The sequence below is a fragment of the Phaseolus vulgaris genome, chromosome 9 (assembly GCF_000499845.2).
Source record: "Phaseolus vulgaris cultivar G19833 chromosome 9, P. vulgaris v2.0, whole genome shotgun sequence".
Lineage (NCBI taxonomy): Eukaryota > Viridiplantae > Streptophyta > Magnoliopsida > Fabales > Fabaceae > Phaseolus > Phaseolus vulgaris.
Window position 1 is genome coordinate 11,362,499 of NC_023751.2, and position 140,505 is coordinate 11,503,003.

At 32.8% G+C, this 140,505-nt stretch overlaps 18 protein-coding genes across 36 annotated transcripts; 11 read left to right on the plus strand and 7 right to left on the minus strand.

Annotated features, from left to right (window-relative positions):
• Positions 1–4,260: 4,260 nt before the first annotated feature.
• Positions 4,261–7,599, plus strand: LOC137820458 (patatin-like protein 2). Of its 2 annotated transcripts, none has more exons than XM_068624566.1 (6): positions 4,261–4,518; positions 4,592–4,773; positions 4,961–5,309; positions 6,148–6,450; positions 6,562–6,737; positions 7,223–7,599. In XM_068624566.1, the coding sequence occupies exons 1-6, from the start codon at positions 4,378–4,380 to the stop codon at positions 7,296–7,298; spliced, it is 1,227 nt and encodes a 408-aa protein (XP_068480667.1). In that variant the 5' UTR covers positions 4,261–4,377; the 3' UTR covers positions 7,299–7,599. The 2 variants fall into 2 exon arrangements, with proteins under 2 accessions (XP_068480667.1, XP_068480668.1); XM_068624567.1 differs by having other exon boundaries at positions 4,964–5,309.
• A 1,718-nt stretch (positions 7,600–9,317) lies between these two features.
• LOC137820459 (probable carboxylesterase 2) lies at positions 9,318–10,574 on the minus strand. Its single transcript, XM_068624568.1, has one exon. The coding sequence runs from the start codon at positions 10,412–10,414 to the stop codon at positions 9,461–9,463; it is 954 nt and encodes a 317-aa protein (XP_068480669.1). The 5' UTR covers positions 10,415–10,574; the 3' UTR covers positions 9,318–9,460.
• Positions 10,575–21,376: 10,802 nt separating this feature from the next.
• On the minus strand, positions 21,377–22,447 carry LOC137822898 (uncharacterized). The gene is made up of 2 exons (XM_068627921.1): positions 22,171–22,447; positions 21,377–21,995 (listed from the first exon to the last, which is right to left on the minus strand). The coding sequence occupies exons 1-2, from the start codon at positions 22,336–22,338 to the stop codon at positions 21,546–21,548; spliced, it is 618 nt and encodes a 205-aa protein (XP_068484022.1). The 5' UTR covers positions 22,339–22,447; the 3' UTR covers positions 21,377–21,545.
• Positions 22,448–24,218: 1,771 nt separating this feature from the next.
• Positions 24,219–28,283, minus strand: LOC137821523 (uncharacterized). Its single transcript, XM_068626150.1, has 7 exons — positions 27,832–28,283; positions 27,657–27,745; positions 27,438–27,579; positions 25,630–25,719; positions 25,392–25,514; positions 24,876–25,138; positions 24,219–24,716 (listed from the first exon to the last, which is right to left on the minus strand). Exons 1-7 carry the CDS (start codon positions 27,968–27,970, stop codon positions 24,606–24,608), a joined length of 957 nt encoding a protein of 318 aa, XP_068482251.1. The 5' UTR covers positions 27,971–28,283; the 3' UTR covers positions 24,219–24,605.
• Positions 28,284–32,202: 3,919 nt separating this feature from the next.
• LOC137821522 (uncharacterized) lies at positions 32,203–39,125 on the plus strand. Its single transcript, XM_068626149.1, has 8 exons — positions 32,203–32,504; positions 32,619–32,823; positions 34,072–34,129; positions 34,470–34,550; positions 34,645–34,677; positions 35,009–35,248; positions 35,342–35,483; positions 38,323–39,125. The coding sequence occupies exons 2-8, from the start codon at positions 32,645–32,647 to the stop codon at positions 38,805–38,807; spliced, it is 1,218 nt and encodes a 405-aa protein (XP_068482250.1). The 5' UTR covers positions 32,203–32,504; positions 32,619–32,644; the 3' UTR covers positions 38,808–39,125.
• A 941-nt stretch (positions 39,126–40,066) lies between these two features.
• On the plus strand, positions 40,067–43,167 carry LOC137821526 (uncharacterized). Its single transcript, XM_068626155.1, has 5 exons — positions 40,067–40,561; positions 40,633–40,761; positions 40,858–41,022; positions 41,138–41,443; positions 42,715–43,167. The coding sequence occupies exons 1-5, from the start codon at positions 40,304–40,306 to the stop codon at positions 42,853–42,855; spliced, it is 999 nt and encodes a 332-aa protein (XP_068482256.1). The 5' UTR covers positions 40,067–40,303; the 3' UTR covers positions 42,856–43,167.
• Positions 43,168–45,623: 2,456 nt separating this feature from the next.
• LOC137821527 (B3 domain-containing protein At5g42700-like) lies at positions 45,624–51,603 on the plus strand. Of its 4 annotated transcripts, none has more exons than XM_068626157.1 (7): positions 45,624–45,980; positions 46,109–46,204; positions 46,285–46,316; positions 46,401–46,569; positions 47,228–47,434; positions 47,757–47,845; positions 49,554–51,603. In XM_068626157.1, exons 1-6 carry the CDS (start codon positions 45,714–45,716, stop codon positions 47,805–47,807), a joined length of 822 nt encoding a protein of 273 aa, XP_068482258.1. In that variant the 5' UTR covers positions 45,624–45,713; the 3' UTR covers positions 47,808–47,845; positions 49,554–51,603. The 4 variants fall into 4 exon arrangements, with proteins under 4 accessions (XP_068482258.1, XP_068482260.1, XP_068482259.1 ...); XM_068626159.1 differs by having other exon boundaries at positions 51,416–51,603; XM_068626158.1 differs by having other exon boundaries at positions 51,431–51,603.
• Positions 51,604–53,360: 1,757 nt separating this feature from the next.
• LOC137821524 (probable protein phosphatase 2C 12) lies at positions 53,361–58,726 on the plus strand. 4 transcript variants are annotated; one of them, XM_068626152.1, is made up of 9 exons: positions 53,361–54,070; positions 54,850–55,021; positions 55,960–56,113; positions 56,209–56,272; positions 56,769–56,876; positions 57,216–57,341; positions 57,466–57,701; positions 57,792–57,991; positions 58,095–58,726. In XM_068626152.1, exons 1-9 carry the CDS (start codon positions 53,867–53,869, stop codon positions 58,118–58,120), a joined length of 1,290 nt encoding a protein of 429 aa, XP_068482253.1. In that variant the 5' UTR covers positions 53,361–53,866; the 3' UTR covers positions 58,121–58,726. The 4 variants fall into 4 exon arrangements, with proteins under 4 accessions (XP_068482253.1, XP_068482252.1, XP_068482255.1 ...); XM_068626151.1 differs by having other exon boundaries at positions 53,420–54,070; positions 58,099–58,726; XM_068626154.1 differs by having other exon boundaries at positions 53,420–54,070; positions 56,017–56,113.
• Positions 58,727–68,865: 10,139 nt separating this feature from the next.
• LOC137821957 (BRI1 kinase inhibitor 1-like) lies at positions 68,866–70,373 on the plus strand. Its single transcript, XM_068626780.1, has one exon. The coding sequence runs from the start codon at positions 69,377–69,379 to the stop codon at positions 70,256–70,258; it is 882 nt and encodes a 293-aa protein (XP_068482881.1). The 5' UTR covers positions 68,866–69,376; the 3' UTR covers positions 70,259–70,373.
• Positions 70,374–72,717: 2,344 nt separating this feature from the next.
• On the plus strand, positions 72,718–81,122 carry LOC137820203 (phosphatidate phosphatase PAH2-like). Of its 3 annotated transcripts, none has more exons than XM_068624135.1 (12): positions 72,718–74,505; positions 75,088–75,865; positions 76,447–76,760; positions 76,894–76,967; positions 78,020–78,104; positions 78,459–78,545; positions 78,648–78,720; positions 79,539–79,582; positions 79,680–79,808; positions 79,901–79,999; positions 80,269–80,408; positions 80,659–81,122. In XM_068624135.1, the coding sequence occupies exons 1-11, from the start codon at positions 73,516–73,518 to the stop codon at positions 80,323–80,325; spliced, it is 2,730 nt and encodes a 909-aa protein (XP_068480236.1). In that variant the 5' UTR covers positions 72,718–73,515; the 3' UTR covers positions 80,326–80,408; positions 80,659–81,122. The 3 variants fall into 3 exon arrangements, with proteins under 3 accessions (XP_068480236.1, XP_068480238.1, XP_068480237.1); XM_068624137.1 differs by having other exon boundaries at positions 79,739–79,808; XM_068624136.1 differs by lacking the exon at positions 79,539–79,582 and having other exon boundaries at positions 79,739–79,808.
• Positions 81,123–88,629: 7,507 nt separating this feature from the next.
• On the plus strand, positions 88,630–92,409 carry LOC137820463 (protein TIC 22, chloroplastic). Of its 2 annotated transcripts, none has more exons than XM_068624571.1 (8): positions 88,630–89,084; positions 89,157–89,219; positions 89,850–89,924; positions 90,143–90,190; positions 90,483–90,542; positions 90,668–90,739; positions 91,817–91,852; positions 91,949–92,409. In XM_068624571.1, exons 1-8 carry the CDS (start codon positions 88,752–88,754, stop codon positions 92,036–92,038), a joined length of 777 nt encoding a protein of 258 aa, XP_068480672.1. In that variant the 5' UTR covers positions 88,630–88,751; the 3' UTR covers positions 92,039–92,409. The 2 variants fall into 2 exon arrangements, with proteins under 2 accessions (XP_068480672.1, XP_068480673.1); XM_068624572.1 differs by having other exon boundaries at positions 88,690–89,084; positions 90,483–90,529.
• Positions 92,410–93,123: 714 nt separating this feature from the next.
• LOC137820461 (UDP-glucuronate:xylan alpha-glucuronosyltransferase 2) lies at positions 93,124–97,915 on the plus strand. The gene is made up of 3 exons (XM_068624570.1): positions 93,124–93,567; positions 93,692–94,322; positions 96,878–97,915. The coding sequence occupies exons 1-3, from the start codon at positions 93,376–93,378 to the stop codon at positions 97,825–97,827; spliced, it is 1,773 nt and encodes a 590-aa protein (XP_068480671.1). The 5' UTR covers positions 93,124–93,375; the 3' UTR covers positions 97,828–97,915.
• A 5,288-nt stretch (positions 97,916–103,203) lies between these two features.
• LOC137821641 (protein WEAK CHLOROPLAST MOVEMENT UNDER BLUE LIGHT 1-like) lies at positions 103,204–109,186 on the plus strand. 4 transcript variants are annotated; one of them, XM_068626325.1, is made up of 4 exons: positions 103,204–103,430; positions 103,546–103,622; positions 104,765–105,846; positions 106,824–109,186. In XM_068626325.1, the coding sequence occupies exons 3-4, from the start codon at positions 104,803–104,805 to the stop codon at positions 108,696–108,698; spliced, it is 2,919 nt and encodes a 972-aa protein (XP_068482426.1). In that variant the 5' UTR covers positions 103,204–103,430; positions 103,546–103,622; positions 104,765–104,802; the 3' UTR covers positions 108,699–109,186. The 4 variants fall into 4 exon arrangements, with proteins under 4 accessions (XP_068482426.1, XP_068482425.1, XP_068482427.1 ...); XM_068626324.1 differs by lacking the exon at positions 103,204–103,430 and having other exon boundaries at positions 103,441–103,622; XM_068626326.1 differs by lacking the exon at positions 103,204–103,430 and having other exon boundaries at positions 103,443–103,973.
• A 1,644-nt stretch (positions 109,187–110,830) lies between these two features.
• Positions 110,831–112,374, minus strand: LOC137821644 (photosystem I chlorophyll a/b-binding protein 5, chloroplastic). The gene is made up of 6 exons (XM_068626329.1): positions 112,105–112,374; positions 111,892–112,024; positions 111,638–111,750; positions 111,438–111,542; positions 111,209–111,297; positions 110,831–111,117 (listed from the first exon to the last, which is right to left on the minus strand). Exons 1-6 carry the CDS (start codon positions 112,314–112,316, stop codon positions 110,975–110,977), a joined length of 795 nt encoding a protein of 264 aa, XP_068482430.1. The 5' UTR covers positions 112,317–112,374; the 3' UTR covers positions 110,831–110,974.
• Positions 112,375–112,681: 307 nt separating this feature from the next.
• Positions 112,682–116,406, minus strand: LOC137821642 (protein CYPRO4). The gene is made up of 2 exons (XM_068626328.1): positions 114,547–116,406; positions 112,682–113,220 (listed from the first exon to the last, which is right to left on the minus strand). The coding sequence occupies exons 1-2, from the start codon at positions 116,161–116,163 to the stop codon at positions 112,939–112,941; spliced, it is 1,899 nt and encodes a 632-aa protein (XP_068482429.1). The 5' UTR covers positions 116,164–116,406; the 3' UTR covers positions 112,682–112,938.
• Positions 116,407–127,630: 11,224 nt separating this feature from the next.
• On the minus strand, positions 127,631–130,761 carry LOC137822815 (pentatricopeptide repeat-containing protein At2g04860). Its single transcript, XM_068627817.1, has one exon. It carries the CDS (start codon positions 130,644–130,646, stop codon positions 128,556–128,558), a length of 2,091 nt encoding a protein of 696 aa, XP_068483918.1. The 5' UTR covers positions 130,647–130,761; the 3' UTR covers positions 127,631–128,555.
• A 1,202-nt stretch (positions 130,762–131,963) lies between these two features.
• On the plus strand, positions 131,964–134,789 carry LOC137820035 (thioredoxin-like 4, chloroplastic). 6 transcript variants are annotated; one of them, XM_068623810.1, is made up of 4 exons: positions 131,964–132,102; positions 132,439–133,345; positions 134,039–134,092; positions 134,404–134,789. In XM_068623810.1, the coding sequence occupies exons 2-4, from the start codon at positions 132,890–132,892 to the stop codon at positions 134,530–134,532; spliced, it is 639 nt and encodes a 212-aa protein (XP_068479911.1). In that variant the 5' UTR covers positions 131,964–132,102; positions 132,439–132,889; the 3' UTR covers positions 134,533–134,789. The 6 variants fall into 6 exon arrangements, with proteins under 6 accessions (XP_068479911.1, XP_068479912.1, XP_068479915.1 ...); XM_068623811.1 differs by having other exon boundaries at positions 132,006–132,102; positions 132,436–133,345; XM_068623814.1 differs by having other exon boundaries at positions 132,032–132,102; positions 132,436–133,345; positions 134,387–134,789.
• A 563-nt stretch (positions 134,790–135,352) lies between these two features.
• Positions 135,353–140,052, minus strand: LOC137821870 (uncharacterized). The gene is made up of 4 exons (XM_068626661.1): positions 139,182–140,052; positions 138,404–138,599; positions 135,995–136,126; positions 135,353–135,668 (listed from the first exon to the last, which is right to left on the minus strand). The coding sequence occupies exons 1-4, from the start codon at positions 139,466–139,468 to the stop codon at positions 135,558–135,560; spliced, it is 726 nt and encodes a 241-aa protein (XP_068482762.1). The 5' UTR covers positions 139,469–140,052; the 3' UTR covers positions 135,353–135,557.
• Positions 140,053–140,505: the final 453 nt, after the last annotated feature.

Here is a 140,505-nt window from a genome sequence, read left to right on the forward strand (position 1 = left end):
CACAAACTCAAAATATTGTATTCAATATTACAAATAATTTCAAACAACCCAAGGGCGAACCTTCGGCTCTTGATACCACTTGTTGGGAAAAACGGGTAATTTTCCCACTAAAACAAAACCCTAACAGAGCTACCCGACAAATAATATTGAATAAATAAAGCGGAATAATAAAAGAGATAAAGAGGAAAAAACACACCCGAAAATTGTTAACGGAGTTTGACCTGTTTAGCCTAATCTCCGAGCACAGCAAAAACAGCTCACTTTTATTATTATGGGATAAGATATTACAAATTGGGATATCTAACAGTGAAGGAGGAAAGTTTAATTTATAACCCTCAAACCTCTTTCCCAAACAATGAACCCACCGATATGGGACTTGGGATTAAGCCAAAATCAACAATATCCTCCCTATTTGCCTCCAATAAAGAAAACAAAAAACACCTTCCCCACCTCATCAAAACTTAGATATACAAAACCAGATCCAGCCCATAGATCTTAAGCAATTTGATTTTATAATTGTTGTAGCAGCCAACCAACATGCATGATATTAATAACAGTATAAAACATTATCTAATAACCATATTGATGCATGTTATAGGAGATAAAATCCAATCGGAAAATGAAAAAGTGACTTTCCTTTCTTTGTGTTTCATCCAAACCCATGATTGTACTTGTGCCAAAGTGAAAATTTCCTCCACATCTAACTTGACTTGGTTGAAGATAATCTTATTTCTGTGTTTCCATATACACCAAACAATTGATACCCAAAGACCTTTCCATAATCTATTGTCCTCTTGATTAGAATATATGCCAGGAAATTGTTCAAAATGATGATTCAATACATTATAGTTCACTGAACTAACTCCCATCCAACTAGAGCACAAGTTCCATACTTTAATTGATTCTTCACATGAAACAAGGATATGTGAACATGTCTCTTCCTCTTTTCCACAAAACACGCATAGTATATTCTCAATATCACACCTCTTCTTTGCAAATTCTATTTTGTTGCTAATCTATCCGATATTGCCTAAAAATAAAAAAAAACTTAGCTGATTTACGTAAATGTTTATCAAGTAGTGTTTTACGTAAATGAAGATAATTTGATAAACACGTACCCCTAATTTGAATTTATCTCTATTTTGATTTCCTCCACTATTGTATCTTATAGTTGAAAGGGAAACCTCATAATATTTGTCCATATTAACAAAATATTTGTGTTGTACGTTGGTTGAAGGTTATCAACATATGAAAGTTATAAGAAGTAAGGCTTCTTTTTCAAGAAAATAGTCACTCAAGAAAGCTTCAAGTTCATTGACCCAACCACTCATTGGCATTATATATATAATAATATTAATTGTTTATCCTCAAGAAACCTCTCTATAAATTAATTTAGGTGTTGACGATTCACTTGATTTCATTGGGAAGACAAGACTGTGTCGTCAGATACAACACGAATGTGTGATGTCATTGAACGTATTAGTTAAATTCTACCATATATTCTTCACATTTATCCTTATCTAGTGTTTAATTAACTTAATGCATGTCTTGTAGAATGGAAAAAAAAATAGATAAAACAGAAAACTGTGTAATAAGGTTGTTCTTTTTCTTCAAAAAATACTTTCTTTTCATTAGTAAATGAACTTAAATGCTAAGTATTTGGTGTTTTATTATCACAAAATCACAACTGTAGATATATTCATAATGTTTCCACCTACTTGGTGTTTTAAATTCTATTAGAAACAAAAAAACAATTTAATGTGAAAGTCGTGTGAAAGTAAAATAATGAAAGCATATTTAACTCAATATTGTTTCATTTTAATTACTATTCATTATGACATGTGGTTGATTCTTTCGTGGAGTCTAAGTTCATACATCTAAATGTTCTTGTATATTAAATTAAATAAGAATATAAAGTACGTGAACTCCCTCAGCCTAATATATATGGATGCCATGGTTTTTAAGTTTTAATTAAATCTGATATGTGAACCTAACTTGCGTCTGATAGCTATAATACATTGCATGCACATAAAGCAATGCACAGTTTCTACTTCTATAAGTTTAAAACACCCAAAGATGGTGCTTGTTTTATTATCTAACGCATGTTTTAATGTAAAGTGTACGGTTAAAATTAATTTAAACACATACTTTAATTATATTTAATGACTTAAAATTAATTACTAAAACTTTAATACAAATAACCAATATGAACCACAAAGGTGGAAAAACTGCAGTAGTTATGTACACATCATTGTCAACAGAACAGCCACCATCTTGTATACCAATTAAGATCAGTTCCAATTTGATGAAGACCCAAAAAAAATGGAAGATGAGACAATGTCTTATGTGTTAGTTCAGCCTTCATAATCTTCGGTTGCCTAAATATGTAGCTCACGAAGCCATCTAATGTTCCCAATGCGTGTTCTGCAGACTAAGCATGTCATAAGTCACTTAAGGGTTGATTTTTGATCTGATTTTTATTTTATTTTTTTCAAGTTTGGTTTAGAGACATACAGAGTGTGAATATATACAAGGACTAAGACATTCCTAAAATATTTGTATAAAGATTAACACATTTCTAAAATATATGTATAAAGATCGAAATATTTCCAAAAATATGAAATCTTATTTTACTTTGTTTTTTATTATTAAAAAAAATACATGTCATAAGTGACTTGCTCTTCCAACTTAAGCCACATGCTGTTCCAACTTGTCATTATACAAGTTATGTTTTTTTTTTCCATTTTTTCTATTAAAAAAAATGATATGGAACATTTTATAGATACTCTAATCTTATTACAATTTATATACAGGTTATAATTGCAACATAACAAAAAAACCAGTAAAATAGTATATATTTTTTTTTTCCATCTAGCTGTGTGCCAGTAAAAATCTCCCTCTCATCTTTATTTTTCATAAATTACAATTTTCTTCTCAAATATTAGAATTTAATTTCCACAAAACCCAATCCTCACCTCTTCTAAATTAATAAAAACAAAACATGTCCTGTTAAAAAATAAATTAGAATATTGAATTCTAACATTTACACAGTAAATTATGCTATTATGATAAATAAAGATAAAAAAATGCAGTTAAATATATTTTTTTTATAAAATTCGAAGCTGTATATTACATCAATTTTAATGTATCTAATCTAAAGTTTTGTAAATATAATCTTCATGAAAGAAAATTTGAATAGAGTTCTACAATAAAGTTTTCTCGTTAAGGTTATTATTAGATAGTGTAATAATAAGTAAAACAAACTTCTAGAAATCACTTTATCAACTAATGAAGAGGCAACAAAGATACTTAAAAAGTTTAGGTGAAAATTAATTTATGATTTAAAAAATACCACATGTTTAAATTAGAGGGCAACATACAATATGCATATTTCCTCATTCGGAATCACTCCACCTTGAATCTATTTTAAAATAATATTATAATTTGTTAAAATATTTCAACAACAAAAACTATACAACTTTTTATTCTAGAAGAGCACTGATACTTTTTAACATTGTAATTAATAAAAGCACCTATTGAACAACTTTTAATAAATTAATTATATTTATTTTATTTTTTTAATTTAAAATATTATTGTATCATTATAAAATGTAGTAAAAGAAAGTGTGTTAATGCTTTATTGACGTATCAAATTTAACATTATTTAACTCTCACACTATACTAACATAATAAAAAAATTAAGACAAGTGTCATTAACACTAAAAAAAAATTTAGAGTTAAAAGTATTCTTTTGATATGCATAAAAATGAGTTTTTATTTACAATTTTCTGATATTTTATAAGATTTTCAATATTCTTTTATTTTATTATATTTTTTACCTAGTGTCCAACATAGTGTTCAAAAACACTGCTCAGCGAGACTTTTCTACAAAAGTGGTTAGTTTTACTCTCTTTTTAGAAATTAAAACTTGTAGAAACGATCATTAATTGTTAAACTTTTCGTGAGGAAAAGCCAAATGCTTCTATCCACTCATTTTGTAAACCACATTCGTAGAAATTACTGGTAGGATAATAGTAGTGTGCATGCTGAAAAATATATATAAATGAAAAACTCTAAGACCTGTTTCTCACTACTTTTTTCTTCTTGTTTTGTCTCACAAGTCTTGTTATATTTAAGACAATATTTGGACTTGGATTATTCAACGCATAATAACATTAATCTGGTGCGTCATAGTGTAATTTCAACTTTAATTTTGCACGCATTGCCCTATAAGTAGAGCTTTAAGAAAAGCCACCAAACAGCCACGAAAAACTTGATTAATCTAACTTTCTTCAGCATTCTTATAATCGCAAGTTTTCAATTGTGCAAACAATTCATAAGCTTTCAGGTTGAGAGTAACTTGTGGTTAAAATATATATGGAGAGATCAAAGTCATCCCTTCTACAGATTCAGCCTCCAACCTATGGAAACTTAGTCACAATTCTCAGCATCGATGGAGGTGGCATTAGGGCAATTATCCCCGCAACTATTCTTGCTTTCCTTGAAGCACAACTTCAGGTGGTATTATAACTATTCGTGAAAAGAAAACATGAAGGATGAACTACGTGTTAACAAGGATGTTTGCATGCAGGAATTGGACGGTGAGGATGCAAGGCTTGCAGACTATTTTGATGTGATTGCAGGAACAAGCACAGGTGGACTTGTAACAGCCATGTTAAGTGCTCCAAATGATCATCAGCGTCCGTTATTTGCTGCTAAGGATATCAGACCCTTTTACTTGGACCACTCTCCAAAGATTTTCCCACAACGCAGGTATATTTCTATATTCTTTTCTATCGAACAAAACGAGTTTACTAGAAAGTAGACAAAGCATAGAGAAGTTAACAAAGTTCCACATAATATGCGAAAAAAGATGCGATTGATATAAAACTAGCAAAAAATTGTTATGAAGCGTGTTAGATTTATATTAACGAGCTTAAGTTGTACGAATTGAACACAGTAGCATTTGGGGATGGATACAAAAGTTGTTGAGATCATTAGGAGGACCAAAATACGATGCAAAATACCTTCAAGGAGTGGTGAGGGAGAAGCTAGGGGAGACACGTTTGCATGAAACTTTGACCAATATTGTGATTCCCACCTTTGACATCAAGACATTGCAGCCAATCATTTTCTCCTCTTATCAAATCAAGAGGTCTCCTTATTTGGATGCTCCACTCTCTGACATATGCATCAGCACTTCTGCTGCACCAACTTATCTTCCACCCTACCACTTCAAGAACTCAGATTCAGAAGGGACCATGCACGAATTCAACCTCATTGATGGTGGCGTTTGTGCTAATAATCCGGTACTTACAAATAACTTACTTTCTTTTGAAAATTATATCTAGGGAATAAATATCCTAATTTTAGATAATCTCTCTTTAAATTATACCTTTTTACTCACTCGTAGAGATTGATTGGAAACAATAGGTAGGAAAGAAACTTTCTTAAAACTTTCTTGCTTAATCCATTTTTTAAGAGAGGTAAAAAGATAAAGGAAGAGAAAAGAAACTCTTCTTTTATTTAATTTTTGTTCTTGTCCAATATTGAGAGATCGGGAAATGAATAGGAAAGGATTTAAAACATTTTATATATATCGAATAAAACATATTTATTTATATTTTAAAACTAAAATGATGAGGTAATTCTTAGATTAAGTAATTCTAAAAATCAAATCTTCAAAGCTTTACCCATATGCAAAAACCTGTTGAAAGTGAATCTATCTATAAGTTTATGGTAATGGATCCAAAAAAGGGTGGAGATACTAGATTTGTGTTGTTTAAGTAATTAGAATTTTCTATAATTAATAAGTGGGATGCATCACTATCTATAATGGTCGTTACTTTTAGGCACACTATTAACCCTTACTAGTTGATTGTTGAAGTTTGGCGTTTTTTTTTAACTACTCCTTGTGGATGTGTGTAGGTTTAGTGTCTTCCGGTAGTGAGAAGTTTTGTTCCGGTGATTTAAACCTCTCTTATATGTCCATTTTATTAAATTCATTCTTGGTTGATGAAGTTTTTTTCCTTGTAAATTTAAGAAAAAGCAGATTTAAAAGTGCATGACTTAATAAATAAAAACTTAGGTAAAATTTAGTATTTATGTATTGTAAGCATGACTAATGGTTGGGAGTTGGTGATGCAGAGTTTAGTAGCCATAAATCAGGTAACGAAGCAGATCATTAATGACAATCCTGACTTCTTTTCCATCAAGCCAATGGAATATGGTCGTTTCCTGGTAATCTCTCTGGGCACTGGGACCCCCAAGAATGAACACAAATTCAACGCTAAAATGGCAGCAAAATGGGGTCTATTCGATTGGTTAACCAACAGTGGCTCTACTCCCTTGATCGATGTTTTGACTCACTCCAGTGCAGATATGGTTGATTTCCATCTTGCTACTGTCACCCAAGCTCTTCATTCAAAAAATAACTACCTTCGTATACAGGTATGTGTGTGTGTCTACTTAATACACTTCTAATATTGTCTCTGTAAAAATCATTGAAGTTCAATAGAGATTAATTTTTTCACACCTTTTGGGAAATTCATGAACATGCAGGATGATACATTGACCGGTGTAGATGCTTCACTTGATATTGCCACGAAAGAAAATATGGAAAAACTTAGCCAAATTGGTGATAGGTTGTTGAAGAAACCAGTATCTCAGATCAATTTGGAGACTGGTCTGTTTGAACCGATGGGAGATGGGGAGACCAATGAAGATGCTCTCAGAAGGTAAGATTAAATAAAAAAACTAATGTCCCATTCAGTTCATGCCTCATGTACATCTACTTGAGTCCTTCTTCTTATTATTTTTAAAACAAAAACATCCATTCATCATATCAAATTAAACATATTATTATTAAACGATTGATAAATTGGGTTGGGAGGAGTTCTTTTCACATTACCTGTGACTTGAGTTTAATTTTCAGTGTTTTTACCTGATTTTTCAAGAAAGCTGTCTTTCCTTAATTTAACAATATGAAAAGAGAGATCCCAGATTTTTAATTCCTATTTACTCAAGAACCCCAGAGATAAGGATCAAAACAACCTTGTGAAGATCTTGTTCAGAATGTAAACTTAACAACATCATATTCACAGGAACAATCTCAAAATATCAGCAATATTCCTAAATTGCTGTCACATCCATTTTCTTTGGCAGACTTATATTATACATAGTTTTTAGTGAGTAAAATTAATATTGAAGCTAAATTTTGCAGGTTTGCGAAAATGCTTTCAGACGAGAGGAGTTTCCGAGAATTGAAATCTCCTCACACTAACAAGTCCCTAGAATAGTGAGGCATTAGTTGTTCCCATGACTCTGAGTTTCCTCTCTTAAGTTTTGTTTTGTTTGATAATTAATAATTTAATGTTGCTCATCAATGCAACTTAATTCTTAATTTGACTATTTAACATTTTTGTTTATCAGCAATGATAAGAAGATAAATAATTTGGAGTATTTGAGAGATGCTACAACCACAACCATATACAAGAAGCCTAATATAAAAGTAGTGTTTTCTGATAAACATAGATAACAACATGAGCAAACAAGATCCTGATGGAAAACAAATAATATTTCTCCTTCGTTCTCTTGGTATTCTTGTTTTTGTTGGATTCTATTTGTATAATGCTACATTGCATAGATAATGGTATACCAGATAATAAGGTATGAACGAATATAGTTGGTACTCTATCCAATAACACACCCTCCATGCAAAATGGAGAGAGTTGGAATACCCCACGGAATATCAAAGTTTATTAGTCATCATCTAGTATTGGATTTTGCAGTGTGCTATAAGCTAAATTTACATAATACAAACCATTACCTTTCTTTAACCACATCTATTATCTTCTTCATTCTTATTCACTTTTAAAGACTCTACCACCATCAGAAAACACTCAATCTCCAACTTTTTCTTTGACAGCACTAGTATCCAACTTAACTACTTGTTTTATTTTAAGAAAATAAATTTAGTTTTAGAAAGTTGAATTAAACTTGAAGCACAGCTAATTGTTTCTATAAAAACTAAGCATAGGAAAATTTAGATGTAACTCTAGATATGTAACTCTCCAAATAATGATATCTCCATAATCATTATCTAGATGCAAAGGCAGCATAGTCTCATATGCTGGGTATCAGTAACAATATGGAGTCATCAACTTTAAATTTGATTTTGATCACCACTAAGTCTATGACATTCTTTTGACCTTGATAAGGTAGAAAGTCCATCAACCATCTCTACAATGTGAGATTTTGAATACACTACTTCATAAGACTCTTAACTTGTACGTACTTAACAGGTGGTCTGATAGTTTGATGAGTTCAACCAATCTTATCAGAATAAATTCTAAATAACATTATATTAAATAATAAACTTAAGTTTAATTTTTTATAATATATTTGTCTCTTTCTCCTGTCTACTATATTTTTCATAAAAAAAATTAAAATCATATTTTGAAATACAATTCAACTTAAAAATATTAAACAATAAATTGAATGAATTAGTATGTCTCTTATCGCAATTTCCCATAAAGTGGAACTTGTTGATGACAAATTAAAAGATCTTAAACGTCAAAAACTGAAAAAGAAAATCCAGCAAAATGCATCTAAGGTATATTTTATAACATGATTTGAATTTGTGCCAACTTACTCTATTTTCAAGGACCAGCATAGAAATGAATACTGTAAAACGTTGGAGCATTTTAGCTTAAGCCAACAATGTTCAAAGGCTCTTTGACTCGTGAAGAAATCTTTTTGAAAGGTAATTTATGAGATTTTCCAAACTCACATACTGCACATAAATCAAATTCGTATTTGTAGGAACCTTGATGTCGCAAATCTTTAGTTGAATTTTAAGTTTAAGAAAAAGTAATAATAGACCCTGTTCATTAAGTAAAATTTGTACTTTCACCGTTCCTATGATGCATAACTTTTTCGTTAGGGTAAGTTAATTAAGATTCCTCAAGTTAAATAATACACCATCTCAAATTTTCTTAATTTTTTCATTAATTTTAGACAAACTACAAGTACATAAAATGATCTACAATAAAATACTATTATGGAAATCAAGGTTAATGTGCAGAACATTAATTTATTTGAAAACATTGCCCTTCAACCCTTACATTTTACTTTTACTTCAACGCCTACCTGTTTCACATGTGCAGAACATTGTCCTCGTGTGCATTGGCTCTCTGTAGTTGTTACTTTCTGCTTTTCACTCTGTTTCAAACTATGTGTTTCATAATTCCCTGCCACTTTTTGCTTCATATCGCGTACAACACAGCTCGGTAATTAATAAAGCATATAACAGTAAATTATAAACACCGAAGCAGAACAAATTTTACTGATTTCCACCAGTGAAATGTGAGAAGCTCAAATTCATAGACAAGACAACACTTCCTAACCTTTGTTCAACTTTATTATTATGCATCCACACAACAAACACAACACTGTGATACTAAACATTCACTGTTTGTTCATTGATGAAATCAGCGATGCGTTTAATCAAACTCTTGGCTTTGTCACAATCGGGATTGAAGATGTGAAACACGTGATCCTCCCCAAGAGTCTCATAGAACTCAGCTTTTCCTTTCCAACCACTGTTGCTCAACATTTTGTGATACAGTTTTCCCCTTTCCTTCAGAATGTCTTTCTCCGCAACAATCACAAGCACCTTCTCGCAAGCCACCCCTTCAACACTCGGAGCCTCCTGCACAAAGGGGTTAATCAGGGGGTCATCGTTCCCTTTATCAGAAGGACAGACAAAATCCCACCACATATCCACCATCTTCTTTCTTTCGGGATCAGTAATCTCTACCCCAATTGCTTCCTTTCCCCAGAAATAAGGGTTCACCATGACAAGACCCTTGACCTTGAAATCAAAATCATTTTTTGAAACATTGTTCAACTTCAAGGCTATGTAGTGTCCTATGTTGGCACCTGCGCTGTCCCCTGCCAAGAACACTCTCTCAAAGTCAACGTTGTCTCTGAACCAATCTTCTTGGGCTTTCGCCTGCGAAGCGACCCACTGGATCGCGGACCAAGAGTCTTGATACGCGGCTGGAAGAGGGTGCTCTGGTGCGAGGCGATAGTTGAGCGAGAGAGCGACAACGTTGGAGTCTGCAACGAGTTTGTTGAGGGAGTTGTGGTAGACAGGGTCGGAGGCGGAAGAGATGCAGAAGGCGCCGCCGTGTAAGTAGAGCACTAGGGGGAGCTTGGCGTTCTGCGGGGTGGAATTGGGACGGTAGAGCCTGGCTGTGACGGCGGTTTCGGGGATGACGAGGATGTCTTTGGAGACAACGTTGGTGTTGGAATCGAAACCCGCGGGAACAACTTGGGTACCGGCCATCCGCTCAACGGTGCCATCTTTGTGCACTCGAAGGTACGGAGGAACGTCCATGGAGATTTCCATGTGGGACTTGCAAAACTTAGAGTGTAAGGAAATTCAAATCCCTTTTCTCTCTCCCTCTCTGCACTGTCTTAGTCTGTATTGTAGTGTCCAATGGCACAAGACAATAGTGACTTTTGAGGTCCAAATAAAATGAAGAAGGTAGTTCTTTAATTATTATTATTATTCTATTTGAAACAGTGAGACAAAGATGCATATCATAATTTGGTTGGGTTTTTTTTATTATTTTATTTGTAAGAATAATGCATGTGATTGAAATTTACAACAATTGATTGACCAACTGTAGTGGAGTATTAATTAATATATTTGGTTGTTTGATGAAAGATGGGTTGTGTAAGTCAGTCTTTAATATTTCTATCACGCATTGTATCGTTGATTAATATTTATTTCAAATTATAAAGTTAAAAGGAAAAAAATCGTGGGATAAAAAAAACCTAAAAAAATTAATGTGATCTTTAATGAATTTTGTAAGATCTAGATTTTTTAGAGGCATAATTTAAATTGATATAAGTGAAAAAATACATAAATAATAAAATTCATTTTTAATTTTATTAAAAAAATGATTATAGATTTTTTTCTCAAAAGCTTGAGTTGTTCAATTACATTTTTTCTATAATAAATTATATTCTTATGAAGTAACAAGTAAATCAAGATAGTTTAAAAAGTATTCTTATTCAAAGCAACTAAACAATTATGTAATGTTGAGTCAACTTTTTATTTTTATTTTAATATTCTGATTAAGAAAATGTGTTTATTATGTAGGGTTATACATTTGGAATTTTTTATGGTACAGGTGAAAAAGCAATTTTGCTAGTAAGCGGACTATTTCAAAGTGAGAAGAGTTAATTAAGTGTATATCTTCAACGATTGAATCAACTTTTTCTTCTTGGAATATTATTATACACCTTTTTGGAATTTTTGGGTAAATAGGATTATTGTTATGGAGTTTTAAAAAGGGAATTCTAATAATTGTGAGTGGTTACTATATATAATTAAATAGGGTATAAAATGGTAATAATGGTATTTCAAGTTAAACAAAACATACCAGAGATTGTTTAAGACTTATTCGAATAGAAAAGATGTTAAAACAATTTTATTGATTTTGACACTCTTAAATGACAATATGTAATATGTAATGGTTGGAGTATATAACAAATATCTTTACTCAAACGGTAAGAAATTATGTAAATTATGTAATATGTAATTATGTGTTTAATTTACGTTTATTCATGTTTTAACTTACATGTGGTATGAGAGCCTTGTTGCTCATGTTGTGATTCTCCATTAATGTTTTTCCAAAATCAAAGAACCCTAATTTTAAAATATTTTTAATTTAAGAACTCTAATTTTAAAATTAGGATTTATAGATTAAGGTTTTCATTCCTCTATAATAGATCCCTAATTGTCCTAAACCATCAAAATTAAAGAACCCTAATTTTAATTAATTCCAAATTAAAGAACCCTAATTTTAATTAATCCCAAATTAAAGAACCCTAATTTTAATTAATCCCAAATTAAAGAACCCTAATTTTAATTAATCCCAATTGAAGAACCCTAATTTTTAAAATTAGGGTTTATGGATCAACGCCATTAACGGCGTAAAACCTTTTGAACCCAAACGCAAGAGAGTGGTTGTTGCTGCTGCGGCACGGTGACTCATTGTGAGAGGGTGGTTAACGGCATCCCTACAGCCTAAGCAATTTTGCTTCATGAAAAAGAAGCAAATTTGATTTAGTGTGCCTTAGGTTATCAATTTATTAATATTATATTATAATATAATATTAATAAAATGCATGAAAAGAATTCAATTAGTGAATCTATGTATGAATTATTCTCTGTCATCATGAAATGCATGAATTCTTTGTTGCACCCCATATTAAAGTTTAATCAATTGTTACTTTTTTGTAATTTAGGTTATGTTATAATGTAATTAAATTTACATTTAAATTAAACTTTAATTAAATTAATTAAAAGTGAGTAACGAAAAATTATTTTTTGTTTTATGTATCATGTTTTAATGTAATTTTATTTGCATTAAATTAAAGTTTTAATGAAATTTTATTATGTTTTAATGTAATTTTATTTGCATTAAATTAAAGTTTAATTAAAGTTTTAATGAAATTTTATTATGTTCATTAAATTAAAGTTTAATTAATTGATTGAAAGTGAGGAATGGAAAATTATTTTTCCACTTTATGTATTAATTTTTTAAATTAAAACTTTGGAATTATTTGTATGATAGATTTGTAATCACCAAAGTGATCAAATCTTTAAGTTTTATTTAATTCCAAATTATGGATGATGAAATTTTATTTCATATAATGATATTATTTATGGAATTATTTGTATGATAGATTTGTAATCACCAAAGTGATCAAATCTTTAAGTTTTATTTAATTCCAGATTACTGATAAATTTTATTCCAATTACCTATAGAATGGATGCTAAATTATGAAGTATATGGATAAATGGAAATTCATTATTATAGGGCATTATGGATCACCCAAAGGTTGATTAGTTGTCCTTATAATTAATGGATATGATTGTTGGTAGTGGGTATGTGTTATTAGTTTTTGCTTGTATATCCAAAGATAACAAGTGTTTCTAGTTAATGCATATATCTTACCAAATAAAGTTAATACTATTAGCATCATTATGTTTTGTGTATTAATGGATCTCCCAAAGGAGAACATTAGTATACATAGAATGTTTTCTGAATCTGTATAGTATGTTTAGTTTATGACTCAAAGTATTAACGTTAAGCATGTGTGATCAAGTATTGTTCCTGTATCTTTATGTGAATGAGCATAGCAAGTAATATTAAGTCTGCTCTTTCCAAAACTGATGGTGCAAAAGAATTTATGAAATTTGTGGAAGAGCGCTCCCAAACTACTGATAAGTCTCTTGTTGGGACATTAATGAGTATATTAACCACCATGGAATTTGATGGTTCTCGTACTATGCACGAACATGTCATTAAAATGACTTATATTGCGGCAAGACTTAAGTCTATTGGATCTGGTACTCTTTATGATGGATTATATAGATTGAATTTCGATAAGCTATATGCTGAAACTCTTATGACCTCGCATCATAATGTTGGCACTAAACGAAGTTTGGTGAATGAATGTTCTGCTTTCTTGTGGCACAAACGTTTGGGACATATTTCCAAGGAAAGAATGGAGAGATTGGTAAAGTATGAAATACTTCCAAGTTTGGATTTTACTGATCTGAATGTATGTGTGGATTGTATTAAAGGCAAACAAACAAAACACACAAAGAAGGGAGCCACAAGAAGTACTCAGCTTCTTGAAATTATACACACTGATATATGTGGACCTTTTGATGCAAGTTCTTTCAATAAAGAAAGGTATTTTATCACCTTTATTGATGATTTTTCACGTTATGGTTATGTTTATTTACTGCATGAAAAATTGCAAGCGGTGAATGCCTTGGAAGTTTATATAAATGAAGTGGAAAGGCAATTAGACAGAAAGGTGGAAATTTTCAGGTCAGATAAAGGTGGTGAATATTATGGAAAGTATGATGAAAGTGGACAACACCCTGGTCCGTTTGCTAAGTTCCTTGAGAAACGTCGTATTTGTGCTCAATACACAATGCTAGGTACACCACAACAAAATGGTATTTAGAAAGGCGTAATCAAACCTTAATGGATATGGTTAGGAGCATGTTAAGTAAGTCAACTGTACCTGTTTCATTGTGGATGTATGTTTTAAAAACTGCCATGTATCTGTTGAACAGGGTTCCTAGTAAAGCAGTTCAAAAGACACCTTTTGAATTATGGACAGGAAGGAAACCCAGTTTGAGACACTTGCATGTTTGGGGATGTCAGGCAGAAGTCAGAATATACAATCCGCAAGAGAAGAAATTGGATGCAAGAACAATCAGTGGATATTTCATTGGTTATCCAGCAAAGTCAAAAGGGTATATGTTTTACTGTCCTACCCATAGCACAAGAATTGTTGAATCTGGAAATGCACGGTTCATTGAAAATGGTGAAACCAGTGGGAGTGATACTTCACAAAATGTGGAGATTAAGGAAGTTAGAGTACAAGTTCCTTTAGCTAGTACCTTTACTTCAAGTATTGTTGTTCCTAATGTAGTTGAGTCACTCAACGATGAAGAAGAAGAACAAATTAATGATCATGAAGAAAACAATGAACCTGTAGTAGAACAACCACAAGAAATAGTATTAAGAAGATCTCAAAGAGAAAGAAAATCTGCTGTTTCGAATGATTATGTGGTTTATCTACAAGAGTTAGAAAATGACTTAAGTATTGATAATGATCCAGTTTCATTTTCAGACGCCGTCAATGATGATAATTCTGATAAGTGGTTAGATGCCATGAAAGATGAGCTTAAATCAATGGCACAGAATGATGTATGGGACCTTATAGAATTGCCAGAAGGATGCAAGAGAGTCGGGTGTAAATGGGTCTTTAAGACTAAACGTGACTCTCATGGCAATATCGAACGTTACAAGGCCCGACTTGTTGCCAAAGGTTTTACTCAAAAGGATGGCATTGATTATAAGGAGACATTTTCACCTGTTTCTAAGAAAGATTCCTTTAGAATTATCATGGCATTAGTAGCTCATTATGATCTTAAGTTGCATCAGATGGATGTCAAAACTGCTTTTCTGAATGGGGATTTAGAAGAGGATGTTTATATGGACCAACTAGTGGGGTTCATTGAAAAAGGAAAGGAACACATGGTGTGTAAACTTAAGAAATCAATATACGGGCTTAAACAGGCTTCTAGGCAATGGTATCTTAAGTTTAATGATACTATTGTGTCCTTTGGGTTTAAGGAAAACATCGTTGATCGGTGTATATATCTGAAGGTCAGTGGGAGCAAGTTTATATTCTTGATTTTGTATGTTGATGATATCTTGCTTGCAACTAATGATCTTGGTCTATTAAGTGAGACTAAGAAGTTTCTCTCTAATAAATTTGAGATGAAAGATATGGGTGAGGCATACTATGTGATAGGAATTGAAATATTCCGTGACAGATCACAAGGACTGTTAGGTTTGTCTCAGAAAGCATATATTAATAAAGTTTTAGAGAGATTCAGAATGGATAAATGTTCGACATCTCCTGTTCCAATACAGAAAGGAGACAAATTTAGTCTCATGCAATGTCCAAAGAATGACTTGGAACGGAAACAGATGGAGAATATACCTTATGCATCTATTGTTGGGAGTTTAATGTATGCTCAAACTTGTACACGACCAGATATTAGTTTTGCAGTTGGTATGCTTGGTAGATACCAGAGTAATCCAGGATTGGATCATTGGAAAGCTGCAAAGAAAGTTTTAAGATACTTGCAAGGAACGAAGGATCACATGCTTACTTATAAAAGATCTGATCATCTTGAGGTGATTGGATATACAGATTCAGATTTTGCTGGCTGTGTGGATACACGAAAGTCTACATTTGGTTATGTGTATCTTTTAGCCGGATGAGCGATTTCATGGAAAAGTGCGAAGCAGTCAGTCATCGCTGCGTCCACTATGGAGGCTGAATTTGTGGCATGCTTTGAGGCCACAGTTCAGGCTAATTGGTTGCGGAATTTTATTTCAGGACTTGGAATTGTTGACAGTATTGCCAAGCCGCTGAAAATTTATTGTGATAACTCCGCAACAGTCTTCTTTTCTAAAAACGACAAGTATTCCAAAGGTGCTAAACATATGGAATTGAAATACTTTGCCGTTAAAGAAGAAGTTCAGAAACATAAAGTGTCAATAGAACATATTAGCACTAATCTTATGATTGCTGACCCTTTAACAAAAGGGTTACCGCCCAAAACATTTACTGGTCATGTTGTAAATATGGGCATTATGTCTACTAGTGAATTATGAATGTTGTTAATGCTTATTTGACACTCTGAGCTCATTGATAAATAAAGTTTCTGAAATTTATGTTGTTTTCTACTTTATGTATATGCATGCAAATTATGTTATTATGGTGTAGAAAACAAATTATGTTGTTATTGATGACAATGACATTATGTTTGAACCTATTATGGATTTCTCACTATAAAGTCATATTAAGGAGAAAGAATGATATAGTAGTACATGGAAGGAAATGTGTTGATTCAAATGACATGTAACCGCCATGACTCTTATTATTTCTGTATTCTTGATTATGAATAATGATAGAACCAATTTATGTAAGGCCTTTTAAATGCGCATTTATGTAATTATTAAATCATGAAAGTATTATAACTCATATGAGTCAAGTGGGAGAATGTAAGAAATTATGTAAATTAATTTCTATAAAGTGACTCACATGACTTAGAGTTTGGGCTTTGGACCCAAATATGATTTAATAATAATAATAGAATAAAGGCTCATTGGTTAATGTGAGAAATATATATATATATGATGATATACCTAATGAAAACCTACATCTGATGGAGATTGGGTACTAAAGCTATAAGGTTCTGTCTCTGCAAATAATAGTTGTCTCACTGTTAACCATCACGAAAGTGTGAGACAAGAACGGAATTGCAAGAGATAGATTGGGATAAAGGAGATAAAGTAACTGCTCAATTAGGATCACTCATGGATCAAGGTAAGTGCCTATTTCTTCTTCCCTTTATGTTTTGTGTGAGAATCATGATATGATAAAATCTATATGTGAACACATTATTGTATGTGTTCAATTTACGTTTATTCATGTTTTAACTTACATGCAACAATGAGATCACATAAGCTTTGAGTAAAATGTCATATGTACCGGTACGCACCGACCGACCGACCGGATGCACACCGACCGACCGACCGGATGCACAATAAATGTAAGGGCATTTATGTAACAAGCTAAGGTGGTTAAGATACACCTCCGAAGAATAAGGAATATGCGTTTAAAGAAGATATGTTCCCCGGGTATTCCGGAGCACGACTGGCAAGACATATCCATAACCACCCTGAGCCCAAGGGACAAAAAGCCCATTAGGCACCCTATAAATACTGTGCTCAAGCCAGAGAAAGGTACGTACTTGAGCGTCGGAGTGCCTTCGCAGGTACCCTCCCCGCCCGACCGAAGGAGACACCAAGAAGGAACGACCAACTGAAGGAGACACCAAAAAGGAACGACCGACCTAAGGAGAAGAACATCGACACGTCAACAATCTCATTACGTCAACCGACCGTGCTGGGCCCCATTTCTCCAAACAGGTACATCATATATTATGTTTTAAAAGTTGTTGGATTATACAATTAGTCTCCCACATAAATCTTGAAGTAAAGTTTAAGTAATAAAAAATATGACAGGTAATATATATGTTTAACCAAACCAAATATCCTTCTCTAAAATTCATCTGATCACACAAGTAAAGTAGTAAAAGAATTATCTAAACGAAATGATATCATTCAAAACAATGTACACAATATATATTAAAATTACATTATAAAAAAGATAAATTACAATTCTTTATTTTTCAATTGCGTTCAAAGTTTATTAATAAACAAATTTAATATTTTTTTACATATTGTTTCGTGACAAAAGTAAGATTAATAAAAAAAATGGAATTTAAATTTGTTTGATAAAGTTTAAAAAAGAAAGAAAACTAAACTAATGAAATAATTATTGAATGAGAAAGTAAATTAAATATATATTTCAAATCCAAAACTATTAAGATATACAAATTATTTTTAGAAATTTCTCGTTTCATGTCAAAAATGATTAAATACGAGTGTTTTAATTTCCTATGTGGTAAGTGGAATCAACTAAAAATGTTTTCGAAATTTGAGTTTTAAGATTCGATTTTGATTTTCTTTAACAAAATAGCTTACTCTTCATTATATAGATGTTGTTATGGTATTTTTCAACACACAATTACTCACTTTATACATTGTTTTGGATATGAGAGGATAAGAAGGAATAAAAATATAGTAGAAATTGTGATTATTTGGATGAAGAAAACTAAATAAATTATGAAAAATTATAAATAATTTGATTAATATAATAAATTTTAAAAAAATTATAAAATAATATTATAATTTAATTTCAATGATTGGTGCAGTGCACACAATTAATTCTATTTTTTTTTATATATTTACAATTTTTTTTCTTGTTTTTGTCTTATACAATTCTAAGATGATATAATCTTTATATTATTGTCATAATTTAAATTTCTCCTAATTTATTTTCTAGTTATATCCAAAAGAAAGGTCAAAGTAACGAAAAAAAAAATATCAAATGATTTTGTTTGTTAAAATTCGATAGGTACGTCCTAACCTCTGTATGTGTAATCAATCATTCAATACACTCTGTTCTTTCTTTTCTAATCTTTTTTTTTAGATTATTTGAATAAAAAATATTTTAAACTGCTTGCTACTTTTCACCATCACATGGGACTGGTTAGAAAACTCTTTTTCTACTTCTTGTGAAGAAAAGTTCTATTTTTTTAAGTAGATATTTATTTATTTTAAGGATATACATATGTAATTTGTACTTTTATAAAAAGGATAAGTAAATAAATAAATTAAATTAAAGTATGTTCATCTAAAAAATAAAAACTTAGATAAAATATGTGAACTAATTTATATAAATTAGTTTACATATAAATTATTTTTAGTTTACGCTTTTTTTTAAAAGCCAGTAATGACCATGCTTTTTTAACAATTCTGTAGCATGGTGATTCATGAATGTTATTCTATTTAGTAATTTCATATCTCACCTAACAACAACATCATATATATTAAAGAGCCAAAACAAAAATTTGCAATAAAAAAAGGAAAAAAATAATGTATTTATATTTATATTTATATGTAAAGTTAGTTCAGCAAACAATGTCGGCAATAGTAAAATCAACTCTTATACAATATATTTAGATGAAAGTTGTTTACAATAATATTATTTTACTAAAGTACAATTGTATGGATAAAATATAAGTGTGATTTATAATTTATTGTCAAATGTATGAGAATTATATTATTAATATTTAATTTTATATTTGAGTTCCTATTTAAACACACTATTTTAATCTTAAATTAGAGTCGATCATCGAATTTAAAATATTATCTATTTTTTAAATAAGGAGTTTTATCACAATTTTGTACTTATACAACATATTAATAAATTAAAAAAATATAAATTATTTTTAATTAATTAAAAGTTAAAAAAATAAATTTTTGATTTTTATAAATAACATCAATATTTCAATCTTAAGTTTGTTAAGATGATTGCTATAGTCAATCACTAAATACAAGATATTGTGCATTTTAAAATTGAAAATTTGATTTTATTTTTAAAAAATATATAAAAAGTTTAAGAAAATATATTTAAATTACTTCTTTAATGTAAAACTGAAAAAAAAAATATCACTTTTCTAATACTATAAAAAAAATGAAAGTGAAGTATATAAGATGGTAGTTATGGACATAATTATGAGATCAACTTCCCCACCCCTTTTGTTAGATAGAAGACAACTCACAATAACTTTACAACCATCTTCTCCCCCATTTTTATAACAGCAAATTAATTCACGATTTGACAAGAAAAGTATTTATTAAAAATAATTTATTGAATTTTTCAATAAATATTAATTATTAAATTATTCATATTGATAATATAGTGTATATATTATCTATTGAACATGTTATAAATCAATGATCGTGGTGGAAAATAATTATTAATTAATTTTGAATGCAAACAAAGTATATATATTACAAAGAAATACAAATTAAATTTTAAATCTCAATATTTTTTATAAAATAATACTTTAAGTTTTAATTTTATCTTAAATACATCCTTAAACTTTATCTTTATTCTCAAATAGATACTGTAAACTTTAATATCATTTCAATTTATCTTAAACTTTACGTTCTTATAAATAGACAGCTGTAACTCAATTTCATGTTAAATGTCAATCATGCATTGTTTTTTTTTCTTAGTCTTTTCTTAAAATTTATTTTTTCATGTTTTGAAATATAATAAAAAAATACGAAATTGGAAAATAAATAAATAGATCTTGATTTAATATTTTAGTTATAAGTTTTTTCAAGTAAATTTTTATTAAGCTTCAATGTTTGTAAAAGTTATTAATAAAAATAAAACTAATCAAAATATTAACATTTAAAATAATGAAATTGTTGTGGTTTTTACTTTATTAATATTTTAATTCGAATTTAATATAAGAGACTATTTATAAGGGGATAAATTTTAGAAGTAATTAATATTAAATTGAAATTAAAATATTTATACAGAAAAAAGATAAATTTAAAGTTTTGTTGGAACAAGATCAAAGTTTAAAAATCTATTTTTTAAAGTAAATGTTAAAAAAAATAAAAATGAATTGATTTTTTTTTTAAAAAGGTACTTATAAAAAGATAAACTTTAAGGAGATTAAATGCATTTTTATCTAGAAAATACAGGTGCTGATAAGTTGACTAATTTTGAATTTATTCATAGAGAATCTTTTCATTAGTATAATAGGCTATCATGTAGTATGTTCTTAAAATTCTTTATAAATAAGTATAATTTATCTATGTATCGTTTTTGTTAATACATGAATTTTGGTCTAGTCTCTCATATTTTTGTATTTTTTTTTAATAATATTTTTTTTATGCGATGACAAATCATTGTTATTATTTGAAGTGTCAGCATAGTTAAGATGTCAAGTTAAATAATAATGACTAACATAAAAAATTTTATTTAAAAAAAATGCATTTTTATCTTAATAATATGAAAGATAAATTTTTTTTTATAAACCAGCTTTAAAATTATCAAATTTAAAGTGTAAAGATTCTGTCGTAGATAGTTTGTATTCTTATATATTCTTAATTCTTAGTAAATCCACAGATTAATCTTGTGTATAAATTTCTGAGGACAGTCTGAACTTTTATAGCAGAAATGCAACGGTATGTTCCTCGTATTTTCTGTTGAATATTTCTGTTGCAGGCATGCTCAGAAAACTGATAACTACTGACATGAGTTATGGAATGAAAATATATTAAGTGTTTTTATTTTTTATTTTGAAAGTGGATAAACACTATAAAAACCATACAACAAGCTTATATATGCTTTGGTATTCCGATATTGATTACTCTTTGCAAGTGAAAAAGGAGAAAACATAAAGTAACAGAAGATGCAGGTGAAGAAATTCATGGTTTCTTAGTACTTGGTTGCATTTTACGCGATAACCATGACTCAGAAGGTGACTTGGGCAGTGGTGGAAGCAACACGGCTCTGCGGCACAGACCAAAGGGCCATCCCTCGCAGTGACAAAACTCCTCAATCACTGAACGTCTCCAATGCTTGGACTGGTGAAGGTCGTTGAAGCTCGAACATCGTGAAAGGTTTGTCTTCACAGAATAGAATGCTGACCCACTGGGAGAACTCGAACAGCGCGAGAAACAACTTTTGACAGACAAAAACTCTTCTCCTTCGTCGTTTTTTTCATCACCCTCCGCCCTTTTCTGCGGTGCCACTGCCTCCGTCACGAAAAGTTCTTTCGTTGCAGGAGAGTATACCCAGGAAAAGCTGTGTCTCAACACGCTTGCCTTGAGCTTCTGTTTCTCCATTGTGCGGCTTATCACTGCTGAGATAAACACCTGTAAACGAAGGAAACAACAATCAACCATGGTATGTGATTTTGTTTCAGATTAAAAGGTTATAGAATGATTTTTACCATTAATATATTTACTTTTAAAATAAAAGCACTTAATCACAAATACTTTATTTCAAAATCACAATCACGTTTCTGCGCTCAAATAAACACACACTTACTTCTTGTTCTTCGTCAAAATCGCTCACTGGGTACTCATCCTCAAAACTTGAAGTTGAAAGCCGTGCACCAAAAGTTTGGCAACTGGAAAATACTTCCTTAAGAGTTGCAACAATGTATTTGCATATCTTGGGTTGATTTGGTGAGTCCTCATGGTAGAAGACACCCATGTGGAAATTTATGCATCATTTTTGTCAGATAGGAAAAGATCACACACATATATAAGGTACTGACAATTCTCTGGATTTGATGTTTGAATCGACCTGCTTCATTGATAGTGGCCCAGCAGCGTACTGGGAGCCGTAAAAAGTTCTCTGTTCTTTAAGGTTAAGACAAACATAAAATGGCCTAAAGACATTTTAACTAATGGCAATAATATTCAATTTAGGATTCAAATGTTTATTTGACAAGGGTAAGTGATTTGGTTGGAAGATTTTTGTATGCACTAGGAATTTTGTATCATGTCAACAAGTAAGTATATGACATATATGACGTCTTTTTTAGCGTATTATGCCTGTGGTACACATAAGAAGTCTCCACCAGGTAACTTTCAACTATTTGTTTTATTTCTGAGCCTAGAGATAGTGATTAATGAGTGTTACACTTTAAGTTAAAGTCATCGTTAATGGGACGTGCTACCGAATAAATATCCAATTGAAGTTATATATCGGGAAAAAACCAGAAAGGGACTACACCTTGGTGACATGTTAAACTAAATTACCCTATGATATGCCTTGAAATTGGCTCACATGGTATGATGATTTTTATCAGAAAAGGACTTCAAGGAAAATAAAGGAAAATTATGTGATGTTATCATATCCGACTCACAATGAATCGTTTGCTGTAAAAAGTATGTGGTTTGTACTGGAAAAAAGAAAAATTATGTCAAGAATTTGGTTCGTTGAATTTAAGGCAACAATTAACTATGGATCAGATTCTGCCTAGTCTGAATTGATGAACTTTAAAGCATTAATATGGGCCGAAGAGGATACAGATTCTGTCCTTTAATTGCTGGTTTTCTTCCATGAGTTTTTGCAGCAAGGAGTTAACTTTGTACCGGTCAAATATTGCATATTTATGCGAGTATTCTAAGAGTTTTAAATAAAGTTTCACATTGAGTAAATAACAAAAGAAAAGTTTGATTTTTAAAATCATAAAAATATTTTATCTAGGAATGATAGGATTAGTTCTTTACTTTGTCCACAAGTTTTATCTGATTCTACCTTATTTTTATAGACCACTTTCTGATAATTATGCTTAGAGTGCTTAATTGGTAGTTTCTTTTCTCACCATTTAAATATTTCTTTTCATTGTGTTACGTTTGAGAAACATTAAACTAAAAACAGTGAGATAAGTAAAAAGTGTATCTGACAAACATAAGATAATGACTAAGTCTAAGTCGTTATTATTCATCGTGAGAGATAATGACTAATCTTGGACACACATAGGTAAGTAATCCCCTTTCAAAATAGTAAATTGTATAATCAACTAAAATTATACAGGTTTAAATTGTATATATTTTAATAAATGAGAAATATAAGACTTAATTACATTCGTAGTTTGTTTTCTAAATGTTGAATTTGTGTTCTTGATCGGCAAAATTTAATGTATAACACTATGTTAGTTAAAGCCACAGTGGTTGTTGAACAGTTAAGCCTAAGCAGCTTAAGTTGCACACTAAACCCAAGTAGGGAAAATAAACGAATATGGTAGACTTAAGGACCACATTTAACTCCCGATGAACTAGAAGTATATAGATTTAAACTAAGGTAACATGACAAACTTTAGCTCCAATCCTAACCCATTTTGACGGATATAAGCGGGGTGGTATAAATATAACAAAGCATTTTCCTTTTAGAGAATATAACTTAAATGAAACAAGTAATCAGTTATTAATTACCTCTTGTGTTTGGTAGTATTTTAATCTTATTGAGTTGAGAAAACAAAGTGGGTAATATATAATGACTACGACTACATGTGATATACATATACATTTTATCGTACACGTATAAATGAAAGTATGATGACGATGACTAGAAAGGAAGGGAAGTGGAGAGAACAGTTTGATGAATCAACACGGGAGGAACAAGAATGATACTGTGAGTATGATTCCGAAGTCCCACAGACACAATGAATAATGTTATTAGATGGCTTACAACAAAACAACTTCCTCATCGGTTAAAAGTCACCTTTCCTCAGTGTTTTAGACCCGATCTTCGTGGAAAACCTTTGGCACTCAGGCGAGTCTGTCAAAAACCGCATTTTGACCAAAACCAAGTCCTAAATGACCATTGGGAAAATTCTTTGTTCCCCAGTTCATTTCCTACACAAAAAAAAACATGTTGAAGAATAGTGGTATATAATACACGATCATGTTTGAGCTCTTCTGACGGTAGCTCTGGTTGATAACGTTACATTTGGTGTTTGGTTATTGGACTCATGAACTAGTAATACCAGAGACCCATGGAACGATCACCGGTGCAGAAGGGTGTGAATTTCGATACCATTCAGGGTACTTATCCTTAAAATTTAATCGAGGTTTCTCAGCCTGGATCCAAATAATAAATTAGAGTACATTAGCCAGGTGAGGAGGGCAAATAAAGGATCAAAAGGAAATATTTTAAACCAGACAATATATGAAAACTCAATAGTATTTTCCTAAATCAGATAATAAAAGTATCAACAGCTAGAATAGGGTAGAACTTACATATTTCAGCCAACATTCCTGATGTTTGTGCTGGTAAATATCTGGAGAATGACACCCAAACTCAGATGGGCAATAAACCCAGATATTGCATTTCTTGTCACCTTCTTTGGCATGTTTAGCATGATCCAAGCAAGCTTGACAGCAATCAGCTGCACTATCCTTGTGGTGTGTAAGACCCCATCTTACTGCAGAACCATCATAATCTGTATGAAGTTCGGCATGGCACTCAGGTGAAAGGGGCCTGCCAGGAAGAACCTCCTCCTCTGGAGAGAATGTATACTTGGTAAGTCCAAAGAATAAATCTGTGCAAGAAATATATATATATATATATATGTGTGTGTGTGTGTGTGTGTGTGTGTGTGTGTGTGCACACCACCAGATTCTATCATGGAACATGCTCTGTTAATTGATTCCTAAAAACCACTCAAGTGATGAATTTTCTAAAAACCAAATGCAGGCAATGCATATAAAGAAGACTACAATAGGAAAAAAAATGGATAGTACGACTGATATTACCAAACTCCTCTTCACCCTCAGGTTTGTCATCATGTTCTTCATTGGCAACTTGAGCAGGTATCCAAAGGCCAATTTCTTCACAAAACAAAGCCCAATCAGACTCCAGGGCTCTTACTAGTATACCTAGGAAGTTGAAATAACATTATGAACAAGGTGTCAAAGATTTGTAAAGCATCCATTACCAAATTGCAAAGAACAATATCTTAAAAGTTCCACAATAGAAAATCAATTTTCATACCAGCTTCTTCGTGAGGGATGGTTGAATTGGAATTCACAAGAGCCAACTTGACTTCTTCCAGTTTTCCCTTGCGCCAATTCTCAACTACTTCTGTATTGATGAAAATGTAATATCACCAAAATGCATATATGAGTTGTGTTACAAATGAATTAGGACAAAGATTACTTCCAAATTCTTTAAACTTTTCATTTACATAACACCACCAAACTTAATGTCCAAAACAGAGTAGCTTATAATTCATTAAACAGGAGGAATAGACTCGTCATTCTTAGAATGAACCTTTTTCCTCAGCTGCCCACATCCCTTTGGATACATTATGAAATGAATGATTATACACAAATCTTCACAACATAAATTTACATGCTACGTTACTTCACAAATCTCCTTTATCTTCACAATGCCTTATTTTTACTTAAAAAGACAATTAAATTGGAGGATGGGCTCCAAGATCAAACACATTGCAAAGCTTTTCAAGATTTCTATATCGGGGAGATCCAGTCATCAGAAGTGGAAAAAGTACAGAACAAAGAGAAAAGAGAGTATAAAACTATTGTATTGAAAGTTTCTAGAATAATGGACTTATTTACAAAATCTTAAATTTATTTAAAACAAAATTATACCTGAGTAACATGCGTCAAAATTAATGATACACTACCAAAATATATAAAACAAGAAGCATTTAATTATATTCTTATTGTTGCTTAAATTTTAGAAAGATTAACACAAACATTGTATACTGATGACGTATCAATTGGATTAGTAAAAATCATATTCAAATAGAAGGGAGAAAACAACAAAGAGATCTTCACCAATAAGCCACGAGCTAATAACATGAGAACTTGGCATCACCTTCAACTCAACCTCAATACTATAAGTTTGTGGGTCTTTTTAATTTATGTTATTCAACTTGTCCATTTCTACACAATGCGAGACTTCAACTCTATTTAAACTCCAACAATTTACCCCTCAAGTGTGATATAGTACTCATTTGAGTCAGTTATCAAGATGAACCATTGGCTCTGATACCACTTGTTGGGCAATTTGAGAGAGAACACGAGCCAACACAACAAAAGAATTTGACATCACTTCAATCCAAAACATTAATGTTATAAGTTTCAGTTTTTCTTGCTTATAGGTTACTCAATTTGCCAATTTCCACATAATGTGAGATTTTATCTCATACTTGAATTCCAACATGATGAAGGAGTGTTAAGTTTCACATCACTATAAAGAGATCCCCCAGCTAAAACTAAATATGGAATTTTTTCATGTTCCTTCCTTTTCATATCTAAAGTTATAATAGAATCTTCATTCTCATAGATTACCACAATTATAACTTAGCATAGGACTTACTATTGCAAAAGAGGAGTGCATGAGAAGGACTGATCTAGGTTAACAGTAAAAAAACAAGAACTTCAATGCAATTCCTTATTTTTCATCCAACTCCTTAGAATGAAAAGTAAGATACAGCTATAAGACCAGCAGTTGGTGCAGTAATGTCGTAATAACGAAGTGAGCACAGGAGACTGGCAATTGATTGCAAAAACTAAAAAGTTCAGTAAGGAGATTGAAAACGCAATTCATAACTGAAAAGCCAAATGCCAGAGTTGTAGTAAGACAGCCTCAGGCAACAAGAAATTAGAGTGCAAATCCTATCTCATGTCAGCTTAGCAAGAATATAAACACGATACTTAATAACAAGTGTTATCAATTCAATACGAAAAATGCTTTATGCTCAACAATGTTTATACTTACAGATGTAGAAAAAAAAGGATTCGTATCCAAAAAATTTATAAGCATACACTCACCTCGTTCCTTGGCAATATCTGTGCTACTGGAATTCAAGCCCCTTAGTCTCTGCAAGATCTCATCAATTATGTTCTGTTTCAAATGCTTGGGCAACTCAACCGCCACAGTTTCACTCGAAAACTCCCCCTCTAAAGCCTTCACCTTTTTGCACAACGATTTCACAACGTTAACTTCAGCTAGCGTAAAATGGAAGCAGATAAAGGGTTCAACCTTCTTACCCACTTAATTAACTCCACGGGTTTAAATTCCCTGCGGATTTGCATTGACTCTTCCATTTTCCGAATCTGATCTGGGTTATACAAAGCAACTGCAAAAAGACACAATAATCAAAACCCATGCAGCAACCGCTTCCACTATTGCTAAAAGGAAGAAAAATCGCTGGAAGTAACTTACCGTTGCGGGAAACGTTACCGGAATATATATAAAGAGAAGCATAAAGAGAGCGAAGAACGTAGAGAGCAACGGCAATGTTGAAGAAGCAAACTAAGAGAGTGGTTTTCTTGTAGGAAAAGACCCACTTCCCTCTCGCCATATTCCTCTCTCCCTCTCTTCTTCATCCCACCATTGCAAACTTCCTCCTTTTTATGGGGAAAAGCCTTCTCCAACTACTTTAATCTGAGATCGAAGAATCGAACAAAACCTCAAGTGACAAGCCTGCGCCACCAATTAGCGATTTGCTTTTGTTATTGGACGGAGAATTTGTTGAATTTTATTTTAAAAATTTTGGGATTTTGGGTTCTCTATTGTTCGGCGGTGATCTCTCTGATACCTAAGCCATAGTACGCTTTTTGTCTGAGGTGGTTGGATGAGTTGGGAATTAGACGGAACACCTAATCATTTCGGTGATTCCGCGATTTTTGATGGTGGTCCTGCTAAACTACGCACAACATTTTTTTACTAACGTGCGCCTTCTTTTCAAATTAAATTCTATTTCCCTATGTATTATATAATAAGTTTTTAAGGAAAATTGATTTTTTTTATTTATATTTTTTAAATTTTCGAAGTTAATATATTTCTATTTCAGTTACTTTACTTCTATTTTGAAAAAAAAATTAATAAATAATTAATTGAAAAAAGTATATAACGTTTTTATTAGTTAGATTGAAAAACCTTGTTATATAGGAACAGATACTTTGTATTATTTGATTTTTTATAACCAGTTAATCAACAACAAAATATCAAACAAAGAAACAAAAAATCATCAAATAATATCCATAAAAATCACAAAAATATAATTTATAACAAAAATGAAAGAAAATAAACTAAAGAAGAAAAATAATATTTCTGACAAACTTTTTTATCAATAAAGCCTAATAATCCCTTTTCCTTGTTAATTGTTGTCATTATCCATTGAGTTAAATTTGTAATATTATATAGAAACTTATTTGCTATTTGATTTAGCCATTAACTTCCTTTAACGGGTTATGTTTTAGGTAGGTAATGCTACTTTTTTTTTTATATAATAACAGTACAATCTTTAATACTATTATTTTAATATTTTTTATATCATTTAATTATAAATTTATTTTTTATTATATATAATTATATTTAAATCAATCATATCAAAGTTATACATAATTCTCAAACTATCATTTCTCATTTCTCTTTACGTAGTAGTTACAACTGGGCCTGACAATTTCTTTATGTACCTCCATGTCTGCAATCAAAGTCAAAATATTTAAAGTTGTGGTTTTTCTAAATCTGTATCTGGTTTCCCTTTTATTTGAATTGAAGATAAGTTATGATTGTTTTTAATTCAATTTGAAGGATGATGTTACCAATATTATGCAACTCCGTAGTTTTTTATTTTATGGATTTGCAAGCTTGTACACTAGCCTATATATTTTATACACTCTCTTTGTGTTTGTAAGGTTTTAATCCTATAACTCGTGCATAAACAGATTTATCTAATATCCTTACAAATACGAAAATTATATACTTGGTCATCAAAAGAAAAATCGGGTTGTAACTTTAATCATGCATATGCAATTTTGTAAGAAAGAAAATGTTCTCTTAGTGAGAGAGATGGAGATAATTATTATTATTTTTTTTATCTGTCAAACATTTTTCTTCTTTTCTTTAGTTTATTAAACAAGTGTCTCTCCTTTAATCACTCTCACCACTCTTTCTTCACGGCTTTTCCTTCTTTCGTAAACTTTCAATCGGAATGGTACCTACAAAGGGTACTCTTACGCTCAAGTCAATTATCGGTATTTGGTACTCAGTGTAATTAATGAGCGATAATCATGTACATTTTTCTTGAAACTCGTAACTATTTATATAATTATTATAGACTCGTTATTATTAGACCATATTATATCACCTAATGCTTAATCACTTTTTTTGCTTGCAAATCCATTGTTGTTTAATAGATTTGATAATGTTTGTAGGTACAAATTGAACACTAAGGCTCTGTTTGGATTAGGGAGAGGATCTGTGAGGATTTGAAATAGTGGATGTGTGAGGAAAGTGTGAAGAAAGTGAGGGTGTTTGGATTGGGGTATGTTAGGGTGAATATGTGAGAAAAGTTTATAGGAATTTGTGAGTGATGTGATGGTTGTGAGAGAATTTTAATTTTTTTTAAAGGTGTGAAATGTTACTTTACAGAGTTACCCTTGTCTATTAAAAAAACTAATAATAAAATGAGTTGTTTTTTTTTTAAATAAACAACTTTCACATATTTCGTATATTTAAAAATTATAAAAAAATATGTTAAATGTAAATATGTATAATATAAAAATTATAATTAGAAAAAAAATTGTATTCAACAAATTAAATAAAAACAAAATTTCAAATAATTTAATATGTGCTATAAAATTGAAAAATAAATCAAATCTTATATAAATAAAAAATATTATTTTTTAAAATTAAAAACCCTGTAGTAATGAAAAATAAAAAATATTAAAAAAACATATAACGTAATTAAAAATATAAAAAAAATCATAAAAAATTATAATAAATAAACTATAACTCATAAACATAATAACTATACATAGAAATATATTAATATAAACACAACAACAAATTAAATAAAAACATAACTTCAAATAATTTCTTTAAATATTAAACATATACTATAAAATTAAAAAATAAATCACATTTTATATAAATAGAAAGTTACTAATTTTTAATATTAAAAAACCTCACAATAAAGCAATCTAAAAAATACTACAACAATAAAAATATACCTTAATTAACCATAGAAAAGGATTTCATAAAAAAATATAATAAAAAATAAGGATAAAATAAAATGAAAAGTCTTTAGTATTGGTGATGCTCATGATCCAACCCAAGTAATATTTTTAATGTTAATTAGATATAGTATATTCTTTTCTTTAAACAAAACTAAATCCAACCACATTTAATAAAATATCTTATTAGAACTTGAAAAATAGGTATAACCTGATTTACTCTAATAACTAATATATAAATAGAAGATTTTATTTAACTATATTTTTTTTACACTGGTTTATCATTATTTACATAATTTATATTTTATAAAATAATAAACAAACTTAAAACTTCCTTAAAACTTATGATGAATTGTTTCTTTATTTTAAATATTACATATATATATATATATTAAACATCGTACAATAAAAAATTTAAATACTAATACATTCAAATGAAGCACTATGACATATTTAAATGAGTGCAAATTTGAAAATAAGGGATGCTGACATGGCTTTCCCTCTACATTTCTTCATTTTAAGAGGAGAGAATATCTACTGTTCACAGGTATATCCTCTTCCTCTCTTCCTCACACAACCATAGATCCAAATAACTAATAACCCCTCACTTCTTTGCCTGTAAACAGTACATCCATAGAAGCAAACACGAGGTAAGATTTCCAACTCTCATCCTATATCAACCGGTACAAAAAGAAATTTATAAAAAAAAATCATGCATGTAATAACAACTACGTCATTGAGAAAGTAGAAAAGGACGTAAAACATGCAAAACATTGTTAATTGAGAGATAAATAAAAAACCTAACCCTTGGAATGAAGAGAAAGGTAACGTTGGAGGGATAAGGACAACCATCATCAAACTCTACTCGTATTTATCTTCAAGTTTCCTCATCTCCTACTCAACAAATCCAAAAAAGCAAATATATAAAAATATTACTCAAAATTATTTTATGGGTTGAGGCAATACGGGACAAGCAATGTGGTGAGTATTAGGAATCCATAGTTTGATATACTTTTTAAAACATTTTTACATTGTCAATTAAAATTTATTATCATCTATAAAGCTAAGCGAGTACGAAGTTCATTCAAGGAATTTTATTTACAATTTAAAGACATTTAATACATTTTAATCAATGATAAACAATATATACAAAAATTAATAAATTTTAAAGTTAGGTTTTGAAATGATATGAATTGAATTTAAACACGAGAATACATTCATAAGATGAAGATTAGATTGCTGAATCATAAATATATATTTTAAACAATTTATGAAATAAAATACTTGTTCTTTTACCGATTCTAACATGCTGATTACATTGAATAATTGATTCTAGACGCTGTTGTGAAGTGTAAGTGGTAAGCAATCCCAAATCTTCTAAAACGTGTTCACACAAATATTGTATTTTTGTTTTTTTATTGAAATATTATTAGAGACTTTTTTATATGAGATTAATAGTTGTTTGTATCTATAAATAGACTAACATAGGTTATTTAAAATTATAAAATTAATTTTAAACTTAGTCAGTAAAGACAAATTTAAATAATAATAATAATTGTGTTGATAATATCTGTGGTGAAGGTTTCTGACTTTATGAGTGAATTCCAAATCCCGTTTTCTATGCCACGAGTTGTGGACAAGGCTACAGACCTAATAAGAAAAGTGGGTGAAGCAATTACCAATAGAAAATGTTCTTCTTCTGTGTTGCGATCTTCGAAGGAGGAGCGTGAGCTCAAGCACACAACACCACTTACCTCTGCTTGAGACAACCTTACTTCGCTTTTTCCAAGTTCCAACAACGGTTTTGTTTTTCCCGCGCCATATTGTCGTAAACTAAGAGAAAGCTTGAATTGCGCCTGCCTGTCTTATTCTCAAGTAAACCTTTTCTATTTCTTCTTTGATTTTGTGCAAATTTGGAATTGAGTTTCTCCATTTAGTTAGTTCTCTGGAAATTGAATGTTGGGAGCTCTGTGGCTTTTGCCATGGTAGGATTAAGAAGAAGAAGAAGAAGAAGAATGTGGGGATTTGGTGGTAGATATTACTGGGGGAGAAAGGTGGCTTCTGAGAAAGCTGATGGGATAGTTGTGGTGTTTGCATGGATGTCAAGCGAGGAGAAGCACTTGATGAAATACGTGGACCTCTACTCCTCTGTGGGATGGAATTCACTCGTTTGCCATTCTCAATTTCTGAATATGTGAGTTCTAAACTTAATTCGCTATTGGATGCCCCTCAATTATGTTATATGCTAATCATCGTTCTAGTCACAAACATTCATAAATGATCACAGAGTTGTGAGAAGACAGGATTTGATTCCTGAAGCATGTGGTGATAGCTTTTCTATCCACTTTTGTTATCCTTGTGTAAATATTTTGTCACAATTTCATCTATTACTCCACAGTTTAGCCTCTAAAATGTACTTTAGAGAAGTCAAATCGAAGAAGGAAGGCTTTGTCACGGCCAAACTCACCTATTTCTTGTTCAATTGTGTCAAGTAATGGATACGAATTCCACCCTTTAAAATATCTCCCCACTTAGTAAGAAAACCACTCATGAATGACTAATTAATTACCCTCTTCCACCAAACATACTGTGTCTTGCTGTCTTAGCATAGATGGGATTAGGGACTAAAGAGCAATGGCGGCAAGAGGATACATAGTGCAAACGGTATCGGCGAGGTAGTAACAGCTCCAAAACTAAATTATAAAGCAGGAATTGGCGCCACTAAAACCTTATTATACAATAGTGGGGATGCCAAGTGAGCATTTCAAGACAAATGTTTTCAAAGCAGAAGAGGAATGAGATTTTCCCAGATAAGCATTACTGTTGTGAACTATTAGTACCTGGCCATAAGGTTTACTCGTATAGTTGAAACTTCAAGCCTGATCAACATTTATGCTTTAGAAAAATATAACGTGGGGGAGAGGGGGTTCCTTCTGTCCAGTGTAGCTGCTTTTTGGTTGCTGATGGGACCACCACACGTAATGAGCTGGAGTTATGCCGTGTCTTTATATGGAAGGGGTTTTTATTGCAATTGTTGAATGTTTGATTGAGCTGATTGTTATGCTAAAACCACAGCTTTTGTTTGACAAATCACATGGTCAAAGTTGTAGCTGTTTATTTGCATTTTAGTTGTTTTTCTTTTTTATTGGACGTGTGCAAACTTTGTTTCATTTTTTTCTTTAATTATTTAAAAGGGTGGTTAATCTTCCAACATTCAAATCTCTTCTTTAATGGGTTTACTAGGGGCGTGATAAACTAATGTTAAGTTGCGGAAATTATTTTACTGAAAGTCAAAGGTTTAGTCGTTATGTAAAATGATCTGCAGGTGCCTTGCGATTTTATTAATTTTCATGAGAGATGGTGCCATTGATACTTTGGTTCTTTGCACATCTCAATCTCAATGTATACTAAAAGATGATTATAATATTGCTATTATTTGCAGGTTCTTCCCTGAGAAAGCCACAATTCTTGCTGTTGATATTCTTAATGAACTTGTTGAGGTAAGTTTTACTGTAGTCTTCTTTTTCTCTGGTCAGTCAGCATGAATTTAGGTTAGCTGAAAGCTTCCTTTTTAATTTATTCTAAAGTGGTTTACATTTGGATGATCTTGATTAAGATTTGCAACAAAGTGAGTCTGGATTAGATAGAAAGCATTATTGTAACATGTTTTGTCCCTTTACATCTTCATTGTGTACAACCTTTGTAAAGGAGTATGAAATCAATTAAATTTATTTTCTTTTAATTTTAAACTACAGTTGAATTTGTAATATTTTTTAATTTAGTCAAAAGTCAATCCATTGGTTTCAAGCTTAAAAATACTGCATTTTATTCAACATACAGGTGCTGAAAATCAGGCATTGCCCCATTGTTTTTGCATCCTTTTCAGGCGGTGCCAAAGCTTGTATGTACAAGATTCTTCAGGTATTCTATTCTAGACTGATTTTTATGTTTTGACCAACATGCTATACAATCTCTTAGTTCTAACGTCTGATGACTCTGGTTTTTTGTCTTCCAGATAATTAATGGCAGTTCTGAAGCCCATAACATGGTATGTTTCTTTCCATTTGCAGTTCAGAGGACGGTTGAGTTACATAGACTATATAATTGATAAACTCATCCTTGTCTTAAATTTTTCAAAACATTTTAATTCGTGAAATGAGATTGAATCAAACCCTGCATTCTATGCTCCATGATGTAATTGATCATATATTCCCTTTCACCAAGTATTTTGGTCAAGTTCTTGTTACTTGGACTTATGATTGGGGACAGTAGTTTTTATCATTTTAAGTCTCCTGTTCACCCACCCACACACAAATACATGCTTACTAATAGTTTTTTTTTATCTTTTACTTTTTTCACCACTTATTTTCATGCCGCAGGATGACTACCAGCTAGTTAGAGAGTGTATTTCTGGCTATATTTATGATTCCAGTCCAGTTGATTTTACCAGTGATTTGGGTGTTCGATTTCTTCTACACCCAACTGTTTTAAAAGTCTCCCATCCACCAAGATTTGCTTCGTGGGTTGCAAATGGCATAGCATCTGGTCTTGATTCTCTTTTCCTCAGTAGATTTGAATCACAGCGAGCAGAATATTGGCAGACACTTTACTCCACCATTGTAAGTAGCTAAGAATCAGTAAACAAATTGACACTTTTTTTTCTTTTCTCAGGTCTCTCGAGTTATCTGCTTACCAAATAGTTATTTTTGCAGAATATGCAGGTCCCGTATCTCATTTTATGTTCAGAAAATGATGATCTTGCTCCTTTTCAAGTCGTTTCAAATTTTTTCCAAAGACTAAAGGACCTTGGTGGGGATGTAAAACTGTTAAAATGGAGTGCCTCTCCTCATGTAGGTCAGTATTTAGACTAATTTTTGGCATACTGGTACATGAATGAATTTTTAAGTTTATTCTTGACAAACATATAGTGTTGGACTGAAGAAATAAACATTGAATTATGAAATAGAAATAATTCGGCTTTTGGCCGAACTTGAGTACAGACATCAACAAACTGAGGGTTTCTCCTTAACAAAAGTTTCCTCGTTCAAACCATTGGAATTACCAATCTCATGTCTTAATTGCCCTGTAGTCTGTCATTGCCTATATATCACTCTATACCCGTCTGATGTGAACCGCTTGTAACATGATGTTGGCAGTTAAGGGTTGAAGTTAGGAGCAGTATTGTGTTATTATAATATGTTATAGAAAATAAGTTATCCTACTTTAGATGTTCTATATAAGAATTGAAAAATACCTTGAATAACAATTATTCATAAAAAATAACTGATGGTGGTAGTAATCTATTAGGGTGTATTTGGCAGCAGGGCATGTAAATTACGCAGGTGTCGTTATATGCATTTTGTTGAGAGAGGGTACTCTCTATTGGAGATTTTGTCTCTGGGATAGCAAGTTTGGTGCTGTATTGTATGTGATTTGTGTTATACATTATATTTTATTGGTTTATCAATTACTGTTTTATCATTTTAGTCCAACCTTCAATATAGGTGAAAACTGAGATCTTTGGAGACTATTGAGTTAATGATTTAATAATGATTCTCTGATCATATAGATTAGAAAAAATTGGTAGAGTGTGAAATGACGTGATGCAAGTGAATAAGAGGGTGGGATACATGGGAGAGAGGCTTCTCTGTGGGATGTTGAGGCTGTTTAGGAAGAGGGCATTGGAAGAATTAAGAGTTCCAATCATAAGGATGGAACAATAGATCAAGTGTCAGATTTGAATCTCCACGGTTTGGAAGAGTACCATATGACAGTTAATAAAGTGAAACAGACAGGTCAAGTATGGTGCGATCAACCATACACTGGTTCAATTTGTGAAGAAATTTCACTTGGGAGAAATAAAAAAAGGTTTGATAATCCATATGAGAATTAACAAAGTTGAATGTACACAGAGGAGTATATTGAGAAATAGGCTTCTTGGGAAGCAATATTTGGGTTACCATTTCATGAGAAGACTTTAACCAAATATTTAGTGCAGGATCCGTACTTTTAGCCTCACGTCCTGCCTTCACGGCATGCAATCGGCTAGAGATATTGAAATGGCCAAAATTCATCATGAGACTAGCAGTTACAGTTGCAGTCTAAATTGGCAGCAAGACATTATTGCATGGCCTTCAAAGTATGGAACAGGGTGGCAAAATTAGGATCAAATTTCTGTAACTGTTGCAGCTGAGCCGAATAGCAGTGGGAGAAATGTCTTCAAATCTGGTTTAGTGGCTTTAGATTTTTGCACAAAACAGTGACCTTACTTCCTCTTCCACCTCAACAGGGAGGAAGAATGAGATAGATCAAGGTATTTTGTGGAAAAAAGTAAGGAGCTGCACTATTTAACTTATCAGGCACTTACGGAGAGAAAAACCAAAGGTTTATGTTTCCAATATGGTGGAGAGAAATTCCGTCTTTTACACCTATGAGAGGGAAAACAGTTAACCTTGGTGCTTTTTGAAGACACTGAAGCACCAAATGAAGGAGAAGTAATGTTATTGAAGTGGAGGAAGAGAATAAGAAGAAGCTCTTCCCTACTCTCAGCCTTGGGGGCAAGGCAAGGTTGATTTTTCAGCTGGCGCTGGTTATGGGAACCAATAATAACTGTCATGAGCAGCTGTGTACTTTTGGATAAAAGTGTACTGTTAACTGTCACGTTCACAATTATGGGTGGTTACAATACGACTATTAATGTGTTGTTTGCATGTGATAAAAAATAAAATAGCATCCTGCATGTGCTATTCTGTATTGTTAGGACTAGAAACTGCTTTGATTCTAGAAAATAACAGATGACAGTTATACATTAGGGTTAGTAATTAGCAGAAGGTGTATTATTTGCAGTTTGTGAACGGAGAATGTTCTCTGTTGGATACATTTTGTCTTAGGGACAACAGGTATATAGTTGTATTGCATGTAATTTGTATTCAGCATTACATCATACGACTCACACCATAACCATAATTGTCTAATCCAAAATTAATGTAAAACTAACTTCCTCCTAATCACATAGTAGTTCAGAATTATAATGGTCTAATTCAGCACTTGGCCTTTCAAATACCTTGTAGCTCCTATTGTGATATTGTACTTTAAGATGTAACTGGTTACTATATCAAAGCTTTGTTAATGCTAGTTCCATGGTCAACATGATGACTATTCATTATGAGAATATATGCCATTTCATTATGAGAATATATGCGATTCTTTTGGTGTAAATACATGCCTTCTGCATCAAGCAATTTGGTGTAAACATTTTGCAAGCCTTCTGCTGCGCTGCATGCAGCTAGCTGATCCGTTATTTAGTTTTAGTTTTTTGCCTGCCTTGGATGAAACAACATTCATTTATGTGCAGTCTTTGAAAAGTAGGTAAATTCTTTAACCTTAAGATGAAATCTGCATTTTACATTCCAACACGAGTTTGCAGGGCTAGGTTGCACCCAAAGTTCCAATCACTTGAGTCTGCAAACTAAAATTATAAATGAGTTTGTTTCCCGTATTAAAACTGGTAGAGGCAATTAGTTTTGCTAAATGTGTGTACAAAAGGAAAAAATTGGTAATTTTTCATGGTATTTATGTAAAATTGGAATGATGAACCTACTAATTTTTAGTGCAGTGCCAGTTGCCGGGTAAAATTTTAAAATGAGTTTGTAGAGTAGGGATGAAAGTATTGAACTTGAATTGAATGTCACAGGTCATCTTCGGCATCATCCAATTGATTACAAAGCTGCTATCACTGAGATCCTTGGCAAGGCAGTTGCAACTTATCGTTGCAAAAGCAGTAGACAAGTTGAAGACGAGAAACTGGGTATAGAAGGAGCAAAAGATGAGATCACAGATCCGTTCTCAGAATCGAGGAAAGCAGCAACAACCTCAACTAGTTTCCAGGGTTTTGCTCTTGCTCCAAGTGATAGTTTGTCTTCTAGTTCAACGGAGTATTACGTGGGCAAAGATCTTGGCACCATAGCAGATGAACGCAAGGGAGGGTACATTCATCTTCCAAGCCGTCCGAGCATCAATGCACATGGGCTTCTTAGCCAAATATTGTTTGATGTTTGTGTGCCTAAGAATGTTGAGGATTGGGATATCAGGTCAAATTCGAAGAATGCTTTATCAACAGGTACAGGGAAGCATGTTCCATTTAATCCTATAAAATGCATGCGGCGTTCAAGGTTGTAAGATTGTTGACTGACAAATCCTCAGGTGGAGTTTTCTTCAAGGTTCAAATTTTTTGGGGATATGTAATGGGCACAAAAGATGTAAAGAGTATGTAAAGAGTATTACCTGAAATATGAGCCAAAAGGACTAACAGTTACCACCTTAGCTGTTCTTTAAGCACTGTGGACTTAAGTAATGTGATTAAGCAGCTTGTCTTTTTTTTTTTTAACGTAATTTGTACAGCTACTTCAACGGAAAAAAAAATGGTTTGACAGAGAATATAGTGGGAACTGTAATTGTAACCTTAAGTTCTGTTCATAAAGAAAGTAGTCCTAATCACTGCTTCTGAGTTCGTTAAGAATCAAGGTTGTTTGACGTCGTTGAATAAATGGAATGCTACTCGATCTCTTTGTCTATCAATAAGTTTTGTCATGTATTGCTGTGTATTAATGTCCATCATTCTTGTCCTACAGACCTCATCCTACCTCTTCATAGTACTATGTTAGTGATTGCAAAATACATAAATCAGACAATAATATAAATTGAGAGATTTGTTTTTATGTTTATAGTATATATGCTAGTTTGAATGCTCACTAGTTCAAACATTTGAAGCTCCAACATTTAATAAACTAAAAATCAAACAAATACATCATACTGATTTTTGGTTGAAAGTACAAGAAATATCTAAAAATTAATTTTAATTAGCAACTACTAAAATATAAGATTTCTATAATTTAAGCAATTTCTATAACCTACTACCACATTTGTATCTTTTAATTCATGTTATATTTTTTCTACATAAAATTTCATCATCTCTGAAGTTATCTCTCTATCATTGGTCCTGTATAAATTCATCAAATTAAAAGCTTGACTTGGGATTCAATACTATATTTTATTAATTAAATTAATAATTAATAATATAAGGGATATTTTAATAAAATAACTGTATATTTATACGTGCAAGTATTGAGCAAGGTGTATTATCCTCCATATTTGCCTTCCTCTTTATTAAATTTTGCAGGTAAGTCTCAGCTCTAGATCCATCTCCATTAAACAAATAATTATGTTCATTAAAAAATAAAATTGTTATTCCCTTTTTTATTTACAAATTTTTTAAGGCTTATGTTATGAAAATTATTAAATTTTAAGAAATAGAAAAGAAAATATTAGTTTATTATTACATTATTGATATGAACATAAACTTAATATTTATTTATTTATATTAAAAAAAATGAAAAATCATATATGTAGAAACTATTGAAATAATAGTATCACTGATTATATGCCGAATTTTCATTCCATTTATGAATAAAAAAAATCCACTCCTTTTCTAGACAGCAGTGGGGGAATCAAATTTCTGATAGGAGCTGGAACAAACTCTTCTTTCTCCCTCTACGAAATAATATCTTATTTCCCTTCATATTTTATTTTTTCCAATTCAGTTCTTGGCAAGTCAAAGAAAGCAGAAAGAGTGTTGAAAGAGCGCAGGGAATTCTTCAGGGGTTGAATCCGGAACAATGAAGATATTGGTGACCGGTGCATCCGGTTTCCTCGGGGGAAGACTCTGTGACGCGCTGCTCCGGCAAGGTTACTCCGTGAGGGTTCTTGTTAGGTCCACTAGCGATATCTCTTCTCTTTCTCCGGATATTGAAATCTTCCATGGCGACATCACCAACTACGCCTCTCTCCTCGCCGCTTGCTCCTCCTGCACCATCGTCTTCCACCTCGCCGCCCTCGTCGAACCCTGGCTTCCCGATCCCTCCAAATTCTTCAACGTAAGTTCCCCCAACTCTCGCTCCTCTATCACCGAACCGCAATTCTCAATCGCTTTCCTCATTTTCATTAGGTCAACGTTGGAGGATTGAAAAACGTGTTAGCGGCGATAACGGAGACTCGCACGGTGGAGAAACTCCTGTATACGTCGTCTTTTTTCGCCCTCGGACCAACGGACGGAGGCGTTGCCGACGAGAATCAAGTGCAATTCAGAATCCTCTAGATGCTGTGTTTTGTGCATTTATTTATGGCGTTTTGATACTCTGAAGTCCGATTCTGATTCCAATTGTAATTGCAGGTCCATCACGAGAAATATTTTTGTACGGAATATGAGAAATCAAAGGTCGCTGCGGACAAGATTGCGGTGCAAGCTGCGTCGGAGGGGGTGCCAATAGTGCTACTGTATCCTGGAGTAATCTATGGGCCTGGCAAGGTCACTGCAGGAAACGTTGTTGCACGAATGGTATATGATTTTTGTTGAATTCTGGTTAGCTATATGATTAAATGACTATTTATTTATATACTTTTAAATGAAATTCATAATGCTTAATATTTGGGTTTGTTTCATTTGATGATAGATAGTTGAACGCTTTAGTGGTCGATTGCCTGGTTACATAGGGTATGGAAGCGATAAATTTTCTTTCAGTCATGTTGAGGATGTTGTGGAGGGGCACATTTCAGCAATGAAGAAAGGACAAGTCGGGAGTAGGTACCTATTAACGGGGGAAAATGCGTCGTTCAACCATGTTTTTGATATGGCTGCTGCGATTACTGATACTAAAAAACCAGTGTTTAGCATCCCTTTGTGGGTGATTGAAGTATATGGGTGGCTCTCAGTTTTATTCTCTAGAATCACTGGAAAACTACCTCTCATCAGTCCACCGGTCAGTTCTCTCTTCTCTTTCCAAACATTAATTCCCAAGGATTTCATCTTTTTTATTTTCTTTGCATACTCTCAAATAAATGATAAGTATTAAGTTTATTTATTTATTAAAACAGATGGTGTGTATCATATTAAAAATTAAAAATGTAGACCATTATTTATTTTTACTTTTTATTGTTTTCTTTAATTTATTTAAAGTAAGATTCACTAGCATTATCTACAACTTTAGCAAAAAAATAGAAGAATATCTTTTTGGAGATCAGTTGAGCAGATTTTAAAAAATTAAATAATATTTGTTAAAATTTAAAATATAAAACATATTAAAGATAACTAATTAGAGTTTTTTTTTTGGTGTGGAAGTTAAGATGAAAAAAAAATCCAAATTACAAAATTCAATCCATAATTATCCATATCCATATTAGTTTTAATCCATTTAAATTGATTTATTTCAAATCCAAATCCATATTTTTGGATTTTAAATCCAATCCATTTAATTGGATATGAATTAGATATAGATTGGATACATTTTTGGATTATTCAAATTGCATCTTGGGATGAATTTTGACTTGGCCCGATCCAAGTTAAGCCAAGACAATCTAGCCGATGTCGAGCCGAGTGGGCTCGAGCCGATGTCTAACCGAGCAGTCCCGGACCCATATCGAGTCGAGCGGGGCTGACCCGATTTCAAGTCAAGCACACCCGGACCTTTGTCGAGTCGAACTGGCCTGGATTGATGTCAAGTCGAGTTGGCCCAGGTCGATATTGAGTCAAGCTAGCCTTTTTTCTAACTATATCCAAGCTCTAGTGATTTTTTTTTTCTAACTATATCCTTATTTTAAAATAATGGAAAAGGGAAAATCGATGTTACGTTGTGATTATTCTTTTAGTTGGAAAAATTGACGGTGGAGAAAGACATGAAACATTGTAATACAATTTTTTATTTTTAGTAGAGGTAAAGATTGAATAAAGATACTTTAGTTCAAATAATAGGTTGGATTTACTTAATGAATCCAACATTCAGAATCAAACTAATTAAAGTGGTTCTATCATTAATTATATTTACTTCAAATTCAAACCAAATCAATTATGACTTGTTCAGTTATTGGATTAGATTTTTATTTCAAACTTGAAATTTAATTTTGTTTCAAATTTTTAATGCTTGTTTGAAAACAAGAATTCCAAATCTGAAATCTTAACCAAAACAGAAAAATGTTTTCTTACACTGATAATTCCGAATTCCTTGATCTTCTTGTTGTGCAAATCTTGGAGCAGACAGTACATGTTCTAAGACAACGGTGGGAGTATTCTTGCGACAAAGCTAAAAGTGAGTTAGACTATAGGCCAAGAAGGTTGAAAGAAGGACTTGCGGAGGTACTACTCTGGTTGAAGAACTCGAACTTGATAAAATATTAGCTAGTATTCCTGCACTTTTTTAAACACATATACATATGATTCTCTTTTGGGCTGCACCTTACCTATATCATTCTAAAAGACAAAAAAGAAATAAAGCCACGATGCCATGTTACAATGTTTGTAATTCCTTTTTTAGTTCTGTTGTCCTTGTAGTTATTTAATCATTTGATGGTGATGGCTACTGAGAGTTTGTTTCACCCTTAGTGCATCAATGAGTTAGTAAATTAACTTCATCGTTTTTTAGGGTTTTGAAGTCTTGTTAAAATTAATGGAAATACAATAGAAATATAAACACGAGTTTGGTTCTGTTTATTCTTTACTTTAACATATAAATACAATTATTATTAGTTGAAATTAAAGGTAAAGGTTAACTGAATGGAGTGTGTAGATGATACTTTTATTTATCTGGGGAAGAAATTTTTGTTCTGGTAATCAAGAGTATGTTAAAGATGTTTGAGAAGTTATGTCAGGACTTTAAAGTTAAATTTTTGTAAGATTTTTTGGTGCTATTGGTTTTTTTGGACCATATTATGGAAAGATTATGAGGATTTATTAACTGCAAGTTGCTAACTCTATCTTCTTCTTTTTTGCTTTGTACCCAAGAAGGATACACAAATACACTAACGATTTAATAACCTTAAAAGAAACATTAAGTGTTAGATAAAATTTTTAGGGTAATGTTACTGAAATATTACTTTTAGAATTTTTATAACGAATATTCATGTTTTAAATACTTGAAAGTTTCAATCTTATTCAACTGACTCTAGAAGTTCATTCCAAAAAGGTGTAATTATTTTTAAGATTCTAGAATCCTAAGAATATACTTTAAAGATCAATTTAAGTAAGTATAAATGTACTTGTAACATAACTTTTTGAGTTTTTTTTTTACTGGAAGTCAATATCATGCCTGACCATTGTTATAATTAATGCACTACGAATAAAATAGTTAGATTTTATCTATAATTCATTCTGATTTTCTTATTCTTACTAGTTAGAAGGAGTAAGATTTGAGGCACGAAAATTTCTGATAAATTAAATTATAATGGTTGAAATCGAACAGAAAATCTTTGGAAAATAGGTTAGACACTTGTGGTGTTTGGTTATAGATTGAAATTGGAGAATGAAGCTCAATAACTTATTTTACACCAAAATAATTGATTAGGGAAGAAGTGATTATTAAACTGTCGAATTAAAATCTCAAAATATTTTCTACTTAAAATAATAGTAATTTAATATTAGTGATTTTAATTCAAAATAACTCAAGGGAAAGATAGTAAAAGATAGAAAATTAAGTCGCCAAATGACAAAAATGACTTTATTATGTTATGATTAAAAACTTTAAATTTACATAAAATGTATATAAGCTAAGTATTTTCTTTTCGATACACAAATTTATTTCATATTCAAAGTAATTTTGCCAGAATTTGAATCCTAAGTTATCTTGTTAAGGGACTCAAATATTACAATTTTTTTAGTAAGTCCTATAGTTTAATTTTCTATTTGAATATATTTATTTTAATGTTATATTTTAATTAACTAAATATTTTTTAAAATGCATAGGTCTAAAATTTAATTGGATAAAAAATATATAATTAAAATTGTGACAATTTCAAAATTTAATAACTAAAACCTACGGAAAAATTAAAAGATTAAAAAGGTGAATAAATATTGTTCTAGCCAATTTAAGGTCGGTCAGAATCTAGATGAGCAAGGCCTTCTGGAAACGAGAGAGGGCTCCTTCTCCGATGACACTCCGACGCTCAAGTCAGTAAGAACATAAATATAATGAGTATAATATGAAATAAGAGTTGAAAGTACTTTATGTGTTGTTTATTAGATGTTTAGATGATCCCTTCCTTCTGTAGAGCATAATCAGGTATATATAGATTAAATTGTAACCTTTTCACCTTTAGTCATGATTATGTCTTAATTGAGTCATTGATGATGATTAAGTTTGATTGATTGAGATCCCTTGACTTGTGCTCCCTCATAATGTTAGATACACAGGTCGGGAAACTATCCATAAATGACCAAACATCGGGCCAGATCCATGACCCAACAGATATATTAAAAAATTAATAAAATTTTATTTTATTCAATCTATAGTAATTAATAAGTGAGCTTCTTTTTTATAAGTGTTTTTTTTATGCTTTTATTTTTATCAATACAACCAATTTTATTAATTTTATGATCCACAAGACACTATCAAAATAATAAGTTTAATTTCAGTGCAAGGAAGTGTGAGCCTGTGCATTGCACATGCCCAAAATCCAAGTGGCTTCGAAAAGGAGATGTTTAAGAATTAGAAATATAATACCATTCATGTGCCTTCTCTTAACTTTATGAGTTTGTTTTGACAGCACTGTTCAAAAATATCTTTTAAACTACATAAAAAAAATAAAATATATATATATATATATATATATTCACAAAATATATCTATATTCACATATCTTAATGAAATGTCCAAATAAGATATAAATATTCCTACTATATAGGTATAACATTATAAATATTAATAAAAAGGATGTTTTTATAATTATTTTTATGTGTATTTTTATAATTTTAATAATATTTTATTTAAATAATTAATTTTTAATTATATTTTTATTATTATAAAAAATCAACAGAAACCCATGAAACATTTAAATTAAATTTTTAGCGGCAGGAATGATGAACCCAGCGATGGGAGTATGCAAATGAAGAATTTGTTTCTCAAATAAATCATTTTTTTAAATTATGTAAATAAATTTCGGCACATGTCAGAATTTAACTTATGGTATGAAAGATAAATTTACGCATCTTAAAAAACAGCTTTATTTTGAAAAGAAAATTCTGCAAATGACAGAGCACTGTACATGCGGAAGTGGGAATGCAACGGTCGATTTATAACACTCCCATGCCACACCAAATATATACAAATAAGATCAAAGAAAGCAAAACATAATTTTGGGCACTTTATTTTTCTTGTATTGTCTTCTCCAAATTCAAAAATGGTGGCAGCATCAGCATACGAGGAGAGTCGTCGCAAGAGATTAGAGGAAAACAGGAAGAGAATGGAAGCTCTCAATCTCCCTCTCCTCTCTCGAGCCCTTCACAAATCTCATTCTCCCGCTTCCTCCCCTGTAAATCCTAAACCCTAAATACTACACTTAACATTCTTAATATCCATGACAACAACAATCCTTCTTTTTATTTTCTTTTAATTTGTTTCCATCCATTTATTGCATTTCATCACCTTGGTTGATTGCAGTCGAAATCGGTGAAGAAGCGCAACATTCAGGAACCAATGGTTGTCGTGAGAAGATCAGGCCGTCTGGCCAACTTGCCATCTCCTATTTACAAAGAAGTCAGTTTTTTTTTTCTTCCTTCCATTTGGTACTTTCATCTTCCATTTCTTTCTCACTAGGCATCATTTTTCCCTAACAGATAGTTATTGATCGGGTCTCTATAGCTCGAAGGTTTGACTCTCTTTCGCATCTTAGCTTTTCATTTTGCTTTATTTTAAACTGAGATGACATTTTTCTTTCATTTGTTTTTTGTAGAAATATTGGCAATAGGCACAGAGATTTTGTTAACAGAGTATACGCTTCCGATGAATCCAGGAAAGAAGCTTTAGAAAAAGCAGAAAACTTAACGTCGGGTTTAGAATCTGATTACCCGAACTTCATAAAGTCTATGCTCCAGTCCCATGTCAGTGGAGGCTTCTGGCTGGTATATAAAATAAAACTAATTTCTTATCTTTAGATTTTTTTTTTTTCATCCTTGTATCCTGAGTCATGACTACACTGTTTTGAAAAAGTTAATCATACATTCACAACCCACTAAATAAAATTGCTTTGACATTTCTTTAAGAGTGTATATATTCCAAGAGAAGAGGCAGTGATACTAGGTGCAAAAGTTACAGTACAATATTTTTCGTAGTATTTGATTATTTGATGTCTTCCATGTGTAAACTTAAATATATAAAGTTGGATGATGTAAAATTTCAGGGAAGATTGCACATGGACATTATGTTTTCCTGAATGATATTTTTATCTTCTCTAGCCTTTAAAATACAACCACCTCCCTTAAATAGCACAAAGAAGGGCTGCGTGTCACTTTAATAAGGATTGCGGGCTACTTTATTACACAAGGGAGGTGAGGTGAGTCTCCATTTAAGGCGTAAGTGTCATTCAGAAGGATTTATGGACAACGGAGTGTAATTTCTCCTCAATTTTTATGTAGTCTGCTTATTTCTTATAATTAAAAGTATTTAAAACACTCAAGGATTGGATATAGGACTCCTAAGAAAAGTCTATACCCCTGTATATACAACATAACCTTGATACTGCAGAAGTGACTCAGTTAAATATTTTTTCGTTGACAACAGGGCCTTCCAGTCCATTTCTGCAAGAGCAATCTTCCAAAAGGGGATGAAGTGATGACTTTGATTGATGAAGATGGGAATGAGTATCCAACAATATATTTGCCACGTAAATCAGGACTTAGTGGGGGATGGAAAGGTTTTGCTGTTGCTCATGACCTAGCTGATGGGGACGCTTTAATTTTCCAATTAATCAGGCGCACAGCATTCAAGGTGATTAAGTATTGATCATATTGTGAGTGTGCTACTTATGGTTGTTATAAAGAAAAAAAGTTGAGATGCCACTAATAATCGAGTCCATGACTCTTCTTTAAAACTTTAAATAATGTGTGGCATATTTCAGTACATCTGCAGTGGTTAATACACCGATACACATTCAGAATTCAGTTTTCTTTTCTGTTGTTACCTGATCCCTTTTGCGCTATCTATTTACTGCAATTTTAATTCATGGATTTAGCATCTACTGGTGCCTCAGGTGTACTCTTTGAATTCACTAACCACATGACACATTGTGGTTGCTAATGTTTTCTTTCAGGTGTACATTATTAGAGCAAATAGTGCTTCAGAGGATAAACAACTCAAGTGAATTGCAGTTGGAGATTGAAGCCAGTAAAATTAATCTAGGTACTATTTTCTTCATAAGCATGATCAATCATAAGTTACATCTAAAGTAAAAATATCCTAAAATGGAAATGGAGATGTGAACCACGGGGATACTTAAACAATATTGTTTGACCTAGAGCTTTTGTTTGGACATCCATAATGGTGAATTGTAAGGGGGCAAAAAATCTAAATTACAAAATCCAATTTATAATTATCCAAATTCATATTAGTTTTAATCCATTTAAATGGATTTATCTCAAATCCAAATCCATATTTTTGGATTTTAAATCCAATCCATTTAATTGGATATGGATTAGATATTGGATACATTTTTGGATTATCCAAATTGCATTTTGGGTTGGATTTTGACTTGGTCCGATCCAGGTTGAGTCAAGACAGGGCCCAGGTTGAGCAAAGTCGGTCCAAGTCGAATCAAGTAGGTAAGGGCCAAAGTCGAGCCAAGTCATTTCGGGCCAAAGTAGAGTCGAGTCAACCCTGGCCAAGTCGAGCTAAGTGGTCAATATTGAGTCTGAGTCGACCGAGGCCGATATCGAGCCGAGTCTTTCAGGTCCGATATTGAGTTGAGCGGGCTCGAGCCGATATCCAGACGATCGGGCTAAGGATGATGTCGAGCCGAGTAGGCCAAGCCCGATATTGAGCCGAGTGGGCCCGGGCCAATGTCGAGCCGAGAAGGCCTCGGCTGATGTTGAGTCGAGCGAGCTCGAGCCCATGTCGAGCCGAGCAGTCTCAGCTCGATTTCGAGTCGAGCAGGTCCGGACTGATGTCGAGTCAAACAAGCCCAAGTCGATGTCCAGTCGTCTGGGCCTACGTCGATGTTGAGTTTCCCGGGCCGATGTTGAGCCGTTCGGGCCCAGACCAATGTCGAGAGAAGCAGGCTCGGGCCGATGTCGAGCCTAGCGGTCCCGATTTGATGTCGAGCCGAGCGAGTCAGACCGATATCGAGCCTAGATGTCGAGCCTAGCGGGCCCGGGCCAATATCGAGCAGAGCAGGCCCGAGCCAATGTCAAGCCTAGCGGGCCTGGTCTGATGTCGAGTCGAGCGGTCCGGTCCGATGTCGAGCCTAGCGGGTCCATGTCGATGTCGAGTCGAGTGGGCTTGAGCCGATGTCGAGCTAAGCGGACCCAGGCTGATGTCGAGTTGAGCGGGCTCAGGCTGATGTTGAGCTGTCCGAGCCTGGGTTTATGTCGAGTCGTTCGGGCCTGGGTCGATTTCGAGTCGAGCGGGCCCAGGCCGATGTGAGTCGTCCGGGCTCGGGCTGATGTCGAGTCGTCCGAGCCCGAGCCTTAGCTGAGTTGGTCCTCGTCCAGGTTGAGTCGGCTTAGGCCCAGTTCGAGCCAAGTTAGTCTGTATCCATATCAAAATGGATTTAATGTAATTGACAAAGTGAATTTAATATAGATTTAATCCACTTTAAATAGATTTAAAAAAAATCCAAATAAATTTGATCTTGCATTTTAAATCTAATCCATTTATTTGGATATGGATTTGAAAAATCCAATCCATGAGCACCCTTAGTGAATTGATAAAATGAAAAATTAGTTGCCTAATTTCAGTAATATTTCATATTAAAATATAGACACTTATGATGATTTATTGCTAATTTACATATAAAATAATCCTTAATTTATGAATTTATACCTTTTTACATTTTTATGAGTATTTTATTTGAATAAGAGCATTTTATTCCCAAATTTGGTGTTAATTGCAGATTTCTAGGGAAGATTGAAGATTTGGAATAAAGGAGAATAATTTGAGCTAAAAAGATAAAGTCTCAGAATGGAAAAAAATGTAAGAAAGTTTGGGCATTTTTTTATGTTTTATCATTTAGGTCATTAGCGCAACACAGGAAACAACTTAACCCCTAGAAAACTAGGATAAATAGAGGGCTAGAGGCTCAATCCTAGTGTGTCAGATTGAGAGGGAAACATCATAGAGTGAATTGTAATTCAATTGGGAGAATGGAAGGTGCTAGAAGTATGCGTAGCTAATTCTATTTATGCTCAAATCTCGTACCCTTTGGGATTGAGAGTAATATGCTCAAATCTTGATTGATTGAGGTGATATCTTATATATTAATATTCAGTTCTTGATTGATTATTGGTATTGTTGTTTTACTTTTAACTTTCCGTGACAAATTGAGAATCTTAAATCTGACCGAGAAGTATTTTTAGGGTTTGGACTTAAACACCAATACTTGGCATATTTGAGTGCTAGGGATAGACTCGAAATGTTAATTAATTGCCATTAACGTCTGAGTGTGATTCTAAGTTGTTTTTATAAATATGCGAGAGATTGATATTTATGAAACATTCTTAGGGATTTTATAGGTGAGAGATCAATATAAATAAATTTCTACGGGCATCAATATCAATATTAACATGCCAATCAAAATACATGAGAGTGGAAGAGATGAAACTTAATCCATATTTTTTCCGATTGAAGCAACTAATTCTTTGTTTGTTTTCTTATTGATAGTGTCAACACAATCACTTCTAAACTCTTTTTATTGTTATGTTGTTATATTTAGCAAATATTGTACTTGATAATTTACTGTTCCTTGTGGGATCGATATTCGTCCTTAGGAACAATTATTACTTCTGACAAACGCGATGTACTTGTCGTAAAAAGTCATCATCTGTAATGTTAGAAAGGACTACTTGGAGACCTATGTAGACACGAGAAAAGGCCTTCTGTGGTAGAGTAGAAACAATTTTCCTTTTGAGCTTGATACTTAAAACAATATTGTTTGTCCTAGGCTTTTGGACTTCAACAATGATGATTTGGTAAAACTTGATGAGAAATTGAGCAACAAGTCCTAATGTTAAATATGGAACACCTATAGAATCATAAAGAATAAAAAAAAACTACAGGAGAAGAATACAAACAAACATTCCTTGCTTAAGTCCAGATCCTAATACATATTTAACAATCTAGAACGGACTAGTATTGTATGGCAATTTTATGTTCGTTGGAGACTGACTAATGGCATTAGGTTCTGAAAGGTAAAGTGATAATACACACCAGGTGAGAACATGCCACGGGGATACTCAAGACATACCTCAGCATGGCATTGTTCTTATTATACATTACTTAGATACAATACCAATACCATGTTTCATCATGATAATAAACATTGACATTGTGTAGATTACTAAGAAAAACTCGAAATCTGATTGGGGAATGACATAAATTATACTCGTGGCATTGTAATCATGCATCTAAGTTTTGTCCTTTTCTTAATTTATTGTAATTATATGTATTGAGTTTCTTAGTTGCTTCTGAGGGTTATGGCTGGGTTTAGGCACAATAAATTCCAACTTTCCCATCACATTCTGTCCGGTGGTTGCAATCGTAGTCATACTAAAATTTTGTATTTGTCGTCTTAAAGATACATGTGGGACTTGTGCGAGTGTCAAAGTGGGTGCTGTTGTAGCACTTTCATTTTTGTCTTAATTCAGCATTGTTCATGTGAGTCTTAAAGCAGTGAAAGTTTGCTTCTGTTTCAGTCTTTAAATTATTATGGGATACTGCAGGAGTAGGCTCCCTCTAATAAATGCGTTGTTTATTTAGTTTTTCATTTTTCAGGATCACTGATCTAATAAATGCGTCTTCGGGTTTAGTTTTTGTGTGGAAGACTAACTTTAACTTGTGTGTTATATGTATCCTCTTTAAGGAGCGTAAGTTAGTGGAGTGGAACTATTCTCCATCTGTAATTTATAATATACATATAAATCAATAGAATGACCAACTTTCTTGAATCTGATGTTATTGATCAATACATCGTTCTTAATATACTTTTTTTTTCTAATTAAAAAATATGAAATGTGTGAAATTGTTGACTCTAGCACATAGCTGGACATGCCTTGGGCTGGCCGAGTGAAGAGCACAAAGGCAGAAAATAATCATGTCACATGTGCCATTGCACAAACATGTCACGACCATGTGTTAATCGCAGGCTTATTTAAATGTTTGCATTCGAGTTAAATAAATAAAACCTCTTCAATTTTTCGTTATATATTCATCAGAAACTATTTTTTATTAGATGTTATTAAAGTATTTCATTATTATTCCACACACAAAAAAAAACATTTTTTTGTCATTTTGAAGTATTTCATCCTATATAACAAATGAAGTAAACTTAAATACAGAATAATGAATTAACGTGTAGCATCCAATGGAAGCAACTTCACCTGGTATATAATATAAGTTATAAAAGTGTTTTGATGGAAAAAGAAATGCAAGATTGCATTATAAAATGATTGAATTTGGAGAAGTTGTTTGGAAATAGCGGATGTGGCGGAGAATACGCGTATTGAATTTTCATAATATCTTATTTTTTCATCACAACACAAACACTTCCTTCCAAACCAAACATTCACTCACCTGGCCTGTTTACAGCTTGCAAATCGCAAAACTAAACATCTTACATTATTTAAAATAAACTGAACTTAATTCATTTTTCAGTATTTAAATGATGAAATCCTATATAGACCCAAAATAATTAAGAGATACTAAACTTTTTTTTTAATAAATAAATCTTAAATTAGGTTGGAGATCCCACACATGCCATTTTGATAGAATTAAATTATAATATATTACTGACGTCATAATAAATTAGACCAAAGACAGTTTATATACTCTTTCCTTCCTCAACCTATTTTATAATAAAACCGTGATGGATCACCGACCTTTAAAAACAGACAATATTTTGAATGCAGTGATTGACCATAACAATGTTATATCTTAACTTTAGATTGGAACATCACTTATGCAGCATAATTAGGAGGAACTTTCTCCCACAACAACTATCTGTATATTTTGTAGCACTTTGTGAAACCCTCACTCACACACACAAAGTGACACAAAACAAAGAAAGGATAATTTGGGGTTTGATTCGATGATCTTGTTTCTTTCGGCGATGGTTTGACGTGGACGCGCCAATTGTTTTTGTCTATGATATTAACTAAATATAACAAGCGCCGATGATTGCGGCTTCTCCGCATCCAATGTTAAGGTTCATCCTTTCAATTAATTCCACTTTTTTTTCCACTTTTCTTATCTATGAAAATCTTGTTACTTTTATAATTATCTTAAAAAACTCATACTTATAACTTTTACCTCACTGTTTATATTGACTGCATAAAAATTAAATTTAAATCATTATTTATTTTAAGAAAATTTTAAAAACAAGTCAAAGAGGAGTTGAAAATCAGTTTGGTTATTTTTAACATTGCCTTCAATCTCAGATTCATTTATTCTAATCTAATCAGATATCTAAGGCCCTTAATTTGCAGATAATGAATATATATATTTAAAACAGTGATTTATTTAGTCATAGGGACAATTGAATGAATAAAATAAAAAATATTTTACACAAATTTGTAATAAAATAAAAATACGGAATATTTAATTGTCAAAAATTATTTTTTATAATAGTTAGTTTAAAAAAAAAAATTAGATTAAATTATTTGAAGGTTTAATATTTTAGTTTTTTTGCGTTGGGAGTAGAAATGATGAAAAAAAGTGAAAGAGTGAAGAAAACGTTGACATTGAGGGTGCCTGGCTGGCGCGGACGAATGAAACGATGCGTTCTTGCCATGTCACGTCATTCACCGTGTTCTTTGGGGGCATAGAAAGAAAGAGAGAAAGAAAAAGGAAACGGCTCATTCATTCATTTTCTCTCTCTCTGTTTCGTTTTGCTTTGTTTTGTTTTATGCTTTATTGTCTCTCTGCGTTGTTGTGTGCATAATCCAACCATAGAAACAATAATGCAAGCTCTGCAGAACGCCGGGATCCGCGTTTTTCGACGGCTCCATTCCAGCCTGTCTTAACCTCCTTCCCCTTTCTTCGCATCCGCCTTCTCATTCTTCTTCCAATCAACCACATTGCCATCTCATACCACGATTGCTTCCTCTCTCTCATTCTCTCCTATTTTACGATTTTCTTGCAATCCCATGGAGGATTAAAGCACTACGCGTCGGTGTGTCCTGTCGGAGAAATTGAGGTTCATCGGCGCGAACAATGTCTGGTCGGAGTGAACACCAAACGGTTCCCCTTTCGGTGCTGCTGAAGCGTGAGTTGGCCAACGAGAAAATTGAGAAGCCGGATGTTGTCATCGTGCACGGTCAAGCTAGTGAGAATAAGAAAGGAGAGGATTTCATGCTGTTGAAGACGGAATGCCAGAGGGTCGTCGGAGATGGGGTTTCTACGTATTCTGTTTTTGGGGTATGTTATGTTCCTTTCACATTCCATCGCATTCTGCTTTTCTTTTTTCTTTTTTCTTTTTTTAAAAAGTGGGTTTAATGAATGTTGTAGTTCGTATGTGATTGTGATGATGCATGAAGTCAAAGTGTGTGTGATGTCTTATTTTATGTATGAACACTGTCATGACATTATGATAGAGAAAAGCGATTGAGATGTGTCTGTGAGTACAACGCAAATTCAGCTTGTTGACTGCCTACTTCTTGTTGAGCTGCTTACAATTTAAAGCCAATTGTATCTTACTTTTGTTTATATTGATGTTTGGATCCATATCTCAGATGTGTTTTTTCCTCTTTAGTAAGAAACTGATAGTCATATCTTTTACGTTTCAAACTGTGATTTGTTATTTTTCAATGGATTTTCAAACACGCTCTTAGATAGTCAAAACTCGACAGTGTTCTAGCAAATTGCCTATGTTATGATTTCTCTTTTATCGAGGAAGCCCATATTAATGACTTTAGTGTTCTTTGCCAAGGTTTTCCCCCCAGAAGCGATTTTCCAAGAGTTTTTCCCCAGAATTGATTTTTTAGCAATTGAATTGATTGTTCACCGGCTACTTCTTGATAGCTAGCTTTTGTTTGTGTATGTGAAAGCAACTAATTTTTATTTTTTTTTCTAATTGAGTTGCATTAGTTGAATGACAAGATTACATTGGCGGTTTTTTGGATGAATGCTGATGTTATACAAAATAAGCCATTTTTTTTCTCGTTGTATTTGCATTCTCTGATGTCGAGGTTTTACAGCTATTTGATGGACATAATGGATCTGCTGCCGCTATTTATACCAAGGAGAATCTCCTGAACAACGTTTTAAGTGCAATTCCTTCTGAGCTTAACAGAGATGAGTGGGTTTCAGCGTTGCCTAGGGCTTTGGTTGCAGGCTTTGTAAAAACTGATAAAGATTTTCAAGAAAAAGGTATAACTGGTTACTTCTATGTAGGGTTTGTTCTTGCTTCTATTAATTATTAGCCTATGAGGCAAATTCATGTCTGAAATCTTCACAGTAATAATGTAATATTGCCAAAGAGTAAGGCTGTATCTTCTATGCAATATCGTTCTACTTTTTAAAGAAATTATTGAGTGAAAAAGGTAAAATGTATTGAATGAAAAATTAAATGTATTCAATACTTTTTTCATCTAGTAAGCGGGGGGGAATTAATAGGAAAACATTGTAGGAGAGTTTAGTATTATTCGTTACATAAACAACTAGTCAATCAATATTCTCAATTGTTAAAAGCAAACAAAATTAAAGAATAAAAGTTAGAATTCATGCTGAACGTGTTGACTATATCAGGAAGCCCTCCTAATATTTTTCCAACCTTGAAAAATGTACTTGTATTTTGGTCAGCTTTAGCTTTAATTGTCTAATGCTTACTGAGAACAGTTTAATATTGTTTAACCATAAGGGCAGTTGAGTTAATGCAGCTATTTGTACATGAGAAATATTAGTAACACCCTCTTTTAAACACACTCTCTTCTATTGGTTGAATTTGTTGGAAATCACTCCTTTTTATATGTAGTGTTTGATTGGATTAAAGTTTGCAAAGTTCCCAAGTCTTGCTTCTAGAAAATTGATTTTCGCAAACAATTTTGATGTACAAACTTAGTTTCGAGGGTAATAAAACATGTCACGAAACATAGTTTACTTTCCAAACTAAGTATGGAACACCCCAAATGGAAAATGAAACATTGTCATAGTTATTGGAGAACATACATTTTCTAATGCAAGTTACCAAAACATTTTGTAACTGAGCTGTGATTGATAGGTTTTATACTTCTGAGTTACAAATTTTTGTTGTATTTTTCATAACTTTTATGTTGATTTAATATACACTATTATCTTTGCTTGTACAGCACACACATCAGGAACAACTGTAACCTTCATGATTATAGATGGGTGTGTTGTGACAGTTGCATCAGTTGGTGATTCCCGTTGCATACTTGAACCTTATGAAGGTGGGATTTATTACTTGTCAGCAGACCATAGACTAGATAGCAACGAAGAGGAGTAAGTTGTTACTGGAATGGTTTGTTGGAATAACTGTTGGAGTTGCTCCATTACATTGCAGCACAGCCTCACCCTTTCTTTTTTCTTTTAATCAGGAGGGTCCGCATCACTTCTAGTGGAGGTGAGGTTGGTCGTTTAAATACAGGTGGAGGCACAGAGGTATTTTTTTTCTTTTTAATTGCGATTGCTCTTTTATCTTACATGGAACTCGTTGCCTAAAAACATGAATACCTCTCACCATCCCCTTTTAGGAAAAAAATACCGCCAATGCTAAAATTGAAGCAGTGAGTGAGGCTGGTTGTCCAATGGGTTTGATGCCTCTGGCAATAGCAATATTACTCTTTTTGTATGTCGTGCTTGAACAGTTAAACTAGATACGCAGAGATTAAGAAATAAACTAGGTTTATACCATGGAGAGTTGAGAAGCAAGATAGTTAGTGCTAGTTATAAGATCATGACTTCAGTTAACAGTACCCATCACATGTCATTAAATTTTTTAATATTTTTGGGAAAAATGTTGTTTACATTATTGGTGTTATACTGATCATTTGTGATGATTTTTAAATGATCTTCCTTTGCAATTTACTAATTTTCTCTTTAGAAGAAACTTGCTTTTAAGTTGTACTATAACTGACTAGATTAATGATATTTGTAGGTTGGTCCTTTGAGATGTTGGCCTGGTGGTTTGTGTCTCTCCCGATCCATTGGTGATATGGATGTTGGTGAATTTATTGTCCCTGTACCACACGTAAAGCAAGTGAAGGTTGGCCATTTCTTTCCTTTGTTTTATGTTCATTAGTTGTTTCTCTCATGCTTCACTTCTTAATTTTACTTTAACGTATATAATTTTTTTGTCTTCTTAAGTTTAGTTATTTATTGTTCTCTATCTCAGCTTCGTAGGCAGAAATAGTGTTTTCATGGCATGATTTTCTTCCAATTTATAAACAGCATTTGAATTTTCATTTTCTCTCTCTTAAGATTATCTATTGCCTTTTAAAAGTCGAAATGTATTTTTCTTGCTGTCTTTCTGTAAATCCTTCTGTACTTTTTCTTCCCTTAAAGAGCTTAATTTTGCATTTTCCTCGCGTGTCTGTTTGTGCAGCTTTCTACTGCTGGAGGCAGGATCATTATCAGCAGTGATGGTGTCTGGGATGCTCTAACAGCAGAATTGGCCCTTGATTGCTGTCGTGGCATGTCAGCCGAGGCTGCAGCACCACATATTGTGAAAGTATGCACATCTTTTACAGAAGAAATTAAAAAATGTCTTATAAAATTGATCAGCAATTTCTACTAAAATATGTCTTATAATAAGAATCGGAGGGAATATTACTTATTTCTATTTCTTCCTTCAGGAAGCCGTGCAGGCAAAGGGACTTAGAGATGACACAACTTGCATTGTTATTGATGTATATCCGCAGGAGAAGCAACCTACTTCTGTTCCAACACAAAAGAAACCGGTAAAAGGAAGGCTTAAGTCCATTTTTCGCAAAAAGTCCTCTGAATCATCATCTTACGTTGACAAACAATACCAGGAGCCAGATATGGTACAGGAACTATACGAGGAAGGGTCTGCTATGCTTTCAGAGAGGTCTGGTTTCGTAACATGTTTTGTGAATGTTGGCATCTTGCTCTTTACTTATATCTCTCTTGACATGAGACATCCTTGTCCGAGATGCAGGTTGGAAACAAAATATCCGCTCTGCAACATGTTCAAGTTATTTATCTGCGCAGTGTGTCAGGTAGAGATTAAACCTGGGGAGGGTATTTCTATACACGTAGGTCTGTCTAACCCAGGAAGACTGCGTCCCTGGGATGGACCTTTCCTTTGCTCAAGTTGCCAGAAGAAGAGGGAAGCCATGGAAGGGAAGCGAGCATCAGGTAGGTATTTGTTTCGTTAATGCATCCCCGCTTTTATATCCATCGATGCCTTAAGTAATGCATGTACATAATTTAATTTTGTTCTTCGATGTTTTGCTTTCAGATAGACTCAGCAGCAGAAGTGACTAATGAATTATCTTGTAATTTTGCATTTGAGAAACAAAGATTGTTCCTATAACGGGAAGCTCAAACTTCCAAGCAACAGTGACTTCTTTATTAGATTACAACGGAGGCTTCTCTAAATACGGATCTACTTTGGAAATCCACATGAAAAACAATATGGAGTTTTCTGTGTTGTTCTAGCCAGGAGACCAACATACAGTTGCAGATTGTTAGAAGAATTCTGACTTAAAAGAGAGGAGTATGAACCACCGCAGTCTTGTGTTAAAAGTGGGAATGTACAACAGGAAGTCGAGGTGATTCATTCTTTTATTCCTTTTATTCTCCCTAGATCCGTTCATCTGTATATAGGTCTTTGGAATCACGAAATCGACCTTTAATGGAAGTGGTCTTTATTGTATTGTGTTACAGAGAGAGGGTTTTCGGTTTCTTTTCTTGGGTATACAAGGGAGTTTATTTGGAATTCATATAGACCAGTTCCACTATAGAATAGATGTTTTTCAACTAAAAACAAAAGAAAAGATGTAGGTTAAGGTTTCTCAATGTTTTTTCTTGTAGCATTCAATTTTTATTATTTCTTTTACCATACATATATTATCCATTTTGGATTAGAAATGTTCTTCCTTCCCCGCTCCTTTATTTCAACCCATTTCATTGTTTTCAATATTTTATTTGGTAAAAACCACAAGTATCTTCCATACATTCTTGCCTAAGCCTAATGGAACAATTATGTATGACCCGTTCCAATATTCAATATTCAAATTCGATATTTTTGGTTAAGTTAGTACAACTTCAGTTAGTTGATCCATACACTTGACAGTAAAAAAATGTTTCTAAAAATATTTTTCATAAACATGTATAACTGATTCTTAAGAATATTATTTTGTAAATAAGTAGCAATTTATTTACTCTACAAACTTTTTTTTTTTACCTTTATAGGGTTTTTTTAGTAACAATTAACTGTCAAATTATCAAACATATTTTTATAATAAAGAATTAGAAATAAATTATTCCTACATATATAATGATTTTCTTCAATAATTTTATTCCTAGGAATTAAAGTTGAGTAACCAATCCAAATTACAAAATTCAATTCATAATTATCCAAATCCATATTAGTTTTAATCCATTTAAATGGATTTATTTCAAATCCAAATCTATATTTTTGGATTTTAAATCCAATCCTTTTAATTGGATAAGGATTAGATATAGATTGGATACATTTTTGGATTATCCAAATTGCATTTTAGGTTAGATTTTGACTTGACCCGATCCAGGTTGAGTCCAGACAATTCGGGCTCAGGTTGAGCAAAGTCGACCCAAGTCCACGCCAAATCGAGTTGGTATGGGCTAAAGTCGAGCCAAGTCATTTTGGGCCAAAGTCGAGCCGAGTCAACCCTGAGCCAAGTCGAGCTGAGTGGCCGATATTGAGTCGACCCGAGTCTTTTGGGTCCGATATTGAGTCCAATGGGCCCGGGCCGATATCCAGTCGACCGGGCCAGGGCTAATGTCGGGTCGAAGTCGAGCCGAGCGGGCCAAGGCCGATATTGAGTCGAGCGAGCCCGGGTCGATATCGATCCGAGCAGGCACGGGCCAATATCAAGCCGAGCAGGTCCGGGTCGAGGTCGAGTCGAGCAGACCCAGGCTGATATCGAGCCGAGCGGGCCCGGGCCGATGTCGAGCCGAGCAGGCCCAGGCCAATATCGAGCCAAGCGGGCTTAGGCCGATGTCGAGTCGAGCGGGCCCGAGCCCATGTTGAGCAGAGTGGGCCTGAGCCCATGTTGAGCTGAATAGTCTCAGGCCCAAACCAAAGTCGAGCCGAGCAAGCCCGGGCCGATGTCGAGTCATTAGGGCCCGGGCTAATGTTGAGTCGAGCGAGCCCGGGCTGATGTCGAGTCGAGCAGGTCTGGGCTGATGTCGAGCTGAGCAGGCCCCGACCAATGTAGAACTGAGTGGGCCCAACCGATGTCGAGTTGTTCGGGCCTGGGCTGATTTCTAGCCGTTTAGGCCCGGGCCGATGTCGAGTCGAGCTGGCCTGGACCGATGTCGAGCCGAGCAGGCCCGGGCTTATGTCGAGCCAAACGAGCCTGAGCCAATGTGGAGCTGAACAGGCCGATGTGGAGCTGAACGGGCCCGGGCCGATGTCGAGTCGAGCTGGCCCGGACCGATGTCGAGTCGAGCTGGCCCGGACCGATGTCGAGTCGAGTTGGTCCGGACCGATGTCGAGTCGAGCTGGCCTGGGCCGATGTCAAGTCGAGCGGGCCCGGACCGAAGTCGAGTCCAGTGGGTCCGGGCTAATGTCGAGCCAAGCGGGCCCCGACCGATGTGGATTTGAGCGGGTCTGGGTCGATTTCGAGTCGTCCAGGCCCAGGCCGATGTTTAGTCGAGCGAATCCAGGTCGATGTGGAGCCGAGTGGGCACAGGCTGATGTTGAGTCGTCTAGGCCCAGGCCGATGTCGAGTTGTTCAGGCCCAGACCGATTTCCAGTTGTCTGACCCAGGCCGATGTGGAGTTGAGCGGGGTCGGGTCGATTTCGAGTGGTCTTGGCCCGGGCTGATGTCGAGTCGAGCAGATCCAGATCCGATGTCGAGCCGAGTGGGCCTGAGCTGATGTCGAGTAGTTCGGGACCAGGCCGATGTGGAGTTGAACGGGCCGGGACGATGTCAAGTTGTTCGGGCCCGGACCAATTTCGAGTCGTCTGATCCAGGCCGATGTGGAGTTGAACGGGCCCGGCCGATGTGGAGTTGAGCGGGGTCGGGTCGATTTTGAGTCGTCCGGGCCCAGGCCGATGTTGAGTGGTCCGGGCCCGGGCTGATGTCGAGTTGACCCAGACCGATGTCGAGCCAAGTGGGCCTGGGCTGATGTCGAGTAGTCCGGGACGAGGCCGATGTGGAGTTGAACGGGCCGGGACGATGTCAAGTTGTTTGGGCCCGGACCGATTTCGAGTCGTCTGGCCCAGGCCGATGTGGAGTTGAACGAGCCCGGGCCGATGTGAAGCTGAGTGGGCCGGCCGATGTTGAGTCGTCCGGGCCTAGGCCGATGATGAGTCGTCCAGTCTGGGCTCATGTCGAGTCGTCCGGGCCTGGGCCGATGTCGAGTCGTCCGGACCCGAGCTGATGTCGAGTCGTCTAGACTCGAACTGATGTCGAGTCGTTCGAGTCTGGACCGATGTAGAGCCGAGTTGATCCGCGTCCAGGTTGAGTTGGCTTAGGCCCAGTTCTTGCCAAGTTAGTTTGTGTCCAATCAAATTGGATTAATGTAATTGACAAAATGGATTTAATCTAATTAACAAAGTAAATTTAATCCACTCTAAATGGATTTAAAAAAATCCAAATATAATTGATTTAGTTAAAATGGATTTAAATTTTAAATCTAATTCATTTATTTAGATTTAGCATTAACACCCCTACTTGGAATGATATTCCTTCTGAAAGTGGCATTTACACCATCCTCTCTTCCCTTTCGGCTTTGCCTCTCATGCACAGCTAATATTAAGCAATTGCAATGATTTATTAGAGCTTATATTTTCAGTGATCTTATCTCTATCGTCAATTATATGTAAATATCGTTAACTATAATGAGTGTGATACAATTGGGAAAGCTTTCTAATCCTTGCATATGAGGGCAAATTCTTCCTATCCCTAATATTTTTGGACCTGCACAATTTTAAAATTTCGAAAATATCTTTTATTTTGAAAATAATACATTTCAGAAAAAGAGATCTGAAAGAGTTTTTTTATATTTCAAAAATAAAAATCCAGAAACAAAAATCAAAAGTTCATTTCAAATAAAAAAAATTCAATAAAAAAAATAATACATTAAGAACATTTTTATTTTTTTCACTTGAATTGGGTGCAGGAAGCAATTGCCTCCATATCAATGACTAACTTTTCAGTTCCATATCAAGCTTTTATTTCCTGCATATCATCCTGCACTACTTCTTTTGTAAATGTTTTTTCTCATCCTTTTTTATAACTCATTTAACCTTCAAAATCTTAGCTGTGAGTTTTCGCTTTAGACATTAGATTTGAAAAAAAAGTATTACGAAGGTCAAAGTTTTGTAGGTGTCAAAGTTTATGTGTACTCAAATATTTGTAATTTTAAAAGTAGGTAAAATCTATAATTATGGGTGAGAAAAAATTCAAATTACAAAATTCAATCCATAATTATTCATATCCATATTAGTTTTAATCCATTTAAATGGATTTCTTTCAAATCCAAATCCATATTTTTTGGATTTTAAATCCAATCCATTTAATTGGATATGAATTAAATATACATTTTTGGATTACCCAAAATACATTTTGGGATTGATTGTGACTTGGCCCGATCCAAGTTAAACCAATCAGGGAGTCGAGGGGCCCGGGCCGATGTCTAACCAAACAGTCCCGGGCCCATATCGAGCCAAGCGGGCCCAGATCGATTTCAATCCGAGCGTGCCCGGGCTGTTGTCAAGCAGAGCATTTCCGAGTCGATGTCGAACCAAGCTGGCCCGGGCCGATGTCAAGCCGAGCTGGCCCGGGTCGATATCGAGCCGAGCAACCTAGGCTGATGTCGAGCCGATTGGGCCGATGTCAAGTCGATTGGGCCCGGGCCAATGTCGATGGAGATCAAGCCCAAGAGGACATGGAGGCCAATCAACAAGATCAAGAGGAGGTGGAGGCACAAATAGAAGACGCCCATGGAGGTCAAAGTCGACCTCAAAGGATTACAAGAAGCATGTTCAAAGCTTTGGGAGCTAGAGGACATTTATTTTCTCTTTTTGTAATTTCTTTAGTTGAAGGTGCTTAGAGGGAAACATTAGAAACCTCTTTTGTTTTAGCATCTTTTAGTCTTTAGTTAGAAGTATTGGGGGGGGGGGGGGGGGGGAGGTGTTAGTAGATAGGTGTAGGAGTAGAAAAGGAGGTGCCAAAGTGAAGGAAGAGGTCACACCTTCCTCATGCTTTGTTTTAGGCGCAAATTCTAGAAGCTTTTTGGGAGGGAGTTTTTTTGAATTTGTGTAGCTTATATTTCAGCACCTTAGGCTATAAATAGAGGTGCTCTCTTTGTATTTTTCAGATTGGAATTAATCTAAGAAAACTCTACTCAAATTTTGAGTGAACTTTGGAGAGCTTTTGGAGCCTTCTTCTCTAGTCTTATCTTGATGGATCATTGGAGTCCTCAAGTGGCGGCATCACTCTCATCTAGGAGCATTCCACACTTCTAGTGGCGAGATCATCCAACTTTCTTCCATCTTCATGAGCACTCTCTTCTCCTTCCTTCCTTCTCTTTCAATTGTTCATGTTGTCTTGTGTTCTTGAGTTGTTTGTTCGGCTTTTCTATTTTTTTCCAGCACCTATGTTCTGTTCTTGTCTTTTAATTACACTTTTGTTCGGTTCATATGTTTGCTAATTCAATTCTGTTCGGTCCTTTCAATTTTACCTCTCTTTGTTGATTCAATTTGACAATATATGGAGCATCCAAATGAGTTTGGGATTTGGTATTAGTTTTTGGTGAGTTCTTGTCTTAGAACAATGATCCAACTCTAAGAAAAGTGCCTCTATAATGTCCAGCTCAAGGTGATTCCTAAGAATGTCAAGAATCATTCTCTATATGGCTAGTGGAATCACATCACAATGTCAAGTCTCCCAGCCTCGTCCGATGTCGAGTCGAACGGGCCCGGGCCAATGTCGAGAGGAGAAGGCCTAGGTCTATGTCGACTCGATTAGGCCCTGGCCAATGTCGAGCCGAGAGGACCCGAGCCGATGTCAAGCTGATCGGGTCATTGTCGAGTCGTCTGGGCCCGAGCCCATGTTGAATTGTCAGGGCCGGGGCCGATGTCGAGTCGATTGGGGTCGGGCCGATGTCGAGCCGAGCCGAGCCGAGCCGAGCCAATGTCGAGTCTCCCGAGTCTGGGCCGATGTCAAGCTGAACGGGCCCGGGCCATTGTCAAGTGGAGCGGGCCCGGGACAATGTCAAGTCGAGCGGGCCCAAGCCGTTGTCGAGTCGTCCGGGCCCAGGCCATTGTCGAGTTGTTCGGACCTGGACTGATGTCAAGTCGTCCGGGTTCGGGCCGATGTCAAGTCGTTCGAACTCGAGCCGATGTCGAGTCGATTGGGCCCTGGCTAATGTCGAGTGGAGCGGGCCCGGGTCGATGTTGAGTTGAACGGGCTCGGGCTGATGTCGAATCATCCAGACCCGGGCCATTTTTGAGTCGTCTGGGTCCGAGCCGATGTTGAGTCGTCCGAGCCCAAGTCGATGTCGAACTGAGTTGGTCCGCGTTCAAGTTGGGTCGGCTTAGGCCCGGTTCGAGCCAAGTTAGTCTGTGTCCATATCAAAATAGATTTAATGTAATTGACAAAGTGGATTTAATCTAATTAACAAAATGGATTGAATCTAGATTTAATCCACTTTAAATAGATTTAAAAAAAATCCATTTAAATTTGATCTTGGATATGAATTTTAAATCCAATCCATTTATTTGGATTTGGATTTGAATTTAGATTGGATTTTGAAAAATTCATTAACACCCTACCTATAATTATAACAGATTAAATTTTACCCATGCAAATTGAACTTTCGGATTATGTAAGCTCTTCCCTAATCTGAAATCTTAAAAAATGAATTTCGAATTTGACAATCACATTTTGGTTTACGATTATGTACATTCCGGATACAGGAGTACAACACATTTCTTCCTTCACAACGTACTTTATCTTGTATTTATAATTGTTTGTTGTTATTCATTTCATTCTTTAATTTTTCACTCTTTAAATTGATTTATTTATCTTACATTTCAAAGTTTTACAATTATTGCCCTTTTCAACATTAGTTTTTCGTTTTTGTAATACTTTATCTGAAAAAGCATTAGAAAAATATTTTAATTATATCGAAACATCATAATTACGAAATCAATTTCAGATATAATTACTCACCTCTCATTTATTTTCAGTATATTACTTTCTTATAACTAATAAATGAAATCTATGTTTTCAATGTTTAGGGTTTAGAAATCAATGAAATTCATGTTTTCATAGTCGCAAAGAATCAAACATGTTTCTTGAATATGATTCTTAGAAGGACATAGATACTTTTTACACTCTTCAAAATTTACACTCCGGTCTGAAAATTATTTTATAATTTTTTTATTTAATAATTTAATTTTATATATTATGTTACTACTTTAATATTCTTTATTTTCTCTTATATCTACTTAAAAACTATATATACTAATAAAATATTAAATAAAAAAATTAATAAAAGTATTTGTTAGATGGAAGTGTAAATTTTGAAAAGTCCACTACAAAAAAAATCAGTATTATCTATAAATTTTTATCCACTGATCTGAGTTCGTAGGTAAATTTAACATTACCTACGAATAACATTAGCTATGGACATTACCCATAGATTCTGAATCCGTAAGTAAATTCAGCATTACCTATCAACTATTACCCACGGATTTTATTATCTACTAACTTTTTCCTACGGATCTCTATTACCTACCAACTATAATCATAATAATTATATACATAATATTAAAAATATTATTATAATACGAAGAATTATAAAATCATAATTAATATTAATAAATAATAATAACCATAACTAATAAGTATACATATTATTAATATTATAAAATTAATAATATTAATATAATAATTTAAATAATATAATAATAATAATTATAATAATATGAATAATATCAATAATAATAATAATATTAATGATATTAATAATATAACAAAATTAATAATATTAGTAATAACATTAATAATATAAATATTATTAATAAAAATATTTATAAAATTAACATTATTTGTAATATTAATAATATTAACACTATTTATAATATTTAAAAATATTAATAATATTAATATTGATAATCATACTCATAAGTATAATAATAATCATAACATGACATCAAAACTTGACCGGTATAATGGTTAAAACTTCTATTGACATTTCTCAAGAAAGTTGACTCGAAGCCAAGTTCCATCTGCAGCAGTTTAGTTCTAACATTAATTATAATTGACATAACATATATAATAATTGAAAAAAAATTCAAATAATAATTAAAATTATATTAACATTATATCCTTTTAGAAATGAATTCCATTCACAATGTGTTTAGTAGGAGTGGTTTTAATTGATCTGTATGAATTTTAACATATTCAAATTTCATATTGTAATATTGCAAGCTTTGTTTGTTTTTTTCCTTTAAAAGTTTAAATCAATCGATATATAACTTTTATTGAAAACACTTTTGGTCATTTGAAATTAATTTTTGGATTCTAAAATCCAAAATATATTCTACATTACACTACTTTAAAAATGTAATTTTTATTATATATTCGATTATTGAATAACATTGTAAAAACAATAATTGATCACCCAATTTTTTAACTTCTATATATAGATTGATTGATCCATAATTTTATTATTGATCAACCAATCTAAAATGCTAATGACCAAGTCATAATACAAAATACAAAGACAAGAAAATTTGAACTTTTTTACTCCCCTGAATGTGTCGGAAGAAACATGAAATGCATGTAGAAATAGATAAAACTAAAAATTACACAGCATCTCTCAAACATTTGATGCCTCTTAAAAGATAAAGAAAAAAAAAAGTAGAGAAATGTTAACATATAATGACATTTTTTGTATAAGCACGAAACAGATTACGTAACGCCGACTACACTTTTATAAATAATAGTAGTGTTGCAACATTTCGGTATTTTATTTCTATTATATTACTTGTGTAAAAAGTCTATATATGAACATTATATATTGTTGTATAAATATTAATATATATTATTATTGTTTCTTTGTAAAAGATAGAATTGAATAAGCAAAAACAATGTTAATAGAGGGAACCAAATAATTAGTGTGATCTTGTTTATGATTCTTTCGTTGGGATGATTGAGAAAGATAACTAATAGTAGTCATTTCATCTGCTAAATCTAATTAAAAGCCAAGACAATAATAGAGAGATACCTGTGTCTAGTAAATTTATGCTTCAGCATGCAATTACGTCTCCCAACAATAAACCGTGTGAAATCCTTGTTTACTCCAAAATGCTGGTATAAGAGTTCTTATTTTGTTTTACAGCACACATATTTTGCCATTTTCTCACATCTTGAACCACTTTAACGAGTACTGGAGTTAGGTCAAATTCCAATGAGAAGTGAAAAAAGATAGGTCAAGTTCAAGGTTTAGCTAAACTACAATAAGGCATATATGCTATTTTATATTTATTGGAGGACACACACCCTTTAGAACTTACTGTTGCAAAATATATGCGTGATCATTTGTAAAATTGGCTTAATAAATTATGCGTTGATTAGTATGTTGTTAGGTACTTGTAGTTTATTCAATTTGTTGTATGAAAGCTTCTGTTGAATGAAAGCATGTTGATTCACAACAGAAGTGAGCATATAAACTAAGTAAATCTTGAGGAATATTAGGGATATGTAGATTAATTAATTTGTAGGAATATGCATGGAAACATCAAAATCGAATAAAGCAGTTGCTGTGAATCCATTCAATATTGCAAAGTGGAAATGATTGTAATGTGTAGGTGGGTGCACACACATGCATGATGCATGCTGAGATGAAAACGTGATCCGTTTTATGGGGGATTTCTGAAAAAGATGAAGTACTTTTTTTCTGACAAGTTGAAAGGAAAGAAATGAATGTGAAGGTGAATGTGATCGAAAAGTAAGGTAGGTTTTGTTGTTGATGTGGTACTGGGAAAAAAGGGGTGGATATTGAATGGCTAATATGAGAGGTAAACGCAAAAGGATCTCTATGTTGTGGGATGGTGAAGGATTTGTTTTATGCTTATCTGAAAAAGAAAAAGACGAGAAATGTGGATCATAATATAAAATATAATGGTGAAAGTGGTGAGGATGGTTCAGTCGAACCAAATAATGGCTCCATGATTAAGATGTTGACCTTAACCATGCATACAAAATTCCTTTATGCTTGCTGCATGGACCACCACCTCATGCACGTGTGTGTGGGTCTGTCACCACCCCCACCACCTAACTATATATCTCTTTTTATTTTTCTTATGAACAGTTTTAATCAACTAATATGTGTTATTGTATATATATATATATATGTATTGTGTATATAAAAATGAGTATAGGAATAAGATACAGCAGTAGTCAATGTAGGGGTGTGTGTGGACTTACACGTAGATCATGCCCACCCTTTCTTCCCTAAACGACATTGCTGCTTCTGTTTCTTTGAGCTTTCGTCTTCATCAATGAATGAATCAATGAATGAATGAATGAGTGAACTGAATCATTCCCAACAGCTGGCGCTGATCATGGCCCTCCCCAAATCTCTTTTTCAATTCAACAATTCCTATTTACCCTCTTCCTAACATTCTTTCTTTTCTTTCTAACTAACATATGTAACATATGTATCACTTCTCCATAGACAATCATTCTTGAGGTGGAAAAACAACTGGGTGTGCAATGCTTTCAAATTAAATTATATCATAAAAGACATATATATAATAGTTAATAATAAATGTTAGAAAAAGGTTGAAGATAAAGTATAGAATTTGAGTTGGTCGTACAAGAGTGTGTTTTGATTGGTGTTTCAAGATTCAAACGTGCACCGTCTAGCTATACCCTCCTAAACTAGTAGCCAGAGTTAGGTACACATCTTTGTAATCAATTATCCTCGGAATTTAATTAATGCAGAAGGAAATTGGAATTTATTTATTTCTCCAGGGACCTTCGCACTAATTGGAAAAAGAGTCCAAATTTATGGAGTGAAATCAGCCATGCCAATCCCATCTTCCTTTAGTGCCCAAATTTGGATGTTTGTGATCTCATTCCCAAAACCAGCACAACAATTGCTGTTGGAACTGATAGGGACCCAACAATACGCACCACTAACCCTTTTCACACACCACAAAACACATCTCATCTCATTCCATAGAACCCAAATCAGTGTTTATATCCATTATTCATAATATATATGCTCATTAATCATCACACGTAAATAATACGCATACACACACAGTTGGTGTCTTATGAAAAAGTTTTAAAAGAACACACCAAGTCCAACAGTGCTTGACAGAGACTCTCTCTTTCTTTCCATGTTTTTCGGTTCCCTTATCCCTCATAAAGCTTTGTTAACATCCATACAACAAAGAAAAGATCGCAACACCTTTTTCTCTATCCCTCTCTCTATTTCCACCAAAAAAGATCATAGAGCGAGAATTTCACACACTTGTTAGTCTTCAAGACAACCTCAACTGTAATAATGGAAACACATCATCAACCCCAAAAGAACACAGAAAACGATGTGCAAAAGAAAACTGAAGAAGGAGTCCCGAAGCCACCTTCAGCATCCTCTTCCCCTTCTCACGAGTTCTCCTTTACAATCTCTCTCCACTCTTCTAACGCCACAATCCATGACAAATCCAAAACCCCACCTTCTCTTGCAGTTGATCTATCTCCTGCTGATGAGATTTTCTTCCACGGTCACTTGCTTCCCTTACACCTCTTATCTCACTTCTCTTCCTCTCCTCGCTTTTCCACCAACTCCGTCGACAGTTTCACTCTCCCCATCAGAGACTTCTTAGAAGATGAAAAACGTGCCAGCTGCAACAGCAGCAGCAGGAGCAACATCACCATAGATAGCATTACCAACTCCAACAACAGAGAAGACCACAACAATAGAGTCACAAAGGAAGAAAGCAAGTCCAAGCCTAGTTTCTCATTGTTTGGGTTATCAAAAGGGCGTAAAGGGTGTCAAGTTAGAGACAAAGAAGATAAAGAGAATAGTAAGCACAAGAAGAAACTCGGGTACGATGTGATGCATGCACTAAAGAAGTACTTGAGAATGGTGCAGCCACTAGTGCTTTTCAGAGGGAAGAGAGAAAAGGTACAGTTCCATGGACAGGCTTATTCTCATTCAGGGAATTTGATTCGGAAAACCAAGCCTGAATTGAGAGGAAGAAGAGGTGAGTTTTCAGCACCAGCATCTATGAGAACTTCTCCATCAAACAGCGGTCTTCTCCTTGCAACCGCTGCTCTTCCTCCTTCCAATGACAGCACCATGGAAGAGTTGCAAGCAGCCATTCAAGCTGCTATTGCTCACTGCAAAAATTCTATTGCAAAAGAAGAGAAGCTCAACTGCTGATACACGCATGGTAGACAATATTTTTGTTTCTAGATTTGCTTATTATTGTCCTAGTTTTGGTGTTTTATAAGTAATGTTAAATCTACGCCAGAAGATTGCCACACTTGGTTTCTAACATTCCTCGAGTTGAAATTTATTTTTTAAAACAATATATATGTTGATTAACTAATAAACATTGATGGTCGAAATCTAATTAACAAACTGCAAACTGAATGTAACTCTGGTGTGGCTTTTTAGATGTGGATAATATTTTCGTATTTATTTTCACACACACAAAAAAAATAGTATTTACTACTGCACTTTGGGTGCAGAAAAATTTATGTGCCATTATGAGAGTTTGAAAAGAAGGGCAAGTGTAAAAAGTATATAAGTCAGAGAAGATTGATGATTTCTGTCTTGTAGCGAATAGTATCTCGTAAAATTCTGAAAACTCTGCAACCAACCAGTCTTTTTCCATGATGAGGTGATTGAAACAATACTCCTCCTCATGAAAATGGTGAAGAGTTGGATTTTCCTAAGTAAAATTTTGTTGGAGTGTCGTAATCACGAGAAGAAAAAAATTGACAAGGAGATAATTTTACTCTCCTACATTACTTTTCATCCAAATCAATTACTATTAAATTAGTCAAAAGTGGAGGTATTAAAAAATGCATTGAGACTACACTAATCCATAGAATGAGATAACAAGGGACATATACACATATAGAACAAAAATGTTTAGGATTTTTTAAAATAACAGAACTCTGATCTCTATATACGGGAATTCTGAGTTCTGACATCCCAATGATAAGCATGCATGTAGTAGCTAGAGACGCGTCAGAAAGCTTCAAGCCTAGATTGCCTATGTTTTCTCTGACATTCTCCTCGTAGATGATCTGCAACAATGACGAGAACGTTTATGTATCCGTTATTTTTATTTGTATTTTTTTTTTCATTTTCTAATGTCGTGGTTATTTTGTTTAACTTTCCTCAAAACAAGTCCAATCGAAATGATTTTTGGACCCGAAGTACTAGATTCCCTGCCAAACAATCCCCTCTACCTTGTCGCAATCATGTCCCCATTGTAAGAACTAAGAAAGACTGTGTTCATGGAATCACGAAGGTGAGGTAACAACTGTCACTGACTTATACGTACGTAAAGGGTGGGAACATGTTCATTACAGGCTTAACAGTTACGAAAGCGCAATCTAAACCAACCAAACCACATATTCAGAACAAGGAAAATCAAATCATTATGCGATTACACTATACTTTCAAATTTAACCACTTCTAAACTCTCTTTTTCGCATCAAATCATAAAGTCAAAAAGGTCAAATCACCTTTTTGTAGCCCCTACTCATGAAGCCACTGGAGAGTAGGAGGATTATTATTTTATCATAATAATTATAATGAATGAACGCTGGTGAATGGACAGGGATGGCAAGGCCCCAGAACCATGAAGGGGGCGTAAAGTTTCAAGTACAACAATTATATGAAAGTTATATATATATATATATATATATATATATATATATATAATGCAGAGAAAATGTATATTCCCTACATGTAAATTATAAGTTGAGACATTAATGATGAAAGTCATAAAGGTCATGCGAACAATTAATGATGAACATAATGATGAGCTTATAGTTATATACTATGAAAGTATGGTTAGAATTTACAAAATGTGTTCTTTATGAAGAGGACCACCATCTGCGATCGCTGTTGTACTATGAGTCAAATTGGAACAAAATCCCATTCTATATGCAGAGTGCATGTGCTGTGTTTGACCATTCCACTTTACTGCAAGTGGAAGGCATGGTTTTATATTTAGGATAACTTGACGAGTTCCTATGCGTTGCACATCAGAACGCACAGATTAACAATAAAATAAACTTTCTGCATCACATTAATTCACATGTTTAAAATTGGTCAATTAGTCTATAATTTACTCGAAATAAAATTTCAAGTTTTGGTTTGGAGATAAGGAAATAAGAGAAGGAAATTGTCTTTCAACGATCCAAGCCCACGAACACATTGAGGACCACTCGATCGGTCCCTTGTAAATGACACATCATGCCATGTTGTTCATGCAATTGGGTCAAGAAACAAATGGACCAAGAGCCCAAGAACAAACTATGTACTGGGTTTGAATCGAAGAAAGAAAGACAGTGAAAAGCGCATTGTGAGTGTAAAATGTGAAGGTGATGCAAAGTGGCCCCACAGATAGAAGATACAATAGATATGTGTTTTTATGATTGTGCGAGAAGAATAACCGGCGCAGCCATCCACAGAAAAGTTTGAGTTCTCTGTGGTCCCTTCCTTTACAAACAAAACAACAACCTAACATTACTGGGTTACTGTTCTTCATTACTCATCACATGACACATGTCACAATCATTGTCACACTACCACCTTTCACACTCCTCCTCCACACAACACAACCATATTAGGCATATCATTGCAAATTCACAAAAATAAAAAACCTTAATATTTATAATATACCACTTGTAGAGCATAGATACAATTATCTCCCAATCAAACTCAGATATTTTAATAAAATAATTACTCAAATTTTATTAAACTAGAGTTCATTAGATTTGTCATTTCTTAAATATTCTTAATCTTATCTCGATACCTATAACACATTTAAAATTTGGTCCATTTACATGTATAACACAATTTTAGATAAAAAATGGTTTTATATTGTGATGATTAATGGTAATTATCTTAAAATTAAGTTATCATGATTTGTGATTAAATTAGGTTGCTGACACTAGGAAGACAATAGCATGTGCGCGGAGGGTTTGTAGAAAGTTTTATGATAGAAAAGATGATTTAATTTGTGTGTGAGAATGGCGAGGATGAAGAAGCGTGAAGGAAGCAGCATGGATTAATGGATCGAACGGTGCGAAACAACCCACGAATCAGAAAGCGGGCCCCACGTTCCCCCACCAACGACCTCTCCTCCTCCCGCCGCGACACAGTCTTCCCCCATCGCAGAATTCAACCACTTCTCTGCTCCAGCTTACACGTTACACTGCACCCTCCGTTCACAGTTTTTGTTATTATTCTCCTCCCAAACCAAACGCAACATCCTTTCGTTCTCGCTTACAGAGAATTTTGCGATCTCCTCGGAATCCATCCTCATTGGTTATTATGATCGTAATTCAATCATCCAATCCAATCCAATCCGTGTGTTGTGTTGTTATTTCTGAGATTTGAGTGTTGCGAAATCGGGATTGGATTTATGATAAGGGGTGGAATAATCGGGGAGGATGCAAACGGTGGGGAGAATACTGAGTCAGGGCGTGTATACGGTTTCGGGCCCGTTTCATCCGTTCGGTGGCGCCGTCGATATTGTGGTGGTAGAACAGCAAGATGGAAGTTTCAAGTCCTCGCCCTGGTACGTTCGATTCGGCAAATTCCAGGGGGTTTTGAAGTCAAGGGAAAAGGTGATTGATATCTCTGTCAATGGGGTGCGTGCGGGTTTCCAAATGTATCTCGATCATAAGGGGGAAGCTTACTTTCTCAGGGAAACCGTTGCACAAGAAGAAGGCAATTTGATGTTTCCGTCTTCTTCGTCTCCTACTAGCGATGCTAAAAGTGATCACTCTCGCAGGTCCAGGAGTTGCGATTATGACGGTGGAGATGATGTGGCAAAGACTGGTTCTCGCCGTTCCAGAATACTTGGCTTTGTGTTTGGGAGGAGGTCTTTGAAGCAGAGAGCGGGTAATGGTGATGGGATTGGGAACAGGGTGGGTTCGTTGGAGCGTGCTGAGATTGCGGCTAACTTGTTAGACCTCAAGTGGTCCACTAATCTCTCCGGGGAACAAGGGCAAGAGGTTCTTGCTACCTCGTCTGGGGATGGTAACGTGGTCGTGAACGATGGTCAGTTGAAAGAGGGAGCTTGTCTTGGTCGTGAGTGTGACTTGAATGGGAAGGAAGTTGTGTATGATATTGCAGAGTCTGACGTGCAAGTTGCGTGCGTGAAGGTGAAGCTTGTGGAAAAGGAATTGAATGGAGAAGAAGTTTCTGGTGTGAGCACTGTTGATACATCGGGTGATAATAGTAATGATATTTCCAAAGAGGATGTTTCGGCTGATGGGGTTTGCCGTGAAACACCAGAGACTTCCAAGTTGGGCGTGTCTTGTTCTAGTGAACACGCTCAAGAGGTGGTGTACCTTGCTGGCGCAGCAGGATGTGAAGAAGTCCGCGTCCATGTCCATGATGAAGTCTTGCATCGTGCAACTGTACTGCTATCTGAGGTAAATTGGTAAATTCAAGGACAAGTAGTCTTCACCTATGGTTTTGGCTTGAGGAATTGGACAGAAATATATAGTACCTTAGCAATTGAGTTCTCCTATCAAAACTTGCAATAGAAAATATAGCACTGGTTACCAAGATGCAGATTTTAGTTACTTAGATGAGATGGATGGCTGCATTGAAGGTCAGAAGGAATGACTAGGATAAAATTTAACACTTGGCCCATTTTAATTGGAGAACAATAACATTAGTATTTATGATACTATATTTAAGTTTTGTCCAATAATAAATGATACTAAATTCTTTTATGGAATTTTTTATATGTCAACTGGAATAACTAAAGAGTCATTCTCAATCCTCAAAATACTTCTACTAATCCCCCTACTTACCATACACAGAAAGTATTGAAAAGATTTTATGTTAAGATATTAAATGCATTTACTTTTTCATTTAATTCTTTCTTTCATACAAAGAACTGGAAGGTTCTTGTAGAAGCATATAACACTGTAGCATTGGCCATAATTAAATCGAGCAAACATTTAATCTGTTTTGGTTAACACTCACACATTAAGGTTGTCCTTTAGGGTACACAAGCTGTGGAAGTTATTGAGAAAGCTGATCTTGGGATGCCGGTACTGGGGATCTCTGAGTTCCATTCCGGGGTTCAGCAAATAAATTGTATGGATTCTGGTGATATTATTTATAATGAGGTGGATATTGAAGAGCAATCAATATCTCCAAAACCTCAAACTTTTAGCATAGGACATTGTTCAGGTGAGAAAGTTGAGCCCAATTTACCTTCCAGCTACAGCATTCTGCATGACCAAGCCATAAGCGAGAATATAATGCACAAGGACGTCTCCAGCTCATTATCGACTCCTCTGGACTCTGTTGATGATTGTTTACCTAGAAAAGCATCAAGGAGATCACCATCACCAAGTTCAGAGGATCAAAATTTCCTTTTCACTGACCTTGATGAAATTGTAATCAATGATCGATCAGAGAGAACACACTTACCTGAACATTTAGATAAAGAAGATCGTGTTTCTTATGAGGATGACACTGAAAAGTTAACAGCAATATCCGGTCCTATAGCCATTCGTAGAAATGAAGCTGTTGGAGAGAAAGTTGGGCAACATTCGGGATCCTTGCCAAATCTTTCTTTTGGCAGTGACATTGTGGTCCAACATGATGTTCGTTGTCCTTTAAGTCAATCACTGGACTCAAGATCAAAATCCTTGCCATGTGAATTTCCTCGAAAAGATGATTTAGAATGTCAAAAACCGGATGAAGACAAAGGAAACCACCTAACACCCGAGGAGTCAGGTGCCAAGGATTATCATGATTCTGGGGAAATCAAAGGTACAACTCTGAAACTTCCCCTATGTAAGAAAGAGAACTTATATAAGTTGCCTTTCAACTAAACCGAAAACAATCCATGTCTTGAGATTATATTTCATCCTCTTTTAATAGTGCACTGAACATACTGTTTTTATGGAATGATAATTGTTAAACATTTTATAGCAACAAGTTATAATTTCACTCAAGATTAAAATGCGATTTTGTATTTTGAGCAATGTTTAGTTTGAGCAGACTTGTATTTATCTTAGCAAAAGGGAGGGTTTTGTCATTGTTGTAGCTTTGAAAATAAACATTAAGCTGTAACCTGTAGGTAGCCTGTAGGTAGTTACTATACTGGTTTATCATTTATGCAAACAACAGTCTCTGTAAACACTTCTTGTATGAAGGGATGGAATCTGACTGTATTTCTAAAGCATTCAATGCTGAATACCTGGTTGGTTAATAAATTTACTTCTCTGTACCCTGAGGGATTGGTTACCATTATTTTTTATGGGATTTAGGCATGGTATATTTTGAATGTTTATATATATTTGAACTGAAGGGCATGATACCAGCTTACCAAGTTGAGAAAAATCATACAGGAGATGATCTATCAACACACAACCCTTCCCCTGCTGGAAACTGGAGACTTTGGCCTTTCTCCTCGAAGAGAACAGGATCTAAAGATTCTATGTTGCCGCCTTCTCTAAGTGATGTCAAAACCACTACTGATGGTAATTGTCTAGAGAATACGATTAGCACAGCTATAAACAAAGATAAACCCAAACCCAATTTAAAAAAAATAAATGTTAGGGAAACAACTCCAACTTCTGAACAGGTAGCCTCCTTGAATCTGAAGGATGGGATGAATACTGTAACCTTCACTTTCTCTACAGCTGTGCTGGGGAATCAGCAGGTCAATAATCATGGTTTTCTATAATTTCATTTTAAGAAATTGACGCTTACTTCTCGTTTCCTTTTATGAAGGTTTCTTTAATTGAAATATCTTATTTACTGTTAATTTCTTATATTTCATATTTAACCGGCAGGTTGATGCTCGAATATATCTGTGGAAATGGAACACTCGCGTAGTGATCTCTGATGTAGATGGTACAATTACAAGGTGAGTATAGATATTTTTGGAAAAGACTTAAATATGCTTTTAATTTATTTAATGATTTTTTTGTAAAATAATTTGTTTTTAGTATCTTTAAAATTGAATATGATTGTCTTTTATTTTAAGTATCATCTGACACTCCTTATCTTTTTATTCTTAGTATTATGTCACACGCGTTATCTATTTATTATATGTTTGAACGAAAAATCAATTGATCATACTAAATAGTATTTACTGATATTGTAATATAATGTTAACGAATAATATCCTTAAAAAAATTAAATGCGTAATATATGTTATTTAATATCCGACGCTCAAGATACTACACCACCCTCATTCCCTTAACCTACTTGATAATTGCCTATCCATCTTCAATTTGTGTCTCTGCCAGCTCATTATTCCTCTAATTCCATTTCTATTCCTTCTATGTAGACTCTGCGTACTTTAGCCCCTTGCGGTAATTGCTGGACTATCGGTCCATTAGAGCCCAAATTCGGGTTCTAACAGTGTACTTAATATTGGTTGAACCAGTATACATAGATTTATTTACCTTGTCCTTAGACTCGTTCCCTTACATGTCGAGCTTTTAATTTAAAAACTTGTTCAAGGGAATGTTTCTAATGGTTTTAAAATACATAGATTTGATTTCTAAATTAAATAACGCGTGTCTAAGTAGATAAAGATCCTTGTTTGGTCCGTTATAGTCATGATTACTTATTCTAAAGTTGGAAGGTATAATTAGTTTCACAATTATCGTTAGACCTTCAAAGTTTACGGATTGTAACAATATCTTGGCCATTTTTTAGATGATAAGGATGGGTTAGTATATTTAAGAGAAATTGGTTTTTATTGGAATGCCAAGTACATTATGAGTAGTACATATGGAAGTAAAACAAGATGAACAGCAGAAAACAAAAGAGAAATTGTTTGAATGGCTAGGACTTTCAGCATCCTGATAAGCTTTTCTGCGTCTTCTGCTTCTCTTCTGTTGTTATTTTCGAAAGATATAACCCTATAGTTTGTCAATTGTAATTTCTCTCTTGTTTCATGTCATACAGGTCGGATGTTCTTGGTCAATTCATGCCTTTGGTTGGTATTGACTGGTCACAGACAGGTGTGGCACATTTATTCTCGGCTATTAAGGTTTGTTTATCTTGGCCATGTGGTTATTTAGGTGTTTTGAATTGAGACTGCTACAATGTGATATAATGTGGTTATATCCTCTGAATATAGTGATTATACATAATTACGTATGGGCAATTTTTGCGTGGGTAATTAGGTATGCTCAAAACTAATAATTGGTTGTTTTATCTGTTGAAGCCACGAAATTGCTTACTTGTATTTTAAAAGTTTTATTAATTCTAATATGATCAATTTTCTGAGGAGTTTAATGATGGGAAGTGTAACTTGCCCTGCCCATAACAACTATCTTTCGATCTCGTTTCACCTTGTTTGGTGTCTCTCATGGTCTTTTCCTTGTCAATTTCACATATACAGGAGAATGGTTACCAACTTCTTTTTCTCAGTGCTCGTTCAATTTCTCAGGCCTACCTTACACGGCAATTCCTTGTTAATCTTAAACAGGTGATGTATAAATATAGCAATCATTTTCCAATCCACATGGACAACAAAATTTGGAAGGAGAGAAATTCATGTACATTTTCATATTTATTGTATTAATTGCAGGATGGAAAAGTCTTACCAGATGGTCCTGTTGTTATTTCTCCTGATGGACTTTTTCCCTCTCTATATCGGGAAGGTAACATCTCTTTCGTCTCTGCTGCTTCTTATTGTTCCCTTTCTTCCAAGTGGTACAACTATTTTGTTTGTTTGTTCCGGGGGTGGGGGGTTTAGGGACTACTTTGATACAATTTAATTTTAAAAAACTTCCTTTATTACATGAATGTTGATTGTCTTTGACGATACTTGAACTTAGATTTCACAGGCAGAACAGCATAAGGAAACAATGTTATTAAGCTTGTTGAAAAAAGTTGTTTTTTAACAATCTAACACTTCACTGGGTCTTCTGTTAATTTCCCATCAAAACGTACTGATTAAACCTAATGTAGAGAATGTAGTGCAAATAAATAAAAAATTCTTGTTTAATGTCTTTTTGAAGTGGTAAGCTGAAATTGAAGTAATTTTAGCTAGCGAACTATCGCATTCGGCAAAGCCGGAAATGGAAATTTGGAGGCTGGACTCTCTTGTGCGCTGCTTTTTCCTTAAATAATAGACCTTTGATTGATAGGGTTATGATATTGTATTGTACTAGGAACCTCTTCGAATAGTATTAATGGGGAAAATTGAATAGAACGACAACATTTTTCTGTGGCATGAGTCTGATTTTTTATTATAGATCGTGTAAGAAACCACCATGTAGAGAGGTGTGACCAATATATTTAGGATCCTTTTATGAGTTTTGAAGTTTTCTTATAACTCATTGGCCAATTAATTTGATGAATGAATGAGTATAAGGATTCATCAAAGTTCAAGGCTGCGTGTGAAATGTTCGGGCCTTGCCAATATAATTCTGGTCTAAGACAATCATTTTCTTTTCTTTTCTTTTTCTCTTTCCAGTTATTAGGAGGGTTCCCCACGAATTCAAAATTGCATGCTTAGAGGTTAGTTTCGCACAACCACATATTAACATACTTCAATATATTTCAACCTTGTCATTCGCAATGTTATTAAAGTCAATTTGAATTTTTATGTCATCAGGTCATCAAGGATCTTTTTCCTTCTGATTGCAATCCTTTCTATGCTGGTTTTGGTAATAGGGATACGGATGAAATCAGCTACCTTAAGGTTGGAATTCCCTTGGGAAAAATCTTCATAATTAATCCCAGGGTAAATAATTCCATCTTATTTTTAAATCTTAAATATTTACTAGAAGTTAATTTTCAAAGTTTGTCAAAGTTTTCTTATTTTTAATTTAACAGGGAGAGGTTGTTGTAAACCGTCGCGTTGACGCAAAATCATATGCTTCTCTGCATGCTCTCGTGAATGGGATTTTCCCCCCTCCGAACTCTTCTGAACAGGTTTAATCTTGAAGAAGCTTTATCTTTTTTATTTCTTGTTCATAATGTCAGTCTTGGGGATTGGTATTGTGGTCAATATTTGAAATTCAATGCAAAGCATGTTGAGTGGGAGAGAGCTGGGATGGATCTTTTTATATTTGCCTGCTGTGTGATTTAAATCTGTTACATTTTGTGCTTTGAATGTAAGTTTCGTTCTATTAAGGATTTCTTTGAAAAGCTGCATATTGTAAATTGCCTTTGCCCATCTTTTTGCTGAACCTTGTTTGCAGGAGGACTTTAATTCATGGAATTTTTGGAAGCTACCCCCTCCTGATATAGATATTTGAAAGGTCCCCCATGGGTTTTTTGGCTCAATTATGATGGTCTGATACGGATGGGCGCAGGCTGTGCTGCTCCAAGAATTATACGGGTAAATTTATCAGCTCTACATAAGTACTCTGACTCTAGGATTAGGTTTTAGTAATTAGATACTTGATATATTTTGCGTATGTTTTTTGGCTCATTTATTCAATAATTCCCCTTGAACTGAAGTATTGAAGATATTATTAATGTGACTAATTTTATTGTGTGCATGTATGTTTATTGTGGTGTATGTTTTCACCATTCCATGTGTTCAATGTGCATGCTACTTCATTGTGTTAGTTTTTTTGCTAATACAGGTTATATATATGTGTCTGAGCCCAACAAGAACCACCTTATTCTGTTGTTCTGAATTGATTGGTTGGAACTCATAATTTGGTGGATGGAATTCTTATGAAAAAGCAGAATGGAACATCTTCCCTGTTTGATGCTGCGAGATCAAATCCATTTTTGTCATTGGTTAGTTATGATATTTAGCCATGACCACTGAAGTCATGAAAACCCACAACTGATATCATTTATTGATTATAGATAGATTAGTGCATAGTTAAGTCCTTTTAATTTTATTGCATAACTTGCATATGTAACTATGTACTTGAGTTATGCCCTCTTCAGCTTTATTATTCTAACATATAGAAAAAGTTTACGTTTGTTTTCCTTCGTCATTGTTTTTCCTTTTCCAAAAGGATAGATTAGCAGTCTAACAGTACATACACTTATTTGACACCTCTCATTTCTCTTCGTGCCAGATCAGATTTCATCACATTATTACTTCTCTTGTATTTCTTTTTCTCTAAAAGGTGTAGATTTAGCATTGGATGCTCACCAAACATTATTCCTTAAGTTTATGTTTCAGTCTTCTACTCGTGTAAGTTTTCCCAATTTAGTGCAACTTCCTTTATAAAATGTTTTTATATGTTTGGGACACTTATATATCACACAATTATTTCACACACTCTTTACTTTTCTCTCTTATCATTTACCATATCTATACTCTCTCTTTTTTTTTCCTTCTTTCTCGTTTTATCTTAAGATGCCAACTATTTTCATTCATCTTTATCCTGAAATTAAAGATGGGCTCACAAGGGCAAGAAATCAGATATTAGATAGTTTATGTTTTTATGTTACCAGAAAAGTAAAGATGGATTCAAAAGTCTATTAAAAAAATAATTTTGAATCCTGCTTATTAGATCAATAATATTGAATGTTTGTAAGTTTTTAATAGTTACGTAATAATATATTTATTTATAAAAAAAATACTTATATAATAAAATTTATGTAATTATGTTATTTTATATTTATTACTAAACATTTTTAATTTAATAAATTGGTTTTTTTAATTCAAATATAAACTACACTCATTATTAACTTAGTTTTATCGAACTAAATTGTAAAGTTGATGGCTTGGCATAACAATAAATTTTTAAAAATATAATCTTAGAATAAGTTAGATAAACTATTTTTTTTTAATTTAATGGTATAATTTCCATTTTAGTTTTCTAAGGTGATGATGATTCACTCTAAGTTGTACTCTTTTTTTTTCAAATAAATTAGTTATAATATCGATCAACTCTAATAATAAATCTCTCCTTATTTTTTCGATTACCAACAAAATTTTATTGATTAATTCATATATTATTAATGTTAGTGATAAATGCCCGATAAATATAATTCAAAATTAATTAATTATAGGTAGCATAAAACTATGATAAAGAAATAAAAAGATAATAAAAATAAACAAATAAAACATTCAATGAACATATAAGTTAGATAATAATAAAAAATACATTAAAAAATAAAAATAAATAGTTATTATTACAAAATTATAAATAAATAAAAAATCGAAAATATATTAATGAAAAATAATTAATATAAATTATATAACAGATCATGTATATATCAAACAAATAAGAAAACATAAAATAAATTATTTTAAATGATATATATATATATATAATTGAAAAATTACAAAAGTAAATAAAAAGTTAAACTAATCTACAATGTATAACAATTAATCTCATGAATTGATACATCAGAGATGGGTGATGTCAAGGGAGGATCCGGAATAGATTTCAATTATTCAGTTAAAGTTATTATATATGGTTCTATTACAACATTTCCAACTCACTTTCATTTTACTTCTTTTTTTTCTACTTATATGTGTAACAAATATTTGTAGCTTTCTTAATAATTATTTTTTTGCAAAACACGTATTTAGACATTTTAGGATATTAAAAGTAAATAGTTGTAGATTTCGTATTTCTCTTCATTCTTGTGTAACTAGTTAATTATCACTTCTAAATACATAGCAAATGTTTTTAAAAATAATAAAAGAAAAAGAAAAATGAAATGAACTTTTTTGACAAAATAAAAATAATTTATTCACAAAGTTAAAAAAAAAATTAGATAAATTTATATTTAAACAAGTGTCTTCATGAACAATCAAATAAATAAATAAAATAAGCTTCTACAAGATTTTCTTAAAAATCTTGTTGTAAAACAAAAAAAAAATATCTTTGAAGTGCTTATTGAAAAACTTATCCAAACAAATTATTTATGTATAAACTAAATTTATTTTGTAGATGAGATCATTTAATTTTTTTTCTTGTTTGTTTTCTCTTGAAACTATTTTGGAGAAGCCTGTACAATTCCATAAAATATTAACCATTATTTACTATAAGGAAAATATAAAAAGAATTTATACATAAACTAACTAAAAATTGAACCAAATTGCATTGGAAACATTTGTAATAGTATATATAACAGGGGATATTGGGCACCTATATATAATTAACTATAAAGACATAGGAAGGTATATTCAATCTATTAATTTGCCTCCTTTGTGGAACAATAGAAAATCAATGATCATATTTTAAGAAATTAAAAGGAAGGATCTGTATGATCTAAATTCTAGAATGTACAGAATTTCCCCTTCTTTTGCTAGTACAGTGTATATATGCATAAACACAACCTGTAGTGTTATTGTATAGATTTGGATTATTTTTTATCCAAATTAAGGAATATGGTTGGCTGTACATTGCTTTTTAAGTCTTTATCTCTCTCTTTTGTTAATTGGCATATTCATAAGCACAGATGGTGATCTGATAATTTATATTCTCTTTTTGCAAGTTGGAAATATATAATACAAACATAAAATTATTCATCTTCATCCTTCATATGTGTAGATCCTAGATTTATGATCCTATCTAGGAACCATGTATTAACATCACATTTTTTATCAAGAGTTTTATTACGAAGTGAACTTTAACCCTAACTCAATCCCATAAAATCGATTTATGGGATGAGGTTTGCACCCATTTATATGCAATGAAATATTTTTATCTCTAGTTGATATGGGATCTCCAACACAACCCTCACGTCGAGAGTGACCGCTCGTGCGTGGGACAACATATTATGAGTAGTCTGATAACGACCCGATAGCGGATGACACGATAGGTCCAACAAACACTTGATATGATAAGTTTTAAATGACTCTAATACCATATTATAAAATAGAACAAAAATGAACAAAATAATAAAAGGAGACAAATGATATGAGAATGAATATCTTTAATCTTATTCTCTTGAGATCAAAACAAATAGTTTGAATATATACAAGCGGTACACTCTCATTTTTCATTTTAGGTCTAGCTAAAGAGAGAAATAACGAATCAAATAAATACTAAAATCATAACGACAAAATAAAAGTGATTCATCTCTACGAAGAGAAACAACTAATAATTAGAAAAAATTAATATTAACATCGTTACTTATCCATTTCCTTTAATAAGTTGTTAGTGACATATGTTAGAAGTTTTATTCCCAACAAAGTCAGATTTGGCATGACATAATATAAAAGTAGTTGTGTTCCAACCTGGGATTGTATTTTAAGCTGCAAAAAGTTAAATCCAAAGTACATTATATTGCACTTTTTTTCCCCACTTTACCTTTTATTAAGGTTATCTTTTTACATATGCAATTTCTGTAACTCAAGGCCATCCCAGTGCAGATTCCATCTGTCTGTAGCTTATACCTAATTCATGTTAAATGTATTCTTTCGTTTTCAAATAAAAAAATTAAAAGAGAAAAATCACTCTCTTAATACGCAAGTTCTAAAAATTAAAAATCATATACTATATATATAATTTCATACAAACAAAAATAATACAAAATAAAAGTCGAGTAATCAAAACGTAATTTCTATTTTAATACAAAAATCATGAAAGTACGAATTCTTATTTTGAAATCATATTTCTTAAGCATAATTTACCTTTTTAATAGTTTTATTAAAAAAAATCATTTTAGTAAATTTGAAAATAAAATTACACAAATCCTAATAATTCACGATATAATGCCTAAGATTTTGTTATATATTGGAGTATATTTTGGAGGTATAAGAGTGGTATATCAGTCCATGGAGGATCAAATCAATCACGATTTATTTCATATACAAATAAGTTTTTTTAATTTAACTAAAAATAAGTGAGTTATGATAAGATAATATTTGTTTAAAATAATTAATAAAAAATATTTTTTTAAATAATGTAATAAATGTTATTGATTTTATACGCAAATTAACATAAATTATCAATCATAAGAAAATTTATTTATTATTTTTTATGAGAAATCTTATGATTTTGTTTTGATAGTTATTTGAGTAATTTTATATAGAAATTATAAAGTGGATCGGATTTGGTGGACTGATCCGACCACCAACCAATTATTATTTAGGTAGAGCAGGACAAGTTAGTCTCTCAATCTATTTTTTTATATTTTTAAAGAGAAATTTTATGTTCTAGGAATTAAGATGGATGATGATAATATTATATATAAAATTTTATTTATATTAATTTTTTTAAAAATCATTTGATTTATTAAAGTATTATTGATGCTTACTTTATTTTTTTGGCATTAAATTTTTTTATTAAAAAATTAAAGTTTGATTCAATTTTATTATTCATCCTTTGTATTTGTGTTGTCTAAAAAAGGATATATGCAACCAAATAATTAGATCTAAAAAAAATTAAAAAAATTGCAAAACAATTTCGACTCGTATAACTTAGAGGAACCAACTCAATCCATCTCGTTTTTAACAAGCAAATGATGGATTAGGAAAAAAAAATTGGATTAATTGTTTTACAACTCCTAACTTTATTGAATACAAAAATTTATTGAATACAAAAATAGAAAAAACTATTTTGATACCTTATATTTTCTCTTACATCTATTTAATGATTATATATAATAATAAAATATTAAATTAAGTTATTTAATTAAAATATAAATTAAATTACGAAATAAAAATTAATAAAATTAATTATTCAATGAGACTATAAATTTTGAAAAGTGTCGATGTATCATGTTCGTACACAAATAATTACATGGTCGTGACGTTCTAGGCAACGTACAAGAGTTGAAAGGTACATTGTTAAATTTCTGCATAGCTTTCTCTTAAACTTCCATCAACTTTTTCAGTCAGATACAGATTTTTTTTTTATTTCTTTTATACTTCTGAAGTTTCTAAAAAAAAATGGTTTTAGACAACACTCAAATTGTCACTGTAATTGTATTTGGAGTGTTAAAAAATCACAATAGCATTTATTACATTTGTCCTTTCAGTGTAATATGCTATTGTCATTTGCGCATATATTAAAAAATGTTAGCCATTTTCATTTTCATTTTCACTAATAATAATAATAATGAGGTTTGAGGTATAAAAATAGAGTTATCTTTAAAGGGAAGTAATAGATATATTTTAAAGGGAAGTAATAGATATATTGTGGAGGTTTTTGCGAAATTAAAGATTTGGTCTTGAGTTTCATTCAAGTAACCGTCTGTGTTTTTTTTTCTTTTTTGATTGGTGTATAAACTCGATGGTTTGCCTATCTTATAAGATATTTACTTGGTATGTCAGATAACTTTCTTTGATTTAACTTATAAGTGTTTTGTATATAAGAGAATATGTCTACGACGAGTGATTAAGGTTCTCATTTTGATAATCAATCATAAAGTAGTTCATATTTATTAATTTTTTATTATCATAAAAAAATATTATTTTCCTTTTCTATTTTCTTAATATTAATAAAAATATAAAAACTAAGAATAAAGGTATATTAAAGGGAAAACAATGAGATTCACATGCATGTGATAAGAAGAGACACAGAAGAGAAGAAGGGGAAAACTAGCGAGTGATCTTAACATTGAAATGCTTGTCTGCAAACTGCACAAGGTTTCTGAACTCCTTCTCATCGATGAAACCGTCGTTGTTGGCGTCTGCGGACTTAAAGGCCTGGCCACTGCTCCACGACGCAAAGAGCCCTGCGGTGAGGCGCACGGCACGACGGAGTTCGGCTTTGCTGATTCTTCCGTCTCCATTTGTGTCAAATGCCGTCGTCAACCACCGTCTAAACTGCTCCAACGTCATCACACGCTTTCCATCACTCGACACATTACGCTCTATGAACGCCATAGTATGTTGATGTTAATTATGTGTATGTCGTTATCACCTTTGAAGCTTGGGTTGGGTATTTATAGTGCCACACATTTGCTTTCGTATTCTATTGTTTATGATTATTTAGGAATACATAAGGAATAAGGCATGTATCCAATGTATCCCTCTGTAAAGATAATCATCATGATTCTAGTTGGATTAATTATTCACTTCAATTAAACACTGCTTTTACTCTTTGTTTAATTAATAATAACGTCTTTATTCTCTCTTAATGCAACTTGCCATTCATTATAGAATGTCTTTCAAGAGGATTTTAAATATTTTATTAAAAGGCCATTTTGTGGGCTTTAAAGCTTTGTTGCGTTTAAAGGCGAAAGAACGTGTTATTATGCAAACACTAAAATAATACTTGTATCAAAATACGTATACAATATTACATTTCCACTTTATAACTTGTCCATATACCATGCACGCCAAAACTCATCTCTCTTCGATCAACCTTCCTCATTTTGTATCAAAAATCTACACCCCAACACATGCCTTAAACGTTTTTATTGTTTTTTATAACTTCACTTCATTTTAATTTTATTATGGTTGTTATATGAAAACCACCATCAACACACTCGCACGTTATTTTAAATATATGTTTTTATTATTAATAAAATTTATTGAAAAAAATATTATTCTGAGTTTCTATTTTTAATTAATTTAATTAATAATAATGAATGAATTGGGAAAAAAATTATGTTAAAAGTGTATTTATTACCTACGCGCCTCATTTATTATATCATATATGTTTTCTCAATCATATATCTCCATACTCCTATGCAAATAATTGAGAGAAAACTTTAACTTAAAATTAATCTTAATTAATAAACTGTTGTATATTGTTCCTTACTCAGACAATCATCTATACTTCTTGAGGATCTACAACAAATTTTAGTTTCCGGTGGAAGGTCATCATATATTTTTTATATAATGATTGAAACATTTTTTAAATAATTAATTTTAATTTAATTTATTTTTAGTCGATAAAAAATCTACACTTGTTTATTCTGAAAAAAATAAAATAAAAGAAACGCTTGGTGATGCAATCTAAGTTTAGCTCTTTTTGTAATGAGTTATGATATTTCGATATTTGTTCCACCTTATATTCACAATAAAATATTAATATTTATAATAAAAATTAATATGTAAAGTGTTAAAATAATTTTTAAAATTAAAAAAATATAATTTTTTATAAATAATTAAAATATTAATATTTATTGGATTGTATATTGGAAAATGTGTAAAAAAAACATTTTTGTTTATTAATAGTTAACAAGATAGGGACATGGGAGCGAAAGTAAGATTGAAAAGGAAACACAAATGAGTTTGGGAGGAAGGTGTATGTGGGGTGACTTGAATTTTTTAATTTGGGATATATATCTTCAAACTTTTACTAATATTTCATTTAATAATTTAATTTATATTTTAATTCAATACTTTATTAATATATAGAGTTGGTAAATGGAAGTAAAAAAGTGGTTTGTTAAAATATTTTTTTCTTTTAATTTATTTTTTTAATATATATATTGATTATCTCAAGTTATATCTCTCAAATTATTAAATAGTTAAAAATAACTTTGTATCACAATATAAAAAGAGTAGTGAGAGAGTGAACATAACAAGAAAGGGGGTGAAAAAAAGAGTTGGTCTGCATAATCCCTGGCCCATGGACAATTAATGTCCCTTTTGTATTTTTCTAACAGACAAGTAACGGTAAAATTGTGATTAGTGATGGGTTAAATATAGAATTGGGGCAAAAGTGAAGCAGTATACAGTGATGGGCCGAAATTATTAACGGATTAATGCGTAGTTAAGGTAGTTAAGATAAGAAAGAAATGGGATATTTATGGTTATGTACTAAAGGCGAAGGGATCGAGTGAAGGGAAGGCTAAGATGGAGTCCCGCGGACACTCAAACCCGCTTCTGTCGTTTTCCAGCTTCATCCATCAACACTGCGTCCGTGTCGGGGCCGACCTTGCCACTCGTTTGGATGACACGAGGCGAGCCCTAGCTCAAGCTCATCACAATCTTCTATCCCCCAAACATGCCCTCGCCGCCACTGCCACATTGGGTTCCCATCACGTCGCCAAGTCCCTCGTCGGCACCTCTGTTTACACCGTCAGCAATTCCAACAATGAGTTCGTTCTTATCTCCGACGCCGACGGAGCCAAGTCCATTGGATTGCTCTGCTTTCGCCAAGAGGATGCCCAAGCCTTCCTCGCTCAGGTTTCTTCCTTCCAATTTCTCTTGTTTTTCTCCTCTTAATTGCATTCTCCTAATTCGTTACTCACTGTTTAGGTTCGATCGAGGAGCAGAGAACTTCGAAGCAAGGCTAGGGTTGTTCCAATTACTCTCGACCAGGTGTTTTTCAATTTCTCAACTGTCTCGTCGTAATGCTGCTTTTCTGAAACGATAAATAAATGTTAATGCGGATTTCTTAACTATGCTCTGCCTTTTAGTTAATGCTGTTTGAAATTGAATCGATGCCTGGATGTTTCTCTGTTACTACTATTACTGTATGATATTGTATTGTGTCGTCAAAAATAACATATATTGGCAACAATACTTTGATTCTTAGATGATTATTTGACAATGTGGACCTCTATACTTTACCCGACCTATCCATGTTTGACATTCAATAGAGATGTGGATTGACTTCTATCATATTGAAAGCCACGTAGGAATTAAGTAATCTATTATAATATGGACAATTTTTTTTGAAAAAAGTTGAATTCCTATTTAACTTTGAGGCTCAATATAAGTGAGACAATCCGAAATTAAATCACCCTTTGAATTCTTACTGACATGGTTATGTGACTTTTAGCATTTATACAATGACCATGTCACTTATTAGATTTAGAAACTTTTTGCAACTATGAATCTTATTGTACACATTTGACCTTTACTATCAACGAGGGAGGATATGCTACTGACTGCAAAATCGTAATGTTTATCGTGTACATTTCATGTATGACTACTCTCGTGCAACAGGTATACATGTTGAAGGTAGAAGGCATTGCATTTCGATTCTTGCCTGATCCAGTTCAAATAAAAAATGCTTTGGAGGTTAGCATCTACAATTTTTGCATGGCCATTTCAGTTCAATGGCAATGACAATAATGGGTGAAAAAAATGCTTTGATCAAGTTAGCTGAAGTGTGGGAAATAGTTCTATTCTATGACATTAATTTAAACTAAATTATACATAAACATGTAGCATGTATGTTAGTGAACCATAGGGCTCCTAGATTATGTTGAATGTAACTTCCATTTCATGTTTATCAGCTGAAACCAGCCAATAAGGGAGGCTTTGATGGAGTTCCTGTTTTTCAGGTGTGTTCTCCTTTCTTTTTTTTGTTGTCAACTTTAGATGGTTTGTTGTTGGAACTCGCAAAAATGGTTTTAGCTTGTCTTTTCATCTATACATTATTTAACAGTATACTTCAGTTCACTTTTTTCTCACTGAAATATTTGTCAACTAACTAACTGCAACTGTTGTGTAGAATACATATAAATATTAGAGACTGGCTGATAACTTTAAACCATTTCATTATTTTAGTAATTCCTTGCTTCTGTGGTAAATTGATACTGTTGTTGACTAATAACCATAAATGCTTGCTTACAGTCTGAGCTTTTGGTTGTGAAGAAGAAGAACAAGCGTTACTGCCCTGTGTATTTCTCTAAAGTTTGTCTCATTCGTTGATCTTATTGCCATTTCACATTCACTATCTAGCATCATTAGTTATTTTCATTTTGCTTCATAATATATAATTATATAGTATTTTATCATTTTTCTGGTTAAATGGACAGGAGGATATTGAGCAGGAACTGTCCAAAGTTGCCAGGACATCTAGAGTACCTGGTGCTTCTCAGCATATAGTGGTATAGTATCCTCCATCCTTACCCTTGTTACTTGGAAGCATCTTTTAAAGTATTCTGTTTAAATTCTTATACTTTTGAATTGCAATGTATTGGTCAAAGTTGCTCGCTAGCTTGTTAATCTTTTTAATTATCACAAGCAGTGGCATATTTTGTTAAACCCTCAAAAGGCTAATTTTATGTTGCAAGTGTTTTGTGAAAAACTTACCTTGAGTCTAGAATAAATATTAACTTATAACTTCCTGTATGATCAACATGAGAACTTGCTGAATATTTGGTTGAATCATAGTGGTCTGTGTCCTATGTTTTCCTGATAACCATGACATCAATTTCTTTTAAGGAAATGATTAAGGTAAGAGATCCTTGTGTTATTTAAATTTTGCTTTGAATCGAAATGGGCTAGGAAACAATTATGCCGATGGAATAATTAGTTTTAGCCCTTTAAATGATTTACGTTTTGCGAATTCCTTTTTCAATCTTTATTGTAAACAAAACATCTTTCAATGGATGGTTTCAATGTAAAAATAGCAATCTAAGGGTTTGTTTGATTGAAGATAATATTTTTTTTATATTCATTTATAATTACAATAATGGTCGTGTTTTTAACTGTATTCCTTGCTTGGAAAATATTTGTATAGGAAATGGTGAAAGCTTTGGGGGATAGATTGAAGATTTGTTTTCACCATTTTTTGTATTAATCTTTGAAAGCAGGAAACAAATTAAAAACAAAACTATCATTTTTTGTAATTCTTACTGAAAATAAGAAATGAAGACACAGAATTTTTCCAAACCAAACAAAGCATGATCATGTGTAAACTCTTGTAATCTGTCTTCCATCAAAACGGGTTAAGGGGAAAGGAAGAAACTTGTGTTTTTTTAAATAAACTGGATTTAGATTTTTGTGTGTTGAATAACCACATGGTTCCTGTCTGCTAATATCAATCCTGATATTCTGTTCGATATCTTGTGTTGTTTAAATAATACAACAACTTGCATTCTACAGTGAATTTGTTTTCTTAATCTATCATTTGTAATATATTTGAAACTTGTGTTTCTCTCTTTATTTTTATAAATTAACAGGTTGGTAGCTTGGAAGATGTATTGAAAAAAATGGAGGTAGTTAAGTTACCTCTCTGCTTACAAGTTCTGTAGCTTATAAGCTTGGCAGTAGTTTGCATTCTGATAAATTCTCTCTCTCTCTCTCTTAAACAGATGAGTGAAAGAAGTACAGGATGGGAGGATTTGATTTTTATTCCGCCAGGAAAAAGTCACTCTCAACACATACAAGAAATTACTGAATGATTCCCAGGTTGCAAACTTAAGCCAACCATAATTTCATGTGTTTTCCTTGAGAAAATTGGATGTTATTTGTTGTGGCAATTTAGTCGGCTGGTGAGATGCCAGGACCTCTGCCTTCAAGTTATTATTCCTTCCTGTCTTCTCAATAGAAATTCCTTCTGATGCGAATGCTGCATTAAGATTCTTAGTGGATGTAATGTAAGGAAAATGTGAATGTGAGAGGACATAAAGGCTAACGTACATTTCAGTTATGAGGTCATTCTACTGTAGTTGAGCATGCTGTGTGAAGGGTGTTCTTACTCATACATGTACAGATCGGAAATAGCTGTAATGCTTTTCATTTAATTCTATTTTTATTAGTTCAGGGAAGAAAATGGTCGTCATTTACATTCAATATCCGATCTGTTTTTGGATAAGAGAAGAGATCTAGATTTTTTTTTGGTGGAAATTAAGGAGGACTAACAAGATTCATCACATTTCAAGCACGGTTCATAATGGGATTGGTTCACCACCTGAAGCGAGTGTGGTTGACCACTCTTCATTTCATTGTATGATTGAAATATGGAGCACCCCATTGGTCTCACATATATTGGCCCCACTTTTATTTGATCTGATCATTCTTGGACGTGGGCACATAAATGTGATAGATTAACAGCTACTGGGATGTAGCCCTGCAAAACTTCCCCGGTAATCATTTTTGGTGATTTATGATGTGCGCACGCATAACCTGCAAACATTTGTTTATATCAATTCTGAACAAGCTAAAAGTTTTCTCATTTGATATATATTATAAACTATAAAGAATTGGTGGAGACTCGCAATTGATGAACAAAGAATAGCAATCTCTCTTTGCATGTAAGAGAGTGACGTATCAACCAAATAGTTGGCGAGCCTTGTCCTTACACGTTACAGTTGAGTATTTTCCAGTGCTAATGGACTTAAGAATTTTACTTCTCTACCCCTGCGCTTCTTAACTGATCTAAGCTACTGATAGCCAGTGGTATATGGGTAATTTCAAATTTTGCTGTCTAGAAATTCAGTTGACCATTGGCTGTGATATAAGTAAGCCGTTTTGTTCCGATTCATTTGTCTCATTCGAAAGGAAATATCAAAGCAAGGAAATCACACTCGGAGCTACGTAAATGTTCAACCTCGATTTGAGATTTACTCTTATTTTCTAACTGCTACACTGCAACTACTACTACCAATCCTTACTCCTTATTTTCTTCCCTATATGTAACTACTACATAATTCACACCTAAATTGATTATTGGGGAGTTCATTTAAATATGTAGTCTAGTCCTCTGAACTCGGGCATCGCTGATCATACTACTCACGGGATGCAAGGTTTGAGTGTCCAAAAGATGCTGAAGACGATGCCATCTAAAGCTTTGATTACCATAACCAATTTTGTTTTCCTCACTGTCTTTCTGCTTGTTTATGCCACCATTCTTCCCCATCCATCTTCTGACTATTTCGAGAATGCAGGCTCCCTTGTGAGGTGCTCCTTGGGCGAATGTCATCACAAGAAGGCGAGCCTACTTTAGTGGCATATCATTTTTTTTCTTTCCGTTGTTTGTATAAGCACAATTCAAACTTCAGTTGATATGACGCATTCTTACCGGCCATTATTTGCCCGATCTTCAAAATTTGTAGGCAGAAAAAAGCTTCAAAATGAAAGCAGTATTGGAAGAACCTCAAGCAAACCTACACGGGGAAAAGAATAAGAGAGTAAACAATGTAGTACCAAGCTTTTTTGGCGAGATGGGGAAAGGAAGGATAGGAATGGTGAACATGGAAGAAGACTTTGTGAGTGAATGGAACACGCATGGCGAAACCACGACAGTTTATTTCCAGAGGGTATCACAGTTTTTGAACTGGACAAACTTGTTTCCCGAATGGATAGACGAGGAAGAAGAGAATGATGTGCCATCATGTCCGGAGATACCTATGCCAGAGTATTCAGAATATGGAAGCATGGACATTATCGTTGCCAAGCTGCCATGCAGGTATCCCGAAAAAGGGTGGAAAAGGGACGTTTTTCGGTTGCAAGTTCATCTTATAGTTGCGAATTTAGCCTCAAAGAATGGGAAGAGGGATTGGAGAGGGAAGACAAGAGTAGTGTTTTGGAGCAAGTGTAGACCAATGATGGAACTGTTTCCATGCGACAACTTGGTTAAGCGGGAAGGTGAATGGTGGTACTATGAAGCTGAGATCAAGAAGTTAGAACACAAAGTTTCATTGCCCGTTGGGTCCTGCAAGTTGGCCTTGCCTCTCTGGGAACAAGGTATATATAAAATATACGTGCTATATATTGCATATACACACCATATATTATTTTGTTATTTTTCTTATCCTCCTTAGCTTGCCTTTCCTTCACACAGCTAAATATATAAGCACGTCTATTAAAAACAACTAAAACGTTCGCAAGCAGGCTTTACCAAGGATTTTTTATGAAAGTGATGTAATTTTTTCCCAAATTTATTGAAGGGATAATTTTTTAAAATATTACCAAGATACACAAGTAGTATTTAGAAGCAACAAGTGCTGGCCATATATTTCTTCTCCCTTCTCAAGTTTATCATCTAAAAAGCCATTTATTTCCTTCACGTCAAAAGCCTCAGTCATATGGCTAAGAAACCCGTGACGGGTTTCCTTACCCCTGAAGCTAACAAAAAACATCATACTTCATTTGAGGAGCGTTGTTACCACCTTTATATATATAAAGAAAAATCGTGTTTTCATCACTTATACATAACAAGAAAACAAAAAGTGAAGTCATAATTTATATAATTCTTTTAAGATTTATCTGTGTTATTAAATTTAGAAGAAGAAAAAAAATACATCATTTTTATACAAAAAAAAAAACCTTAAACCTAGGACCTTTTATGCTTAAAATTAGAAAACACAAAGCAAGGGAGCCACTGGCTGTGACTGATTATAATTTTACCATATTGGTTAATTTTTTTTAACTATAACCCACTGTTCATCATAACGGATTTTGTATTGTGCCATTTTTCATGAGTTCATGACAGGCCATCTGTGTTGTCCTTAAACCTTGTTCACGTAACGGCCCCATATGAACAAAGGGTGTGTTTTCATGTTGGACTGGCTTGCATCAGAATTCCAAAAAGAATTTAAGATATGTCATTTTGATGTAATTATTTGCACTATTTTAACTGCATTTATAATTCTTGATTTGTCAAAAAGAAAACATTTTTATTTTTATATTTTTTCCATTTAGACTTTATTCATGAAGAAAATGATTTGTTTTAGTACCAAATATAAGATTCTACATTAGTCTTTGGGACCATTTATTTCAAAAGCATTTAAGTGTGTCTTTATCTAAAATTAAGCTACTTAGAGATCATTAATTGTAGGTTGAATCTTTCGATAACAAATAGGAAACTTATCCCCCCTAATCACAATAAACATTACCTGAGATCTCTCAGTAATAAACACTGATGTTTTTGGATATGAATTGGTAATATTAGTCATTGAATGGTTATCATGTCTGAGTTGGAAAAGGATGAAAATGAATGATACATCTCGATTAGAATATTTCAAATATCTCGTTATTTCTAATGTCATTTTCAACTAAACTTTTCATTTATTTTTAATCTAAATTCAACAAAGAATGCCATCCAAAAATAAAAACCTTTATTTCCACTAAGTTAGGTTTCGTAGAAATGAACAAACAAACAATAAATGCATACGCTCAATGAGTAAAATTTTAAAATTCCTTAGCAATTTTCAGAGCAATGAATGAGCTAATAGTTAATTCTTTATGTGTTGGTCATCATTATGTATTAGTAAAAGCATGTTTATTTGAATTGTGGTTCAACAACCCATACCAACCTTGCAACCACTTCACTTTTCCATCCTTGCGATGTGAAGGTAAACCACCAACTACTAGATTTTGATGCCTCCACCAATACCTATTATTGTTTGCTTCATTCAGAGGATGCAACAAAATGGGTAAAGATGTCAAAATGTGGGATATATTTAGTAAAAGATGGAGTGGAGAAAAATATTTTTTAAATAAATAATAGAATCTTTTGTAATACTTTTCATCAATTTCTACTATTTTTAGTTTTTTTCCATCTCTCTTTTTTATTTTTCTTTCAACTTTCGGAACTTCAATTTTCATTTAATTTTAGCTAACTAGCTTTTTTCCACCATATTTTTTTCTTTTCTTTTTACCTTAGTAGCATTTGTTTGTCCTTGTTCGCAGCTTAAACAAAATCAGTTACAGTTTTCAATCAAAATTCGCATCCGGAAAAAGCGATGAGTTTCACATCCATCCAATATTTTATAACATCCTTGTGGTGTTGTTTTTTTCCTTTTATTTTACATTGTTGCGTTTAACATCTTTTCTCAACTTTTTATCATTTCTTTCTGCTGTATCTCTTTTGTATTTTATCATATAAAAGTTTGAACGTATATTATTTATCTCATAAAAGTACAAAAATAGTAATCCAAAATTTTTTCTATTAAAAAATAACTACACAAAATCTTCGTTCAGAAACATCCAGTACAAAGTTGAAGTATTAAGAAATAAATTATTTTATACTGTTAAATGTTTTTATTTCTCAACTCAAGTGTTTTAAAATTGCTTTTACAAAATTATTCATTTAAAAACTTTAAAATATTTTTTTTTACTATATTAAGAATACATACACGTAGACAAGTATGTCTTTCACATAATATTAATAATAAAAAAATATTATGAAATTAATTATATCATTTTAACTAAGGAAAGAGTTTTGTTAAGATTTAAAAAAAAAATTATTGAGAAAATTAATGATAGAGAAGAAGGTAATTGAAGTTGTGAATGTGCAGGAAGGAAGGAGTTGGGGAAGAGTGAGAAGAAGGTTGAAAGCAGAATGAGAATGAAGCGCGAAGCCTATGCCACAGTGTTGCATTCCTCAGAAACATACGTTTGCGGCGCAATAACACTAGCACAAACCCTCCTCCAAACGGGAACCAAACGTCACCTAATCCTCCTCGCGGACAAGTCCATCTCCGTTCCCAAACGCCAGGCCCTATCGGAAGCGGGTTGGAAGATCCGAATGATGACCCGGATCCGAAACCCAAGGGCAAAGAAGGGAAGCTACAATGAATACAACTACAGCAAGCTCCGTCTGTGGCAGCTCACCGACTATGACAAAATAATCTTCATCGATTCCGACATCATCGTACTCCGGAACCTGGACATCCTCTTCCGCTTACCGCAGATATCCGCCACGGGGAACGACCGATCAGTATTCAACTCCGGGATAATGGTGATCGAACCTTCGAACTGCACGTTCGGCGTGCTGATGCGGCTTCGCGATGTGATCGTTTCGTACAATGGAGGGGACCAGGGGTTTCTGAACGAGGTGTTGGTGTGGTGGCACAGGCTGCCGCGGAGGGTGAACCTTCTGAAGAATTTCTGGGCGAACACGAGTGCAGAGGCGAGGGAGAAGAATGCGCTGTTCGGGGCGGAGCCGGCAGAGGTGTATGCGATTCACTACCTGGGGTGGAAGCCCTGGCACTGTTACAGGGACTACGACTGCAACTGGGACACCCAGGAGCAGAGGGTGTACGCCAGTGACGTGGCGCACCGGAGATGGTGGAAGGTTCACGACGCCATGAAGCAGGGCTTGCAAAGATTATGTGGGTTGACGAAACGGCGTCGCACTGAGTTGAAGTGGGAGAGGAGGAAGGCGAGGAAGATGGGTTTCTCTGATGGACATTGGAAAATCAATATCACCGATCCCAGACGATTTCCCCCTCTTCTCATCCATTAGAGAAATAACACTTTCTTCTCTCACTAATAATTCTTAAAGTCACTCACTTTCACTTGATAAACTAATAAACATTAAGCTTTTTCTCCTCTGTCTTTTCTCCACATTTTTATTCTTATTCTACTAAAATCTAATCTCATCTCATCGTATAAATTCTGCAACCTCAACTTCCATGTTCCACCGTGTAGTCTCATTTATGATTTGATTCTTTGGATAATGAATGGAAGAAGAATGGTTGCGGAAGTTTGGATTGAAGAATACTGGGTAAGTGAATTGGAAAAGGAAGAATTATGCAGGTGAGAGGCTAGGTGAACTCACGAGAAAAAAAAAAGTTTAGGACTTGAAGAAAAGTTTAGGCCTAAGAGTGAATGTAGAATAAATAAAATAATTAAAATTGGATAACATTTTATTACTAATTTAAATACCTGAGAGGACATTCTTTATGGATATCCAGAGGAGATGGGTGAAAAAGTTTGAATTCAAAATCCTAGTAGAAATGGCAGATGAGTGAAGATGATGACATATGTAAGATTCACGCTTTCTACATTTCTTTCATTACTTTCTACATGTTGTCGTGTAACTTGTAACATCTCCCTTTCTCTCTCATCTTATACGTCTAGGGCTAATTGAAACCCTAAGTAAGTGTCTCAGATCTTAATTTAACCGAGACCTGAATACAAATTTAAAATCATATCAATATTAATTAAATATTAATTTAAAAATTATTTATCAATAATATAAACTAATTTAAAAATTAATAATTTTTTTAGTCTTTATAATAACATCTAATTTAATAGTTGTTCCTAAAATTGGTTTCAATAATGAACCTATACATGTAAATCATAATGGACATTGAATTGATACAATAATGACTAAAAAATAATATTAACCAATGTTGGACCTACTAACACAACATATCCATATAAAAAATGATAAAATATGTTAACAAATAAACATATGAAATATTTTAATTTTGTTATAACGAGAAAAAGGTATACACATGAGAGGTAAAGTCATATAAAAATAGTCAAAGAGAACAACTATTTAGCCACAATTAAACAGTTTTACAACAATTTTAAAGGGATTTGTATCGGTTAATCCTATCTTAATCTCTCTAACACTCAAGACTAGAAGAACACTCGAGACTATAAGGTTGTGTACCTATTATGATATTTTATATAGTCTTATTAGTTAAGATTGAGATTTATGATTTGTAGAAATTATCCCAACCTATTAATCACCCCTTCAATGTGTCTATTAAAGAAAATACAAGATTATTATGAGAAGATTCACATACATATAATCCAAAAATCATTGATTAAGTATATTTATTTAAATTTAAAACATGATGAATTTGGGGTATTGAGAAAACCCTATTCAAATTATTTATTTTTAAATAACTAAATCAACCTAATTAACAATTTGGTTAATGAAATTAATATGTAGAAGAAAATAAGATATTACAAACCCCAATTTATACTTGATTATAATTATAAGAGAGATTATAAATAAAACTCTAAACACAAGTAAGGAAAAAATGTAAATATCAAGTAGTAAAACTAATTTTTTTTATTAGAATACATATTGTGAATAATAACAATTAATACTATAAAACTATATATAACAGAGAAATTCTCGTTCTCACGATTATGTTTATTCTTCCGTCTTTCAAGTGTTGACTTCGCACAATACTTAGGCTCTGTTTGGATTGAGGAGGGGATTTGTGAGTAGGGGAGGAAATGAATTTGTGAGGATTAGAGAGGATGTGCGAGGGGATATGTGAGGTTGTTTGGATTTAGGGATGATAGAGTGAATTTGTGATGATGGTTTATTGTAAGTTTACAAATTTATCCTTGTTATTAAAAAATATTTAAATAATGAATTATGATTTTTTTATGTTTGAATTAATTAAATGTTTTCAATATATAATATTCATAATTATTTATATTTTTTAATAAAAAATAGAAAATATAATAGAAAATGTTTTTGTGTTAAATTAAAATAAATTTATTAAATACATTAAAATTTATGAAAATAATATTTATTATTATATTCATTTGTTACTTTATATAATTATATATATATGGTTGATGTTATAATTTTATTTTTATATTTTGTATTTTTATTATTTATAATTATATGTTGTTATTAATAGTATAATTAAATATTTTTGAAATAATAAATAATAAATAAATTTATATAATATTTAATTTTGTATATTGTAATAAAATGTATGCACAAAGATATTTTGGTAAAATACAATAATCCTAATCAATCCCCACAAATCTCTTCATTTTATGAATAATGAAAAAAATCATCTACCCTCTCCCCATCCACTTCCGTACCCTCAAAACCCTTGAAACAAACACAAATAATCTCCCCTCCCTCCTTCCTTATGTAAACAAAAACATTATTAGTCTTTGGTCCAGGTGGGAGGGATACCTGTAAGAGATCATCTGACCTTCAGGTTAGTTTTCACTATTTAGTGATTGAAGATAATAAATGTTGAAAAATATGTATCTTTGACTTGTTTTGGAGCATGTATTTATGAGGTCAATATGGACACGAGTTATCGAATTAATGATAGTATTAGACAACTATTTTGTACACTTTTGATTACGCTAATGATGCACCTCGAGAAAATATTTAATTCTCGGTTTTCCAATGTGTATTTAACTAGACTTTCTGGATGGTTTTAGGGTTTTATATTTTGTAAGGCAGTTGACCACAAAAATAAAAAATAAAAAAATAATAATATATATATATATATTTAATATTTCTTTTTATTTGATGGTTTCTTAGTAATATACTGAGTAAATATGTAAAAATTTATTTTATTTTAAGGAGTGTTACATCAAATTAATTATATTTTAAGTGAAACAAGATTAAATATACTCAAATTTATATTATAAAATTTAACATTAAACAATTATCTAGCACTCAAATTAATTTTTTAAAATAAAAAATAAATATAATGTCAATTACTTACATTAATTTTTTGTTTAGATTGAATAAGGATTGGAAAAAAGTGAAAGAATTAAAAAGAAAATAAAAAATAACTTAAAAGTAAACAATTATTAATAGAAAACTTATATTTGATTTGATTTAATTGATATAATATAATAATAAAAAATTATATAGAAAAAAAATTTATAATCAATTTTAAAATTTTAATTTGATATAAACAAAATTAAAATATAAATTAAAGTTATTTTTTTACACTAAAATAAAAATATTATTATAAAGTTTTAATAAATAAATAAAAAATTTATTTCAAAATAAAAAGTATATTAAAATAAATTAATTTACAAATATGAAACTTTAAATTAATAAATTTAAATTTATTTATTATTTTATATTAATTTTATTTTACTGTAATAAAAATATAATAAATAATAATAATAGTGAATTATATTAAATATAATTAATTATATTTATAACGTAATTAATTACACATAAATATAATAAAAAAGCTACGATATAATCAATGTGGTAAATATTATTGATTATAATCTTTTGTTCACCCAAAAACAAAAAAGCTAAAAGAAGAAGAGAGAAGCACTGCACCCAGTTTTTGTAGTTTGAAAGAAGAAAAGGTTCACCAACTTGTGTGATGATTCCTAGATTGATGGAAACGGGCACTTTCAAAATGTCGTGGATTTATACAAACACCATTTTCTAATATCTAAAAGCATGTAGATTAAGTGAAAAATAGTTTACAAACACATATTTTTTTAATTTTATAAGTATTTAAAAAAATGTAACGATTTCTGATAGAAATAAATATAATATTTGACATCTTAATTTTAGATTGATCATCAAGCAACAAAATAGTTTATATTTTAGTTTATTTTAAGATGCAAAAAACTGACAATATATATGTAGAAGTTGATTTATTAAAATTATAAAAAAGTTGAACTGGAAAATTGTTTAAAGAGTAAACTTTTACATCCACAACAAAATATTAATATTTATAATAAATAAAATTTTAAAAAATAAAAAAATATCCTTAATAAAAATATAGGTAAAATATAAAATATTAAAATAATTTTAAAAATTAAAAAAATAATATTTAGTGAAATGTAAGATAAACATGAGGAAGAGGTGTGACTTAATTCCAAAAACTCTAGAACACAATAATAACCATTTTCCTTGTTAAAAAGAAGCACACATTCTCTTTCATGATAAAAGATTTCGTTATCCAATAACTCGATTTTATCTTTGTAAACATGAAATCCCTAATTTAAAACATGATATTTATATTTCAAATAGTACGGAAAATTATAACTAATTCCAAAAGTGATGTAAAAAAAAGAGAAGAAATAATGAAATATTCCCCGCAACCATGTTTTTGTGGCTTGCTTTTATGTATTTAGTTGAAAAGTGATCACAAACTTCTTTAACCCCACCCAACAATGATGCTTTAGGAAAAGCCAAAGTTTACGGAGATATTAAACCCAACTTTTCTTTCAAAGCAACCTTGGACGTGGCACCATTGGGTTGGTAACCCATAAAACCAAAAGAATAAAATAAACTTGGGCCCCCAAAAATTCAATAACCACAACTTCTTTTCACATACATTCATTATTTCAATTCTGCATACTATTATAAATCCGAATATCAAAATAATTTATTCTACACTTAGTTATTACAGTACATAAAATAATGATTTTGTTGGACCTAAATTTACAGATACGATGATGGTGACTTATTATTTTCCTCGTTTCAAGAACACAGTACACTGCATACATCATTATTGAGTGGCTAATTTTTGTTTCAAATTTTAATAGAGTCAATGATAGCATATAGTTAAAACATAGATTTAAATTAATATATTATAAATTCAAGATGTGCATGTGCTAATAATAAAATAATCCCTCGCGTAACGTTATCTTGCAATTACTGAACGTGGACCCCACTCCACAACATCCAACGGACGAAAACTTGCTGGACTTTTTTGGGCCCAAGGCTCAATTAACGAGGTCCACTTATTCGAGATCGGGTTACATGCAAAGCAACGTGAATCGTGGCATTAAAACTCAAATTTAAAGAAAAGAGTAAAGAAAAGTGATTAATTGATGCTTATTATTGATAGTGTGCGCATTAATGGAATCTGCATCACTTTTTTATTAACTTCTCACATTTTTGAAATTCCCCTAAGTTACTTCTTTTATTTGTATTGAATTGTATGATGAATTGACATGAATGGTTTGATTTTTAGGTGATCATAGAAAACGAAGAGCACGAAGAAAAAGGAGAAATAGAATATGGACCACCGACCAAGAAAAAGGTATGCAAGGTGGGTAAGCTAGGAGTGGAAAACTTTCATCTCATATCTGAATCATATTATTAATTAAATTACTAGTTTTGAGTTAACTTAACCCAATACCAACTAAGCAAGATTAATTAATTGGTAATGTAATAATAATTTAATGAAATGAATGTTCCGTTGCGAAAAGGATTGTAGCGGCGTAACTGGGAGTAATAATAGTAGTGATGTTCATGAAAAATAAAATAAAAAAAGTTTGATTGAAGGAAGGAAATTGGTAATTGAGATGAGAGGGAAAGAAAAGGAGGGTACAGATGGATCTAATCTGTGTGATGAGGTAGGCTCCACAAGCTCTGTATCTTTCTCCCTATTTTTCTGTCTTCTAATTTTGGCTGCAAATTTTTTCAACCTCCATTTATTTTTCCCCAACCTAATTTTAATTTCCTCCTCAGATTTTGCAGGGGTATTTCGAATCTATCTCTCCTTCCCCACTTTCAATTTTCCCCTTATTATTCCTAATCCTAATCGGGTATGTTCTTTCTTCTTCTTCTTTCAACGCCTATTTCACTTCACAAACCCGTTTATTTCTTTAATTTCTCCCTCCGTTCTGTTCTGTTCTGTTTTCTGTGATCACATCGTGGCATGCAAGTATTTATGAGTATCTAGAGCTTCGTGTGACATGTTTTCCAAACGCTTCCACACTTGCCTGAAAATTATGGGGAAGGAAACAGAGCGTGTGAATGAATGTCCTCTCAGGAATTGACTTTTCCGTATTTTTGCTTGCTTTTTGTTTTCTCTCGTCAGAATTTTCTTCACCTTGTCCTTTCCCTGCACCCGACCGCGTACTATCTTTAATGATTGAAGTCTTTGCTTTCAAAAGGTTGGCCACAAGAGATGCTGCATTGTTCTGGTTTATTTCTATTTCTTGGGAAAAATACGGGGGCAATGTTAGTATGGCTTTTAAATTAGAGACAGGAACTATTTCTTTTCTGTTGTAAATATTGTTTAGATCACTGTTTTTTTTTTTGCCGATATGTTCTGTCTTGTTTTGTGTTTGTCATTCTAAATTGCATAACTATGGGATTCGTAGAACGTGTCTCAAGAGAAAAGACGTGTGAGCTTCCGTTTGTTATATGACTATTTTTTCGTCGATCAAACATCAAGAATTGTGGGTTGTTGATAACTTTAGATTGCAGTTAACATGGTTGGAACTTGAATTAAATGAGATCTTTATATCTGTTAATAGTACGGATTGATTTTAACATGCGCTGCTTCATCCCTTTCCATTTGAGTGAATTTAGTTGTGATTTATGAAATTACAATTATCCATAAATAAGTCTCAATCTGTCTTTCCGAGTCTGAACACTGAGAACTTGGGAAGCAGTTTTTTTCTTATTCAGGAATTGGTTAACCCCTTGAAAATTTAATTTTAACTACCAATAGAGAGGATGATTGGGAAAAAGGAAAGTAATTAAATGGTGTATGTAGAATTCAATTCTCTAGTGGTGACTTGTTCTTGTGAGCGGCAATCCTGCTCAATTGGAACTTAAACTTGGGGATTTTTAATTTCTAATTCATTTGTATTTTTTTGAAAGGCTTGCCTTGCATAGGCTGTAATTCTCTTGTTTTAATTTTATTTTCCACTGACTCGTTTTTCTTATTATTGTTTAGTGGTTAGACACTTTTAGCGCTCCTGACTGCTCCTTACAATGGAGGATGTTGAAGACAAGATACCCCATGTATCCTCTTCAAAAATTACTGAAGAGACACCGCTTGCAGAACATGTTGGAGACAAGCTACCATCTGAATCTTCTCCAAAAATTGAAAAAGAGACTTCATTCCTAACAGAACTTGTTGGAGACAAGCTACCATCTGAATCTTCTCCAAAAATTGAAAAAGAGACTTCATTCCTAACAGAACTTGTTGGAGACAAGCTACCATTGGAAACTTCTCCAAACATTGCTGAAGAGACACCACTGGTAGAACATGTTGGAGGCAACCCACCGTCTGCATCCTCTTCCAAAATTGAAGAGACGCCACTGGCCGAGTATGTGATAGAGAATACTGAATCCTCTTCTAAAGTTGCTGAAGAGTCGCCACTGGCAGAACATGTTGTCAACAAGCTACCCTCTGAATCCACTACAAAAGTTGCTGAAGAGATGACACTGGTAGAACACCCTGAAGAAAATACTGAAGTGATAAAACTACCTAACAATCACTCTTCCACCGAAGGTCCAACAGTTGCACTTCAAAATGCAAAAATGGAGTCTGGCACTCATTTGCCAGTGGATAAGTTCTCTGAACAAGTAGTTTTGCCAAATGCTAATGATTGTGAAACTGTAATGCAGGATCAGTGTGTTTCTATACTTAATTCAATTCCAAACCCAGATGCTGCATTTGATGTAACAGAAAAAAGGCAGCAGGTAACTTCAGTTGAAGATTCAAAACCAGGTGCTGTAGAAAGTGTCTCTGACAGGCAAGAATTGCAGGATAATGTTTCTAATATCACTGCTGACAGTGATGTTGATTATGAGATTAGACATTCAACTTCTTCTGAAACAAAAGATTTGCAAAATGATCACAATGAACTTTTGATGACTATGGGAACTGTTGGCTCACTCCCCCATGGCAAGATCTTTGATGAGAAAAGAGGCATTATCGATACCACAGCTCCCATTAAATCTGTCAAGCAAGCTGTTTCCAAGTTTGGAGGAATTGTGGATTGGAAGGCTCATAGAATCCAGACTGTGGAGGTATATCTTGCATTTTTCAGCATCTTTTTTTTATGGCAGTTATTTCCAATTTATCTTCTTCACACTTCTTTCTTATGATTTCAAATTCTATTGACTGTTCCGTTTGCTTCTCAATCTAAACCTATCCATTAATGATAGGCAAAAGGTAAATGCTGTTATGGGTATAAAGATGAAAGTAATAGTCTCTTTGATTAACAGTGGCAGTTGTAACATCCACTAACGGCAGAAGGTTAACCAGGGCTTTTATGTTAATGTTGATTATGGAAATGTAAAATATTCTGCCAACATAAATTACATTACAGGGCTAATTATTGCTAGTGAGGCATCACTCATGTTGCAGAAATGTGGAACTTTTATTTTCTACATATTCCCTCAATGCTAGTGACATATTTACAAATTTGCCTTTACATATGCTGTATATGTAAAAAATGCTGACTTGGCAGTTTGTCGCAGGCCATTCTGATGCAATTGTCTCTATTTTAGAAGTATCTGCCTGTCTCTAAGTTATGCCACTAGAATATGAACTCTGTTATTTTGGGATATCAGTTTCTGTGTATGTCACCCAATATTAGGCAGATTTATGTATGCTATGATCAGTCTAGTGTGTTAAACAGGCTGAATTTCTTAAAGTTAAGCAGATAATGTTTGTGACAGGAAAATGCTATGGAGTGGCATTAGAGTGCTAATGAAAAAAAACAAAAGTAGGAAGTATTTATTGAAAAGGAAAATACTTATTATACTGAAAACACGATAAATTCATTATATTTTTTATTGCCTTGCTGATGAATTCCTTTTGACCTGTGATGAACTGGAAAATGAATTATACGTACTTTTATGCCTATATACGAGCTTTCTAATGTCCAATATTGTTTGTTTTCTAAGGAAAAATAGAGATACTGATGATCATTCTTCCTGCCATGCATACTTGTTTGTCTGTTGGAATTGCTGTTAACTTTAGTTTTTCCCTGGATGTACAGAGACGTGATCTTGTAGAACTAGAGCTTGAAAAGGCACAAGAGGTGATCCCGGAGTACAGAAAACAAGCAGAGGATGCTGAACAGGAAAAATTCCGAATGCTAAAGGAGTTGGACAGCACAAAGAGATTAATAGAAGAATTAAAACTTAACCTAGAGAGAGCAGAAACAGAAGAGCGTCAAGCAAGACAGGACTCAGAACTTGCAAAGCTCAGAGTGGAAGAGATGGAGCAGGGTGTTGCAGACGAATCAAGTGTTGCAGCCAAGGCACAACTTCAGGTTGCCAAAGCAAGGTATACAGCTGCTGTTTCAGATATAATAGCCGTGAAAGAGGAGTTGGAAACATTGCAAAAAGAGTTTGCTTTCTTAGCAAGTGAAAGAGATTTAGCTATTAAGAAAGCTGAAGTGGCCGTTGCTGAATCAAAGGAAGTAGAGAAGTCCGTCGAGGATTTAACTATCGAACTAATTGCTGCAAAAGAATCATTGGAGACTGCCCACGGTGCACACTTGGAAGCAGAGGAACAAAGAATAGGAACAGTCATGGCAAGAGATCAAGATTCCCTCGATTGGGAGAAGGAACTTAAAGAGACAGAAGAAGAGCTCCAGAGACTCAACCAGCAAATTTTGTCTGCCAAGGAACTCAAATCTAAACTGGAAACAGCCTCTGGTTTGCTGATTGATTTGAAAGCCGAATTAGCTTCTTACATGGAATCAAAGTTAAAGCAGGAAGGTGATCAAGAAGGAAACTCAAAAGGAGGACATGAAGAACCAGAGAAAAAGACACACACTAACATACAAACAGCAGTTGCATCAGCCAAAAAGGAACTTGAGGAAGTAACTCTAAACATAGAGAAAGCAACCGCAGAGGTTAGTTGCTTGAAGGTAGCTGCTATATCATTAAAATCAGAACTTGAACAAGAAAAAGCAACTCTTGCCGCCATCAGGCAAAGGGAGGGAATGGCCTCTATTGCGGTTGCATCTCTGGAAGCTGAATTGGAAAAGACCAGATCAGAAATAGCTTTGGTTCAGATGAAGGAGAAAGAAGCTAAAGAGAAAATGGCCGAGCTTCCCAAGAAGCTACAACTTGCAGCTGAAGAGACTAATCAAGCCAACTTGCTTGCTCAGGCAGCTCGTGAAGAGCTACAAAAAGTAAAGGCAGAAGCAGAGCAAGCCAAGGCTGGAGTAAGTACCTTGGAAAGTAGATTACTTGCATCTCAAAAGGAGATAGAGGCTGCAAAGGCGTCTGAAAATTTGGCAATAGCAGCAATTAAAGCATTGCAAGAGAGTGAATCAACGAGAAGCAAGAATGCAGTGGACCCATCTAATGGGGTAACACTTTCTTTGGAAGAGTACTATGAGCTTAGCAAACGAGCACATGAGGCAGAAGAGCGGGCCAATGTGAGGGTTGCAGCTGCTAATTCTGAAATTGATAAAGCTAAGGATTCTGAATTGAAAGCCTTTGAAAAGTTGGACGAAGTGAATAGAGAGATAGCTGCTAGAAGGGAATCTTTGAAATTGGCAATGGAAAAGGCTGAGAAGGCAAAGGAAGGTAAATTAGGTGTAGAGCAAGAATTAAGAAAGTGGAGAGCTGAAAATGAACAACGAAGAAAGGCTGGAGAGTCTGGCCAAGGAGCGGTAAACCAGAGTAAAAGTCCTAGGGGTAGTTTTGAGGGGAGTCAGGAAGCAAATAATTTTGAGCGCACTGGTGTTGATGCTGCAAATCATTTGTCAAGCCCAAAGACTAATGTACATCCAGACATTGATGAAAGTGAATCATCCCCAGAAGTAAAACAAGGGAAAAAGAAGAAAAGGTCAATTTTCCCTAGGGTTTTGATGTTCTTTGCTAGAAGAAAAACACATTCAACCAAGTCAGGGTAATCCCAAATTATACTGCAGATATCTCAAAGTGACTTGAAATGCTGGAATCTTCAATTGCATCGACCTGTAAATGTTGGCAATTGCTGTGCCCTCTGTATTTGATTGTATCTCTCTCACTGAAGGGTTGGTATATGGTCGCCTGCTCAGTGTTTTACGTGGACATAAAAATAAAATTTATCTTTAGTGGGAAAGAGAAAATTAGATGATTCTGTATTGTGTATAGGCTTCTGATATATTGAACATCGGCTTTTGTAAAGATTTGTTTGAGATTTTACCAAATGAAAGAAAAGGTTTCCGAGTCTGAGACTACATGATGTGAGCTTATACACCTCATTAGATTGGAGCAGGGGAGATACCTGGAATGTTGTAGATCTTCTGATGCCTGGAATATACCGTATATAGGCTGAAGTCTCCAATGTTTTCAAACAATTTATCCAGATCACTCGCCAAATTTTGAGTCATTACAGATTCAGCGCCGCTTTTCTGTATTCCTTATTCATCTCATGGCTTATATTTTTATTCCTATATCCAGATTTAATTTAGTGAGTTGCCAGTCATAAATTTATCCTTTCTTCTGTCCGCATTTTTTTTCTTATTCATCATTGAATGGAATTTGATTGAAGGAAAATTGAGGACAGGGAAGTAAAAAGAAGGGATTTTTTATAAATTAATTTTGTTTGGCTTCATTTTTAGGAAGAAAGAGAAATGAAATCTTTTCTAATCCAATTCTTGTTTCTCTTCAATTTTGGAGGAAACTACAAAATTTCTAATAGAAACTCCACTCTTCTATTTCCCCTTCTTTAAACCTAGAGTTCCTAAATTTTTGTAAATTATTTTAATGATCCAATTTTATCTCCTTTTATGAACTTGACAATGTAAGAGTGTTATCCTTGTGGTTTTGGAAATAATTTTCGTTATCCCTTTCTTATAAAAGTTGTGACAACTGCTGTCGTGGAACCTGAATTCCATAGATCCTTACCATATATTTAATAGAAAGCATATAAAGAAGGGGAAGTTCGTCCAACTGGCTTCGGCCTAATCTGCTAGTGATCCAGGTTTGGCATGAATGAAGCTGACAGAGGCCCGTCTATTCTGGTTAAACAATTTCACTCTTGTTTTACAAGCTTTAAGATTGAAACTTCCCTAGCAGTATTTCATTTCAAATTCTTAAGAACTACACATCAAAATAATTTAATTCATATTCTATCCACAATTAACAAAGTTTCTTAAAGTAAATTGATTTGCTTGCAAAAGTGAAGGAAACAATCCAGTCTCAAAAGCATTGACTGAAAAGCTAGAATAGAAGGGGCGGACTTGATCAGAGAGGAACAACCATAATTGAGGTTTTTCTTTTCTTCTTAACCTTGTAAAAATTGTACAAATAGTGAGTTTTATTTGAGTTAAGTTTCATGGATCATGTATTGGATCTAGCAAAGTAGGAAGTAAAAAGAAATTACAATTGGGTATTCTTGGGTGCATGCAATCCTAGGTTGTCTAGGGTAAAAAAAAGAGGCATGAAGTGACTAGGTAGAAGCATGGAACATTCAAGTATGGCATGAGGAGTCTACCTAAGCATGGTAAGGAAATTATAAAGGTTCACATGTCATCTTCTCAATGGAGAGGATTTTCCTCCAATAAAGAAAGGTCACGGATTTCCTCTAATGAAAGAAAGTCATCTGTTACCATGATGAGAGTGAAGAGTTTTTAGGTTAAAATATGAATATTAATTGCCCTTATAGAACTATAAATAAGTGTTTTAGGCCACTTGTTTATGTCAAAAATGTTGTCACTTGACTCAAGTTTACTCTATGTTAGCATCAATTTTAGTGTCTAGACTAGACCTCTTTAAAAGCTGGTCTCACATTTTCTACACCTCTACTTCTATATACCAAAATAACCTTCCTAAATTGATTTATATCTTCATACATCTTTCACATTGTCTCCATACAACGTTATAAATCCTAAAACAAGGAAGGATTCAATACCGGTTTTGCATAAAAAGTGAAAAACTTCATTGATTGTTAATTTATATACTTTTGGTTTGAAGGTTGTTATAATTTGATCCGAAAAGAACTAAAAGGGAAAATAATTTAATCATCAGATTTTGAGTAATTGATTTCTCCCAAAAAGACTAAACAAACAATTAAGTCGATTGAAAATGAATTAGAATACAATTACTTCTAAACTTGATCCTTCACCTCAGTGAGGTTAAGGTGGAAAAATTAAAAGTAATTTCGTTTAATGTATAATTCCAAGCCATACTGCACTTCCTAGAACTAAGAACTAGAATTCGCAATGGTCTGAATAACAGTTTTATGCCATGGATTGGAAAGATGCTCCACAAGGTTGTCAATTGGTCCAACGTGAGTCACCGAAGCTTGTACAAAGATGCCAAGCATTGCCACCATTGCAAGTCGACCTGTAAATAGGAGATTTACAACTTTGGTAACGAGCTTTTGGAGTATTATACATTTCTTGATAAGCATCAAAGAACTAAGAAAGAAATATACCATTTTTAATCTCTTTAAGCTTCGAATCATGAGCGTTTTTAATGTCTTTAGCTAGGCCAAGAGGATTTAGCAGAGGACCCCCTGGGTACCTGTTTGAAACAAGAATATACACCACAATGTCTACTAATTCAAGAACAGTCAAATCAAAATGTAAAAAATTAAGAGAATATATATATATATATATATATATATATATATATATATATATTGTTATTGAAAATGGCAATACCCTGGCTCTAAGCCTTCCAGTGCAGCTTCCAGTCCAAAGAAGGACCCCTCTTTAGCTTGAGATCCAGGACTAACAAAATCCATGTACCTTTTTGTTTCGGCAAACCTGTGCAAGAAAAAATGAAGTCATATGCACTGGCCTCTTAATTCTCCAAAGAATAATGAAATTATGAAAGCCCGAATTCATGACCAAAATTCTACCCCATCAAAAGTAGTTGAACAATGAAGAGTGTCTCTGTATTGGCAAGATCGTATTTTACTGCACCAGCTTCATACCAAATCGGTATCTTACTAACTCCTGTGACGCGAAGCAGCTGCACAGATTACCCACTACTTCAGGCTAGGACTCTAATAGTTAGTAATAACTACTGAATCTTGATACATTTTATCAATTTATCATGAAGATGTTTCCTGCATTGAATTTATTATATGTACATGTGCAAGTTGTCACTCACATCTGTCACTAGAATTCCGAATACCCCAAGCATTGCAAAGCGGGAATGAACCAGCTCTGCCTGCACATACCACCTTAAGGTTTCAGGATCCTCTGCCAGCCCAAGTGGGTCAAATCCAAAATCTCCAGCCAGACTGAAAAGCATATCGTTATATGAAAACTTGAACAGAGAAAGTAGCAGTAGCAGAAGTGGAACTAGGAATCATATCCTCACGTTCCATCAAGATATGGTGGGGGATCAAGTCCTGGCAGCCATGTAGGTCGCTGTTGCGCTGCTACACAAGTTTGTCTATAAAGTGGAGTGACAGCAGCAGCATGCCCAAGCCACGAGAATCTCCCTGCTGGTGAACCTCTATCTGTGCTCTTACTATTGAATAAAGTGCGGGGTTGAATGGGGAGGCATCTTCCTATTGCTACTGCCACCATTGTTTTCTGATTATCTGCTTCTGTGCCCGTCCTCAAATTTGTGACTTTCACAACAACCACGCATACATATTATTGATTTAAAGGTTAAAAAAATACAGGGGCCCACTTATCCACTCAGATAGAAGTTGGATAACAAACGTCTGCTTCTAAGGCTTCTTGGTAAAAAATTACTCAGCTTCTTCCGTTGGAGCAAATAGAGGTATGAACTTTCCCCAATTTGTACAATCCAAGTCTCTTTTTTATTTTTTATTTCATACCTTTTATGTTTTAATTGATATAGTATGTTAAGCCAAAACACGCAAATCAAAAGTTCGCTCTACCAGCAGTAATTGAGGCGCTTAAAATAATAAAAAGGAACTGGTAAATGAGAAAAAGGAAATAGAAATTGATATAAAAATGATACAATTCTGGGATCAACTAATATTATCTTCTTGAGAGATAACTGAACATGCTGGTACAATTGGACCAAATCACTGATTTCCATGTATTAATATCCGAAATGATATTAATATCAGCTAGACCTGAAAACATCCTACGTACAACTGAAAAGTCTTTAAATGAAATATATGAAACGGTATTAGTTAAGCTAAAAGAGCAACAACTGTTCACGGGCTGTGTATCATCATCGCTTGCCAGATATGCTGAATGAGCTAACTTTCATAGGTGTAGCTATGACCAGTGGAGCCTCGGGAGAATCGCTGACTGCAAATCTGTCATGCATAAAACGGCTCTCAACAATGGAATCATCCCTAAGGACTATCTTGTAGCAGTAGCAGCTCTTAAGACCGTGCTGGTTACGGTAGCACTCATGAGAACCATCCTTGACTTGCTGGAAGTTCCATATCACACTGAACTTTCCCACAGTGGCTACTATATGCCGCTCCTGTTTCCCATTCTCTGTCACCTAATCAACCAAGAATCACGAGATTAAAATATGAAAGAGACAATAAAAACCAAGAAATGTCATTTCTGAGCAGATGTAGCAACCGAACAGACACAATCTAGCCTCAAGGAGAAGAAGAATTCTTGCCTGGGAAGAGTGCCTATATAGCCAATCAAAACTCAGGCTCAAATACTATTACGATAATAATTTAAGTATAAGCTAAAGTTATCGCAATTATCTTGAATCTATTATTGGTTGCGCTTATTGGCACCATACTCATGCATGAACTGCCAAGGGGAAATCCCCATGTTTTCAACACCAGTAAACATGACATTCCTTTGAAAACCAAAAAAAATTAACATGATAAGCGTTATGAGTTTGCCAATCAAAACACGGGATACACTTTAACTAGGAAGAAAAAACCTCACATAGATTAAAAACCTCAAAGTGCATGCGTTAAGTATTGTAATAAGGTGTATTTCAGGAAAAGATGGGTCGAGAGTGCTGACTTCATATAACAATATACTGCACATGTGGCAGCAGGAGTGTGGGAAGAAAGGAACAGATTTAGTTGTGAGATGGAGGGCAAGAAAACAAAGGAGGTAGAAGAGGACATTATTGAGTGAAGAGATAGGTGGGAGAGTTCAGGCCTCTCCCTCCAAGAATCTGAGATATCTTTAATTTCAATCAGATCAGTTCAGAGAGAGGAAGCGATTACTGATATCACATGTTATAAGAGCATAGTTTTAGTTATAATACGGTACTACTTCTCAGCTTTTTCTGTTCCAGTTCTATCAATCCATGATAATGCTTCTCACGACTAGGTACAACGATAAAGCTTCAGTTAACAAAACAAAATAAGAGCACAGCAGCATATTATAAAAAAAATGCAAAACTTCATAAGGCAATAACTTTCAACTTTAAACCGGTCTCCTGAAGCAATAGTAAAAACTTCATTTGCAAAAATATTCATAATGGTGTAATAACTCCTTGTATTGTGCTTTACAAGTAACTCCAACATAATACAGGCTAACTGTTCAATAGAAAACATGCAACAATGTATAAGGAAAATATGTCCTTGTACTGTAAATTGCTATACGGTTAGACTGTAAGTCAACAATATATTTATTGTCAAAATACTGTGCGGGGCGCAAACTTAACAAAATGAGTCAAAAGACACTCCATAATAAAGGATTCATTTGAGAAGAACAATAAAACAGTAATGATAATAACACCATTTAATTAGATACCATGACAATTCACAAGCAAAAGTTATTATAATTATCACGTTTTTAATTTGCCACACAACAATAAGCGAAGCAAGCAGGGAATTCAATTCACACTTACCCACGAAAACTGTGCATTCCGGAACTTGTTATTCGCTCCAGCCAAATGGGAATCAAGAGGGGTGAGCTTCAACAACCTGGGAGCAGCAATCTTGTTCCCCATTCGTCCAGAAAAACCAGTCTTCGTCCTTCCATCTTTGTCAGTAAAGAGGGTACAAATAAGAATCAAGTATGTATCAGTAGTGCCCACAATCCACTTGCCATCAAAGGTAACATCCACATGAGTAACGGGAGATCCAAGGCCAGGAAACGCAGTCTTCGCCTGCCTCATCGTGTTCACCGAATACAGTCTTATCTTCCCATCCAAGGACCCTACAACAATGGACCCATCACCCGTAGTGGCAAAGCACTGAAAATTAGTCCCCCTCGAAAACTGATGTCCCTGCGCCCAATTCAACACAGGGGCATTCGAATCAGCCAAGTTCTGAACCATCCCATTGCGATCCCTCATATCCCACCTACAAAGTCTGTTATCATCCAACCCAAGAAAGGTAGACCCGGAAGGATCCAACTGTGCTCCTTTACAGTCATTGGTAATATCCCTCATTGTAATCTCTGTGCCGTCCTTCCCAAACATCCATTCACTAACCATCTTCCCAGTCTCAATATCAAGCTGATGAAGCCCCGTGGAATGAAGCTTTCCTCCGCCCATTGGACTCATCAGAAGCATGTTCGTCTCAGCCTTCATAAGAAGCGTCTTCTTCGGAGTCGAATAGGAAGAAGAACCCCCACCCCCATTTTTATATCCATCACTGAAATTCACGAAAGCACCCTTCCCGTGAATCCCATGAGCGAAGTTCTTCACAACCTGAATCCCGTTATCACTCACCAAAAAACTGTTATCTAAAGCACCCAGTGCAATGCTCTGAATGCCACCGTTTGAAGCTTCTTCGAACTCTTCTTTCAAATCCCGATTTTCCCTAACCGGAGTGGGTGTTTTGGAGAAAGTTTCTTCTGCGTCTTCCCACATGGAATCGTCCGCGGATTCGGGTTTGGCCCACACCATGAAATCCTTGCCGTAGATCTTGAGCTTGTTCGCTTCCGTCGCCTCCACCCCGTGCGTGTTCTCGAAGAGACACTTCTGGAAGGAATCAATGAAGTCGATTTGGTCTTGCTCCGTGAAGAACTTCATCGCCCACACGCCGCGCGCCACGAAGTCCACACGCCGCTGGTCGGGGAAACTCTTCAGGCCCATCTCCGGGTCCACCTTTGCCCTGATTTTGGAACCGACTTTCATAACCCAGAATGGTTGTTCATTGTCGTTGTCGTCGTCGTCGTCCGTATCCTCGTTTTCGTCGTCGGTGTCGGCATCGGAGTGAGTTTTGACGAAAGAATACGTGGTGAGTTTGTCGGAGATTATCCACTTGGCTTTGGGGGTGTTGCCGCCGACGTGGAGGTAGAGTTTGACGGCGTTTTTGACGGCGGGGGTGCTGGAAGAGGAATATTTGAGTTTGAGGGCTTTGAGCTTGGCCTCAACGTCATCAAGCGATGACGGAGTTGAGAGCGTTTTTGATGGCCGTTCGGAGCTTCCTCCCGCGGCGTCTTGGTAGGTGTCTTCCTGCTCCTGCTCTGAATCGGACGATTCCAACAGATCTTCGCGGCTGTGAGAGGCTCCCATGGAGTTGATTTTGACGATATGAGATTGGAATTGCAAATTGGGAAAACGAAGAAGAAGAAGAAGATGCTGAAAGAGAGAAGTTCAAAATTTGAAAAAGGAGCGTTTGGGGTTAGGGTTTTTAAATCGCAACGGAAGGGAACGCGTGTAGAGTGGGGCCACTTGATTGTGTATAGACCTAAGCAACCGCTGGGACTTACTCAATGTCTTAAAATCCCATTCTCCTTCACTTTCACTTCTTCCGTTAATCCAAATTATGGCTTATATAATAATATATAATCTCCTTCTCTAATTAAAATTGCATTCTATAATTTGCGTTTACAACTATATGAAATCATCATCTTATATTTTCATTATTTAAAATATTTATATATCTTTAAAAATGAAAAAAATATATGGAACAAACTAATCTTATAAAAAAAATATTCCTCGAAAGCAATGTAATTAATTTATCTTAAACATTCATATAACAAAAATAAAATAAAAAATAATGTTTATCTATATTACTCCTGAACCCAAATCAAACTAACCCCCCAAAAAAATATCTTGGTTACAACTAACTGTTTAGCAATTTTTGTGTTTGGTATTATCAAATCGGCAACTTTCATTTGTATAAATAACTTCTTATCAGTAGTTAAATGTAAAAAATGGTTCCAACTTATTAGTAAAATCAAAGAAGTCCACCCAATTTTTTAGCTTAAAAATAAAATCATATTTCTGTATTACAAGATACAATATAAAGAAATTATGACTTTTAATATTTATTAGCTATTTAAATATGTCATATTATTACTATAAAGGTTATTAATAATAAATATTATTGATATTTAAATTTAGGAAGTCAATTTACTTAACTCGTCACCTTATAATAAATCTAGGTGAGTTGAAACATTTTTAACTTATTATAAAATAAGTTAGGTTGAACTAATTAACTTTTTAGATAAATATGGTGAATTAATAAGTGTAAGTCTCATCATTTAGGGTTTTTTTTTGTTTATTTATCATTTTTTTTATGATATAACTTTTTTCTCTATTTTTCCTTTCTCAGACCAGCTACCACATATAGTGATTGTTATTTTTTTTTTAATGCTTTATTGGATTTTCCCCCCTCCTTTTTTAGCTTTCTTTTGTCATAGAGATCACGAATATTTGTTATTTTCTCCCTTCTGTTTTTTTTTTTCAATAACATGTGTCTCAAATTAAGGTTATATTTTTATATAAAAAGTTTTTATGTTAGGCATCACTATGTTACTTCACATCTCAGTTAGGTGACACCTCAATTAACAACAATTATTTGTAATCACATGAAAAAAGTATTATTAAAAAAAAAGAAAAAGAAAGAAAATACAAAAATATGGGAGGACTAGACCAAAACTCATATGTTAACGATACATAAGTAGACTATACCTATTAATAAAGAATTTTAATAACATACTATATTGGAGTCTATTATACTGATGAAAGGATTCTTTATGAATAAATCCTAAATTAGTCAACTTATCAGCACACGCATTCCCTTCACGAAAAATATGAGTAACCCTAAACCTGATTTTTCCACAGTAATTAAGACAAGTATTTCATCGATTATCGATTACGAAGCATCTAGGGAACATCATTTGTCCTAGCAGTAAACGCAGCACAAACCAGACAGAGTCACATTTCAGTCAAACATTAGTAAGACCAAACTTTTGAGCTTCCTCCAAAGCATATATAACTTCATAAAATTAAGCAACCAAAGCAGTCTGAACGTCAAGAAACGCAGAGAAAGCTTCAATAAACTCCCCCATACTCCCATGGAAAATACTTCCACAAGCGGCAATACCTGAATAACCCCTAGCAGTCCCATCAGTGTTAATTTTAACCCAGCTCGGTGAAGGAAACTTCCATCTAACATGAAGAGGACGTTGAACTTTACCAGTACGAGTGTTAATACAAAAAAACTTGAACACATTGAAATCGAACATATCATTCTTCATTGAAGCTTTAGACGAATTACCCACTAGACAAGTAATCTTTAATAACCAAAATAGCCCTAGAAACCTCAATAGTTATCACAGCTAGCTTAACCAATTTAACCAACGGACTACCATCACTCTTAATAAAAGAAAGAAGATTATCCTTATTAGAGGAATCATAAGTAGGAAAAATGTGTCGAATCCAATTCCAAATACGCAAAACATTAGCACATTCAAAAAATAAAGGTTGAATAGATAGTTATGGTTATATTTTAACAATAAAAATGTTCAAAAAGAATAGTCTTTCGTATTTAATAAATACATATTTTAATATAATATTAATTTATTTATTTATAGAAAGGAGTTGAGTTTTAATGTTCGTGGATATTAGACTAACACAATTTTTGTGATTAATTTTAATAGGTTTTCTCTACTGCATCATACAGTACACAAATTGTTTGATAACAAGAATGGTAAAGATTAAGAGATTGATTTATAAAATTTAAGTTGTTCATTATTTTTATATGTTGTTATTATTTAATTAATATATTACTTTTTATTGTATAGTTATAAGAATATATAATTACATTAGTTAAAATGCTGATGACACTTATAATTTTGAGTTAAATCTTTATTTGATTGAAACATAACTTTAGTAAAATAATTTTTTAAAAGTTAAATGTTTATAATTTCAATGTAGTTGAAGAGTTTGCATTTAACATTTTGTGCCTATATGCTTAAAAAGTATTGTTTCATTCTTCGCGAAACTATCCATGTACTATTGTTTAAAAGAATGAATTATTATATATTTCATAATCATGAGTTTAACGTCGTTTATGGACAAAAAGATAGAAAATCCATTTATTGCAAAATTATCACATTTACATTTTGGTGTTTGGATAACAAGATTATTATTTTATAGTTGTTTATTAATTTTAATTATTTACGTTGATAAATTGTTTTTTAATACTCAAATATTGTTTAATAATGTTTGAGTTGTTTGAATAGTCTAAGATTTTTATTTCTTATATTTTGAATTCAATTTATACTAATTAATGAATGTTAAAAATTGACATTTCCAATTTAAAATGACCTAGAATGTATAATATTTTTTATATATTCATATTAGACATTATTATGCAACTTGACATCTCAACTATGCTAACATTTCAAGTAACAACAAGATTTGTCATCACATGCAAAAAAATATTATTAAAAAAAATACAAGAATACAAAAATATGGGGAGACTAGACCAAAACCCACATGTTAACAAAAACTATACATAGGTAGACTATATTTATTCATAAAAAATTTCAAGAACAGACTAGATGGTAGCTTATTATATGAATGAAAATATACTCTATAAATAAATCTTAAATTAGCCAACTTATCAGCACACGCATCTCCTTCACAAAAAATATGAGTAACCTTAAACCTGATTTCTCATAATAATTAAGACAAGTATTTCATCTATTACGAAGCATCAAAGGAACATTGGTCCTAGCAGTAAACGCAACACGAACCAAAGAAGAATCACATTTCAGTTAGATATTAGTAAGTCTCATCTTTTGAGCTTCCTCCATAGCATGTATAACCCCATAAAACTCAACAACCAAAGCAGTTTGAACTTCAAGAAACGCAGAGAAAACTCCAATAAATGCTCTCTTACTCTCACGAAAAATACCTCAACAAGTAGCAAGACCAAAACTCTCATCTAACAGAAAGAGGACGAAGAACTTTACTAGTACGAGTATTAATACCAAAAGACTTGATCATGTTGAAATCTAACATATCATTATTCATTGAAGCTTTAAAAGAATTTTTCAATAGACAAGTTAAATTTGTAGTAACCGAAATAGTAATAGAAACCTCAATCTTATCTTGAAAACGAGCATAATATTTTTTTTATATATAATTCAAACTCATAAGTTTTAAGGGGATTAAAAATTTTATGACATAAAGTGAAACAAGTTGAATTAATTCAATTTTAACTAAATAAGTAAATTCATATGAATCAATTTCACTCTCTTAATTTAAATTCAAATAAAACTTATACTTTTTTTAGAAAACAGTTTTAATAAAACTTAAATTAAGACATAACAAGTTTCACAAATTTAGAGAAATCATTTGTAATAGGTAGGTTGATAATTTCCCACGATTTAGATTTTTTAAAATTTTTGGATTAAGTTTGTAAAAAAAAAATTATTTTAAGTGTTAATTAAAATTTAATTCAAATATTCCATTGTTGAAGAGGAAGGATGTAAGGAAATATTTGTTGTTTGAATCAAGGGATGTGCAAGGATAGTAGATCCAAGTGAATAATAATTTGTCTCATTTTCCTCATATGTAAAGATTGGAGGGGAAAATCATGTATGATGGTGGTGTTTTCCATTTTACCCTTGTTTTTTTACTTTGTTATTTATGCAATAATATATAAAATAATACTTTTTATTTCTATTATTTTTCTATCATGTATATGATATTTCATATTTTGTTCTATATATTTTTTTATAAAAAATTTGTTGTACAATTCACTATGCATATTATATTTTTCACTATAAAATATCCTCTAAAATCTAGATGGTAATGTATCATCTACATACAATCTAATTTAAAAAAATAGAAAAAATTTTAAAATGTGTAAATAAATGTAATGATAATTTTGTATATATTTAGATAATATCAGTCTCTTTCTATGTTTCGACAATATTAAGTCACTTGTATTTTTTTTTTAAATAATTATTTAACGGTACCGAAATAAAGTATTTAACAGTATCAAAAATAATTTACAATATTTTAATTAACTAAATTTATACTTAAAATGCATAATATTTTATTATTTGAATATTTTTAAATATAAGAGTAAATTTGTAAAATTACATTTTACACATTTTAAAAAAATTAAAAAATTTATCACAACCATCACATCATTCATAAATTTCAATAAATTTTTCTCATAAATTAACTTTAACGTATCACAATAAAAACACAATTTCTTCACACTTCCCTCTCAAATCCTCATAGATCAATTTCCTCAATTTTTTCACAAATTATTTCCTTAATCCAAACACAACCTTAGTTAGAATTGAACCAAATATGTATAAATTGAATTAAACTATTATAAATCTGAATAAAATTTAAAAGTAGTAAAATAAAACCTAATTATATAATGGTTTTAATTAATTACATTGGAACGTTGAGTGAATTTAATCAAAGTTATTTATTTTAAATTGTTTTTAAATTTCCCGAACTATTTAATTATTTGAACTTTATCCATCAACATATCATTTTAAAGCTTATTTTCCAATCGCTTAAATAATATTGAAATTTATTTCAAAATATTTTATGTAGATACAGCTCAGTTTTTTTTATAAATAAACTAGTATAATTCAATCCAATTTTAATCTAATAATATTTTTTTTATACAATTCAATTCACCCTAGTATCAATTTAAAGTACATATACCTTCACTTTTATTTTTAACTTTCATGCCAAGTTTTAAAAATTCAGCATTATAGTAAAACTAAAATTGACTCAGTAGTACAAACGTATTAGTAATAATTTCGAATTATGTGCACAAATTCAGAAGTTCAAAAATATTGTTGTTTTACATAAAAAGAATATAAAACAATTATTTTATTTGTACACACAACTAATACCTCCCGAAAAAAATCAATTCAACCCTCTCTTTTTTATTCAATGGATTACTTTTCTGTTTAATCTTTATTTATTCTTTAAGAATTGAATATGAATTTCAAAATTTTGCGAGACATAATTTGACTTAGAATAGTGGACTAAGTAAGTTTTTTTTTTTTCATGGGGTTAAAAATGGATAAAATGACAATTATATCCCTTGAATAATAACAATATACGAGACGATTTAAAATAATTTACAAGTTATAAAAAATTATTAGAATAAGATATAATTTTAGAAATTTTTGACAAATAAAAAAATGGAATGCCTTTAATAAGATATATGCAGGCTCAAAAGATTTCGAAAATATAAATACAAAATTACACTCACAGTTTCTAAAGTTTTGTCGAACTACTTTAACATATAAAATTTTAAAATTTTGCACAAATCTCTTCATGTTTTAAGACGATTACACTCTTACACATACATCTTCTCAAATTTTAAGAGTATTGTACATGCATTCATTTTTTAAACTACATGTTTCCTCCAGTAATGATTAAAAAATAGGAATGTATATATAAGTTGAAAAATTATAATTTTTTTAATTTTATACTATTTATTTAGTGAGTCTTGTCATTACAAGAAAATCATGAAATATAAACCAATTTTTAGAGACCATTTTAGAAATTAAAAAACATAGTTACACTAGTAACTAAATTAGAGATATTTTAAAAACTAAAAAAAAGTATTAATTTATAAATTAATTTATAATTATTAAATAGTTTCTAAATTGGTATCTAATTAGCAACCCAGGTTTCAGAGACCAAATTTAGGAAACTAAATAATTGATAGTTAAAACTTAGGTTGCTAATTAGATACCAATTTAGAAACTATTTAACAATAATAGAAACTAATTTTTTATTTAGTTTCTAAAATGGTCTCTAATTTAATTACTATTGCAACTAATTATTTTGGTCTCTAAAAATTGGTTTTTATTTTATGATTTTATTGTAATGTGTTAATATTTTATTTTATTTTTTTCTAATGATAAATCTCATTAATTATGAGATTTTAAATAATTTTTTTGTTGTTTTCACAATTTAATTTTTATTAGTGTAAAAATATAAAATAAATCAAAATATTGAGAGTTCTTCTATACAACTATTTGTCCTATATTTATAAAAATAAAAACTAATATGTAATATCTCAAATCAGTAAAAATATCTAAAAAATACATGTAATTTAATAAATCTTAGACTAAAAATATCTTAAAAATATTGTAATTTAATCAATAAGGCTGAATATGTTTACTTTAATTTAAAATCATTGGCATCACTGCACAATCTAGAAAGTTCCTTTGATAACAATAAACCAATTTATAAATAATTCATTGTATTTATGAAAAGAACTTTTGGAGAAAAATAGAATTTGGGTGACGTGCCGAGGAAGTTTCCGTGAGTCATCTTCCTTTGTTGCTAAGATTTATCGAGAATGGATAATACCAAGTTTTTATTTATTTTATTTTAATCCATAAAATAAAACCAACGCAAACACACAAAAGCCGTCAATTGCTTTCTTTTGGATAATCTTAGTCGTTGATGTTTGGATCATGTTTGCGTGATTTGATTTTCATTATAATTATAATTGGTGAAACTTATTTTAATTAATGATTGATTTAAGAATATATTGAGTTTTTTATTGATTGTAACATTATTATTAAGCAATGATGTTGCGATCTTTTAAGTCAATAATGTTAATAAATTTGAAAACCATTGCGGTACCTATACGCACCGACATATTTAAAAATAAATAATATTTTGATAACTATGATATTTATATATTTTTTGGTGAAGAAAAATTATAATGATTACTGTGTATCAAAAGGATTATATAAAATTGTGACCATGGCTCATGGTAATATCTCACAAACTGAAAACAAAATTATTTCTATAATTTTGGTAATATACCTTTATTGTAAGTGAAAAACAAAGATTTTGTAGAGTTTATATATTAAAGAGTTCTTAATCTATAATACATGTACGATATTAAATACCACGATTCTAAAGAAATTACTTTGCAGAGTTTATATACTAGAATATTATTAACAAACAGATAAAATAGGTTAAGAAGAAAATAGATAAATATAAAGGGGCATATATAGTTGCCAAGTAAATTTTAAGGGAGAAGAAATATCGTTTCTATTTAAAATTAATTTATGACAAAATATAGTATTTTACGAATAAAAAAGCTTTTGACAAGATTTTGGAAAGTTAGAACTTAAGAAGGAAATATAGTTGATCATATGGAATATTATTGAAAAACAATAAATAATTATGTTTTTAATTAAGGTGTAGTTGAATGGAAAAATATTATAGATGACATTAAGTTTGATTTGAGGGTACAAAACAATTACATAATATTATACTCTTAAAATTGAATCAAAATCTTGGTTATAAAGAATGTGTCAAATAGGTTAAAGATTTCACAAACCTGTTAATATTGATACTACTAGTCATGGTTATATAATATTTATATTTCTTATTAATATAAATATAATATACTATTGATGGATTTGTTTTACATATACTATACATATTATGTTTTGCCGACGGCTAAATGAATTAGAAAAAAACTTTGTATTTTAAGAAAAAAAGTGTCTCTCAGCATACTTAATAAAAAAACTATTTAATGATATCGATATCTAAGGTATCTCCTAAGTCTATACTTGAAGGTTAATTCTTAGTGATTATTTTTTAATAAATTAATTTCTAGGATTGACTTATAGATAGTGAGTGATATATCAAGTTCTTTGAGCGCATTTTGAGGAGTTTTATCAAGATTTTATGTGATTTTTGAAAATTGTTTTTTTAATTCTCTAGATGTGACTTTTATAAAGAGAAAAAAACTTAATAAAATAAATTATTGAAATTTATTTAAACTTTTGCTTTCAAAGAGAAAGCGCAATCCTTTAAACATCATTAACAAAAATATTTTGTGGGTTATAATTATAATTTTTATTTTTAAATAATATTAGAAGGATTTAGTGGGCTCAATTCCCTATCTAGCACCATTTACACTTTTATTTCCCTATCTAGCACTTTTTTGTTTTTATTTCCCTATCTAGCACCCTTTTGTTTTTATTTCCCTATCTAGCACCATTTTATTTTTTATTTCCCTATCTAACACCATTTCAAAAATAAATAAAAAATAATTTTTTTTTTGATAATTTTAATTTTGAATATATTAAAAAACAAGTATTTTTAATGTTTAAAATGTTAGAAATATAATTAATGAATAAAGAAATGATTTTTTACAAAATAAAAATAAAAAAGTAATAAATTAAAAATGTTTAGTTTAATTTTTTTTGTAAGAATGAAGAAAATAAAAAATTAAACTATACAACAACATAAAAGTTGAATTTATAAACATAAATTAGTATTTATTTTTGTTATTATTGATAATGTAATCATGTTAATTTCAAATAAAAAATGCAGGACATAATTATAAAAAAATCAAAGTCAATTAGTATTAATTAATATTGAACGCACAAATAATATTGAAGTGATCTACCCTAAATGCAAAATCTTAAAAAAAACTAATGCAATTGCTACACTTAATGCTTAAAAATGAGAAAAAGAAAAATGTAAAAATAAATATATATAGAAAATAAAAACAGCAACATTGCAACAGATCTTTCATGTTATGAAAGACTAATTTATGTTTATAGATTCAACTTTGTTGTAGGGTTTAATTTCTTATTTTCTTCATTCTTAAAAAAATAATTTTAAACTAAATAATTTTAATTTATTACTTTTTTTTATTTTGTAAAAACTCATTTCTTTATTTATTAATTATATTTCTAACTATTTTAAACATTAAAAATACTTATTTTTTAATGCATTCAAAATTAAAATTATCAAAAAAATAATAATTTATTATTTATTTATTTATTTTTGAAATGGTGCTAGATAGGAAAATAAAAAATAAAAGGGTGCTAGATATGGAAATAAAATCAAAAGGGTGTTAGATAGGGAAATAAAATCAAAAGGGTGCTAGTTAGAGAAATAAAAGTGTAAATGGTGCTAGATAGGGAATTTACCCGGTTTTAGTGTCCTCATTGGAGATTTTATTTTCTCTACAATAAGTCTGCTATCATATGAAGGTTGATTTTTAGTGATTATTTTTTAATAAATTAATCTCTTGGATTGACTTATAGGATAATGATATATCAAGTTCCTTGAACGTATTTTGAGGAGTCTCATCAAAATTCTATGTGATTTTTGGAAATTGTTCTTTCAATTCTCCAGATGTGAGAAGTCTTTTCTCTTATAAAGAGGAAAAACTTAATAAAATAAATTATTGAAATTTATTTGAACGCTCCCTTTCAAAGAGAAAGATCAATCTGGGGGAGTGGGTGAATGATTTTTTTCACTCTTCACAAAATGAAGAGATTTGTGAGAATTATGTAGAATTATTGTATTTTACCTAAATATTTTTGTGTAAGCATTTTATTACAATATACAAAATTAAATATTACATAAATTTATTTACTATTTATAATTTTAAAAATATTTAATTATACTATTAATAACAACATGTAATTATAAATAATGAAAATAATAAAATAAAAAATAAAATTATAATATCAACTATATATATATATATAGTTATATAAAGTAACAAATGAATATAATAATAAATATTGTATAAATTTTAATGTATTTAATAAATTTATTTGAGTTTAACACAAAAATATTTTATATTATATTTTTTATTTTTCCTTAAAAAATATAAATAATTATGGATATTATATATCCAAAAAAAATTTAATTAATTCAAACCTACAAAAAAATCATAATTCATTATTCAAATATTTTTTAATAACAAAGATAAATTTGTAAACTTACAATAAATCATCCTCACAAATTCACTCTATCATCTCTCAATCCAAACAACCTAAGTTTGAGGGGATTAGTTAGAAAAAGTAAAATCTTATAAAAATTTACAATCAATTCATTCAATTTTTCCCTTTTCAAAGATAAATTAAATATTTAAATTATAAATTAGATATATGAATACCTTATTCTATCTATCTAGAAATCTTGGTTCAAATCTTTGATGGTTTAAATCTATCTTTTTCTACTTAACAAATCCTCTCACTTACATTTTAAAACTTTTTTGCCTTTTTTAGCGAATTTTTTCTATAAAAAAATAAAACATCTTGTAAAAATATATACAAAGAATTGTTCATATACTTATTTTTCTTTAAGCATACTTTCATCCATTATGTCAGGTATCAAGAATTTTAAAGAATACTCCTCTTTTGATAAATAAATGAAAATACTATTTTTTATATTTATAACAATGTTATTTTTATATTTGAATTGGACGAGAAACAATCTATATAAATAATTTATCTCACTATTCATTTCACTTTTTAAGCTATCTTTTAAGTATTCTACAAAATTTTTGAGTAGTAGGAAGTGAAATGTCGCAAAAGTTCATTTCTAATCAAAATTGTTATAAAAAAAATTGATACAATAATTCCCATTATTCCTCTAATATTGGCTAAAACAAAATTTGAAGAACAAATATCTTTATTTGAAGTTTTCTTAATTTTCATTGTATTTTTTATTTGAATTAAATGTTATCTTTGTGAATGTAATGCCTCTAACTAGGTTATGATGACTGATACTGAATTGTGAAGAATAATTTGTGAGATTTTAGATTAATTTTTTATTTAATATGGAGATGTTGGTTGAGTTTTAGATTAATGAGTCTCAATGGATTTGATTATTAACCTTTGTTAGTTTTCGAAATTTTACTCAATTTCATAAAATTTAAACACGGTGGCACTTTGTATAAGTTGCAAAGTAATTATAAGAGGAACGGTATTTTATCATCCGTTGATATATTTTTTTTCTCTTTTTTCTTCATGATTACAGTTTTTTTAATGACCATATCATCCTTAAAAATAAGTTATCAAAGTGATTGTTTCATTGTTGTGTGACTGTAGCTTGTCTCATCGAGTGTGGCATCACCTTCGTTTAGATTGTAGCAACAACTTCTACACTGCAGACAACTTATATTGGATGATTGAAAATTCTCAAGGCCATTCTGGCATGTTGTCATTGTGGTCTGTTGGATACTGTGGAATGCAAGAAAGAAAGCCATATTTGAAGATATGGCAAGTAATAAATATGATCCCAATTCTACACTCTGACAATTCAACCTGCTTTAGCTGAACCTCTCAATCACGTCACCACCTTGAACAAGGCTGGGAACCACCCAAGCAAAATATGGTCAAACTCAACTCTGATTCGAGCTCCTTTGGAAGGACTATACGTGACCATTGTGGAAATAGTCTCGCTGCTTTGCTGGAAGTTGCGGGATTACAAGGAGTCTTAGAGCAGAGCTTCTTGCCATATATCATGGTCTCCAACAAGCGCGGAATCATGGGTTTCATTTTGTAATCTATGAAACTGTCTAAAGCTTAGCAGAACTCATCAGCCAATCACATGGAGATTTCCATCCATATTTTCCTTTGGTTTGTCTTATTCAACAGCTTTCTTAGCAGGGATTCAGAGTGTTCCATTCAAGCAAATTCTTAGAGAAGAAAATGCGTGTGATGGTTGGTTAGCTGAATTTGAAGCCACTCATAGGACTCCCTTTTAGTCCGGAATCATTGTCCTGCCCCAGATTGCTCGCTTTTTGCTTGGAGACAAAATGGGAGTCATGTATATTAGGGACAAGGCCTCTTATACTTTTATTTGTTTATAAATTCTGATGCATGAAAAGATAGACCTCACTTATTTTCTCTTTGGGGTGTCACTTCAATAACACTAACACCTGAACATCCATCTCCTCCATTGTCTCTCATCATATTCCTCACCCTTGCTACATCATCCCACCTCCCAACAATAGCATAAAGATTCGACATTAAAACATAAAATCCACCGTTTTTGTAATTCAACAGAAACAATTTTTTTGAAAAGCATTCCCCAAGCTTTACTTCATGTTGAATGCAACAAGCACTTAACAGTGCTCCCCAGACAGCAGAATCAGGCCGAATTTCCATGTTGTTAATAACTTCCATTGCTTCCTTGAACAACCCTGCCCGACCCAGGAGACCAACTATGCATGCGTAATGCTGCAAAGTTGGCCTCAAACCATACTCTTCTGTCATGCTACGGAAGTATTCAATTCCTGCGTAGACAAGTCCGCCATGGGTGCATGCTGCTAAAACTCCCAAGAAGGTGATTTTATCTGGTTCTAGCCCTTGTTCAAGCAGTTTAGAAAAACAATTGAAAGCATTGTGTTCATGTCCATATAAACTATAACCCGATATGATGGAGTTCCATGTTGCTAAACATGGATCATTGATGCTATAAAATACCTTTTCAGCATAATCTAATTTTCCACACTTTGAATACATATCTATAAGAGCAGTTCCTGTAAAATCTTCCACTTTCACATTGTGTCTAAGGATATATCCATGCAGTGTCTCTCCAATCCGCAGGTACCCAAGTTGGCAACATCCTGATAGTAGACTAGCGATAGTAATGGCATCTGGTTTTTGTCCACACATGTTCATTTGGCAGAATAACTCCATAGCATCACTTGACTTTGCAGCCTGAACGCAACCAGATATCACAGAATTCCAAGTGGCCAGTGGTTTTTCACTCCTGTCAAAAAACAAAGATAATGCAGCTTCTATCTCATCAAATCTTGAATACATGCTTATTAGCCCATTTGCAACCAAGCAATCATTAGTCAGCCCATTCTTCAACCCATAACCATGGAAAGCACATCCAGTGGAAAAATGAGAAGGATTAGTAATTCCATGTAGGACAGCAATTAATGCAACTGCATCTGGTCTTATGTCTAGTAGCAGAGTTTGGGTAAAACACTCTACCGCAGACTCTACATCACCTTTTTCCGAATAGCTAGAGATTATCGCAGTTAACGAAATCAGGTCCTTTGTGGGATAACGCTTGTAAAGCAATTTTGCCATATCTGCGAGCCCTTGCTTTGCATATAGACAAACTAGGGAGGTTACAACAGAAGCGTCACTGGTAAAGCCACATTTGACAATATAACAATGGACAGTTTCCGGAACCGCATTAGCTGACGTAAGGTTCATCATGGTCACAGGACTGGGTTCCAAACCTTCCTTCAGCATATCTTTAAAGCACAAAACCGCCTTGTCCGGAAAACCATTTTGGCTGTAGGCACCAATCATGGTATTCCAAGAGACAGCGTTCTTCTCACCCATTTCTACAAACAAGAGTAGGGATGCTTCCAAGTCATCACATTTAGCATACATCGAGGTAAGGGCATTATTCAACTGAGGATCCAAACCAAAGCCAGCTTTGATCCCAAACCCATGAATGGATCCACCTTGAAGAATAAATTCGCGACGACCACATGAGGGCAACAAACTAGCAATTGTTGTTTGGTTAGGCCTAAAACTCTCTCTCAGCATGTGCACAAAGAGTTGAAAAGCATCACGAGGGAGCCCATTTTGTGAATATCCACAAATCAACACGTTCCATGAAACAACATCTTTAAAAGGCATATCTTCGAACAGTTGGCGTGCGTGGGTGGTGAACCCAAGTTTCATGTAAAAGTCAATGAGAGCGGTGTTTACATACAGAAACTGGTAAGTGGCCCGCTTCAACAAGTGGGTTTGAATCTGGTTGGCTTGTAGGGCCGTAGAGGGTGAAGCGCGAGAAAAAGAATGGGAGGAAAGGCACGCTTTGATGAGTAACGAAAAGGTAACATCGTTGGGGGTGGCATTGGCCTGTAACAGTTGTCGGAAGATAAGGATCGGACAACTTGCATCTTGGAAGAGAGAGTGAAAGAGAGAAAGATTGAGTTTAGAAGGCAATTTCATTTCATTATCCTTCTACACTACATCGATCAGTGAAGAGTAATTTAAAAGATAAAGTCTCAAATTTTGTAGAATAGTTTTGCTCCATTCAATTATCAGATTATGATGTTCAAAGTTGTAATTCAGAGATTTGGATCTCCGGAGGCTATTTATTTATTTACAATTGAAAAGGAATAAACTTAGATGCATGGTGTACTGGTGATCAATACTCGGTCTTCCTAATCGGTCCAGTCGATCGACACATATAACTATTAATGTTCAAATCAGGGTCAATGAAATTAAATTACCATTAGCTAATGTAACCTTATGTAGCACAGACACTGACACAAATACTGATAGAGACATAGAAATACGTATAATCTCTAAAATGTAAGACACGATCTATATATTGTATAATTATGAATTATATAAATTGACAACAAAGATTTATGTGCACAAGTATGTTTCAGATTTTTTTTTGAGCAAAATGATTTATGACTGGTTCAAAATGATTTGTTTCTTATTTTTATAATCATAATAAAAATTCATACAATAAGTTTGAGTTTTAGAAAATTAATGTATTTTTCTTTTTTAAAATTGTGTTATAATTGTCAAAAATTCAACAAATATTTTTTGAATTGGACATTTCATGGATACGTGTCCTACGAGAGTGTCGGTGTCCGATACGTGTATCCGACACCGACACGTCATTTAAGAGAAGTGTCTGAGCTTCATAAATGTAACCATAAGTGTGATTCATTCCATTAATCATGTCCGATAAAGTAAGTCCATTAAAATAATATAAATAACACACATTCTAAGAAATAAGGTACATCATTATTACTGTACACATACCGAGTGTCGAACACCCTCTTTACTTGCTTGAGCGTCGGAGTGTCTTCTACCTGTACCTCCCCATTTGGCATTCACCCGAAACTGAGAGCTGAATGAGTAGCATGACGACACGAAGGATCACAGTAGAGTCCTATCAACCTGCTCAAAAGAAGGAGAAAGATGAAACTTTCAATAGTTCTCTAGGTCCTAACTTCTTATCACGAAGACATGGATTATGGATTATTGAAGTGAAATTAAAGAAGGGGATATTTGGTGTATTGACATATTGAGTAATAAAATATATTTCCTTCTCTTTAAAAGTACTATTTTAATCTTATTGAATTATGTGGGGGTAATTATTTTTTTTAATTTAGTATGATGCGGTTGTGGTAATTATTTTTTTTATGATGATAAAAAAATTTATAAACAAAGATGTAAGCGTTTTTACTAATAATTAATAATAAATTTTGAGACAATAAGTCCTACTTAATTATAACTAAAATAAATATTTTTAAAAAAATCAGAAACCACAGTGAGTGGATATGGGGAGTGCGTGTCTTCTCCTCATTCGAGGTTTGATTTGCAGAGAGAGATATGGCAAAAGCGCGCTTTTGGTTTGGACAGTTCCTCTGTGTCTCTCTTTTTGGTAATTCACTCTTTCTCCTTCCTTCATCTCTTCTCTTATCCACTGATCAAAATCAAATCTTATCCCTTCCTCTCTCATTTTCCTATAATTTTTCTTTCTGATTCATTTCCAGTGCTTCATACCATTTATTTCTTTCCTTTGCCTCAAATTTTGCTTCATTGATTTCGTTTATTTATAATTCAGCTTCAAAATTAGAATTATAATGAATACTTAGTTAAAAAAAATGCTTGAATTGCACTCAATGGTAGGTGTTATTATTATTTACAATATATTTATATAACATGTTGTTGTTCTTACTTTGGAATGGAATGATCTTCCTTTTGCTGTCAAAAGCAGGGCTGAGTGGATGTGCAATGTCATAGGGATTTCATTTCTGATATCTGCTCCTTCAGGACTCTCTCTGGCTTCCTGTTTGAAATCCTTACACTATCATGGCTATGTCTAATCTTTGTGTTTTTATGTAAACATCTGTGTCCATTGTATCACAACCATTTATAATCATTTTTTCCACTTCCCAAATTGTCCACATTTTAGAGATTTTTTTCTGTAACCTCTATACCTTGGGAAAGTCACTTTCGTTATCGATTATTTTATCCTTTCACTTTATGATGCTTGTGTACAGTATTGATACCTTATCCCTTATCTCATACAAGTACCTGGGAAGTGCATGAATCAATTGAAACTCAGCATCCTTTTGTATGAGGCAGCATTGCTTACCAGCTAACTTGTCAAAAAATTCTATTCCAAACTCTTGGTTACGAGCATTGTAAGATTTTGCATACGAAAGATGCCGCAGGTTGTCATTTCCGGGCAGATTAGCAAGTCCTTTGCCAGTGTTAGACTAGAGATACAGAAATCAGTTAAGTGTAGAATTTCCAATGTTGTTTTCAGCTTATTTGCTAGGGACAGTCATAGCAAACTATGTCCTGGTCAGACAAAAGTTGAACCTCTAGTGAAAATCAGGCACACATTCTGGTCTAGTAGGATAAGAGTTGCTGAAGAATATCAAGAAGGGTTGTCTGATGAAGACGAAGATCTCTGTCCCGTTGAATGTGTAAGAGAATTCACCAGTGATGAAGAGTTCAGCAAAATTTTGGAGAAGGCTAAAGAAAGGGGATCTTTGGTAGTGGTAGATTTCTTCCGCACTTCTTGTGGAAGCTGCAAGTATATAGAGCAGGGTTTTGCAAAGTTGTGCAAGAAATCTGGCAATCATGAAGCTCCCGTAATCTTTCTAAAGCATAATGTAAGTATCTGTTTTCTCTTAGTTACAGACAAATATTTATGTTCCTATCTCCTGTACAATAGTTTTTTTAGATTAATTCCCACATATATGGCAAAGATTTTTAGATTATTAATTAATCAAAAGTTGTTAATGTTTGATTTTTAATGTAATTATTATAAAAAGACAAGTTTATACACCCGGTTGTACGTAATTGGAGGTCAGTGTCATTAACCTTTACACTATGAATGTATTTTTTTTGTTTCAGGTCCTTTTCAGATTTTATTTTTGAGTAAACAATGTATGTGACCATTTGAATGATCTCTATATTGTCGCCCAATCAGAAACGGTTATGAAATTTTTACTTAGTTTATAGCGTTATGGAAAATTCTGTACAGCAAAAAGTGCATAAAATTTACAAACTTCCCTACGGTTTCTGGAAAAGAAATTCAGAAAAACTAATATTTACTTTTAAACAGTCTCCACACAAAAATTCATCATCATTTTAGGATAAAAAACTAAATAAAATATATCAATGTTATCCTATATAATCTATTTATAGATTTTCTAAAATTTAATTTATAATTTATACATAAACTAATTCTAATTTACAAAGAAATTGATTTTTTTTCTTTACAGAGGTTTTATTTGATTTATAATTAGATTAAACATGTCAAAGGTTCATGCATAAAGACTCTTATACGCTATTGCTTGCAGGTAATGGATGAGTATGATGAGCAATCCGAGGTTGCTGATCGACTTAGAATCAGGGTATTTCTCTTTTATTGATTACTGATTATCAAATGGAACTTAATCTTTATAAACTGAGACAGCTAAGCATCAACCATGGGTTTAATCTAAACGTTTGTTGTCCAACTTCTCTTCAATGTTTTGTGGTTAGTCTCCATTTGCATGATTTCTCTAGTTTACTCTATTTAGCTGGTGCACCATGTCATTTTCGTTTTGGTCTTGTCTTTCTTCACCACTTTTATGGTTAATTCAATCTTCTTCCAATCGGCAATAGATATGTTGTGCATCATTTGTGCTACTGATGAATTTGAAAAGGAAACAAACTGATGCAGGCCGTGCCTCTTTTCCACTTCTACAAAGATGGGGTGCTGTTGGAAGCATTCCCAACCAGGGACAAAGAAAGGATTATTGCAGCCATTCTCAAGTACTCAACTCTTGAAGCTGAAGATATCTTAGCTTAACTTGGAAAGGGATGGGATCATTGTACCCTCTGGGATGGTTGTGCACTGCAGGGAAATTAGTCAATTTTGTGTACGAGACAAAGTTCATTAAACAGCATGCTGTATACTCAACAAAACACCTCAGTCCTATCATATCTGCCCTAATTCACTTTGTTGGGATGATATTGCTTGCAAAGTATCTACTCAAGAGTTTATTGTCCACTATGATACACCCTTTACTTTCCGTAGAGGTTATAAATAAAAAATTTACTTATCTAGCTTTCGTTATAATAATTAAATCTTAAAACTGCATTACAATGTTGAAATACAGTATTAGTTTTATGAATTACTAATATACATTAGTTCTAAATTCTAACTATTCTAAACTTAAAATGATTTATACTCATTTACCATAATTGATAATTTAGTGGGGGGAAATTACGTTGTTACGTCTTTCAAGATAAAAAAAATGTAACTAAATCTTTTATTAGTATGAAAATAGAATAAATAATAGAAAAAAAAGCAATTAAGACATATTCTTATGCAAACCTATTAGTGTAGCAGCGATTCACGTGACAGTTTTTATACAAGAATTAAGAGATCATTCTTACATGGATAAAAAAATAGGAGCTATGAGAAAATTGAAGATTTTTTTAAATTATTAGAGATTTTTCATTAGAGAGAAAAATTTGATTAAGTTATTAAGGCAGCATTATAGAATTTATTATGTTCTAGAATGTTATCCGTTATTTACAAGTTAATTGAAAATAAGTTGTTAATGGACAAAAATAGTTGGGGGGGGGGGGGGGGGGGGGGTAGCTGTTTGTAACAGCAGAAGACATTTTTAAAGAAATCATTCATGTCAATTTGGAGATTGTCCGCAGACTATTGCATAATTCATCTATCATAAATTACAAAAAGAGAAATGATCAACCATTTGGCATTGAGCGGCCAATAATAAAAAGACGCCCAATTCTGTAGAAACTGTTAATTGACCTCAACTATGTTCAAGACAAGAACTGGTGAGAACAACTTTATGCCCTTTTTCAATACGAGTTTTCGTGAACCTGCACTTCCGGTCCATATATCAAACGGCAACGATCAGTAAATGAACCAACCATCTTAGAGGCTACCTCGTTAAAGAACATAGAAGCAATCTGATCACCCATAAAAGAACATTTGATTAGCCATAAACAAAATAAAAGTTCAAAATATAAGTTATATAACTAAAACCTCTGTAATCTTAGCAGTGTTTTGATGCATTGAATTTTGTGTAGGTAATTGTACGAATAGAAATGCAGATGCATGAGCATAGGAGGGAAAGCTATGCCAAAATACTAGTAATGCTACTGAGAAGTATTACTAATAAAGCCTTATCCACTAACGAAGTACACGGTTCAGTGCTAGAAAAGGAAAAGTGAGGACAACTTTAAAGACACAAAAGAAAGTTGTGGAGAGCATATATATTATAACACAGTTATACCTGTCTGTAAAGTGGAGAGTGAAACTTAAAATCCACCAAGAAATAAAGATTGCAACTTCCAGGAACAGGGCCAGGGTTAAATTCCCATATGTTTATCAAATGGTCAAACAAGGCACTTTCTGACACGGTTGTCTGAAAACAAAATAAAAATAGAGTATAAGTACAACAAAGTATTAATGAGCAGAACTCTGCTACAAAAACTTAAAAAGAGATTAAGAAATGAAGAGAAACGCAAAGATCTAGGTTCATGATCAAAACATATTTAACTGATCTAACTGGTTTGTGCGTAAAGAATCTAAAACCCAATCATTCAATCTTCTACTAAAAATGATCAGAACCAATCACTCAAGTAATTATAAAGATTTATTTGATATGAGAACGATCAAAGTATTTAGCAACGTTAAACTCAGCTGTCCAAAATCTGAATTTCATATGCCAATGCTCATTTCAGCACATACATCATGGTAGCTAGGTTGAAGTTTTCTCCGAAGGATTTACTACTCCAGAAGTATCATACCACTGATCGAATGTATTATGCTCAAGCATCACAATCGCATAATGATATTACAAAAATATACTCTAAACCTAGCCAAAGTTGCAGAGAAAAGATACTATCAGAAACTACCAAGGAAAAAATGTCCAGGCTTGGCTTGTCTCGTCTCCGAACAAACAGAGACTGAGACATGTGAGAAATTCATTTAATGAACAAGTCAAGCTTGAGAATTTACACTTTTACTACCAGGCTCATAGCTTTATCATGCTAAAATAAACGAGGCCAGAACAATATATAAGTTACATGTAAAAACCAGAGAAAAAGTCTTTGTTCAGTGATATATCTAATTTTGTTACTGGGTATTCAATATATAAACAATGTATTTCCTCAAATATCTCCCTTAAACTAAGGGCCTAATAATCAAATAAATTACCACACACTTAAAGCTAATAATCAGGAAAACAGGAAACAAAATAGAGCAAAATTGGAAACAGATACTTTAACTATATAGCCTATTAATTATGAAATAAATCTGTCAATGAGGCATCAATAGCTCTGACATAGATGTCAAAAACATTTTACGACGTTAGAATACTAAATATTATAATTGATCTTAGAATATATAATAACCTTAATTGTGTTGATACGCGTCCGCTACTGGTTAGGGTACTAGTTAACTATCGATTACTCAAATGCAGTTATATTTGATTAACTCTTAACTGCCCCCTGACAACTTGATTGCAATCAGGCTACAGACAGGATCAAACATGCAGCACATACAGAATTCGTCTGAATAATTTATTTTTTCAACATATTATTCTACATATAAGAGTTTGCATGGACACTCGGATGGAACTCAAAATCATAGACCTTCAATTAAAGTATACTGTACAAGGGAAAGGAGGAATAAAGGCAGTTTGGGAGATTGAGTGAGGAATATGTTGTGCATTACATAGCAGAAGGGACACACGCCAGCAGGAAATTAAGCAGCAATCATGAAAGGGGACATGAATATGAAGGGAATGGAGGGATGTGTGAAGGGTAGTGTCATCTTTCAGTATGTTTTGGTGTGGATGATGGCACAGGGAAGAGAAGGAATGGCGTAGGTAATTTACCTCTGTATTTAAGTTTTCTACTATTTCCATTCTAATCTGAACTTGGCTCTCTTAATTTTTCCTACCATGTCTACAGTAAATCAGTATCTATTACACTCCTTTGAGATTAAGCTCAAAATTTCACTCATTAAGACATGAGTTGAACCTCAGCAACATCTTTTTCAAAATGAGCATGACCCTACTTGACAGCTTGACCAACCACAGAAAATGTAAGTTTCTAATTCATAGACATAGTTAAAGTTTTACTTTATTTAGTTTAAAAATGTTTCATTTTCCCCTCCAAATTTCAAATTGATGCTAATAAGTCCGTCCCTCAGAGTGATGGTCACAGGGAAATTGTATTGTTTATGAGGAACTGTGTAACGTCTCCATGGCAATGACATTGGTGAATGGACTCAATTACATCAGTTTGAATGATAACAAGCAACATTGGTCAGATTGAACTAGAAGGATGCAACTTTTTTTACACTAGAGTTGTTCTGCATGCGCAATTAAGTCCAAGTTAAGAAAAGGAAATTAAAAATACACATGTGGAGTTGGAACCCATTGCCAGTAAAAGCCATCATAATTTCCAATTTACCATCAGCACTAAAATGCTTTTACCACCAAGCTGCAAAATTTTCCAGATAAAAATAATGCCAACTCATTACCAAACATTGGCTTGGATATACCTTGTTACCTACGGAATTTTAAGCAATGCACTAACAGCTAACAACAACCAACCAAAAAATATCACAACATGATACTCCAGAATGCAAGCAAAAGATAACTAGCATACATACACTACAGGAGATTGAATACCTTTATTCGCTTTGGTCTGTCCACTTGCACATGAGAAATATAACTTTCAGAGAGGAGTTTAAATCCAATTTCCAACTTGGCATCAAATGATCCATCTGGATGGTGTCTAACTATGTCCGACCTTTCACACCACGGAACAAAACCATGATAGAACTCAACAGCTGCGACAACATCAAATAATTGCTCCGGAGAGTACCTAATAATAAATAAATATACCAGTTAACACACAAAGAATGACAGTGACAGACAAGTATAAATGTTCCGAATTCAGCAATAATTACATGCAAGGCCAAGATAATGACAGATTATTAGGTTATTCCAAATCACCAGTGGTCCCGAACAATCTCTCATTAACATGTATTCAAGTTTTTCCATTTACACAACGAAATTAACAACACTTGATTGCATGTAACGGGGATAATAGTTTATCTAGAATAAGATTTGACAAACTCAAGTTTATAAAGCTTCTTTTAGAATCCAAACACATAATATTTATCATATAATTTCCGTACAGAAAGAAAAAATTTAAAGCAAGCTTTCAGTCACTATTAGAATGTATTCTAACAAAACGAAACTAGTCTGACATAAAAGAAAATAAGAAAAAGAAGAGGCTAACTTTCTTTTAAGAATTTAAATGAATCCTACAAGAAGAAACCACTTGAGCTAACTTGAAAATATTTACAAAATGTAACATATTCTAAATCATTGACTGTGTAGAAAAGTAACGTTGGAAAAATCTACAACCAAAAACAACACAACCATAAACATGCTCCATTACCCCAAAACGCGTCGCTCCTCGTAAGTTTTGGATAGAATGCCTTCTTCACCATCTCCACATCCAAGAAACTGTCTACTGTGAACAGCATTATAATTGTTATTATTGTTATTGTTACTAGATCCTCCTGTGACGGAGGAAAAGCCGATGCGAGAGACAGAAGGCTGAATGTGATGGCCGATAATGGCAGTGATTGATCTGCTCTTGCTCGACCTGATCAATTGACTCGCACCGCTTTTTCGTGATGCTAAGGAGCAAAGGGCCTTCGAGGTCGACAAAAACGGCGGCATAGTAACTCCGAAAAAAATTGGGATACCTAACTAATTAAACTCGGAATTATGAGAAAAATCAGAAGTATGCACCTTCCACGATTGCAATAAGGATGCAGCTAGAACCACGGCTTATCTGGAAAAGCAATGGAATGAGAACCGCGGATCCAGAATGCGAAACCCTAGGATACCATAAACCGTAGAACAGCAGAATATTCCAATGGAAGGATACGCGATATCCTGAGAAGAAATTCAAACGGAAATAGAGAATGGGATGTGTTTGCGAATTTATTGTATAGAACAACAACAAATTTGAGGGGAAATTTGATGATTGTTGTTCCTGCAAGAAAATATTCAAACATGAAACCGCGCCACGTGGTTGATTTTTTCATATATTCTGTGAACCGCCACGCGACGTCGTTTATAGATACGGCAGCGTCACTGAAAATAGGGAAACCCGTCGTCCACGCCTCAAATTCGCCCTCTCTCTTTTTTGTTAGTCCAATGTTGGATATCGAAAGTTTGAAAAATTTTCCTATTTTCGTCTGAAATCAGAATACCAATTCGAGAGTGTTTCCGATTCGGTTAGATAGAATTTGCACACTAATATACTGTTTAATCCACTAAAAGCATATAAGATCGGATTTTTACAATTTTTGTTTATGTTAATCAGAATCTAATCTAACTCACTCTTCAACTTACTATTAATTAAACAATTGTAATTGAGTTTGTTTAATCCACTTTAAAAAAATATTAATAGTTGTAATTTTTAAATATTAATTTAATAAAAGAAATAATACAATTTTAAAAATTATTTTAAGACTTTAAATAACTAATCTACCATTGATAAATTATAACCATAGAATCAACATCAATATAAAATAAATATAATCTAAAGTTAAGTTATTAGTAAGATCAAGTTTATTATTCAAATGTGTAAAATTTAAAGATAAGATAAGTTTCAATGTATTGAGTAAACTAATAAATAAAGTCATAATAAATTTGTTCAAACTAAATTAAAACATAAAAACAAAAATATATCACAATTTATTTATAAT

Coding starts and splice junctions, on each gene's coding strand:
- LOC137821523 (XM_068626150.1), bottom strand. CDS start 27,970: ATGGCGAGAGGGAAGTGGGTCTTTTCCTACAAGAAAACCACTCTCTTA. Junction 25,515..25,629: donor CATCCCTCACGAAGAAGCTG/GTATGAAAATTG, acceptor TCAACTTCCTAG/GTATACTAGTAAGAGCCCTG. Junction 25,139..25,391: donor TGAGGGTGAAGAGGAGTTTG/GTAATATCAGTC, acceptor CATTCTCTCCAG/AGGAGGAGGTTCTTCCTGGC.
- LOC137820203 (XM_068624135.1), top strand. CDS start 73,516: ATGCAAACGGTGGGGAGAATACTGAGTCAGGGCGTGTATACGGTTTCG. Junction 76,761..76,893: donor CTGTGCTGGGGAATCAGCAG/GTCAATAATCAT, acceptor TTTAACCGGCAG/GTTGATGCTCGAATATATCT. Junction 78,546..78,647: donor TCCTTGTTAATCTTAAACAG/GTGATGTATAAA, acceptor TATTAATTGCAG/GATGGAAAAGTCTTACCAGA.
- LOC137820461 (XM_068624570.1), top strand. CDS start 93,376: ATGCAAGGTTTGAGTGTCCAAAAGATGCTGAAGACGATGCCATCTAAA. Junction 93,568..93,691: donor GCGAATGTCATCACAAGAAG/GCGAGCCTACTT, acceptor CAAAATTTGTAG/GCAGAAAAAAGCTTCAAAAT. Junction 94,323..96,877: donor CTTGCCTCTCTGGGAACAAG/GTATATATAAAA, acceptor GTGAATGTGCAG/GAAGGAAGGAGTTGGGGAAG.
- LOC137820035 (XM_068623810.1), top strand. CDS start 132,890: ATGCCGCAGGTTGTCATTTCCGGGCAGATTAGCAAGTCCTTTGCCAGT. Junction 133,346..134,038: donor TAATCTTTCTAAAGCATAAT/GTAAGTATCTGT, acceptor TATTGCTTGCAG/GTAATGGATGAGTATGATGA. Junction 134,093..134,403: donor CTGATCGACTTAGAATCAGG/GTATTTCTCTTT, acceptor AAACTGATGCAG/GCCGTGCCTCTTTTCCACTT.
- LOC137820459 (XM_068624568.1), bottom strand. CDS start 10,414: ATGGAAATCTCCATGGACGTTCCTCCGTACCTTCGAGTGCACAAAGAT.
- LOC137821641 (XM_068626325.1), top strand. CDS start 104,803: ATGGAGGATGTTGAAGACAAGATACCCCATGTATCCTCTTCAAAAATT. Junction 105,847..106,823: donor ATAGAATCCAGACTGTGGAG/GTATATCTTGCA, acceptor CTGGATGTACAG/AGACGTGATCTTGTAGAACT.
- LOC137822815 (XM_068627817.1), bottom strand. CDS start 130,646: ATGAAATTGCCTTCTAAACTCAATCTTTCTCTCTTTCACTCTCTCTTC.
- LOC137821524 (XM_068626151.1), top strand. CDS start 53,867: ATGTCTGGTCGGAGTGAACACCAAACGGTTCCCCTTTCGGTGCTGCTG. Junction 57,342..57,465: donor CAGCACCACATATTGTGAAA/GTATGCACATCT, acceptor TTCTTCCTTCAG/GAAGCCGTGCAGGCAAAGGG. Junction 57,992..58,098: donor GGAAGGGAAGCGAGCATCAG/GTAGGTATTTGT, acceptor GCTTTCAGATAG/ACTCAGCAGCAGAAGTGACT.
- LOC137821644 (XM_068626329.1), bottom strand. CDS start 112,316: ATGGTGGCAGTAGCAATAGGAAGATGCCTCCCCATTCAACCCCGCACT. Junction 112,025..112,104: donor CCACCATATCTTGATGGAAC/GTGAGGATATGA, acceptor TATGCTTTTCAG/TCTGGCTGGAGATTTTGGAT. Junction 111,751..111,891: donor TCGGAATTCTAGTGACAGAT/GTGAGTGACAAC, acceptor TAATCTGTGCAG/CTGCTTCGCGTCACAGGAGT.
- LOC137820458 (XM_068624566.1), top strand. CDS start 4,378: ATGGAGAGATCAAAGTCATCCCTTCTACAGATTCAGCCTCCAACCTAT. Junction 4,519..4,591: donor TCCTTGAAGCACAACTTCAG/GTGGTATTATAA, acceptor GTTTGCATGCAG/GAATTGGACGGTGAGGATGC. Junction 5,310..6,147: donor GCGTTTGTGCTAATAATCCG/GTACTTACAAAT, acceptor TTGGTGATGCAG/AGTTTAGTAGCCATAAATCA.
- LOC137822898 (XM_068627921.1), bottom strand. CDS start 22,338: ATGGGTGTCTTCTACCATGAGGACTCACCAAATCAACCCAAGATATGC. Junction 21,996..22,170: donor ATTTTGACGAAGAACAAGAA/GTAAGTGTGTGT, acceptor CTTCGTTTACAG/GTGTTTATCTCAGCAGTGAT.
- LOC137821527 (XM_068626157.1), top strand. CDS start 45,714: ATGCGGAAGTGGGAATGCAACGGTCGATTTATAACACTCCCATGCCAC. Junction 45,981..46,108: donor ATTCTCCCGCTTCCTCCCCT/GTAAATCCTAAA, acceptor GGTTGATTGCAG/TCGAAATCGGTGAAGAAGCG. Junction 46,205..46,284: donor CATCTCCTATTTACAAAGAA/GTCAGTTTTTTT, acceptor TTTCCCTAACAG/ATAGTTATTGATCGGGTCTC.
- LOC137821957 (XM_068626780.1), top strand. CDS start 69,377: ATGGAAACACATCATCAACCCCAAAAGAACACAGAAAACGATGTGCAA.
- LOC137820463 (XM_068624571.1), top strand. CDS start 88,752: ATGGAGTCCCGCGGACACTCAAACCCGCTTCTGTCGTTTTCCAGCTTC. Junction 89,085..89,156: donor CCCAAGCCTTCCTCGCTCAG/GTTTCTTCCTTC, acceptor CTCACTGTTTAG/GTTCGATCGAGGAGCAGAGA. Junction 89,220..89,849: donor TTCCAATTACTCTCGACCAG/GTGTTTTTCAAT, acceptor CTCGTGCAACAG/GTATACATGTTGAAGGTAGA.
- LOC137821522 (XM_068626149.1), top strand. CDS start 32,645: ATGTGGGGATTTGGTGGTAGATATTACTGGGGGAGAAAGGTGGCTTCT. Junction 32,824..34,071: donor CATTCTCAATTTCTGAATAT/GTGAGTTCTAAA, acceptor TATTATTTGCAG/GTTCTTCCCTGAGAAAGCCA. Junction 34,678..35,008: donor GTTCTGAAGCCCATAACATG/GTATGTTTCTTT, acceptor TTCATGCCGCAG/GATGACTACCAGCTAGTTAG.
- LOC137821642 (XM_068626328.1), bottom strand. CDS start 116,163: ATGGGAGCCTCTCACAGCCGCGAAGATCTGTTGGAATCGTCCGATTCA. Junction 113,221..114,546: donor GGAATGCACAGTTTTCGTGG/GTAAGTGTGAAT, acceptor TTGGTTGATTAG/GTGACAGAGAATGGGAAACA.
- LOC137821870 (XM_068626661.1), bottom strand. CDS start 139,468: ATGCCGCCGTTTTTGTCGACCTCGAAGGCCCTTTGCTCCTTAGCATCA. Junction 136,127..138,403: donor ACAGACCAAAGCGAATAAAG/GTATTCAATCTC, acceptor TTTTGTTTTCAG/ACAACCGTGTCAGAAAGTGC. Junction 135,669..135,994: donor ACTCTCCACTTTACAGACAG/GTATAACTGTGT, acceptor ATGGGTGATCAG/ATTGCTTCTATGTTCTTTAA.
- LOC137821526 (XM_068626155.1), top strand. CDS start 40,304: ATGAAGATATTGGTGACCGGTGCATCCGGTTTCCTCGGGGGAAGACTC. Junction 40,562..40,632: donor ATCCCTCCAAATTCTTCAAC/GTAAGTTCCCCC, acceptor CATTTTCATTAG/GTCAACGTTGGAGGATTGAA. Junction 41,444..42,714: donor TACCTCTCATCAGTCCACCG/GTCAGTTCTCTC, acceptor ATCTTGGAGCAG/ACAGTACATGTTCTAAGACA.